Here is a 128426-nt window from a genome sequence, read left to right as displayed (position 1 = left end):
TAATTACAGTCCGAGTGAGAGGCAAATCAAATGTCAGAGGGTCTTCGTTCATATTTATTATTTCATCGGGGCTGATGGAATTCTCCGCTATCTTTGTTTGTGTGAATGTGCGGAACGAAGCAAGTTTGTCCTCGTAATTGGGAGGGAGCTGCTGACACAACGTCGTGCGTGCCCAAATAGACAGACTTTTCCGTTTCATGAATCTATAACACCACGACGGCCCACCTTTAAAACCTTTAAAACCGTTGGTTGTCTTTTTACACTGGCTCAGTTCTTCTTGCTGTGGAGCCTCCACCTTCTCACCATCGACTCGTCTATGCCAAGATTACGGGCAGCAGCTTGATTTCCTTCTTTAACTGCCAGAGCGATCGCTTTTAGTTGAAAAGCTGCACCATATGCTTTTCGTCTGGTATTCTCCATGTTGATCAGGGTTAGAAGAAAGACTGAAATAAGGAAGTTGTGATTACCGGTAATCATACAATTTCATTGGACCCCTGTGTACTACTCATTCATTTTATTGGTCGACTGTTGCCGGGTAACACATTTTCCCCATGCTACGGCAAAAAGAGCGGAAGTTGGGGATTAGTCATACAATCTCATTGGACCTCAGTGAAAGACTCATTCATTTTATTGGTGCATGTTTTTCCCGCGATGGAAAAATATTTTTAAAAGCCGCTTCATATTACACGCCGCAGTGTTGAAAGTGTGGAAAAAAGTAGCGGCTTGTAATCCGGAATTTACGGTATATATGTTGTGGATCGGCATATTGTAGGGATCAAATTTGCCATTAATCAACCCTTTCATGCACCCTGTAATCTGATAACACGATGAGATGTCCACTGTAGTAACCGCTGTCCCTGAAAGGATTAAGGTACAATAAAGTAACTTTTTGGGCTTCATTTAGGCTGGTTGGCTGAACATTTTATCAGCTCTGCCACCATCAGCATTTGCCTCTGGTCTGCTATCTTTGATGACTGATCTCGTCAGTGTGTGCTGACAGACACATGATGCATTGCAGAGTGGCTCAGACACTACAGTGGTGCTGCGCTGCAGTCGATTTCCTGGGCCGTGCAATTTCCAAAACAGGGGCAGCGGTCTCACGTGTACACCATGCGTTCATTTTGTCACATCCTAACCTTCAAACTGTTCAAGAGATGTTAATCATTTTTGACCTGATGGAATGTCGCCGTAACTATGTAGCTGACTAGGCAGTTCCATTGCATGCCCGCAAAGTGAAGTGATTTTTCCGAATGGGGATGGTGAAAGCCGTCTTTTGAGGTCTGCATGTTTTAATGATTTAAAGGTTTGTGATTCAATGATTCTTCACAAAAACAACAATTAGTATCTCTTTTTTTTTCATTTGAGCAATTTTATGTCATATTTTGCTGGTAGAGACTTGCGTCAGCAATACTCGCTGGCACGCGATGACATCACTTGGGAAAAATGTAGTCAAATATGTTTGAAATATTGCTGCTCTGTCCTATGTTGGAAAGAAAGCAGTTTTTCATCTCTCCTTGACCTGATGGAGCCAACAAAGGTTTGATTTTCCAAAGAAGCCCACAGCCTTGTCAATAAGCAAGTGACTTACAGATCTCATTTTTGCATCCACGACAATCAAGTTAAAAAAAAAGAAAAACACTGGCTACCAAACGAATGCGTGGTCATTATTATCAATTTGTATGGGAGTACAAAAGCCAATGCGTAACGGTACACCCTGAAGCTTGCAGGCATTTTTAAAAAAGCTTTAAGGTTTAAGACACAAAACGATCGGTGCACATTCTGCCATGTGTAACTGCTTTAGTGGAATTTATGACCTTGAACGTTGGCGTAAAAAACACCATTGCAAAGCTCCAAGCTCATCCATAGAGAAGGTTGTAAATCCTCCGTTCTTCAGAATTTCAAAAAGAAAAATCCAAATGAATAAGAAAACCTTTATTCGTCTCGCAATGGAGAAATTACCGATTCACAGCAGCAAAGTTATGAAAGGAAGAAGTAGAACAACAAAATATAGGACCTGCTGGAAAGCCAGCCACTCTCGCGGCGCCATTTTGAAGTCAAAATAACAAAAATAACACAACACAACACATAGGACACAAACAGTCGTGCAATCTTCACCACTTTTCTGCATACACTTTGTTGTCTGAAGCAGTTATAGATGAAAGAGGAGAGGATCAAAGTGTCCTTTCAACAGTGGGAAAAGCTAGCCAGGTCTTTCTTAGTTATGATCAAATGGCTCTCGACCAGCAAAAATATTTGAAAGGTGGCAACCTTTATAGCTTGGATCAATTGCTCATGGTGGTCCATGCATTAAGGCCTCTTCCATTTGATGTGCGGCCAAAAGCCATCACTGAGACAGTTTGACTGGCATGTCCTGCCTGACCCAGATGTGCAAAGCAAAGTCAAAAGGGTACATCACGATTGTCATTTAAAGATGTATTTGTTAAGAGTCAAACTGCTACCAGTTGCTGTTTATTTCTATGAAAAGAAAGTGCAGTCTGAGACTCAGCTGCATTGTTCCCACTCTTGTCTCTGAGATTCAACAGTGCAAGACAAATGAAGACCTGACAACACTCCAACATGACTTGGGGGACTGTATTTCTGAGTGTGGCATCCCAAGAATATTTCGTGCCAAAGTTGGAGACATGCCAAAAATATATGCGTATGATAAATCAGGGATTTGGAATGATTTATTCCAAATCCCTGATATCAGACATGAGTGTGTTACACTAGTTCGATCTCTTTCAGCACTAGTTCGACACTCGGCCACACTAGTGACACACTTTGTCGAACTAGTTGCACAGAAATCCTCACTAGCCACTCATGTTTGGCAACTAGTGCCACTTTTGTCCAACTAGTGCTGACAAAATTCTAACTAGTGACACCTGGAAGCACACAAGCAGAGGGAACTTCCCAGCTAATCAGCTTTTTTATGTCCTAGTGGCCCACTAGACCAAACTAGTGAGGTTCAAAGTCTTACTAGTTTACTAGTAAGGTTTAAAAAGTGTTAACATGTTAACTAGTGAAACGTGGATTGTTCTAACATGTTAACTCGTGGCCTATGATTTCCTGCACTAGTTAACTAGTGGGAGCTGAAATATCCACTAGTTAACTAGTGGAGGATAAAACATTGACTCGTGCACTAGTTTAAGACCGTTAAAGCCTTGATATCCAACTAGTGAGTCCAAAAATGTTACTTGCTCACCGGTGATGCCCCAAATATCCACAAGTTCCACTAGTGCGACATTTTGACTTCACTAGTTCGACGAGTGAAGTCAAAATGCCGCACTAGTGGAACTAGTGGATGTCACCCTACTCACTAGTCAACTAGTTAAATGGTATTTTGATTTAACTAGTTAACTAGTGGCGGCAAAATGTTCACTAGTACAACATGTGAAACACTAATGGCTCACTGGTCACACTAGTTACACTAAATGCTAATCAGGAGGCAGGACAGTGCCAGAAGTGAACACCTCCTATTGGCTCCATGATAAGAGCTCCACCCAGCAAAAAATTAACCCTTTAAAACCTGATTCTGAGCTTTCACAATTATTTACTGCCATTTGCATAATATCTACAGTATACAGAAGGAATCAAGCAATTTTTACCAGTCAATGTATCTGTAGGTGATGTTTATTTATTATGAACACGGAGATAAAGGGTAATGGTACAGCTCTACAGTATCTTTCCATTTTTATATACCGGTATGTATGCTATACTAAATAAAATGAATACAGCACCATATAATGCAACAGTTCTGCAACATATTCTCCTGAAATGATGATGTGAATTTTCTGTTGTTGCTAAATCAGTTCAGGATGCTATAATTTGTGGTGTAGATGCGAATTTAGGAGAGCAGGACAATATATCGCATTGCAATTGGAGCAGCGGCTTGGTTGATGATGTCCCCAAACCGGCTCATCTATTATCTTTGTCGTGCAATACAACGAAAATGAACACAGTTGAAAAACATGGGCTTCTTATATTTTAAAATAAAATAATCACATGTTTACCGTCCTGGGGTTTCTAAAATCATGAATGAAGGCATTATTTACAGCAGGTTGACAGCAGTGTGATCGAGCAGGTTAGATGGAGTAGAATTTGATTGGGGCTTCACTGATTTATTTCATACAATTCATATCCAAAACACAGTTGAAAAATATTTGATTGTTAAAATATTTAAATACAAGAACAATATCAAGAAATTAACAAAACATACACAGTTTTTTTAATTAGGAGAAAAGTCTAAAAACATATCACAGATGACAAACGTTGTGCCTCTCCTCCTCCTGTTCTTCAATGAAGCTGATCACCCTCCAGCTCCCGTTAGAAACATCGTGCTGCTGAAGGTGTGCCGGCAGAATGGTTGTGATGCAGGAGGTGCTGTGGACTCTGCCAGAAACGAGGACCAAGTTTAGTTTAGTTGTAGATCCAGTAAAACATAGTGCAAATGTTACATTATTTATAATGCACAGTTACAGTCTTGTGAATATTAAAAAATGTACTTCGTGAAATGCAGGCAAGCGAATAATTCAAACGAACTAAGGCAGCAAACGGTAATAGCAAAATCATGTTCCAAACATTAACTTTAGCTCTTTTTTTATGTCAATTAGCTTGTGAGTAATCCATCCATCCATTTTCCGACCTGCTTAATCCTCACAAGGGTCGCGGTGGGTGCTGGAGCCTATCCCAGCTGTCTTCGGGCAGTAGGCGGGGGACACCCTGAATCGGTTGCCAGCCAATAGCTTGTGAGTAATAAAACAAAATGTGACTGTCTGACAGAGAACTGTCAGAGCAAATGGCAGATTTTAGAAAGTCCTGCCGAAATAAATGCGACTGTCAGCGTTGAACTGCCGCCATTTCCGCCAAGTCGGACACATCTCCGAAATCGTTGGAGCAAATTTTTAAGCAGGCTTCATCTTGATAAATTGACCCCATATTTGACATTTACACAATAACTTTACCGCCTAAAATAATCGTAAAACAACATTTTGTGTAACAATAAGATTAATATTTACCTCAAAAGCTTTCAATGCGTCTGATAGTTTTCTCCTACGTTTTTGTTGGGGCTTGGCTCGAAATGCATCATGATTGGCTGCCCGAAGTCCACTTGTCTGTCTGACGTGCTCTCGTTGGTCTACAATACATTACGAAAGAGAGCACGTCGGATGAATAAATACTCAAAGGGCTTGCCTGGCAAGCCCTTTGAGTATTTATTCCATATTGCCCACTAGTTAACTAGTGAGCTCGTTTTGAAGCTTACTAGTGAACATGTAAGCCACAAAACGCCCACTCGTTCACTAGTAAGATCATTTTGAAGCCCAGTAGTTGACATGTAAGCCACAAAACGCCCACTAGTTCACTAGTAAGATCATTTCGAAGCCCACTAGTTGACATGTAAGCCCCAAAACGCCCACTAGTTCACTAGTAAGATCATTTAGAAGCTTACTAGTTGACATGTATGCCCCAAAACGCCCACTAGTTCACTAGTAAGATCATTTAGACGCTTACTAGTGAACATGTAAGGCCATAAATGTGCCCACTTGTAGTGCTAGTGGTCTACAGTGATCCCTCGCTATTTCGTGGTTCGTTTATCGCGGCTTCAGTGCATCGCGGATTTTTTCAAACATAGAGTATTCTAATCCCAAAATTGCCAAAGACGTTCGGGCAAATAATCTTCGATTCCTCTCTCATTATTATATACTTACACTCAGTTACACAGTACCAAATAAAAGGCATATGCCTAAAACTATTACATTTTTATCGTATTATTCGTAACATTGATTGAAACTCCTGCAATAGCAACATTAATGGAGCCAATAAAATTTGTCAAAGTTAGCCTACCTGCCGTCGGGCGTGCTCCTCTTCGTCTCCGAAAAGTGCTTCTTGTGGCTCGCAATAGATTATTGTCGTCCATCTGCACCGCCAATTCTCGTCTTGCAACGTCAAGAGTCATTCCAGACGCGATTAATAACTTCATTGAAACCACTTTCGGTGGCAGATTCAGCTGAATTGCCGCTCATATCTGCAGGAGGCCCCCCAAATAACTTCGCTGCATATGAGACGTCTACTTTCAGCCGATTTGGGTGCCTGACTAATCCGGAATAGGAGCGGATCCCTCAAACGTATACCAAAAGAAATTGTATTATAAAAATGCTTTAGTTACAAAATAAGGTCACACGACCAATAAAGTACAACATAAAACGCTGGTAACAAAATTACCAGGATAAGAATGAGGGTAACAAAAAGTTCTTGCAAACAGAAAGGCAAATTGCAAATGAAAAATCACAACAAAATGCTTACAGTGTCTCTTTTATTTATTACATATGAGAATTTTAAATGTTGGTATATATTTTAGCAATCATCATGGATGTTGACATGTTTGATTTGCTTTCACGGGCCACATAAAATAATGTGGCAGGTCAGATCTGGGCCCTTGACTTTGACACCTATGCTGTATAGTATTCACACAGTGTTTATGGATCCAATTTTACAGGTGCAAAATCTCCAGGTACTCCGGTTTCCTCCCACATTCCAAAAACATGAATGGCAGATTGATTAAACACTCTAAATTGTCCCTGGGTGTGAGTGTGAGCGCGGATGGTTGTTCGTCCCTCTGTGCCTTGCAATTGGCTTGCAACCGGTTCAGGGTGTCCCCCGCCAACTGCCCGAAGACGGCTGGGATAGGCTCCAGCGCCCCCCCCCCCCTTCCCGGCGACCCTTGTGAGGATAAAGCGGATCACAAAATGGATGGATGGATGGATAATTAATACACAATTAGTATTGTGTGTGTTTTCTATTTTACTTTTGCCCTCCACTGTGTGTGTGTGTGTGTGTGTGTGTGTATATATATATATAGTATATATATATATATATATATATATATATATAGGGTGTCCATAAAGTCTCTTTACCATTTCAAAAATGTGTTAAAAATGCAATTGATTAGATATTTTATTCAGATTTGTTCTATTGTAACATTATAAAATATAAAAAAAATTCCTCGTCTCACCCCCACTCGGGTGGTGTCCGTCCCTCATTCAGCTCGGGTCCTCTACCAGAGGCCAGGAAGCTTGAGGGTTCTGCACAGTATCCTTGCTGTTCCCAGCACTGCACATTTCTGGACTGAGATGTCCGATGTTGTTCCCGGGATCTGTTGCAACCACTCATCTAGTTTGGGGGTCACCGCCCCGAGTGCTCCGACCACCACAGGCACGACTGTCACCTTTACCTTCCAGGCTCTCTCCAGCTCCTCTCTGAGCCCTTGGTATTTCTCGAGTTTCTCGTGTTCCTTCTTTCTGATGTTTCCATCACTTGGGACCGCTACATCCACTACAACGGCTTTCCTCTGCCCTTTATCTATGATCACGATATCTGGTTGGTTCGCCATTACCATCTTGTCAGTCTGGATCTGGAAGTCCCACAGGATCTTCGCTCTGTCATTCTCCACCACCTTCGGAGGTGTTTCCCATTTTGACCTTGGGGTTTCCAGTCCATACTCCGCACAGATGTTTCGGTAGACTATGCCAGCCACCTGGTTATGGCGTTCCATGTAGGCTTTCCCTGCCAGCATCTTACACCCTGCAGTTATGTGTTGGATCGTCTCAGGTGCCTCTTTGCACAACCTACACCTTGGGTCTTGTCTGGTGTGGTATATCTGGGCCTCAATGGCTCTGGTGCTCAGGGCCTGCTCCTGAGCAGCCAGGATGAGTGCCTCTGTGCTGTTCTTCAGGCCAGCCCTCTCTAGCCACTGATAGGACTTCTTGAGATCGGCCACTTCAGTTATGGTCCGGTGGTACATCCCGTGTAGGGGCTTGTCCTCCCATGATGGTCCCTCTTCCAGCGCCTCATCTTCTGTTCCCCATTGTCTGAGACATTCTCTGAGTACGTCATCCATTGGAGCCTTCTCCTTGATGTATTCATGGAGCTTGGATGTTTCATCCTGGACAGTGGCTCTCACACTCACTAGTCCCCGGCCTCCTTCCTTTCGGCTTGCGTACAGTCTCAGGGTGCTGGATTTGGGATGGAACCCTCCATGCATGGTTAGGAGCTTTCAGGTCTTAACATCCGTGGTCTGAATCTCTTCCTTTGGCCACCTTATTATTCCTGCAGGGTATCTGATCACTGGCAGGGCATAGCTTTTTATTGCCCGGGTCTTGCCATTGAGCTGGCTTCTTAGGACTTGCCTCACTCGCTGGAGGTATTTGGCCGTAGCCGCTTTCCTTGTTGCCAGTTCGAGGTTGCCATTGGCTTGTGGTATACCGAGGTACTTGTAGCTGTCCTCAATGTCTGCTATTGTTCCTTCAGGGAGTGAGACCCCTTCAGTGCGGACTACCTTTCCTCTCTTAGTCACCATCCGACTACATTTCTCAAGCCCGAATGACATCCCGATGTCGCTGCTGTAGATCCTGGTTGTGTGGATCAGGGAGTCTATGTCCCTTTCGCTCTTAGCATACAGCTTTATGTCATCCATGTAGAGGAGGTGACTGATCGTAGCTCCATTTCTGAGGCGGTATCCATAGCCTGTCTTGGTGATTACTTGGCTTAGGGGGTTCAGTCCTATGCAGAATAGCAGTGAGGAGACCTTGGTATATGCCACATTTGATGGACACTTGGGTAAGTGGCTTGCCATTGGCTTCCAGTGTGGTTTTCCACATCTTCATCGAGTTCGCAACGAAGGCTCTTAGGGTCCTGTTCACCTTATACAACTCCAAGCATTCAGTGATCCATGTATGTGGCATCGAGTCATAGGCTTTCTTGTAATCAATCCAGGCTGTGCACAGGTTGGTACGTCGGGACCTGCAGTCTTGTGCGACTGTTCTGTCAACCAGGAGCTGATGTTTGGCTCCTCTGGTATCTCTACCAATGCTTCGCTTATGTATTGATCCATGTGTCCACTTATCTTAGCCGCAATGATGCCTGACATGAGCTTCCATGTTGTGGAGAGACAGGTTATTGGCCAATAGTTGGATGGGACTGCACCCTTTGAAGGATCCTTCATGATCAGGATCATCCCATCCCTCAGCAGCTGGTTCATTTGTGCTGCTAGGCGCTCATGGAGCGCTGTGAGTTTCTTCAGCCAGTAGGTGTGGACCATGTCCGGGCCTGGTGCTGTCCAGTTCTTCATATCTGAGACTCTTTCCTGTATGTCTGCCACTGTCATGGTAACTGGGTTCTGTTCAGGGAGGTTGCTGTGCTCCTCTCTCAGGGTCACCAGCCATTGTGCACTGCTGTTATGTGCAACCTCCTTCTCCCATATGCCTTTCCAGTACCTTTCAGTTTCCAGTCTTGGTGGGTCAGCTCTGTTGTTAGGACCCTGCCACTGAGCGTACACTTTCGCAGGTTGTGTTGCGAACAGCCTGTTTATTCGTCTGGCCTCATTCTCTTTTGTGTACCGCTTTAGGCGGCTGGACAAGGCTTGGAGCCTTTGTTTGGCAGTTACGAGTGCTTCGGCTATGGTCATCTGGATGTACCTCTCGGGTATCGGCCTATTCATCACACCTCTCTGGGCCTCCGTCAATTGACTCACATCTTTCCGAGCCGCCTTGATCTTAGCCTCCAACCGTCTTTTCCATGGTGGGTAACGTATCTCATGGCTTCCATGGTTGCTCTTATAGCCAAGCATCTCAAGGATCACTGATGCTGAAGCGTATATCAGCTCATTGGTTTCCGTGATCATTACAGTAGGGATCGCCCTCAGTGCTGCATTCACACTTTCCATGAGACTTTCAGGTGGTACTTCACATAGCCGTTGTAATCTGTTTCTAGGTTGCCCAGCTTTCATTCTCGCCATTATCTTAGCTTTCAGGTCAGTTGCTGCCTCGCTCAGCATTTCATTCATTGGGGCTGGCCTCCCAATCTCATCATCTGCATTCATTGGGGCTTGCCTCCCAATTTCTGGTATGACCTCCTCCTCTGATCTGGCAGCCTGGGGCCCTTCACCATGGAACCTGCGTTGTACCTCATCAATCTCAAGTTGTGACAGCAGTTGCCGTTTGTGGATGTTGGAACACTGAGCTACTAGTTGTTTCGTGGTCAACCGTGGCTGTGGGTTTCGAAGTAGCCATTTAGCCCACATTCTCTGCATGTAACCCCTCTGACTAGGGTTGCTTGAGCAGTAGCATTCCAACAGATGTTGTCGCATCTCGCCCATCTCCGCTTTGTTCCAGTAGCCCATTTTTCATCAAGGTGCTCTGGTTCCCCAGCACCTGACGCAGACCTTGTTTGGCCGGGCGACGTCTGAGCCGGCATGTCATTCATTTTATTGTCTCTCATCATTGTATGAGGTAGGCATTAGCGTGAAGATTCTTGCCCAAGGACCCACACTGGATGGTGTTATGTGCTCATTTTTTTGCCCCAAGCGGGATTCGAACCACCGTCTCCCGTATGCCAAACCAACTGAGCTATCCAGCCGCTATATATATATATATATATATATATGTACACATATGTGTATATATATGTACACATATGTATATATAGATATGTATGTATAGATGTTATGTCCACTAGTTACACTAGTTGGATCTTCCAAACCTTACTAGCTGACTAGTGAGGTTCAAAATGTTCACTAGTTAACTTGTAAATGCGACAATTTCCACTAGTTGCACTAGTTGGTCTCATTTCGAACTCACTTGTGAACTAGTGAAACACATGTTTTCTTTCTAGTAAACTAGTTGAGTCCAGAGTGAGCCACTAGTTCACTAGAGACGCTCGTGTTTATTCAACTAGTTAACTAGTGGGAGGCATTTTGTCTCACTAGTCAGACCAAGAAATGAACTTGTGCAAGGTTTGACTGAACATGTTTGACATTTTTCCTACATGTTGGGCTTTTCTTTTCACTTGTTGGTGTTAATCAGCACTTGTGAGCGACTGTGCACAACGAGTGCAACAAATATCTAACATGTAGGGGTTTTTATTGCACTAGCTCAGGTTTTTGGCATACTAGCTGGCATGTACATCGTACTAGCTAAATAAAATTGCTTACTAGTTGACATGTGTGCACAACTAGTGAACTTGTAAAGTTTTGTTACTGCCAAACATGTAAACTAGCCAAATGTAATTATTTCACTAGTAAACTAGATGTGTGCACATGTCACCTAGTGCCCAGTTTTGTCAAACATGTTCAGTCAAAGTCTATACATGTTCAGCATTGAGCCTGACAAGTGAGACAAAATACGTTCCACTAGTTAACTAGTGATATGAAAATCTGTGTCACCTGCTTACTAGAGTGTCACTCTGAACCCAACTAGTTTACTAGTGAGGAAAAATGTGTATCAATAGTTAACAAGTACAGTGAAAATGAGCCCAACTAGTGTAACTAGTGGATATCTCTACATTGACTAGTGACCATGTTCACATTTTGAAACCGTCTAGTTAACGTGTAAGGTCAAATCGATTGCACCTAGTTTACTAGTTTGGATTTCTGGAATCACTCGTCGACATGTAACCAATAATGGGCATCCTCTAGTGAACTAGCTGCAAATCCTCAGGACAACTTGTAAACTAGTGTAAAACATGCAAATGAAGTGGGTGTGATTATGACAAAATCTGAATCCCGATTGGTGTATTTTAACTGCAGATCTAATAGAAATCCTGCAACCACATTTCTGCCCCACCTCCTCATTATATTTTGTGCAACTAGCTTACTAGTGAGCAGGTTGGCATCCACTAGTTCTACTAGTGAACATTTTAGACCTCACTAGTTGCACTAGTGCGGCATGAAATGTCGCACTAGTGCAACTAGTGTATATTTGGGGCATCACCAGTGAACAAGTAACATTTTTGACACTCACTAGTTCGATATCAAGGCGTCAAGGGGCTTTAACTAGTAAACTAGCTACTGTTTTATCCACCACTAGTAAACTAGTGAGTATTTTAGCTCGCACTTGTTTACTAGTGCAGGAAATCACGTGTCACAAGTTCACATGTTAGAATAATCCATGATTGACAAGTTGACATGTTGCTGAAAATGAATGACTAGTTGGAGTTTGTATGCAACTAGTTCGACAAAGTGTGTCACTAGTGTGGCTGAGTGTCGAACTAGTGCTGAAAGAGATCGAACTAGTGTAACACACTTATGTCTGATATCAGGGATTTGGAATAAATGCTCAAATGGCTTGCCATAGGAGTGCTGAGACGCGCTTCACTCGAGTGACGTTGCTACAGTACGTGCATATTATGGAGCAGCTTCCGGATAAATACAAATTGTCCGCCGTGTAGAGCCATTTTGATCTCCTTTTGGAGAATAAGGTATTTATTAAAATCTCCTTGTCTCACCAAGTGCCTCTCGGATTTTTTCCATTGTGTGTGTGTGTTCTCCACAACAGGGGAAATAGCATGCATTAAACGCAATAGACTGAAAACACTGGAGCATCTTATTTTTCTAATTCAAAATTTGTGAAGACAAAGCCCACAAGCATCCTCATTCCCATGATTTTCACATTATTGAAACACATTGAATGATACAATATGAATGCATGGATGTGAATATTGTCAAGGGTCAATGTCATATTTATTGTCAAATATGCTTTATGTATGACATGCAGCATGGATGAAATTTCTTCCTCTCAATCCTCAGTGCATATATGCATGCAAACATGCTGTGCATTAAACACACACAGCTAAGAAAGGATAGCAGCTACACTGTATAAAAAAGACATGTAATCTGAACAGTATAAACAATATAAACAGCATAAACAACAACATAAACAATGGCGCTTGTGGCTATTGTGGGTAGAGTGAGGTAGTGCATTGTATACACGTCATCATCAAATCAGTTTGTTCAGTCTGTCAAGTGGGTTGGCTGCAGGGATTTTGAAGGTCCAACAGGTGGCAGTGGTCAGCGACACAGTATCAGCACAGTATCAACACAGTGTGTCATTGTGTCGACACGCCTCATGTATTTAACAAAAAATACAGTATATACTATATACTGTATTTTTTGTTAAATACATTTTGGTCAACCCACCCTGCTCCTCCCTGCCTCCCTGCTTTTTGGGGTCCTACTCCGACTACCACCACGCAAAACGTGACAGGTATACTTTACAGTACCTGGTTTGAACCAGGATATGTGGAACTAATTCACCCTTTGTACTATGGCTGGCCTGGCCTTTTGGGTGGACTGGGAAAATGGCCAATGGGCCGGCAGGCCTCTGAGTCAATTCGAAGAGACCGGCTCACAACTAGACAGGCGGGCCACTGGTCGAGACTTCAGATAAAACAACGGATTGAACGAATCAGACTCCAATACAATATTGGTGTAAAACCCACTGTTAATTTCAATAATATGTAAAAAAAAAAAAAGGTTTTATCATATCAATGTAATTTTTTTCCCAATGTCTCTTCCTTCAGCGATGTCTGATCGGATAGCTATTGCAATGAGTTCCTCCAAGTTAGGAGTGTCGTCCCGCACTCCCAACTCATCATTTATGGCGGTGCTCAAACAGCGGCAGAAGATACGATATAAAGCACAGTCATGAAATCTGCTCTCAGCGGCCAAAATCCAGAGAATAGAATAATCGGCAACAGATTGCCAACCCTGAACACAGTCTAAGCTTCCTGCACTGAGTGGGTGCAACGGTTCAGCGATAAATTTTGGGAAGGAAGACCAGTGCTCGCGTTGTGCGTTGCTCACTACCATTGGCTCAGCCGCAGCTTGACCAGTCAACAAACTCATGTTAAATGCAACCTTGGAGCTATCTTGGGCGTAGGTAGAAAGTTTCTCGTCGAAAAATTATCAGGCACTGGTGAATAAATTGCACGCAAAGTCCGAGCTTACCTCCATAGTGTGACGGATGGGGTAAATGGATAGATGGATAACTCTCTTGTCTATTGCTAAACTCTGAAAGCTTTTGCCCTGAGCTTAGCAGATGACTGCTAAGATGTTACCGTTTGTGAAAAATGTCTTTGTTGACCTACATTTATTACAGTCCAAGGGATCAAGTCAGTTCAGCTCCCAAGTGTCAAAAGAAAAGATGTTAACCACTGTACTGTTACAAACAAACATAATCAAATATTTACACAAAAATTTCACGTGCAACAAACGCGATGAACATGGAAACACTGAAAAACATGGTGGCTGAATTTACTCAATTTCATTTCCACAACTCTTTGCAGAAAATAAGATCTAATTTAAAATTTATCTGGACTCTGATGATTTTATTTCATGCAAACACTTGAGGAAATAACATGCAGCTGACATTTTTTTCAGTGTATGCGCTTCAAAACTGGTAATGTTTTGCTGAGCTTTGCTTTTTTTGGGTTGATATTTCTTGGGGGCGTGATGAAACAGATCAATAGTGTTTGTTATTTCTGATGCATGTTGCTTTATCTTTCGTGCAATTAATTTTAGTAGACTTGGAACATTAATCATGAAAACCAAGGTTCTACCCTGCGTGCGCACATGCACACGCACACGCACACACACACACACACACACACACACACACACACACACACCACACCTGCATTAGCCCACTGGACATCTGGAGCACCGTGGAGCAGAGATGCTGCTCACACAATGCTGCATTGCAACACGGGAGCGATACTGCCGATGTGGATGTCTGGGAAGCATCTCTCTCATTCTGCGTTCAACATCGTGCGTGTCCAGAGAAGACAGAGTTACGCATTTTCAATGAGTGTGTGTGTGTGTGTGTGTGTGTGTGTGTGTGCGTGTGCGCGCACTGGTGGTCTTTTTTTTTTACATGATCACTGAGACGGCATCCCCTTGGATAATAAACTGGAAAATGACGTTGCAACCAATACGATTTCGATCCCGCCCTCCTTTGATCTCCAAGTGAAGCATCACGGTCACCATTTGGTTAGTAGCCTGAGATCTGTGCATGTGATGACACGAGGAGCTGTCACAATGGATGAAAGTTTGTTTTTGAACTTGCAGGATTTCCACATGATGGACTCCAGGTGACGGATCGTGCCTTCGGAAGCCCCTGCTGGACTTCTGCCATGGGGGCCGAGAACAGCATGGTGAGTCTGCAGCAAATTCAACATTCATGTGCGTGCGCTATAACTCGCCTCTCAACTCTACTTCCTGACCTCACAACTTGTAGCCGGGGCCACACGCGTTCTGGAAGTGTCCCAACTAGGTCACCACGGTTGTCTTCCCTGTATGATTGATTTTTGCAGATCATCTGTGAGATTGAAAATCACAAGACCATCTATTTGATCTTCAAATGATCTGTGTTTTGATGGCTGGGTGAACTTGTATCTATTTTATTTTATCATGACATTGGGAAAAGACCTCCCAGGCTTTTCAGTCATGCCTCCTTAGTTTTGCACGTGCCGTTGGCATCGTGTCAAAGTGATGAGACAGAGTTGTTTGTTTGCAATTTTTGCCCACTGGCAGGATGCTCTACTGGAGCTGATCCAAAGTCACGTGCCACATTTAAATCAACAGCGTTTTTAGAACCTCCTGGGGGATCAGGAAGATAATTTCATGCTCCCGAAAAACCGATACGAGATGTAAAAGCAAAGTTATATTTGACGTGGAAATAAGTTAAATGCGAACTAAAATATAACTTAACACTTAACGAGCATTACTGAAAACAAACAAAATTAATTTATTTGGTTTGTGTGCTTCATTATGTTCATGCAAGTTTCAAATTGCATGAACAAGTAACATTTTGTTTATTGTAATATTGAGCCAATACCAGAAAATTCAAGGCGAGTTTGTCTTCTAAATACAGAATACAGTTTAAATCGGAATGGGTAGAAATAAATTCAGAAATAAATAATAACTCGCCTAGTGCCCAATGGCTGCTGGGATAGGCCCCAGCAGGTCTGTGAACCTTTCACACTTTCAGCGTCAAAAAGGATCTTGACCCGTGCTCTGGTATCTATGCCAGGGATCACCAAGTCCGGTCCTCGAGGCCCCCCGATCCTGCATTTTTTAATGTTTCCCTCCGACAAAAACACCAAATTCAAATGAACAGGAACGATATCAACTTAGTAGCGCCACCTTCTGGAAGCAGCACAGATTGACCAGAAATACGGGTAATATGCAACATATTCATGCAATACATTAATTAGACAAAGTCAGGCCCGGGGGCCAAATGCGGCCCGTTGTCGAATTTCATCCGGCCCTCGGCCTCTTGTCATAAAATCAGTGACGTCTGGCCCGCGCAGGTTGCGCAGAATGCGCACGCACGCGTCTGAGAGTGAACACACTAAATGCTATTTCACATTTAGCCACTGGAGGGCAGCAGCACTCGACGCGACATCACCGTGTGTGACACTTTATCCCCCAATTTTCTGAAATGGCAACAATCAACAAAAAAACGAAAGATGACTGCGAGGGATGATGCTTCAAGGATGGATAGAAATTGGACTATTTATTCACTGAAAAACGTAACAACTATGTCTGTCTCATTTGCAAAGAGACAGTGGCTGTTTTTAAAGAGTATAATTTCAAACGACATTACTAAACGAGACAGACTACATGATGACTATGGTGAAGAAAATCTGTCCTGAGAAACAGCAAGGGTTTGCTAAAGTCTGCCTAGCATGTAACACTGTGGCACGCAGCAATGAAGAAGTGTCATCGAACATCAAAAGACAATTGAAAGACACAGGATAGGAGTTAGACTTTTTTTTTCGCTGGCTTGCGACGAAAGCACAAACGCCTCGGACGCTGCCCAGTTACTTTTTTATTTTTTTAATGGGAGTCAAAAATGAAATGAATGTTACTGAAGAACTATTTGAGCTCCACAGCCTGAACTCCCAAACGACAGGAACAGGAATATTCAGTTGCATGTGATATGCATGTTTTAAATGAACCAAAAGACGTGCTTAAGATTGTTGAAATTGTAAGCTTGTGTTAAATTATTAATTATTTTCATTTTATATTTGAGCATTATATTCTTTTATGTTATAGTTATCTAAATTATATTCTGTTTAATAATTAATGAAACATTCTTATGTTGCTTGCGTCTGATTGGCTAAAGAGAAGCAGGAAGTGTTCTCGTTCATCCGTTCGGAGGTGCAGACGTTTTTTTTTCTTTCTCCTTTTAATAAACTGCATTAAAGGATTCCATCTCTCCTTTTGTCATTTGTAAAGAAGAGCCATCCACTGAAAAACAACGAACCACTCAACTTACAAAAATAAAAAGGCAAATGTGAAACACAGAATGGTTTACTAAAATGTGTTTAAATATATTGTTCAACGTAAAGAACGTCAGCCAAGGTCGGTCAGCGCCCCCACATCTTACCACATAAAATCTGGCCCCCTTGGCAAAATGTTTGGACACCCCTGTATTCGACAGACCGTTGAACGTCAGCATGTGCAGTACATGTGATAAAACATACTGGTGATATTCAGAGAAACAGCAATGTGTTTTTCGTGTGAGCGCAAGCGCGATTGTAGTGGCTTGCGGCATTTAAAGTGCAATGTCTCTCTTCCCTTCTCACCCATAAATTTGAAGAGGAAATATGCAAATCCGGCTATATTAATGGCGAAATCATTGACATTATAGGTTGAAAGACAAAATAACTATGGACTAAATATTTGATATTAATTTCATGTAATCAGAATTGGGGGGGGGGGGGGTTGTTGGGTTTTTTGTTTTGTTTTTTTGATACTTTCCACATCGAGGCGATGTACTGTCTTCTCTGCGCACCCTGACTACACGTCTGTTAAGGTTGTATGATTGCCAGTAGAGGGCAATGTAACTCTACTCTACATTTGTTCGTGGTGAATGACGTAGTCAGCAATATAAAGGCGGCACGCTGTTTTTTCCCCTCCATTTCTCTCTCTTTCTGCCGGTTCAAATAAACACGCCGATGTATGGCTGAAGAAAACTATTTCATCATGTCATTCTTGGGATGTTCGGCAGAAGTATGTCAGTCGACACGCGCTGTGAAGTAACCCTGCTAACAACGTTCCTGTTCAAAACTCGAGGAAGAACACTTTATAAACGCATCATTGCTGCTTCGTGCAAAATGCGAGTTCAATTCCCACTTAAGTGATGGTGTAAATTTGAGTGTGTCGAAGCGTGCTCGGTGACTGATTGTCAACCGATCCGAGGTCAGCTGGAACGGGGTCGAGCTTCCTGCGACGCTAAATAAGATAAGCAGAAAACGGATGGATTTATCATGAATCTTTTATTCCTTCAGTCTTACTCTACTACTGCACAGAAATGGACATAACTGCTAAAACCCTCTATTATTACGTTTTCTAAGTCTGTTCTGCAAATTACAATTGCCATTTTTTAGTAACGATACTTAGTCAATTCATATTGAAAATGGCTTGAGGAAATTATGAATTGGAGCGACAGCATGTAGGTCATTTAATTGTATTCAATTCAGCCTTTGTGACTTTGACATTGAAATGTAGTAGGTGTAATTATAACATTCTAATACTAGTTTTGTTCATGCTTCCCTTGAAACGTAATACACAAGGGTGACTAGCAGAGGGAGCTCTACTGAGTGGATAAAACACTGAGCAGTGTATTATTTTCAAGCCAATCGATTGTCACATACCTGTCAACCTCGGCTAATAGCTGCCCTTATAAATGATTAAGATTCCCCTTACAAGGCAACAAAAACCCGTACAACACCTTACCGCGCATGCGCACATCATGCTTTATCAATCCGACCGTACGCAGCGATGAAAAAATTATACGATTGAGAATTACTTTTGCTGGTTTGCCGTGACAATACTAGCGATCGACGACGGCATTGTCCTTGGCTACCAGCAGGTGAGACGATCTGGATTTGAGCCAAAATGGTCTTCGTGAGATCGGTTCACAGTTGTTTTGTTTTTTCCCCCTTATAAAAGTTGTAATACGCCATACATGATTTGAAATGATAAAAAAAAAACGTATAAAATATGGGGAAAATGTACAAGTTGACAGCTATGTTGTCACAAAGTGATTTATTGTGTTAGAAGCTTTGGGTTCTCCACCACTATTTACAAGCAATTTTACTCACTACTGTGATTCAGTTAACGTATTATAAGAAATAATTGGCGAACTGACATGTCAGTGAGAATTTCTTGTAATTCATTCACTGTTTCAGCTGCACATAAATAATCACTGGTTGGTGTGGGAAAATACATCCATCCATTTTCCGACCCGCTTAATCCTCACAAGGGTCGCGGTGGGTGCTGGAGCCTATCCCAGCCATATCCGGGCAGTTGGCCGGGGACACCCTGCACGGGTTGCCAGCCAATCACAGGGCACACAGAGACGAACAACCATCCGCGCTCACACTCACACCTAGGGATAATTCAGAGTGTTCAATCAGCCTGCCATGCATGTTTTTGGAATGTGGGAGGAAACCGGAGTACCCGGAGAAAACCCACGCAGGCAGGGGAGGGCATGCAAACTCCACACGGGAAGGCCAAAGCCGGGATCGAACTACGACCTCTGCACTGTGAGGTCGACGCGCTAACCAGTCGACCACCGGACCGCCAGTGTGGGGAAAAAAAACATGTTAAAAGTTCTTCACCCAAGTGTGCCCTGGCAATGACTGGTTAGGGTTTCGGGCGCTTCTTGGCTCAGTCAACTTGGATAGGCTCAAAGGCTCCGGATCCTCTGCAGTGGAAGAGGACAAGCTCCATGAATAACCAAAATAGATCAAATGACATTGACCGTTTTATTTTGTCTCGAATTTGGAGAATCCCCTTCTTCAGTTGGCTGAGAGGTTTCATGTAAAAATATTCAACAATTGCTCATGCAAGCCAATATTCTGAGAGGCCAAGTTTCAAATGCCAAATTTGCCCTAAAAACTAAACTAGCAAAAAAAGAAAAAAAAAGTGTATTGTTGAGAAGACCGTGTTGGTAAAAGAATTGGCCATGTATTCCAGCAGTCATTTTTTTTCATGTATGTATTTGCTACGTAGGATTTTAGAGGTGTGTGAAGTGTTCAATCCTTGTCTAATAGAAAATTCTACCAATTTGCCACTTGTCACATTGCTAAATGAACCATTTTTTCAGGAAGGTCAGTAACAAGCTCTCCCTGTGTGGTTTACCATGCCGTTCCATTCGTTGAGTTTCTAATGGGAAGGGAAATCAGAACCTTCGTAACCGTCCCTCTGACCTCGCTCAACTCAGGATGGACTGACATAGGCGACTTGAAAACGGTGTGACACAAGTACAGACAAAAACTAAGGCAGGACTATAAGTACAGACAGAGCACGCGGCATGCCACACGTGCCACCGGCATGATCGCATGAGGGTCAAGGATATGCTGGTGTGCAACAATTGTCTCCGGGGGATTGACAAACCCAATGACACTTGGTGGAGAAAGGCCTGTCACCAAGCTTTTCCTTCACCAGACACTTTTTCCAACCTTCAACCTCCCTGAGACATAAAATTCAACAATCACATTGGCAGGCCAGTGTGACTCCGTACAGTTAACTCCACGACAGGAGAGGCCATTTCCGGCCAGGGTTTCGGGCTCCTCCCGCATGTCTCAGAGACTTTGTTTATTCCTAAACATTGTGTGAACAGTGGGCCAGAATAATGGCTACACTCAGCTGTAGACTTTTAGCTAGGTTACCTCATCCTCTAATATATAAAAAAAACAGACCTGTCATTGTTGGAGAGGCTATTATTAGTGGCTGTTTGAGTATAAACCTGATGGCGATATTAATAATTTGTTTACAGTGAACACATGTCCATTACGGAAAGTACAGATTTGCAATAACAAGCACAAAGGTGCTGACATTTCGCTGAGATATTCTACAATATATATACAGTAAGTATGTAAGAGAGCATGAGAGCTTTTGATTCATAACAGAAAATTTTGACTTGTTTTATTTACATCTTGGCTAAGTTTGAATTATGTGTGACTGCGTTGGTTGTTTTTCTTTGCAATGTGATTAGATGTGCCTTTCAGACCCGTCTGTCTCCATGGATCTCTTTTCTACTACTGTGACCAAAACATTTGTAAACAAGAACAGTGAAATATATTTTTTGACCAGGGTTAAACTATGATTGCAGAGAGGATAAATGTTTTTTGCTGGTACACATGATGAATAAACACATGCAGAAAAGATGAAGAGATAGTGAGTAACAAGCATGAAAATAGAAAATGACCCGTTTCACTGTTAAGTAGCCCACATTTAATTTTCAAGGGTCATGGAAACGGGCGGCCCGGTAGTCCAGTGGTTAGCACGTCGGCTTCACAGTGCAGAGGTACCGGGTTCGATTCCAGCTCCGGCCTCCCTGTGTGGAGTTTGCATGTTCTCCCCGGGCCTGCGTGGGTTTTCTCCGGGTGCTCCGGTTTCCTCCCACATTCCAAAAAATGCATGGCAGATTGATTGGACGCTCTAAATTGTCCCTAGGTGTGAGTGTGGGCGTGGATGGTTGTTTGTCTCTGTGTGCCCTGCGATTGGCTGGCAACTGATTCAGGGTGTCCCCCGCCTACTGCCCGAAGACGGCTGGGATAGGCTCCAGCACCCCCCGCGACCCTAGTGAGGATCGAGCGGTTCGGAAAATGGATGGATGGATGGATGGGTCATGGAAACTGCGATTGGCTGGCAACCAGCTCAATGTGTACCCCGCCTACTGCCGGAAGACAATTGGCATATGCTCGTTTGCCCGATATGATCATGAAGATAAGCGGTTTGATCATGGATGGATGGAACGACAGTAATCTCTCGTTTATCGCGGTTAATGGGGACCAAAACCACCCGCAATAAACGAAAATCCGCGAAGTAGCGACCAATAAACATATACAGGTAAAAAAATATGTATATACAGTATATATATATTTTTAAGTGCGAAAAAAGTCCGCAAAGCGTCCTCGAGAAGCTGCAAAACAACAGCGAGTCACATAGAGCAACATATACAGTACTGTACTCTATGTATATGGAAAAAATATCTACATATTTTATTTTATTTTATTTTTTAATGAAAATGTTTGAAAAAATCCGCGATGCACTGAAGCCGCGATAAACGAACCGCGAAATAGCGAGGGATGACTGTATTCCAATTGACCCTGCCTCTTGCTCAGTCAGCTGAGATAGTACAGATTTGATTTCCATAATGGACATGTGTTCACTGTAAACAAATTATTAATATCGCCATCAGGTTTATACTCAAACAGCCACTAATAATAGCCTCTCCAACAATGACAGGTCTATTTTCTGAAAATATCAAAACAATTGTCACAGTATTTTGGATTCTATGGGCATTAAGCTGTTGTGCATGAAATCCAAACTACTGAAGCAATTGTTTTGATATTTTCACAGAGTGATGCGGCCATAGGTAAATCGATATTTTTGCAGGTTGAAGACGGCATAAATTCATATCCACCCTTCCATTTTCTAATCACCAATGGCTGAATGCAAAGGAAGGGAAGCAACATGTTGCTAGTAGTCCATTGTGAAGAGAAAAAGTGGTGGAGATGTTTTTGGATTTAAGTATGATCGTTTTGATGAAACTGTGAAAGAGACAACGCGCGCTGGCGAATGACAAATGTTGACTGAGGCTCCCACCACTGTCAAAATCGAATTAAACCTCTTTATGTTAATTCATGGGCGGCCCGGTGGTCCAGTGGTTAACGCGTCGACCTCACAGTGCAGAGTACCGGGTTCAATCCCAGCTCTGGTCTCCCTGTGTGGAGTTTGCATGTTCTCCCCGGGCCTGAGTGGGTTTCTCTGTGTACTCCAGTTTCCTCCCAAATTCCAAAAACATGCATGGCAGGCTGATTGAACACTCAAAATTGTCCCTCGGTGTGAATGTGAACGCGATTGGTTGTTCGTTTCTGTGTGTCATGATTCGGTTTGAGACCAACAGGTGGCACTGTAGGGCCGCCCCTACAGCTGCACACCTGTTGGCCGTTAGGTAATTAGTTCTATAAGAGGACTCCCGCCTGAACACTCATTGTCGGGTCATTGGTGCTCTTTGCTGCTGTCATGTTTGTTTGTCATGTTTAGGTCATGTTTCTGGTCATGTTTCTGTTATTGACAGTTTTGAGCTTCAGTCATGGTTTTTGTTTGATACTTTTGACTTTGTTTGTTTAGGATTTAGTTTTCTGTGTTTTATTAATACAATTTGTCAAGTACACCCTGCTCCTCCCTCGTGCCTGCTGTTTGGGGTCCACACCACCTCGCTACGTGACACTGTGTGCCCTGCGATTGGCTGGCAACCGGTTCAGGGTGTCCCCCGCCTACTGCCCGAAGACAGCTGGGATAGGCTCCAGCACCCCCCGCGACCCTTGTGATGATAAGCGGATCGGAAAATGGATGGATGAATGTTTATTCATCAATTTATAACCCATGTAGCGAGTATCCCTTTTTCAAATCAATACATGGATACGCATAGGCCTGAACAATGAGAGAAATCTAATAAAATACAAGGCTCGAAATAAATGGTTTCATATCGCAGGTTGCAAGGTAACGTCTGTGCAAAATGTCCCGGCCACCAATCAAACCCACTAAAATGCAAAACTGTGAACAGGCCAGCGTTTATGTGGCACAGAGATGCCAAATGTTATTGAATTGCTGAGTGAATGCTTACTTGTCACGCCCGTTAAACATCGATATTTTTCCGAATATTCAAAGAAAAGAATTATCAGACTAGCCGCCACTACCGAGAGGTTGCTTTGCCTCCGCTACCGCTGTATGGTACTCGGTAGGCAGGGAGCCTTTGTGTGTCTCTCCGAATCAATCAAGGAAGAAAGCCTGTGTGAGGCTGTATTTGCGCTGAACTGAAGCATATTACTTTAGCGTACATATGTACATCCATCAATCCATCCATTTTCAACACCGCTTATCCTGAAGAGGGTCGCAGGGAGTTGTGGGAGCCTATTCTTGCTGACTTCAGGCAAGAGGCAGACTACAGCCTGAACTGGTCGCCAGCCAGTCACAGGGCACATATAGAAATGACCACTCTATTGCGAGTTATGTAATTTAGTTCTGGTTTTGAAATCAGTTACAATTATCTGGCAGCTTAAGTCCATCCAGGAACAATTTAGATTTCTATCAACCTACCATGCATGTTTTTGGAATGTGGGAAGAAACCAGAGTACCCGGTGAAAACCCACGCAGGCATGGGGAGAACATGCAAACTCCACAAAGCAAGGCTAGAGCCGGAATCATCAGTCACTCTTGCTGCTTTGCTGTCAGCTGTCTAAATTTGTATTTAACTAATCAAACAGGTGGTAAATGAGAAATCCTTTGTGCTTTGGGTGATGATTAATTGTCTTTTCCTTCCATTCTCTTTCACAATCAACATTTTTCTTGACTGTCAGAGCGTCTGACTCCACTAGTTTGTGTCGGATCAGTCATGTGGTTGGAACCTTTTTTTTTTCCATTACAAATATTTACCGTTGGCTCCTGACTGTTTCAAAGCTTGGAAACACACCGTTACCTGACCCTTGGAAAAAGTACACATTTACATTGGGTTCCTGAAATTAAGATATATTCATGTAGATTACACCCTGACTAACAAAAAAAATTCTCCCAGAAAAGATTGTAAGAGGAAAGAAATATGAGGTTGACTTGTATTTCCTTGAGCTGGTTTGGTTGATTCTCGAATATACATTGCATAAAAGAGCTTTTTAATTGACACATGGGGGAAAATGTAATAATATCCTGTTCAACTTTCCCATTTGATGTTGACGACTCCGACTACTATTACTACTACTACTACTACTATCTGATTTATAGGACAGGCATGTGTTAAAGAGGACACATTTTTCCAAAGACTCTCTTATTCTCCCAACAGCTGTTATTACGGTATGCACCTCTAAATACCTGAAGAAAACCCCCACAGGAAGGTCGGAGCCCGGAATCAAACCCATGACCTCTCCACTGTGAGGCAGGTGTGCTAACCAGTGAAACAGAGCGAGAGGACAATGAGGCACACCAGGATAAGTCACCATGGCAGGACAAAGCTGAGTGGGTGATACGAGGGAGAACAGGTGAAGACAAAGACATAATAAGCAGACAGAAAGGCATGAACAGGAGACACAGGAAAACCTAAATCACAACATAGGAAATTCAAATGAACTGAGAAACAAAAAAAAAACAACCAAAAAACCCCGCAACAAATATACAAAACACAGATCATGAGAGATGAACGGTGACAGTATTGTTTGATTGTGAATACACTAAGAATGCTCCAAGCTGTAATCATTAAGTAGGAATATATGAATAATCAATGTGACTGGCTTTTGGATGATATCACAATTGTTTTGGATTATATATATATACATACTGTATGTATATATATATATATATATATATATATATATATATATATATATATATATATATATATATATATATATATATACACAGTATATACACACACACATACTTTATATATGGGTTTTTTTTCCCCCATCCATTGTGGGGTGGTTATGATTTTCCTTCCTGCTGCTCAGCGTTTGCTTGATGGTTACCAAACGCTGTATGTTCAACATTAAAAAATCTTCAATAAAAATACTCACTTTTTCGTCAGTGCAATTACATACAAGATATTGAACAGGAGTTCTCATAAATCCACACCATTATGAGAGCAGTTTGTCATTTTACAATTCTATTTTGGGGGGGATTTACATTAGGATAGTAGTATACTGTACACACACAAGACACGAAAGCCAGTTGTTCTCCCATGTGATACAATCACATTTCAAGTTTACATGCCTGTCAACTTTTCGGAGCGCCAACCTGTATAAACTACCAAATAAATCCTTATAAAGAGGAAAAAATCCTTATAACATACCAAAGCATTTTATATGTCAAAATAACGGCAGAAAAAACCCACGAAATTTTCAATGATATTTATTGTAGATCTCCATAATACAATGTCTGGTTAATGTCTAATCATCATTCTACTTAGTGGCATTACTGTGTTCAGAGTTGTATTCCTGCGTTACTTTTTTCACCAACTCCAAATGCTGACCCATCGGCTCGAAGTTACAGCATCCATTCATATTTACTTTCGAAATGAAAGCATTTGAGTAGACTATCACCATTCTGGGCAAAAGCAAACGGAACTACCTGTTGGGGGGCGGGGGGGGGGGGGGTGGACGGACGGAAATTTTCAGAATCCGTATGATTTGTGCGATACGGCCATATATGTAAAATTCACCACAAAATCCGTATGAACTATGGCTAAACCGTATGAGTTGACAGGTATGAGTTTATCACCTGCTTAATTATTCAGGCATAACCAGTGGTGAAATGCTTGCCAGTGTCCAAACAATACAACATTCCCCACAAAACAGCATCCGCATCCACATCACCCAGTGCAATTCAATGTGTTTGTCTGCACATGAAATGGCTATATTGTTTCACTGATGACAGCAATGAAGAGTCTGTTGTTGGGGTGGCTTGTGTATTTTACAATCCTTCTTGGTCTGCAGAGCTTGGTACAGATGTCCTCGCGGTGCTTTTAGTGGTCCGCTCAGGATGCTCACCACAGTTTGTAAGTATCCTGAGGAGGCACTTGCATGTAAAAGTACATACCCAAGAAAAAATTTTAATGCGAGGAAAAAGTACTTGGAGGAAACCCACACAGGAATGGGGAGAGTATGAAAACACAGGAAAGTCAGAGCCCAGATTCAAACCCACAGCTTCTGTACGGCGGCTGTGCTAACAAATCAACCACCGAGCCAATGTATATATACATTTAAGAGGGGTTTAATGATCCACCCAATTATATTCAGGATTTTCAATGCACAATATTCCGCACGAGACGGTTCCCACACAGGACATATTAAGTAAGGGACAAAGAGTCTTCAGTGTCGCTCTACACGCCATCCTGTAAACAAATGCAGTGCAGCTCAGCCTCTGAATAACAGATGTCATGGGAAGTGATGTACTTTTGGCTGCTTAGTATTTCAAATGGGTTAACCCATTTGAAATAGCATCACACAAACAGGAATATGAATGCAGGATGGGTTGAAAAAAACAGCACCACGTAAAACACAACTTTTAACAACCACTGCCAGGCCCTTCTTTCTTCCTACTTTTTTTCTTTTCTGATTGATATAAAAATGATTTATTAGATATTAACACATAACGGGGTAGGACTAGATACGTTTTTTACTTCTTCCTACCCCCTTGAATATAATAACTGTGTTGAATGAAGACTGATTTCTTTCTTTTGACTATTTTATCGACCTTATTTTCTGTCAAATTATTACTGTATATATGTTTTTTACCGTATGTTCAATCGATCATCCATCCATCCGTACAGCCACCCATATACACATCCATCCATCCTCTAAATCACTTCTCCTTATGGGGGTTGCGAGCGTGCTAGAGCTTACCCTTGCTTGCTGTCCTCGGGCAGTAGGTGTACTCCCTGAACTTGTTGCCAATCGCGGGGCGATCGATCATCAAAGCAATAACAAATGCTCTGATTTGTGTTTATATTGTGACATAATTCAGATTAGCATATTTACTCTTGCACTTATGCAAACTTTTTATGAGTGCCCATCATATGCTGTGCAGGTATCATCTACGTATTTATGTCCTGGTGTCATTGCTTTAATTTGCGATCAAAGATGGCCGAATTCACGCCGCAGATCGTGCAGGCAACACTTTTGAAACGTTTGCATCGCTGTCTTGCCAGGTTCTAGTAGATGCATCAAGTATGTGACAACTGAGTTGCTGCGATGTACTTCCCTCCAGCCATTTTCCATTTACTGACCCATCTTTTGAGTCAGAGTCTGTCCCAGCTGATTTTGGGAAACTACTAATCCCACATTTTTCATCTCTGAGCAAATTATATTAGGTGAAACTAACATGCATGATTTTGGAAACCAGAGTAAATTCTACACAGAAATGTCAGAGGTGAGAGAGAGCTCTGAGGCAGAAACGGTAACTAAATGCTCGACAATGCTGCACAGTCCTGTTTCGAGAAAGCAACCGTCTGTGTAACCTTAAAAAGAGCAACGCCCAATAACGGGGATCAACCTCAAAGGGTGCCACACAAAGCAGGGTTGTTCAATCATTAACCTTCTCCACACAAGACATTTTGTCCAAGTGGAAAATATCTTTGCGGACTAAGTGTGTATTTCTGATGTCTTCAATTCCATGTTGACACTCCTGCTGATAGCTATGAAGTGGATGCGTGATTTTTTTTTCTTTCCTCTCTTTGATCACAAGCAAAAGAACATCAAACACTTCAGTAACACTGTATTACATTGAGGTCAGACAAATCATGTGTTTGAGATCTTTAATTACGTTTGTTTCACCCCATGATAGAAATATTGTCTTCGTCTTAGTTATCTCTAAGGGGTTTATTATTTTGCTTGTGTAAAGCAATGGTTCTAAACATTCCAAACGCGCCACACTTCTCACTTACCATAGGGCAAGTGTGCCCAACCTTTTTTGACCAAAGATCGACTTTTCGATCAACCAACCTCCCGTGATCGACCCGTTTGTTACCACACACACACATGCGCTTTACACGCACGCCCCGATGAGCAAAAGCCATAGGGGCCCCTAAGATGAACGAAACAGAAAAATAAAGTAGACACAAAAGTTTGTGAGTTTGTGAAAAGCAAATCACTGCCTACATTAGTTAGTAGAGACCTGATGCGGAGGCATGGGACGCAGCGAGGTAACCATCGTAGCTCACGTGTACCGTTTTAAAATGCTTCTCTCGGGCCTCCAGATTCACACTCTTTGCCCTCCGGTGAATTGTACATGAAACAAACTCTGAACGAGAATAATAATTACAATAAAAGATAAAGCGCAACAACTCTGATCGCAAGCTGTAAAGTGGACCGCTGTCTCGCCAGAATCAATTGCAACAGCCATCCCAACACAGTTGATCACTTTGACAAAATTTGTAGCATTGTCTGTTTGTAGCATTTGACAGTAATTTTGCCAATACATCATGCGCATGTATTCCTTTAATTCACTGGCCATGACAACTGCAGTGTCTGTTGGAAACATCAGTTTTGTTTAGCCAGTGGAACGTGGTGCACATAAATGCTTTTGTTCACAACTAACGAGCAATCCGCTGTTGAGCATCGACATCTAAGAGTTCAGTCTTAGGTTCAATTATGTTTTCTTTTATGTTCTTGTTTAGCAATGTCTGCAGTTTTTTTCTTGATGACATATTTTTGGATGGCTGCAACCTCTTAATTTTATGAAAAGGGGAAGCCGGCATGGTGGACAGCTGGTTGGCGTATCCTCATGTTGCAGAAGTCATAGGTTCAAATCCAGGCTCTGGTTTACCGTGTAGAGCAGGGGTGTCAAACTCGTTTGTGTCGCGGGCCACATTGTAGTTCCGGTTTCCCTTGGAGGGCCGTTATGAATTTTGGGAAACCATATAAATGTTTAATCCTATCCACATATTACATACACAGTGCAAAACAAATTGATCAAAAACTAGTTGTACAATCAGAAGTCAAAAATAATGACTGTTATTGTGGATTACATATGACAATTTGAAATTTTGGTTCAGACTTTAGCAAGCATTGTGGAACTTGACATGATTGATTTGCTTTCGCGGGCCACATAAAATGGTGTGGCAGGCCAGATCTGGCCCCCGGGCCTTGACTTTGACACCTGTGGTGTAGAGTTTGCACCAAATTTGAACATGTTCAAAATTTCCTTGCACCAAGAAATCCCCCCCTCCCCCTAAAACTGTTGGCCAACTTTAGGTGAACGTTTTGCGAACATTTGTGACCTTGAATAATCCGTGATTGAACCGACACATTAAGTGGGATGAACAACGACAGTTGTACATTGTGACCAGTTAGCCACTTAACTATGGGAAGCTTGATTGGCTAACTAGTTTGAGAGCAGGTGAGGACTCGACTGCAGTGTCTAGCTCGTCCTATTAAAAAAAATCATCAGTCAAATAATCCCCATTTCTAATAAATGTGGCAATAATCTAATTGCATGTTTTTTTTAAAATATCCTGAACATGTAAATATATGTAGTCCGTTACAAAGATGTGCTCGCTTTGATTGTGCCTTTACAACCCAAAGAAATGATTGACACCTGGTTCGTCAAGCCTTTTTTTATTATTGGTTGTTTGTCCTCAGGTACGGTGTTTTTTATTTTCTTTTTTTTAAAGCAGATCACTTTACTCATGAGCTACTGGTGCGCTGACAGTTTTTTCAAAAAAAGTGATTATTTGCCAATTTCCCCTCAACTAACAATAATGGTACATTAATAGTCATACATGTAATCTAGATACATGCTTAATTTGAATGAGCATTTATATACTTTAGTAAACAACGAACCGAGCAGCACGTAATTGTGGGCTTTGCCGCTGGCTCCAGGTGGGAGTGTCGAAAGAACCCACCTCGAAGAGCCAAAGTCCCGCCTCACAAGTGACTCTGCCCCGGCCGGGACTTGAGAGTATAAAATGAAGGAACGTGGCTGTAAACAGGAGGCATGACTGACTTGGAGTTCGCTTTCAAACTCATCAAAACAGTGTAAAACTGGTCAAATGCGCTCATCGCTGCACGCACAGTGAGGCGACCGGTTTGCTCTGATTCCAAACACCGAGCTTTCACCCGGGCTGCACGGAGCGAGCTCACCATGGCTGGGGACGGCACCGACCAGCGGGCCCTGCAGTATGAACAAACTCTGGTAGGTTGGAGTGCTGTCACCTTAACTTGATTTCGCCTGTCACACACACGAATGTCACTTATGACACACTTTTGAGTTAAGCCGAACTTCACCAAACACACCGTCGACTCCAGCGAGTGACATCACCATTGATATCAATGCGTTTTAAAGCCCGTTTAAAGTAGCGACATAAAAAATAAAGTAGTTGTTATGCGGTTCGCCACCGGCGTATACATGCATGTCGCTGCTGATGAAAATGAATGACCAAAATGAAGATACAACAAAAGAACTGAGCTGCAGTACTTTGTCATGGGCCATTGTGTCAACAGTTACATTTGACACACGAGTCTTCAGTATAGACTAAATAATAAACACGAACACAACTAGAGTAACGATGCAGGTAGCAAGCTAAAGGCAAAACATCTGGATTTAACTCCTGCACATCTATTGATAAATGACTCTTATCAAATGTACCTTTGCTAAAGAGACAACACCCAAATCCAAATTCGACAACTCTTATAAACGTTAATGTCTAGAATAAATCAATACTCATCACATATGCCTTGTTTAAACTGTTTGTTTGGTAGGTACAAAAGTTACTGTCGTGCTTAAGAGCCTTTTTTTCAACATAATTATAATGTAGGTGTATCGTATATGTAGTGCATGTGTTTTTTTTCCCCAAAGAAAACATTTATTGTCATAAATTATTTTCACTGTATAGTTTAAAATACTGATATCTTAATTTTTCCCTCTATGACATGGGTGTCAATCTCATTTTTGTCGCGGGCCACATTTTAGTTACAGTTTGCTTGGAGGACCGTTATGAATGAATCCATATAAAAAAGTCAAGAATAACTGTTGATTTAACTATTGTTTAACTTACTTTCATGAGGGGTTTGGTAACAAGAAAATGCTTGGAATGTATCTCTTATTTATTACATTATGAGAATTTACAATTTTGGTAGACATTTTAGAAAAAGTTGACGTGTTTGATCTGCTTTCACGGGCCACATAAAATGAGGTGGTGGGCCAGATCTGGCCCCCGGGCCTTTAGTTTGACACCTGTGCTCTATGGGCTGTGGTGGTGCATGCATATTTTGCATTAGTCGTTTTTTGAAATGTTACTTACGGAAATTTGACAAAATTTCATTCACGGACCAGTTTATCATGTGACTTTTTTACATTTCACCTGCGACCTTTGTGGTGTCACTTAAAATATAGTGAGTGATTGGTCCCTCAGAATGATAGTGAGTGTAGTTTGAGTCCACTCCATTATGTGCCTGCGTGCACTTGCATGTAAATGCCTCCTAGAGCTTTTACTGTCAAAACCTCTGTCAAGCTCGAGGAATTCTGAATGTGCTCATTTTATGGGCCAACAGAACCCCTTAAGCAACAGAAGCCAATCCTTTAAATGAAGAGACACCACTGTGATACTTCGATGGCCACTGTTTCCTTTTTCTTTAACAACTTGCATTGCTGAAAGCCCCTTTAAAATACATGCACGCACGCACACACACACACACACACACACACACACACACACACAAACGCTCACACTGTGTGCCATTTAATCTGTGCATGTGTGTTTGTGCGATTACACAATGTGCTACCTGCTGATTCAGCACTGGACGCTCAGTCTTCCTGGTGGGGTCTCATGCTCCGCCCAGAGCAACGTGCACAAGCAGCTTTTGCGCAAGAAAAGTCTTCCTGCACCTCCTCTCTGTTTCATGTCTATCACCCCGTTGAAAATTTGAGTATCAACAAAGCATCCAATCGTAAATAAATAACTCCGCTGCCAGAATAGCCTCTGATAGCATAAATGGGTTCTCTCTTGGCCTGACATCAGCGCCTTGTGGGTTGTAGTTACATTGTTTCTTTGTATGAAACTGGCAGTTGTTGATTTGTTGTGGGCAGCTTAGTCAAAGAATTCACTGTACTTAGACTGTGAGAATTTCTGCCTACTGAGACCTTCGTATTGATAATTTGTTGAAGACTGAAGATAGAGTTAGTCCGTGCATGCGGGTGGTCTTTGTGTTGCGGCAAGTCATTTTTGAAAATTATTTAGAGGTTGTGGTAGACCCGTTATTTACCCCAAATCCTGAAGTCTCCGTTGAACAAAGCCATTGTGGACGATACTATACTTTCTGGGCCATTTTCTGATCAAGTTTGGCATAGTGTACAAAGCAAAGTCCAAAAAGGCATGATTCAAAGACTTTTGTGTTGATGATTATGTCAATCCTAATCAAAAACCTTCGGGAAGAACTAGAACAGAAAACAAAAGTCAGCCTTCTTTCCCTTCCAATATCAGTGTCCTTTAATTGTTGAATGAAGAAAAAAAAATCTTTGGAGATGCCCTCCAAAATCTTGTAAAATGTCTTTCCTAAAGAGCGCAAGCTATTCTTGCTACAAATTGGGTACATTTTATATCATTTTGAATTGTTCATAGCAGAATGGCCAGGTGTCCTAATTGGGAACATTTTGTTTCATTTTGAATTGTTAATAGCAGAATGGCCAGGTGTCCTAGTAGTTTTGCCTTGTAGTGTGTCTGGCGTGAACATAACAGACAGTGTGCATTATTCCTTGCATGTTGCGTCCTAGTAAACAAGCTTACAGGCCTAATGCTGCCGAACCAAAGAATTTGGTATACATTGTCAAGACTTGATGAAAACAGTCTTGTGCTATAAGTTTCCAAATGCCTTCAAGGAATTTCTTTTTTTTAGGCGCCGTGCTTTTGGTTAAGTAAATGGAATAGTGTTGGTGAATGAACGCCTCACTTGTTCTGCTGGGTTCTCATTTCGAGATAATATTTCGAGCAAACAAATGCAGTTTCAGTTTTTATCAGATGACAGAAAAATGATCAATGTTGTTAGACAAAGATGTCTTTTCAAAACGACGTGAGCAGTGAGCAATACACACAAACAGCAGTTAAAAATAAAACCACGGCCAGAAAAAGCAAGTAGATAAATGTGCGCTCACACAGCGGTTGCAGAATGCCCCATTTTGATAATTTGATGTGTCATAAATTGGACAAGGCGGCACTGGTCAGCATGTCGGCCTCACACTGCAGAGGTGCAGGGTTCGATTCTGGCTCCGGCCTCCCTGTGTGGAGTTTGCATATTCCCCCCGTGTCTGCGTGGGTTTTCTCTGGGTACTCTGGTGTCCTCCTACATTCGAAAAACATGTGTGGAGGGTTAATGAAACACACTAATTTGTCACTAGGTGTGATTGTGAGCGTGAATGGTTGTTTGTCTCTGTGTTCCCTGCGATTGGTTGGTAACCAGTTCAGGGGGTACCCCACCGACTGCCCGAAGACAGCTGGGATAGGCTCCAGCATGCCCGCACCCCTTCTAAGCATAAGCCGATTAGAAAATGGATGGATGGATGGATAAACTGGCCAACCCTTGGTTTGCATTAACCCCTAACTGTGCATTGGTACTTTACAAATTGGACAGCATGGGAAAAAAAAGTGACAATCTTGTTTTAGATGGAACGTAAAGGAAGCTCGCGTTGATGTGTGTCGTTCAGCGTCGAGGCATGGCATGAGATAAAAGGTTCTGGCCTTGAAGCACTTTGACATTCTACAATGGCTGAGAATCACATTTCCTCGTCAATCATTAATACAATATATCAACAGCGTGTAACCTCCCGCTGCTCAAAAAATACTGATGTGCAGTGGAGGACTGTTGTGTCTATGAACATCATAGCCTTAATTACTGAAACAACATTCTTAAACGGTCCCACTTCCTCTTGGCCTTCCTTGTCACAGTTTGTATTAAAGGTTAAGATGAACACTGCAGACAAGCATAAGTGTAAGGTTCGGTTGTGGGCCATGGTTATTTTTATTTTAGGAATCTGCCCAAGACTCTTAACTCATTCAGTACCAGCCAATTCTAGACCAAGTCTGAAAAGACGTTTAAAAACGTCTTTGGGAGTGAATGAGTTAAAAATGAGCAGTGAATGGCCCACAGGCTGGACTTGGGATACCACTGGCTTACATGGTATGCATTCTGACCAGCGGTTGGTTGTGACAAGGTGGTACAATTGGTGTGTTCCATTAAATTGCATATTGGTTCTGGAGATTTGATGTGGTTGCGGATGTGTTGGAGCCATGTCCAAACGAAAACTAGATGGTTTGGTCAAGTGCTGATAGGACACTCGGCATTCTTTTCTAAACTATATGGTAAATGTGGCAGAATTTATTTTTTTTCTTGGTCAATATACTGTATTCAGTTTGGTTTTGTTGTGTCTGATATCCCTGGGCCACATTAAAATTCAGTAAACCGATGATATGATATCACACCTACCAATTAGCAATTTGATCCAATCAGCCCTCGCCAAAATTCTGTTTGTGTAGGACCATACTTCTAACAGCTGAGGCATGGCAGCTTTATTTACAATTCATATATGAGGTAACTCAACGTTCTTCACAGGGTTACAAAACAACATTTTAAGGCAAAATACAACATTGAAAGGAAAAAGAATGTCAGACGGGGGGGGGGGGGGGGCAGAAGAACTATTTGATGCTCTTTTGAGGGAGCCCAGTCAGAAAACGGCTACAATAAAACATCTGCAGGAGGTAAAAACATGGAGCTTCTCTTGGCCTGCTTTGAGCATGCAATTTTTCAATCCGGATATGTTTTTCAGCTGGTAAAAGGCCGTTTTAGTAATTAATTTGATATGATATACTGAAAGTCCTGTCCGAATCAATCAGCACTCCAGTCAGTCATACAACCACTACCTTTAATGCCTTTCTTCTCACATGCCCTTCTGACTTTGCAAATCTTGAAACTGTGACATGCTATTTTAATGTATTTTCATGAGTATTTTTTTAATGATCATTTTTAACTCATACCTATTTCTTTAAAAAACAGTTCTGATCTCTGCATTACTTTATTGTTAAACTAAACAAGTCAATTGAAAATATGCAGCAAAGAACAATGAAAAATTAATCATTAATACAGTGTTTGTGTGTATGTGTGCTTAGTCATTTGTCTGAAAGTGACTCAAGGGCATCTGTTGTTACTGTTGTTGACCTCGCTTTGGAATTTTTTTTTAATATGTCCTTTGTCAGTTTGCCATATCCTATTGGTGTTCTTTTTTTATTTAGCCATTGATTATATTGATTTATTTTGGGAAGGGTGTCAGGAACTTGACCTGTGCTTTTGATGTGTGTAAAATGGCTGTTTCGTAATGTTTGTTCAGAGCTAAACTGTGAATATGCAACTGGCTCTCGGTAAAGATAAGAATCAAAAGCCTTCAAGATTTTTTTTTTTCCTCAGGTAACAAAAGGATGGCCTTGGCTGTTGTTTGCCATAATGATCTCTCCAGCACAGTAGTTGCTCTGAGCACTTGTAGTGTGAATACATTGTGTGGTTCATTTACAGATGTTTGCGAACAAAACGAAACAAAAAAATTTAAAAAAAATATTGAAAAAAAGGTTTTCGTAATTTCGCTAACAGAGTAAAGTGTCATATCTGTACGTAAAACTAAAGAACTGAAATTGTCACATGCTTTGCTGATGAATAAGCTGAAAACAGATAGCTATAGAGAGACTTGTTTTCAGGCTCAGGAAACAGATAACTTTGTTTTTGTTGTTTGAGAGTGCCTCTTAATTCTAGATTAACAGATGACACTGCTCGCTTTTTTTTTTTTTTAATGTAAGTTATTTTTCACTGATCATCAACATCATACAAAGTGATGTTAAAGGTAATACTGGTTGAAGGACTTATTATTTTCATAAAATCAAATCCTTAATGGCGGTACACTAGGTAAGGCGTTTACTTTGACCAGCAGTGACGTAATACAGTCCTCCCATAACTAAAAATCTCAACCCAATCATACATCCAGTTGATTTTTGAAAATATATTTTTGGACAAGTCCAAAAGTAAAAGCAGCGAGTGCAAATTACTGTATTGATGGGGACAGCAGTTACTTTAACTGCCCTGAAACATTCATAAAAATGTTTTGTTCACCGACTGGTTCGGTGCGTCGTCATTCTGTTCATGATTAAGCCCTGAGCATTCACTCCGCAACACCTTTGCTTCCCAAGGATCAGTGCATTCGCGGACCATAATTCAAAGTTGTTTCTGAGAGATGGCCCTTTAGTTGAGTTATCGACATCAACTAAAATTAATACATGGGGAACAGGAGTCCTCTTTCATGCGCAAAATTTACCAAATATTTAACATAGAAACAAAGCAAAAGCATGCTACAGCAGGAATATATATAAATTGTGTGTGTTTTATATATATATATATATATATATGTGTGTGTGTGTTTGTGTGTGTATATATATGTGTGTGTGTGTATATATATATATGTATGTACAGTGTGTGTGTATACTGTATATATATGTGTGTGTGTGTATATACGTATATGTGTATATATACATATATGTATATAATGTATGTATATAATATGTATACAGTGTGTGTGTGTGTGTATATATATATATATATATGTATATGTGTGTACATATATGTATGTATGTATGTGTATAGTGTGTGTGTATATACATACGCAGACAGACACAAAGGCTGTTTATTTGTTTTTTGGACTCAACATTTAACGTTAGCTTGGAGAACCTGATGCCAATGGAAAACGTATCCCCATGAGGAGGAAACCATCAGGATCATTCAGGACAAAATAATTCAGAAGGGACATATTTTCTTCATTTGCAGTGAAGGATTTATATCAGTGTGTGTGGTCATTCGTTGAGTGACGCACGTTGCTCGTTTGTAATGAACGAGTCACGTTCGCTCAGCATAAATGGCTCCAGCCCGACACACAGGCTGATGATTTAATTCACCCAAAATTCACGAGCAAGTGACACAATGCGGCAGTTCCATTCTTGGCCGGTGAACCGACAAACAGAATAATCGTTTCATGCAGAATTTCACTCTTGCAAGTTTCATGGATGTGTGAACACAAATTGACAATGCGCTTGAATTTCGGCAGCTCTGTGTTAACTGGTGTCATTCTGACATCTGTTCCTGTCAAAAACATCGAAAATATAACCCTTGCCAACAGTTTATCTGTCTCTCAGCTGTCACTCTGGTGAAAGAGGGTCACCTTGAAAAGGTGGCATGCCATTCAAAGTTGCCATACAAGAGGATGTTCAGTTCATAATCCGCTGTTTGTTTTCGGTTTCTCCAATTGGGAACTGCGTTTGTTGAGCACACATTTATGATCATATGGTCTTGTTTACATATCAACTACACATCATTAAAAAGATCCAGACAGGAATCTTTGACACATTTACCCTTTTTTTTTTGTTTTGTTTTGTTTTAATTTTTTAAAAATTAAAAAAAAAATTGTCCCTCACTTTTGCATCAACAATTTGTATGCTGTTCTCATTCTTATTCTGACAGCTGAATGTGGCAGATTCTAAGGAATTGATGATTAACACAACTTCCTTGGAAGGAGTGGTATTTTTTTTGTAATATTTAAAGTTGCATAGGACGTCAAAGTCAGTATTATGCTGTCCAAAGATTTTCAGGGCAGACAAACAAAATGGAACATCCAAATGATGTAATCTACAGGAGCTATTTTTTCGCTAGAGAGATTTCCTCAATGTGAATTCACGCAGATGTTGGTCACAATAAAAGAGGGGGATGTGTTACGCAATTCTTCTATGGTGCTACAGACTCTTTTTTTTTTTTCTTTATCAGTAATTCCTTATTTTCTTAAGCTCCCTATCTTTCCGTCTCTCATCCCCGCCCAAACTGGCATTAGTATTGTTATAACTTTGAATAGGGATGTATAGACTTTATATTCACTCGGTATACAAGCTATCTACCCATCTATATGATTACATGACTTAGTGTTTTGAGACACTTTCTGGCTGTGATCAGGGTCCGACAATAACAACATTATAAAAATAATAAAAAAAACGATTTTGAGCGTTGCAGGCCATCCTAGTCCAAGGCTACTGGTCCACCATTAATGTCATACCTTAGTGATCTAATCAAGGACTCGTGAGTTGGAACATAAAAGTCTGTATTCCTGATTTGAAAAAAAACATGACTCCAAAAATGTCATTGATCAATAAATCCAAGCCAGCTGGTGGTGCATGTTCGAGATGTAACGTGATCCAAATATCACAATATGATATTATCACCATATGAACCTCATGATTTTCTGCACCAACTGTACAAACTGTCATAGTATTGTATTCTACCACTGATCACTTTAGCTCTGCTTGATACTTTGCACATTGTCTCACAGTTGTCACTGGGTGGTACCACCGCACTACGGTTCACTTACATTACGAAATGTCCTTGCATACCTATTTGTCATGTCCTTGTTTACGATGATACTAATGCAGCATGTTATACCGGAGACAAATTCCTTGTGCGTTCTACATACTTGGCCAATAAAGATGATTCTGATTCTGATTCTGATGAAACAATAATTACCATATTATTGCGGGAAGACAAAAAAGGTCACGATACTTGGTATATTGTAGTTTAAAAAAAAAGCACAAATTGTCTTTTTTGTACATCATAAGAGTAGTGACAAAGAAATAGTCTTGGACAGTCTTTTAGTGAAGCTGTTGCCTCAGGGGAGCCAAGTGTCATGTAGTTCATGCCACTGTTCGGCGGAAGCAGGTGAAAAGTCATGTTTTTGATTGAGATGTCCTGCCTTTCTTAACATGATGATATTGAGGCAATTTTAATCTGGCAATATCGTTGTTTTCCTTCTGTAGTGCATATCATATGATTGATATTCTCAAGTTTTTTTAGAACACCATAACATTCAAAAGTGTGTGTGTGTGTGTGTGTATTGTCTGTCAAAGTATCCCTTTGGTCTAACAAGAGTGTGTAAAATAGCACTACTAAAATATTTTTACTTTATCTTGGCAGTTTTTTAAAAATGAATGCCATTATGGAGTTAATATTTTTGTCCCAATTAAGACTCTCTGAGAAGTGGTTTATACTACAGTCGGTCCCATCTTCCAACAAGCAAACACTTTGTTTGAAAGACTGCCTGTTGGGTCTCAGTTTAGTGTGTGTGACTAGACTGTTAACTTGTTTGTGTTGGATTGGGTCCACTCTCTCTCTTTTTTATTTTTTTATTTAAGCTTTTTATTAATTTGCCTTATTGTACCCACAACATAATTTTTTTCTTGTTTTGTACACCAATGTTGAGTAGAACAGTAATGTATTCTGGCCTATACAGTTAGCCTTGGTCTAACAAATGTTTAACTTGATTTTGTCAAGTTTCAATGAAAAATCTCTCTGTAACTATAAGAATAAAACACTTATTTCTGCAAGCTTACAATGTAAATCGTGCAGGGGTGAAAAAAAGCCCTTGGCTGGGAAGTCTGTATTGGTTGGCAACTAATATTAAGCAAAAATGTACTGTTCGTAAGTGTCGGTATTAAAGCGTTTTCTGCTTGGATTTCACTAGGGTGGGTGGGGTGAGGGGGGGTTGTTACTGTGATGAAAAAAGTATTGGCCTTGGAAGCACTCTTAAGTTGTAAATGGGTGGTTATTACAGTCACTTGAAGACACTAGCGGGAAGTTTAGAGTGTGTTAGGCAGTTAGAGGAAGATAGCTGCAGTGATGGCTAATTTCCTACCTCAGCCTAATTCCTCAGTTTGTATTTATGCTTGCACATAAAGGACTACGCTCCTCTATTCCTCTCCTGAAGTCCTCATTAAAATCCTCACCCTTCTATCGATCTGCTCACTTTCTCTTCTTTGGATATGTCCAAACCATATAAGGCTATATTCAGATTGCTCAGTCAAAAGCCAAATAATAAAAATGAGGTTGAAAGATGGACAGTGAGGGGGCTTGCTTAACGTTTAGCAGGAGGTCATTCCAAAGAGAGGGACTGGCAATGGAAAAGGCTCGATGCCTTCTGAGCCTTCGCTCAGACCTCGGCACCTCCTGTAGCATCTGGTCCACAGACCCGAGGCACCGAGCAGGTGCGCAGTGATGGAGGAGATCAGAGTGGTAGGGTGGGGGCAAGGCCATTTTAAAATATTAGAAAACAAATAAAATAATCTTGAAAAAAACCCCTCTAAAACGTAAAAGGAGGGACACCAGGGTTCGAGTTATGTGCTGGCTCTTACGAGTGCCAGTCAAGAGTCGAGCAGCAGCATTTTGGACCAACAGGAGAGTCTTGATGGAGGATTGCCTGACTCCAAAATAAAGTGTGACTGATCCCTGCTTACCACCAATTCTCAGCAACAAAAAAAGGAGACCCCGGCACTCTTACAGGGAAACATTTTGAAGTGCCACGTTATTTTATTGAACCACAACCAACATACCGTGATTGAGCCTAGATTGCCCTTCTTCCATTGCCCCCCCCCCCCCCCACCTGTCCCCCTGTATGTCAATGATGAATAAATGGGTGACAAGAAAGGAGAGATTGTGGATATTTGAGATGCTGCTGGCATTGATAGTCCCATTTCTTGAATACATGAACAGGCAGAACAATCAAGTGTTCTATCAGTTGATGGCAAAAGTCCACTTAACCTGCCGATCCACCTGCCATTCCCAAATAATACTCTTTGTTCATCCAAACAGGCCCACATTTCACACAGAGCGAGCAAAAAAATTGACATTACATCACTGCAGTAGCATCTCACTCTGTATAGGTAGTTAGATGCGTGGCGACATTTTCTTTCAACACAGCGGGATGTTGACAGGGCACAACGCATCCTAAACTTCACACTTTGGTTGCAAACGGCAGAGCTCCATATGCTGTAAACTTGTCCCAGGCTGACTGCCTGCAGTGATACTTAACACACAAGACGGTGAGCTTGGAAAAAAGCAGCGAAAATGCTTGCTTAGATGGCCACTTCAAAGAGGCTTGTGTGTAGGGCTTTGGGTCAGAGGGTTGGATTAATGAAATGGATTGTCCTCTTTACGCCTCTACTTTATAAATGACTCCTGTGAATGTTCTTTGACAGTTACAATTAATTGTGTGTCCTGTTTGACAATATATTTGATAATTTTCCAGGGCACCTGGGAATGAGTCTTTGTCGAAGAAGCAGGGTTACCATTTTTCTTGTTGGATGTTACTGTTGAAGCACTATTCCATTTAAATATACAGCTGATCAGATCTGGGTAAAATGTAGTTTTTAGGAAATGTACATTCGTAATAGCACATTGAAATCATGTTTTAAACCTTTCAGAGTAGTCGCTTACAGTTTTCTTCCGCGTGTTCAAATAATGAGCCTGTCTTGACTATTTGCCTGCAATTAATATTATTTCCAAGCTGATGATGGAGGTTTGACATCTGCAGGATACGTGAGGGGGATGGGCGGTGAGGTGAGGCCCTGAGCCAGACCTTTTCTCATTTATGCTGCCCTTTTATCCTTCTGTGTTTTGAAGGCTTGGCAACTCGACGAAACGTAATCGTGATTTTGATATTGACTTCTCACCCTCATAAAAAACATTTTAATCAAAGAAAATCCGAACGTCAGGGTATGCGTGTGCTTGCAAGTTCCACTGTTGTGAAAAACACCCTGGTTTTCCTGAGTTCACTGTAAAACTACTCCTAGTATATATATAAATATATTTTACTAAGCTAATAAATATTTTTTATCATTATTTCAATATCACTCGAAAATAATCCTTACTGTTTCTGTAATCACCCAGCCCTACTTTCCCTCCACTGCTCCTAGCCCTCTTAATTACTTTGTCCACACTTTCTCAATACTGTACCAGTGTTTGAATCAAGAGCTTGCACACACCAATCTTTTACTTATACATTAGCTCAGGCCTCAGCAATTGAGTAACTTTGCTGCATCCCCAATCGAAAGTTCGGTAGTGTGAATGGGAAAACAAAATGCTGCATGGTGATGCATTGGTGAACTGCGCAAGAGTAATAATAAGCATTTGAGAACGGTGCCCTCACTTTTAGATCCGGAACTTCTCAGATATTTAGTCTGCCCACACTATTCGGCAAACTAAAGGTCATACTTAACCTGAACCTGCACAAAATTAAGAAGCGCCTTACTGATGAGGCAATATTACACACATAGTCACGCAGCGATATTAATGTGGACATTGCACACTGTATCACTTATTGTTCGGCAGTGCACGGACTGATTGAGATTAGCTAATGTTCAAGTTTGGTTGTTTAAGGTGCTGTTGTCATCTTACCTGTAAGAATGAACACAACTTAAACAGTCTATATACAGTAAAAAAACACAATCTAAACATTTCATACAGTGACTATAAAAAGTCTACACACCCATGTTAAAATACCTGGGTTTTTTTTTTTTGTGGTATAGGAAATTTAGACCAAGACGAATAATTTCAAAACTTTTTCCACCATTATGACCGCTAACCTTTAAAAATCATTAAAAGAAACATTTTGGAAAGGGAAAGTAAAAAGCCCTAAGCACTAACCTGCTCGTTAAAATAAACTAGTAAAACATGATCTGATACATTAGCAAGCATATTTGCCAAGCATTTCTCTTGTTCAAGCAGGATCCACTGATGTGATCTCAACCAGGGGTGTCAAACTCATTTTTGTTGCGGGCCACTTTGGGGTAACGTCTTCCCTCGCAGGGCCGTTACGACAGTGAAACTAAATAAATGTTTACATATTATTACTTGTACGCAACAAATTGATGGATTACCAGTTTTGAAATCAGTCAACTATAATAGTTTGTCCAATTATTGTTTGAATGAATGTTAACAGGATAACAAAATGATTGCAAAATCTCAACGTTATTTATTACACATGCCAATTTGACATTTTTGGACAGATTTTAGCAATGGAAGTTGACATACATGATTTGCTTTCACGGGCCACATAAAATGATGTGGTGGGCCGTCTCTGGCCCCCGGGCCTGGAGTTTAATAGATCTTAACCATTACGTGTTTTACCGTCATTAGGAATTTAATATAGGTATAATGAAGTGTCTAATGTGTTGTCTTGTATTATTTTGTCGTTTTATGTTAACTTTTCTTTTAATGGCGATGCGGGCACCCGCAGCGGCTCCTCTTGTTGTATGTTGTGAGAGGGAAAAATTTCATCAGCACATTTGACAATAAAGTTGTACTTGATACTTGAAATTGGGAAAAATACATAACATATGAAAAGTTGCAAAAATATCAACAACCAACCCCAAACCAGTCAAAAATGGCAACTCTTATTCTGAGATTTGTCTCAAGCTTGACCAAGCTTGTTTCGGCTGAATTTAAAAAAGGCATCTGGCATTACCACGATAAGAATGCTCCCATTATGTAATGTTTCGTAATCCAGTAGCTAATCAGTATTGATCCTGTACGTTAATAGATAAAGGGTAATAATACAGTGTACACTCTGGCTACTTTTCATGTGTACAGCTTGCTTAGTGTCTTGAACAGGGTGAATGATATGTGACAAATCAGAGGAAACTTCATATGAATTATTTGAAAACTGAATTTGATGAGGACCATTCATAATTTCTTCTTGTGCAGTTCGGGTATGTTCGGTCTTTCAGCTACAGGTTTTCGTCAGGTTGGGTTGGTCAAATGAAAAAACATGTATTTATTTATTTGTTAACACTTGCAGGAGCATATTTATCAGCACATTTCCGATTGGAAACATTCAGGGAACTGGACTTGCTGTAGCTTTGAAACAATCATCAAAGTGTGAACTTGATTGATTGTAGTTAGATTGTTTGAACTGAGCATGACATGGTCAGATAAGGTGAAGATGAAAGAAAGTTACACTGGAACGTGACTGAGGTATTAAATGTAATCATGTGGCCACTGTTCCAAGAGCCTTGTGTACGCCCCTTTGAGCTCAATAAAACTACAGAAGTTTTTTTTCCTTCACAACCATTGCCTTTATTTATTTATTTTTTTGCAGAGGCCTTTTATTATATTTGAAGTGTGACCTCCCTTGATATTGAATGACATGTTGCATTAAAGAGAAGACCGGCGTTCATTTGTTTCAGCGGGACGGCTGACCTCGCGAAGGGCAACCGCCGTCACCGCTGGGTTCTGGTGGCATTGCAGCTGGGGAGATCCCTGGAAAGGGCCTGCTACCTCCCGCGTTGCGCCTCCAGTGGCGGGGCGACATGCATTTCCTATTGGTCCTTCTTTGTTTGTGTTGGGTGGCTTCTTCTGTGCGCTGAACTTGGCATTAAAATTTAGCAGCGGCATTTCAGAATCTGAACGAGTGTGGGAGAATCTGAATGTTAGTGGTCGACTGGTTAGCATGCCCACCTCACAGTGCAGAGTTGCAGGATTCAATTCCGACTGTGGCCTTGCTATGTGGAGTTTGCATGTTCTCCCCGTGCCTGCGTGGGTTTTCACCAGTATTCCGGTTTCCTCATTCCCAAAACATGCATGGCAAGCTGATTGAAATCTCTAAATTGTCCCTAGATGCGATTGTGTATGTGCGGTTGGCTGGCAACCAGTTCAGGGGGGTGTACCCCACCTACTGGGATTGGCTCCAGCACGCCCACAGCCCTGGGACCAAATTTTTTAACATGAAAAATATTTTAAAGAATCTATTGACCAATATGAAATATTTACATTGTGATAGACTTTGCAGTCATATCGCCCAGCCCTACTTTGACTTACAAAAAAACCCCCAACTTCCTTTAAACTAGGAATGGGAACAATAACCCGATATGTCTGGATACAATTTTGTCAAGGACACGACTGCATCAGTTGTCGACTCCTCAACCAATACAAAATCTGCCAAGAAACCTGCATTATACACCGATTGTCGAGTTGTGGACCGGCTGTCGGGAAACGATGAATCGGTTGCATAAGGTTTTACAGTTTTTCATCACTTATATAGTAACGAGACCGAGAGCTCTTGCGCTGTGCTCCACTGTAACTCTTCACTTAACCCAAAGCAGCAGTATCACACTATTAGTTTTCCATTCACATTTTTCTGGAACGCCAAAAAGCTCTTCTGTCGTCACTTTTGTGTTCTCATAGCGAAGTAGCATTCACAAACGCTCCATCTCCCCCGAATGTTGTGAACATTAAATGCTATGCCATATTACTTCCTTTAAGTAAATTATAAATTAGATGTAGAAAGTTTCTGTACTGGCAGATATCGTTATTTGTTTTATCTTTTTTTTAATCAAATCGCCTGTGTATCTGTATCAAATCTGTCTCTTGCCAGACCTCCTTAACTTAACTTTAAATCCATACGCAGTGTGCATGTGACCTCGTTGTTTGCAATGCGTGTTTGTTGAAAACATGCAAATAGAAATAAATAGACATAGTTTGACTTGCTACCTATTTTTAACCACTATCTTTTTCCACAACTGATGTTGTGCTGGAAAATGTGTCCACTTGTGACTTTAAAAAAAAAAAAAAACATAAATCATAAAGTGACAAAAAGACATTATCTAAACACAAAGAAGACAGTCATCAGGGAAGCTTTTCTATTTTTATTGCCGCTTATTAGTCAGGCCCGTGCTATTTATTTGCTCACTAGTGTTACTCCTGGAATCATATGATCTTGCGGAGCTAAGTGTGCACATGTTCACAGATTTTAAATATCAGGCAGCGAGAGTACTTAAGCAGATTATTGCAAATAGGCACATGCCGAAGTATTCCTAGTTTGTTGCTTTAAAATACTTTTACATAAAAAAATACATTTTGGTGTACTGCACTGATTTGTCTCACTTATTTCTGATTCTTGAATAGATTGTTGGACATATTTTAACATGTGCTGTTTTTGATACTGTTAACTGTACAGCACAGTGATTCTGAATGTGGTACCAGTACCACTAGTGGGACGTGAGCTCCGTCTAGTGGTACATGAAAAAAAATCACTGCTTCAGTGCAGTTCGTTGTATTTTGAGTACGATACATTTGCATATTATTTTGAAGACTGTGGCTGACAATACTAAATGTAAATACAATATAACCTTTCTTTTTGTTTGCTAAATATTTAGGCCTTCATTAATGATTATTTTATTTTTATTATTTTCAATGTTGGTCACGATGGTGAGATTAAGACTGCAAAGTATTTTTTCAGGGGTTAATTGGCTTCAGTAAGTTTGAGAACCACTGGTATAAAATGCTGAGTTATACTGTAAGTTGCGTGACTTTTTTTTTTGCGTGAAGATTTCTTCAGCAGGAAGCTCAGAAGTTCAGTGTTCACCACTGTCACTTCTTGCACGTGTGTGGACACTTTATAGTTTGCAGATTGATCTCAAAGTCTTAAAATATATTTGTTAGGTTCATGACAGGTTCTAAATCAGAAGTGTCAAACTCATTTTTGTTCAGGGCCACGTGACAATTGTACCATTATATTGTTTTGTAGACATAAACAATTGACAGATAAATTTTGAAATCGGAAGTCAGTGAAAATGTGTTCAAATATTTTCCAATTTAAACAGAGTTGTTTGGTCACAAAAAATTCTTGCAATCTCTCAATGTTTTGAAAAATGATAATTACAGAGCAACATTTAGCATGGAACCTGCAGTAGATGCACATGATTTGATTTTGGGGACCACCTAAAATGATAGGATGGGCTGGATCCGGCCCCCGGGCCATGTATTTGACACCATTGCTCTAAATAAACCAGCAAAGTATTACAAGTGGTGTTCTCTATGTCAGCGATGTAAGCCGTTTGTAATTTTTTGCGTGCCTGCGCATATGGGCACATCTCACCCAGCTAATCTGACGGCACTGATGACGATGAAAAAGCTTTGTAGTGTTGGCGAGGGCAGTCATGCACGCCTGTGTGTGACACTGTTGTTTATGTAAGTAAAAGTGTTGATTATGGATGGGCATTTGATTGAATTTTCATATGGGTGAAATTAATGATGAATTACTTTGTTGTTTTTAAAACTTAAGCGTGCAACAAAAACCAGCATCGTAAATGGAGAGACAGTTGAGCACTCGTAGCGTGCAACATTTTGTAACAGTAAAACAGTGCAACAAATGGATGATACAGGTTGCTCTCGAAAAAGAGGTTCTTCTCAATTGGAGCAACCTTGATAAAATAATATACACACATAGCCTTCTTTGGCTCTAACCCGTGTCCCCCTTCTGCATCCTCTCTCTCGGTATGTGTCTGAGTGCACGTGAGAATTTCGGAGCCCTCATTTAGAGTGTCTTCTATTGTTTATCCTCTCACCTGGTTGTGTATTTGACTTTCTCATAGTTTCCATATTATGTCTTTCTCACTCCGTGGTCTTCTAATCATGTTGAGATGCTCAGATTTCACCCATCACCCTTTCTCTCCGATATCATTCATCAGAATCTCTCCACCAGCAAATCAGGAGTCTTCATTTGCTTTTCAGTTGCTTTCTGTCCTTACGTTTTTGGTGTTTTAGACTCTCTCCAGCTTTCCCCAAGTTCTTATCACCTTCTTTGGCCTGTTATTGTCACAGCTGTGTTTTTGCAGTCTGATGTAAGTGATGAGTTTTACAGACAGTGCGTCCCCAGGCTGAGAGTGTGTGTGTGCGTTGGGGCCAGTGCAGGGCAGTGCCATGGTGCTGCCGTCCCACATCCTGATCAAGCACGTGCAAGAGACACGGAGCGAAACACTGGGAGTCATTGTGTGCAAATTCCCTCTCCCGCCTCTTCCCCCTCCATCTCACGTCTTTTCTCACTGGGACTCCATTGTCTTGTTAGCGTTTGTTCTATTACTTATGTTTCACTTAATTTTATCACCAGAACCACTAATTGAGACAAAGCATGTGTAAATAATAATGCATTTATGATGAGGGATGTTCAGTGTCACTATTTTCCAGACCGATACCAGTACGAGTACTCAATTCTTGAGCACTCACCAATATCGATACCAAGTAACTGATACCAATAGCAATTTTGATACATAAAGTTTCTATTAAAACCAATGGCAGTGTGAAAAATACGGTAAGTTTTCCCCTTAAAAGGATATTTGACTCTGAAACTATGAAGCAAGGATAAAAAAAAAAAGAATAAAGGGGAGCGCTTACTGACTTTCTTTGCAGTATGTTTGGCAAGAATTTGAAGAAAAGTTAGCACAGTATATACTGTTTCAATGAACAACATGACCCTGGGCAGGTGCGCAGCCTCACTAGCCACAAAACAATAAATGTTGTGTCCTGCTTGAAACAAACTGCTATATTATGCTATATTATTATTATTATAAAAGACTGAATTAAAAATAGTAGACAAAAAGTTACAGTAACTCACAATGTACCCGAGTTGTCCCCAGTGGTAATAAAGTGATACATTTGACATTTTCAGGTGTTTCAATAAGTGATTCATGCTCAGCTGCCTGTATGTCACTGGTCCTATTATTAGAAAAAGGAAACACAGTTGTTCCTTGTCTACTTGCATAAGCGCCAATAAAAAGGAGAAGATTTAAATGTCATTTAAGACTCAATTAATTCAACTCAAAACGAAACATATACTGACTGCATAAGGGTGGGTATAAATTTCTTGTCCTGTGATGTATCGTTTCGGCAAGTTGGATGAACTGGGCAGGTCTTGAAGGCTTTGTCACAACATTGTTTTTGTTCCTTTGCCTTCTGCAATGCTTCCACTGAAATTAGAAAAAAAAAAAAAAGTCCAACTATATCTTCAGATCACATGAATGATTCCGGTAGTGCTTAATGACCAAAAGCCCCTCTCACACCACACGTTCAACATTTGGGTACTCTTTTCTTTTCATTGCTTCTCTCAGGTTCACGCCGCTTTGCTCAAGTGCCTCCTGTGGCTTCTTCTGCCTCTTAATTTTTGGTCGCTCATCCATCCTGCTTTTATTCGTAGCATTTGTCTAGCTCTGGGTAAGTGGAAAATAGGCCTTTGAAGGTTGGCATGGCAGTCTGGCACAAGCACATAAGACTTCCCGATTAGCCTCCCAGGGTGTCCCACAGGCGCGTTGAAAAATCTTTATTTATTGTACATCCCACAACCTTTTGCTTTTCAAGCTTCAATAACAGGCAGATTTTGGTTTTTGTTTTGATATGTACTGTAATACAAATCTTTGGTTCATTGGCATTGCAGTTTCCACTGAACCTGTCCAGTATGTGTGTGTGTGTGTGTGTATATATATATATATGTACAGTATACATATATATATATATATATATATGTATATATATATATTTATAAATCTGTTTTGAAAATATGATGCAATGTTGTTTAGTTAAATACGGTAAGTTGTAGTTTTTCTGGGTATATTTCACAACTCCTTTCCCTAGTGAGCACAAGTTACTTCAGCAGGTTGTTCCACATTTTGAAGCAAAATCTCTTGAAGGCGGATGAAAATCTTAAACATCTGCGGAACGAACAGCTGGCAAAAAGGGGCCATTTTAAGAAAACATACAATACATATTTATTGATATAGCTTCAGCTATAACAAAGCGCTTTACAGAACAGTTTACATCAAATCACAACATCATACAACACAACACATAAGACACAGACAGTCATGAAATCTTAACCACTTTTCCTGCATACACTTTGTTACTGTATCTGTTAAATAATGAGGGACTCAAGAGCAAGCGGGTTTCTTCTGATGTGAATTAAGGAATATTTCTCTCAGCCTAACGTGTTGAAGCTTCCAGTGTTCCAGCATGTTCTCAATGCTGGACACTCCAAAGGCTTGCGGTTGTGCATGAAGCGGCATTTTGGTCACCCTTAACCAATCTCACAAGGATAAGGGTGGTTCTCATGATGTACGGTCCAACCAGTTGGTCAAACGCTGACCCACTTTGAGAGTCAATATTGTCTTCCCTTCACACTCAACCATCAGATTTCACTGCTTCCAATATTACAGACATGCTGCCGGGATAAAATAACTTGACTGAGATTTGTGCTGTCGTTTGTGTGGGACTGTATGTTGAGTGGTGAAAAATAGCCATCGCAACCGCTTCCTCTTCGTGACATATCAACACATCCATGTACCATATTTTCTGCAATATAAGGCGCACCTAAAACTATTCAATTTTCTCAAAAGCCGACAGTGCGTGGTTCTTGGACGTAGCATTTTAAAATGTTCTGTAAAGCACTTTGTTACAACTGTAGCAGTTGTAAAAGCTCTGTGTAAATAAAGCTGTATTTTACTGTATTCTTTTTAGCGCAGCTCCATCTAGTGGATGCATAACGCAACCACAGCCACTATTGTCGCTCCTCCTCTATGCGCCTGAGAATGCGGTGCTCCCTTTATATGAAAACAGTTTAAAAAATAGGCCATTCATTGAAGGTGCGCCTTATACTTAAGTACCGTTCTTTCCGCATTATTAATGCGGAAAGAACGGTACTTAAGAGCCCTTTAAACACTTCAAATCCATCCGTTTCAAAAACAGTTGTTACCAATAAACTGGCAGAATGTCAATACAGTGCCGTTTAATTGACTCCCACACTGTCCATAATGTCCTTATACCTCGCTGGCAAAAATTAGTTTAGGTTCCTTATCTCATGTTTGACACAGCAAGATGCCACCAACAATCTACTACGATAAATGTACTAGATACTTACACAGGAACGACTTTCATAAGTTGGACCAGAAGTTCATTGGCTTCGCTGCAATGTTAACGTTTTTTAAAAAGATGCATAGTTCATCAGACTGCATTATGTATTTTACCAAGCAAACATTGACCCCTTGTTGGTGTCTATCGTACTTCTAACGTAACGCTATGTAAATGATGGCCATTGTTCACCATTCAGAGTTAATTTTCTGTGTACGGTTGGCTTTTTGTCGCAGTTTTTCCACTTTATATCCTTGTATGATTGTTGTGAAGCTGTTAAAGTGTAAAAATAATTGAAATTGGGTTTTTGTTTTTTTACTCAATATCACATAATGGTGTAGAACACACTTTCTGAGAACTACCCATAAGCCTCCGTAGTGGGCTCAGAAATATGGGTAGTATGTAGGGAGAAAAACTGTGGAGACCATCATGTCCTAACCAGAACTCTATTGAGAAGATGTGGAACATCCTTAAAAAGAAAATTGATGAGGGTAGATTGCAGTCCTACCTCCAAACAGCAGCTCTCTACGATACGGGCAGAAACTATCCATTGGACTTATGAGAATGTTATTAAGGTGATATAGAAAAGGGATTACTTGTTGTTAACATGAAACCTGATTTGTACAGAGAATTACAGGTTGAAATAGCATGTTTTATTAGAAAATGACCTTGCCTTTTATTTTTGTTTGTTTTTTTTGCAGTTTTCCAAGTTCTTCACAACCGATTTGATTGAAAGCAAACAGAATACACAGTGGTTATTGTGATGGCTTTTTTTTCCCCAATAAAATCCTTCAAAAAAAAGTGATTTACTATAAACTAGACTGATTATTTATTATTATTATATTACTGATTATGGGCCTTGCGATTATCTGGTAGTCAGTCCAGGTGGAACGACACATCTCTCACAAAGTCTGATGGAAGAGGCTCTAGCTGCCCCACAATCCTAATGTGGATAAGAACTATCCAAAATGGATTTTATGGCTATTTGTAAAATAAACCGAAACAGTGTCAGCCTAATAATAATTTGTAGAGCAACTCAACACAAAACGCAGTTTCAGCAGATTTCCAATTAAGCTGAAAGAGGCCATTCATGGGGGTGAGGGAAGATGCAGAATTAAGAACTTGTTTTTAACTGAAACGAGGGCACACAGTGAATATTGTAGTATGTCTTTCTTGCAAGTCTAAGATAGTGGTTTACTACCATTGAAAATGTTTTGTTTGCATCCCAATTTATGTTCTTGAATCTTCAACAACGCCATAGCTAAATACCTCATTGCACTGCATCCTGGCGAATCTTTGACTGACCGCAATTATCTTCCTCTTGGACACAACCTCCGGCCCTCAAGGGCCATTATCCTGCATATTTTCCATCTCTGCTGCATGGAACACACCTGACTCAAATGATCAGCTTTGTTATCAGGCTCCCGCAGAGCTTGCAGATGAGCTGATCATTTGAATCAAGTGTGTTGCAGCAGGAAGCAATGGGGAAAACATGCAGGAAAGCCCAGAGGTTGACACCTCTGCTCTCAGGATTCCCAAAGGAAAATGGCAGCAGTGTTGCAATCTATTGGCAGGTTTTGAATAGGCAACTATATTTGAAATATTGTGAAATAGATGCAAATCAAAATCAGACTTGATTAATTCACCCAAAAAGGGGAATTGTTCATCGGACAGCAACAATTACAGGAATGATTTCACTCTCCTCTCCTTGCTTCAAGGGCAATGGTTGGGGTAATGTCGAGGACATCGTGTTCATCTTGGATCAACAAACCCAAGAGAGCAGGCTCAGCTGAGGATTTCTGAGTATACACAATAATCCAATTGTTGTGGTTTGATATGATTGTTTTCCTCTCCTGGTCAGATGCTTGCTTTGAGGGATTTTATGGAGAGATGCTAGATGAAGTTCATATGTGGTTGGATCCATTTTCTCTTACTTGATAAGCATTCCCCGAACAATATGGTGGATTTTGCTTTACCAAACTGTGTCGTGAGATCAGGAAAAACATCACCGTTCTCGTGTTTATTCATGAGTTCCATGTTTTTCAACAGTGATGTAAATAGGACAACTAACAGCACTTGCAATTTCTTTTGTAGCCATTGACAGAAAAAAAGCAGACACTTGAAAGACCTGCTGTTTGTGCGATGCGAGTCAAAGCACAGCTGAACGTTTTGCTTGGATGCAGCGACTGCCAAGTATTAGCCATATTAGAAACTCGTGTTCATGACCGAGGTTCCGGGATATTGTATTCTTGCTCTTAGGCTGTGGGGAACTGCATGTGTGTCAAGCTTTAGAAGCTTAGCCTACTGGAAATGTTACAAGTTGGACATGATTCACATCCAATGAGTGAGGCTTGTGGACCACCAGTTTCCTTTTCTAATTTGTCTAAACGGGCAGGTCATTTCTACAGTGGTGCCTTGATATAGAAGTGTCTTGACATTTTGGGAGATATGAGTCATCTTTTGACATTGTTTTTTGTGACACACAATTTGAGCTACTTCAGACCCCCCCTCCATTGACCCCTCCCACTGCTGGATGGCAGCAGCACATTTTCATTCAGCCCACATTGATTTCACATTGGTTTCGTTGCAGTGGAAGGACAATGTCAGTTGGTGCCATTTTCAGTGGGATTACCGACTGCCAAAATATTCCACAGAAAAAGAAAAAAAAGGGGGGGAAAAAACATGAGGTACATTTGTATTCGGTGCCCACATGTTCCGTCTTTGCAGGTTCAGTGAAGAGCAAATGTCATATTACTGTGCGTTTTCATACAGAACGATACAATAGAGTGGGATATTTCCAATGGAAAAAAAAATTGTTAAAAGAAAATTTTGCATGCTTGGCAGGGTGCTGGAATGGATTACAGTAATTGCATTTCCATTCATTTGTGTATTTTTTTTTTTTGGATTGTGTTTTTATTTGGAACATATCATGGCGAATAAAGAATCCACATATCAAACAATAGAACATGACATCTTCCAGATTTTTGGTTTAATTATTCAATCCGGTGACTGCCCTTCTCCTTCGACTTGGGTGCCCCAAGAAAACTTTGATCAGCGTTTGTTAATCTTCAGCAGTTTCCACTTTACTTGAGCCAGTCAAGTTCCGCCCGTCGCCGTTGACATACTATCCCAAAATGCAACTTACTAACAATAATTGGCAAAATAATTCACATGAATTCTCTGAAGCATTTGGGTGTAGCTTTCTGAGTCATTTACAAATAACTTATTTTGAAAGTCAAAGGTCAGAACGATGTACAGAATACACAGAGGCAGTGTAACGCTGCTCTCAAAAAAAAAAAAAAATGAGCGCCACTGATTTTCTCCGGGTGCTCCGGTTTCCTCCCACATTCCAAAAACATGCATGGCAGGCTGATTGGACGCTCTAAATTGTCCCTAGGTGTGAGTGTGGGCGTGGATGGTTGTTTGTCTCTGTGTGCCCTGCGATTGGCTGGCAACTGATTCAGGGTGTCCCCCGCCTACTGCCCGGAGTCTGCTGGGATGGGCTCCAGCACCCCCCGCGACCCTAGTGAGGATCAAGCGGTTCGGAAAATGGATGGATGGATGGATGATTAAAATTCAAATTAGAGATCAAATAAGGTCTACTCTTTTGGGAGCAATGCATGTAATCCAACTGTTTCATGTGCGTGAAAAAGGCTAGACATGAAATGTGTCTGTTTATCAAACCTCAGCAAATCTCATGCAACTGAAATCAGCCTCTGTGACCTTTTACCTGTCTGTACATCCTTGGTTCTGTTGTTTTGACTGGTGCCCCTCTTCCTGGACACTCGCATAAAGGAAGGACGGGTGGTCTTCGACGAGTGCTCAACTTGGTACTTCCTGTCTCTTGCACTGCTGAATAATGACTTTTGGATTGTTTTTATTTTATTTATTTATTTTTTTAAAGGCTGTGTGTAATTTGGGATTCATGCTGAATTTGTATGTGTGCTTTTACAGCCTGTATGCTCAATTCAATTCATTTCATTTCATCAGCCCTACGACCCCCAGATAAGGCATTGTTCACACGTCTCCCTGGTCATTTTCTGTGCTCATTTTATATTCTCACCCAAAGCTGCACAATGGCACGCAATCTGTCCTTGGTTCTCTGTCTTTGCTTATGTGATCAAGTCACACATTTATGGTCATTTGAAAAAGGGAACAGTCCTTGTTGCCATGCTGTTCTCGTTTTTTTATTGACATTTTATCTATCCTCTAATTTATATTCCTGTGACTTTTTCCAGATGTATGGGCGCTACACCCAGGAGCTGGGGGTGTACGCCAAGGAAGAGGCAGCTCGACTGAGGGAGAGTGGGCAGAGGCGATCGGTCGGTGAGCGAAGCCGAGCCTTCGACCTACTGGAATATGACAAAGGACGCTGCGCCAAGTGTCGCAGTAAGTGTTCGGACTCATGATGAAAGGACATGCTACTTGTCAGAGTTGGGTTGAGTTGGTTTACAAAATAGACGTGCGGCGCACTGTATATACCGTGCCAAATAACTGACCCATGGTGGGAGGATCCGAACAAAATCTGCATTCATTAAAAACGAGATTCATTGTGAGGAAAAACATGTTGATGATGTCAACGTGGTGACTGCAGTGGGCATGTGGTAAATGCTTTTGGGAGATTAACTCATTCAGTACCAGCCAATTCTAGACCAGGTCTGAAAAGACGTTTAAAAACGTCTTTGGGAGTGAATGAGTTAATAACAAAGTGAATGACCCCAAGCTTACTGGTTCTCATTAAGAAATATGAGCACATGTCAACGTGAATGCCGTTTAGGGACATTCAGTCCCACCAAGCAAACAAAAATTGCGCTAATGCAAATATACTGATGTACGAACACAGCTAGCCTGCGGGCTAATTTAGCAATCGTGTGTGCCTATTTACCAGCTTGAGAAAACTCACTTAACCTTCTTTCTGTTCATGTGAAGTGTTATAAATAATTTGTTGGTGTTCATGTTATTATTATTATATTTTTTATATTATCTGCACCATTTTGTGTGTGTGTGTGTGTGTGTGTGTGTGTGTTTATGTATATATACAGTATATATATATACAGTGTATATATATAACCTTACAGAGCACAACAATGCAAAAAAAAAAAGAGACAATTTGTAACCTGTGGGTCCACGTGAGTCACGTGACGTGACTAATTCTGTGACTGCTTTTTCTTTCCTGGTCCATAAACCGCAGACATATTCATCCAAAAACCTGCTGCAGCCACCTCTTCTCTGGAAATATAGCACCACCCACTGTTTAAAGACATTCAATGCAATTGGCGTCACTTTTGACACAATTATGTATACTATACCTTGGTGTGCAAATAGCTCATGCAGAACTTTGATTGTTTCATGCTAGTAGGTGAGTCAGCTTCCAGTGATCCCATGTCTGTGGAGCTGCACATGAAAACCTCAACAGTCAATTCATTGTATTGATTTCCCCCAAGCCGCTCGTCTCAATTAACACTGATTCAACAGCGGGGTGGGAGGAGTTTCTGCATAAAATTTCAGCCTCCTTGGAAAGTGGGAAACGTGGATTATTCTTCTTATTTCTTATTCTACTCATGCAATATTACTCAGAATACCATGTTTTGATGAGTGGGGAGTTGGGGGCACAAAAAATATTATTGCAAATCACATTTTTGACTTGGCGTTAAGGCTTGTCCCTCTCGCTAAATTCCACATCTAGATCTATGATCTTTGAGATATAACTTTTTTTTTTTTGGGCTCATCTTCCAAGGGGGTTTTCTGACTCTCTGTTGTTTCAAAGCATTGGCAAAGTTGGTTTGGCTTCTTGACTACTAAATAAGTATTTATTGAGGGATTTTCATGAATGCTTTTTCCCTGCAGTTGGCAAACTGAACCAACAGATGTTATCCTGAAAAATTATTCAGCATCTTTTGGTCACAAAGGTTTGGAGTTAAAACGGGAAGTTAAGTGATTTGGATTCACAATGCATTTACATTATGTATATGCCTTACTTTCACACATTTTTGTAGGCATGTGGCCATTATTGCAACGCTCATTTTTTTTAGCCTTCCCCCGTTAAATTACACAGCTCTGCACTATTGCGACATTGAGGCCAATCCCAAATTTTGCTGTAGATTGGAAAAAGTTACAAAAAAAAAGACAAAATGACATCAAACAGCTGAGCTTTTTTATGCCAATATTTACATCTGCATCTGATACAACACAAAACATAAAAATAGGATCAATTCTAGAAATCACTTAAATTCTATGTTAGCTTTTGATCACTTTTAGAATAGAATTTGTTTCGGACTTAAAATAGACTGAAGGGAATAATGTTTGGTTACAAATCATTTGTTTGCAAAAAACCGTCACTGTGACTCCAACATCAAACTTTACCATTCTTTTGTGATACATTTTCCAGGCTTTCCCCTACCTGAAGCCTCTTTCAGTTGTTTGTTATTTTTGGAAGGATGGGGATTCATACTGTAGCAGGTAAAATGTATGCTTCAGGTGATAAGGTTTTAAATTTGGACAAGTCTCCCACCCTAAAGAGTTCATTTGTGTTTAAATGTAGTCGTCCCAAATAAAACCAACATCTTGACATGTGTAGACACACTAGACATACTGTACATGTTCACATAACAGTGGGCACTTTACATACTTTGGCAACACAACACAAATTGCCAATCACGTCTTCTAATACATTTGCTATTATTAGTTTACGATTTTTGCTCACGTAAAAATGGGCAACTGCAAACAAAAGTACCATTTAAGTTGTGTATCTGTTTCAGCTGGAAACCTCTCACGCTAAAGGTTCGAATGGTGAATGTTGTCTTGTCTCATAATATCACAACCAAATGTTTTCAGTCGACAAACAAAACTAAAACTAAATTGCCTCACTCTTTCAAAGCATTTTTATAACTGTTATTTTGTTAATGTCCCCCTTCAATTAATCCACGGTCCTGAATATTCCATTACACTGTTTGATGTGAGACCATTCAATATGCTAATTTGGTCTAAAAGAGTGAGGGATTACTTTTTCATTCAGCGCCAGATATGTTTGTATTAAATAATAGATCTTGTCTTTCGTGACATATTAAAATTGTCGTAACGATAGGAAACAGTTAAGTGTGATACATAAGCAAAACATCAGAAATCCAGAAGGAGCAAGTATTTTATTTTATTTTTTCATCCCTGTGCTGGATATGATGCACATAATTGCGCTATAATATTATCTATATATTCAATGTAATGTGTAGAGTTGATTTGACGCCCGTAGAAAAAAAATCCCCCATGCCATTTATTATACACATTATCCAGCAGGGGGCAGCATTACGCTACGGTGCCTCATTCCTATATATGGAAGTTTGTCTTAACATACCGTGTCGTACAATTAAATACTTCCCATTAAGAACATTTTAGTTTTCCCATGATTTCATGGGATGGAAGACAACGATTGAGAGACATTTCTTGATTTGGAGAAGTTTTTAAAGTAAAACATCATTGTGTGACACAAGACATTTTCTGTTTGGTGTGGAAAAAACTTCATAGTTCATCGCCAATGGCCTGCATAGAGCTGTGATCCTTCAAATCCACTCTTGGATAAACTGCAACTAATATTCGGAGTCAGGTATTCTCTCAGGTTGAACATAACTGATCTCTGACTTTGCAAAAGCCCTAGTGGAAAACAAAAGATCTCGCAGAAAGAAAATTGGAAGATGACAACTTGATATAGTTTTCAGTATTTCACTTTCTGCCTGTACCTGCGATCATCCCCCCCCCCCCCACCCCCCTGTACGGTCTTTTATGATTTTTCTAGTTCTTCATTGTTACTGAGTTAATTGCATTCAATGGATGCTTGAAATCTAGAAAATGATTTAGCTCTGTCATTGTTTTGAACAGATAAAGTGCAAAATATCTCACATGAAGCATAAGGAAGGTTACGTCTGCAAACCTGAACTGAAAAAAGTTTTTGTTGAATTTACATGGATGTATCGTCAACTAATTGTCCATTCGTGTTATTGTGGGTGAGGTGGTGTTGCCTCTGAATTATTATTATTTTTGGATGTGCAAGTCCCCTATAGGGGGCAGGGAGTGCATGTGGGAACTTATGATACCTGCAGAAACAAGCGCATGCACACACTCACATACAGCCCAAGGTGATAAAGTTTCGATGCTTGTTTTTCTCTCCTCATCTCGACAGGTCTCCTTTTCTCTCCCCCTTTGCCTCCGCGGTGTCATTTAATTGGTTCTCAGGACACATGCATTTATCCACAAGCAGCGTTTCGCATCAGGTGTGATGTCATCCGGATCTCAGACCGGCGCCTGATGTTGCTATGGAGACACGCAGGCGCCTAGCGACCAACAGTTGCTCCTTCTTTTCTTCTTAAATCGTCATTTCCTGTTTTTCCTTTTCTCACCTCATTTCCAAAAGCCAGTTGGCTGCTCATACCCTCTCAGCCTTGTTAATCCCCCTCTCCCACTCACCTACTTTATGTCACTTTATGTAATATAAATCTACACAATCGTTAGAACATGAAAAGATCAATTGAAATTGCCGAGCGAAAGATAGGTTGAGTGTTTGGTTCAAGGGAGAGAACCCGCACACACACGCATGCACACATACTACATTGTCTTAGTGTGATTTTACTTCGCATTATTGTGCTGCGGATGCTGCCGCAGAGACGACCACGACCGGAGTAGATCGAGCTGGACTCTCCACAGCGTGCAGAACCCCCAGTCCCTCGGATGTGAGGAATCTGCACAATGACATCCCAACAGGCACACTAAACACAACTCCCAGGGTGGAGGCTCTTTTGAGGAGACACTGGAGTTAAACACTTTAAAATGGTACGCGTGAGCTACGATAGTTAACAGGCTTCAAAAGTGTGTTGCATGCCTCCGTGTCAGGCTGTTGCTCATCGTGGCATGTGTGTGTGTGTGTGTGTGTGTGTGCGCGCGCGCGCGCGCGGGAACCGGGTCGATCGCGGGGGGTTGCTTGATTGAAAAGTCGATCTTCGGTCCAAAATGTTTGGGCACCCCTAATCTACAATATGTGTGGCACATGAGTGCATGACCTTAGTGCAGGGGTGGGCAATTATTTTACCGGGGGGGCCGAATGAGAAGCAGAAAATATTGTGGAGGGCCGGGCCAAAAGTTAGAAATAGAAATAGAAAATAAAGAAGATAGCACAATGTCTTTGTATGCCAGTAATAATGTAACATTCTCCTCCACTATCACACTCAGCACCAGTTCTCCTCAAGGATGTGTACTGAGCCCCCTGTTGTTCACGCTCTACACGTTTGACTGCTCTCCGACCCATCTCTCAAACACTATAATCAAGTTTGCGGAGGATACGACCGTGGTCGGACTCATCTCGGGGGGGGGGGGGGGGGTGAGTCTGACTACAGAAACGAGGTCAACTGACTAACAGCGTGATGCTCAGCAAACAACCTGCCACTGAACACGACAAAAACCAAAGAGATGATCCTGGACTTCGGGAAGGGAGGAGCAGACCCAGCGCCGCTATACATTCATGGGGACTGTGTGGAAAAAGTGAGTTCCACCAGATTCCTGGGCGTGCAGCTCTCTGCGGACCTCTTCTGGACAGCCAACACCACAGCGGTGGTGAGGAAAGCCCAGCAGCGACTCCACTTCCTGAGGATGCTCAGGAGGAACAACCTGGAGGAGAAGCTGCTGGTGATGTTCTACAGAGCTACCATTGAGAGCACCCTGGTGTACTGCATTACAGCGTGGTACGCGAGGTGCTCAGCAGCAGACAGGAGATCGCTGCAGAGGGTGATAAATGTGGCCCAGAAGATCACTGGCTGCTCTCTGCCCAGCCTGGAGGACATGGAGTTTTGTATTTACAAAACAGGAGTTTTGTATTTATTAACACATTATTTTTTTACTAAATGCACTAAAGAGTAGCACCCAAATTTCGTTGTATGTAATACAATAATAATAATAATAATAATAGATTTTATTTATAAGCGCCTTTCAAGACACCCAAGGACACTTTACAATAACAAAAAACACGAAACAATACGGGTTGAGCAGCGGCAGCCAAAACGCGCCAGCGTTCACTCAACCCGAAAGTCAGAAAGAAACAAGGGAGGGAGAGGGGGAGAAAAAAAACCCCACGCTCGAACTACCCTCATTTGAGGATAATTTGAGTGAGGCAAACAATGACAATAAAGGCGATTCTGATTCTGATTCTGACATAACTCACATTTTTGACCCAACTGCCAAACAATGTAGAAAAAAATACAAGCATGTTTCAATGTTGTGTTTTGTTTTCTTGTTTAGTAGAGATCAATCTAGCGGCTAGATTGATCCCTATCAAAGCATATGCACTAAGGCTTAGTGCATATGTTTTGTTTAAACATTAGTTTCCACCATTTGGCAATCAGTTCAGTCCAGATGTGATGAAACACACACTCGCAAAGGCATTGCTTACTGATTACTGAAGTGTTGGAAAGTTTTGAAATTAAATTAAATGAGGTAACCAAGGAGACAGACACTGTAATCGATATTTGGGTCAGTGCCACGTGGAGCATTTGCGCACACCTGTTGATTTGTTGTTGGGGCAAAGTTTCATGATAGCGGTTCTGGCGCTTTTCTAAATTCGCTGTGTGTGTCGGCATTGAGAGAGTCCTTGATCCACATTGTTGGCTTACATTGACTTTTGTAATCCAATGCTGTCAGGTTGAGCCAAAATGCACCCAGAACAATTCTTGTTGTGAAGATTTATATGATGGTGCTGTCATTTACTCTTGTCCAAAGTTGCCAACTGAGCCCGAAGTGTCATTCTGTTTGACAGCTTCTAGTGCACAGTGTGGTTCAGTTGTTGTTGGCTTTTTTTGAGGGGGAGGGTGGGGTTTATTTTTGAACCCTTTCAGGGACAGCGGTCACTACAGTGGACCTATTGTCATGCTGTTAGGTTACATGAGGTTGCATGAAAGAGGTATTACTATAGAATAAAATGCACAACTAAAATCTATTACGATCCTACGATTAAATGTGGTTTCTAAGGAAAGTTGCAACAGTGACGCCAAATCATTCATTTTTGCTAAGGGTTGGGTTTGACTACGTAGGTATTTACATCGAGATCGTACTGTATAAACAACTTAGAAGCAGGGTTATATGTTTTGGAATTTTCATCATAGTTGGCTTTTAATTTGCTTTGAGTTTGTTTGTTTTGAAAATAGAGTTCATTTTAATTGATTTTCAGATTGGGTTCGTTTTTGTTTGTTTGTTTTAGTTAAATTTATGATAAGTTATAACTATCCATGCATCCATTTTTGGATCCGCTTAATCCTCACAAGGGTTATTGGTGTGCTGGAGCCTATCCCAGCTGTCTTCGGGCAGGAGGCGCAGTACACCCTGAACCGGTTGCCAGCCAATAACACAGACAAACATTTGCCCTCACAATCACACCTCGAAATCATTTAGAGTGTTCCATTAACCTGCCACGCATGCTTTGGGAATGTGGGAGGAAACCAGAGTACCTGCAGAAAACCTACGCAGGCACTGTGAGGCCGGCGTGCCAACGAGCCGACCACCGGGCCCCGGACTATTGACATTTTGTGAGAATATTTTAACATACAGTATTGTAAAACAATTTCCGAAAAACATGTACCAATTGGGTCGTCCAGTGGTTAGCGCATCGACCTCACAGTGCAGAGATCGTGGGTTCGATCCCGGCTCTGGCCTCCCTGTGTGGAGTTTGCATGTTCTCGCCAGGCCTGCGTGGGTTTTCTGCGGATACTCTGGTTTCCTCCCACATTCCAAAAACATGCATGGCAGGTTCATGGAACACTCTAAATTGTCTCCAGGTGTGAGTGTGAGTGGGAATGTTTTTTTCGTGTGTGCCTTGTGATTGGCTGGCAACCGGTTCAGGGTGTTCCCCGCCTACTGCCCGAAGACAGCTGGGATAGGCTCCAGCATGCCTCGCAAACCTCGTGAGGATGAAGTGACTCAGATAATGGATGGATACATGTACCAATTGGAAGCTGAAACATCATGTTCCCACTTAGAAGACTTAGTATGTCCCTGTTGTAGTTTAATAAACCATTCTGTTATACCCTGTCTATTGCATATTTTGTCATTATTTGACATGATTTGTAATAAACCTGTAGAGTTGGGTCACTTTCCCAAGAGCGTACTAATGTTGTCCCTCTGTTACAAATTTGAAAAACAACAGTGTTTTAATAAGTTTTTGATGCTTCATCTACGAGGTTGCTTCATTCCACCCTAGACAGAGGAAATAAAAGATATGGAGCCCATTTTTTCGACCTAGAATTAAAAAGCGGTGACCATGCTGAGATCATAATGATGACACACCCAAGCCTCTCATGAATTACCGGGTCGTTGGCTACAGTAATATTGGTTTATGTGATGAGTCAGCATTGATTAAGGAAAATCTGCCCATGAAAACACTGTAATTGCAGATACAGTAAGTTTTTAATCTTGATTGTAACTCTAGCCATACATTAGTTCGACAAAGGCAATATTTTTATGAATGGTATCTATTTTGTTTTTGGTGTTTTTCAGTTATTTCAATACAATATTTTTTAGATATATTCAATCAAAAATCAATAGTTGGAAACAGTGTAAAGCCTTTCAAGTCTGCGTTCAAATTGTTCTTATTTACAAACGTATATTCTGTTTTATTCTCTCTTCACATACTGATGTGCACAAAAAAAAAAAGGAAATCACAACTTATCCTCAGTGGCAGACTTGACACAGGGAGGCAGGGAAGCACTTTTGTAGCGCGTAAAGTGCAGTCACATCCCTATCATTCATTTTAGGTCACCTACTATTTTTTTAAATACTTTTTTGTGGACATTTGACTCATGGGATGGATAGTGCTATAGTGCAGTGGTTCTTAACCTTTTTAGAAGTACCGAACCCCACCAGTTAATATGCACATTCACCGAACCCTTCATGAATGAAAAATAAATCGATATAATTCAAGATATAAAAAATAAACACATTGATTAAAAACAGAAAAAAGTAAATAAAATTTCAGGAGATTCGTATACTTTTTTTTTTTGTATGACGTAATATCACGACAGTTACATGTTGACTACAAAGCGAACTAAATTTCACACAGCACTGATTGGACAAGCAATGTCATGTGATCATCTGCAGCCAGTGATGGCCAAGCAGGCGTGTCATAACTAATTAACAAGTTGAGTCGTGTGTGTCTCACTCTGCATGGCAGAGGCTCCGTCGAACCCCAAAGACGACTCACCGAACCCCTGGGGTTCGATCAAACCCAGGTTAAGAAACACTGCTATAGTGTAACACTATGGTGGATTTCTAGTGCAGACCTATAAAATAAGTGACTATGTTCTGCCAATTACAAAGGACCTTTAATTCTAAGCGACATTTTCCCATGAAGGCTAAAACCATCTTCCTCATGATGTCCCAGTCATATATTGTTTGCAATAACAAACTAATCGTTGAATTTATTTTTTTGTCTTTTTTTTTTTCAAACATGCATTGGATGAACAAGTATCTTTCATCACGTATTTTTTTGTGATGGCTTGCAATCTGTTACGTTTGCAACTACACATACTGTGCCTGCTTGTGATAACTATGATCTTTGGTTTGTCTGTCCTTCAGGGTCAGGGTATCCATATGTTCTAGAAGCGCCAGCCCAGGACTTTATCTCTGGTAAACAAAGAATTGCCCCTTTAACTTCCAACTCCTCATTAAACCTGCCTTGCTGCTCCCTCATTATTAATCTTTAATTTTTTTGCATAAGAAATGTTGCATTCCCACTTGCTTTGGGACATAATAATGACAGCCACACTCCACAAAAAGACAATTTGTGTCAAATGTAAACAAAAACGAAATATGATGATGGGCAAATAATTTTCAACTACTCCAAATACAAAATAGTGAATTTTCAACTGATGAGGGTGAACGTCATGATTAGGTATGAAACGACCATTTCCGAAAGGCTGAGTTGTTAGCAACTAAAGAGATGGGGGTGAGATTAACCATTTAGTGAACAACCTCGTGAGCAAATAATCCAATTGTTTGAGTAGACGTAAAATTGATTTGAAATTCCCTCATCTGTGGTCCATGTAAAAAACAAAAGATTCCACGAATTTGGAGAAACTTCTGCATCTAAGCGGCATAGCTGAAAACCAAAGCGGATGCGTGACATCATAAATCCTTCATGTGGCACTGCATTGAGAACCAGCATCCTTGCGTAAACTTGGCCAGGGTTTACTTCCTGGACGTGGATTTGACACCGCTGTCCGACAGGATTTGCATTCTGGCCGTCAATATGCTGTCGTCCAAGCAACGGTTCAGTGACATGCCTGCTTATTTAAACAAGACGATACCAAGCCACATTCTGCATGTCTCACAGCCAGTATTGGGGGTAACATTTTAATGCCTTACTCTAATATATTACATTTCGGCAGGAACAAAGGAATATAACAAGTTGCTTTTGTAATATTGTTCTGGTTACTGAGTCCCGTAACGCGTCACAATTTTGAGAATACGAGACAAAATTAATCACCAAAGGTATGGATAGAACTCTGGTTTCCTCCCACATTCCAAAAACATGCATGGCAGGTTAATGGAACACTCTAAATTGTCTCGAGGTGAGAGTGTCAGCGCGGATGGTTGTTCGTTTATGTGCGCTATGCGATTGGCTGGCAATCCATCCATTAGAAAATGGATGGTTGGATGGTACAGGTGGAGTTGACAAAACAAGTTGTAAACTGAAACAATCACCTTTTCTTTTTTTTAACTTGCCGATAGAAGTCTTACATCAAAGAGCATGAAATTTATCTTGGAAATGTGTCGGCCCATCAAAAATTAGTAGTATAAATATTACTACAATAATAATAATAAAAATTGAATTGCATGCATTTGTTCACCTCATGGCCTCTAATAATTTTGCAGTCAGCATAATTTTTTTTTCTGCACATTCTCCATAGTCTTTCCTCTGTGTGTTGACTAACTTTCTCATCCTGGCCTTATTACAGCTTGCCCCAAGTTCTAATGGAAAGTAAAAGAGAATGCTCTGTTTTATGTGCATGTGTGCGTTTGAGAGAAAAGAGAATGAGGGATAGGAGAGATGAATACGCCTGATTCGGCATAAATTGCAGACAATCATGATTAACCATACATTGCTCATGACCGCAGAATAAGAACAGACAATCGTACCACGTGTGTGTGTCACACACACACACACACACACACACACACACACACACACATATATATATATGTATGTACTGTATATACCTGTATATCAATGTTTGACTATATCAATATCAGCACCACCTTTTACGTATGGACAACACAGCATACGGTCTTTACTTTAAATTGATTAGGAATAATAAGCATATTCAAGTGTATTTCAACAAAGGTCTGCAGAGGACTGCAGTGCGGAAACGCTGACACTGCAACAGTAGAGATGAGAAGTTAGTGTTTGTTGTGTGGGAAGGCTACAAAGAGTGTGAGTAAAAGAGAGAGGGAGCGAAAAATGGCTGGATGAATTGAAGGATAGGGAGGGGGAAATGGAGAGAGTGAGATTTTTTTGGTTCACGTGTTGTGCGTCTAAACTGGACTCTCGTAGACATCAATTGGAAGACTACTGTGACTTTAATCGGTCGGATGTCTAAGGATGAACAACATTTCTTACTGCCAACTGGTTAACCTGTGAATCAATGACACTCGGGTCAAACTGTGACTATAGCAAGACTATTCAAACACTCTATAGGCTTAACAATCCTTATACAGTTATTGATACATTAACCATTAATAGTTGAACACTGGAAATGTTGAAGCGGTGAGTTTAATGAGAAGGGCGTAATGCAAAAATTAATGATATTGCAAATGTTGTGATCTACAAAACAGGCTAATCTCTTCAAATTTGTCTCTCATTATAATCATGTGTACATGTCCATTGCACTTCATCTAGCAAACCTTTTACTACTGCAATCATAAGACCGGGGCCATAACTGCTGTAAATTGACAAGTAAACAGATTTGATTGAATGTCAAAAGAGGCATTTTGCTTGCTCATCTGAGACCAACACCTACGCCATTACACAACATTTGCATAAACATCACCGCCTTTTAGATCTCATTAGCATGGAAAATACATCAAGCGAAAGGAGGTGTAGGGATTGACATAATCGGGAGGAAATGGCTCTGTTGTTGTGTGAAGCGTACCAAAGGCAGCACTTAAAGAGAGGCGTTTGACTGAGGACTACTACAACTGTTATTTGTTTTCATTTATTACCACACTGACTTGTCTTATGTGCTTACTGGACAGCATACAATATAGTTCTTGTCAGATACCCGCCAATTGTAAACTATTCTCTTCAGCCTTTATGAGGTTATTCTCAGTTTAATGAAGAACCACACTGATTGAATGTCTAAGATGCCAAAGGTAGCAGAGATCAATTTTTTTTGGGGGGGAGGGGTAGATTCTATCAGGGGCAGGTGATGTTTATTGGTCCCCAATTTAACGGGGGTTCAGATAACCATCCAGTTAGTTCCAATTGGTCTTCTAAAACAACCACGGACACACTTGCTCAGCATTTTTACCACTAAAACTCAATAATGCACAGTACAAGTCTCTGTGGAGAGAGATGACAAAATAAATTAAGTAGGGCTGCAGCTATCAAATATTTTGGTACTTGAATATCCTACTGAAAGGTCAGAAAGAGACAGAAGCCCCCCCCCCCCCAAATACTTTCACTTTCCACCCAAATTTTAATGAGCAGCCAACTTATTTTCATTTTTAGATAATCAACATTTAATATTTAAATTTAAACTATGCACAGTAGCACGCTATTTTCATGTCTAAAAAATATTTGTGAGAATTTCGTTAAATCTCTCCCCTTAGATTTTGGTCTATGAGATGAAGTGATATCAGAACCAGGATTTTGCCAGCTAAAACAACATACTTAAGTAAGTCTGGTTTCTTAAAAACGGTGAATGTCAACCATGTCAGACTGTCAACATCAAAGTGTGCAGAGTTATTTACTGTAGGTCTATGAACGTCAGTGCAGCCAGCCACTAGCACTGCAAGCCCCTCGCGCTACACACTGGCAGCAGGCACCGTACAATACAATATTAGCGTAATCAAGTGTTCTTTTTTTAAGCACCCTTAATTAGTAATCGCACACTTTTGGAGGGGATTATTGTATTGTTGTTCTCTGTCGCAACAGTTTGTGACGTCAATAAACACAGTGCAGAAAACGAGTCAAGTCAGCCGTTACATCGTGACGCGTTGCAATGGAACAAAATAAAATCGTACCAAGGCACCGATGTCCATGTATTATTTGGTAAGGTAAGGTTTATTTTGATGTTGGCCTTTTTACTATTATGTTTAGTATGACAGTGTACATGTAAATAAGCAGAAAAAATGCCTTGAGTTTTTATAACTGGAGTATTGTAATTACTCAAGGACCAATTTAAGCCCTAAATTGAACATATGAAGCAAGTAAGAAAGGTGCAAAGAACAAGATTGTCGAGCGGTTACCTATGGGTAAGAAAGACATGAGAAAGGCAGAACAGTTTTTGGAGTGATCGCACGGAGAAGGGCAAAGGGAGATCAGCAGGTAATGAGAGATTGGGAAGGACCATGATTCTTATTGCATGCCTCCAAGAATAAAAAGGGCAATTCATCTGCAGGTTAGTGTGTGATTTTGTCTGTGAGTGCGCACATGTGCAGCAATATCTTTGAGATATTGCCTGCATGAAGACATGTAACACAAATGCATGTTCAAAAAAAAAAAAGCTTACTCATTGTTGTTCATCTTACATTTTAATGTCGAAAGAAAGACGTCCTGCCTGCACATGCTAAAAATTTCATAGAAACAAGGCAGATGCAAATTTGGACTTTGCTTTGGCACCACACAAACCGGTGACAGGTCAAAGAATTGCTCCGATGGAATAAGCAGAAACCTCACAATGGAGCAGATTTAGAAATGCTGACTGGAAAGATATTGATTTGCTTCTTAAGCCCTTTCAAGGTATACTTTATCACTGCATACACGGTGCATTACTGTCTGACATTTCTCCCTCTGCACTCCACCTGAAAGTCTTCTGCTTCTATAATGCAGAGTGAAAGGAGGGCAGAATAGTTTCAAAACTTCAGTGTCGCGCTACCTGTCAAATGAGAACTTATTTCGACTCTCTCCATCGATTAGCCGTAAAACCTGCAGATGTGTCAAATATCAACAAAACGATTCAAACACACCATTCAGAAGAAGTGGACACCATTTTTGGTATGCTCAGACCAAATACTTTAAATCTATTGTTTTCATTTTCAAGACCGATGACTTTGCATTTAATTGGCAAAATACCGCTCAATCTTCACTTGTGCTCACAAAAACACATCGGTTGAAATAGGGAAGGGGGAGGCGTAACTCAAGCAATTGTTTCTGACAAAGGCGGCAGTCACACTGTGCCAGACGGCAGCTGCTTCTCCCACTACGATTCTGAGCCGGTCGCTATTAGCCTGCGCGTGACGTGCAGCCACCCAGGCACAACTTGTTCTGTGCGGCAGCTTGTTGAGCAAGCAGACAAACCAGGGAAACGCCCAACCACTGACCTTGGCTTGCATGACAGATGTCAAATCAGCTATTCCATTTAGAAACACACCTATCACTTGGTAGATGCAAATGTGTTAAATTTTAACTTCTTTGCATACACACACCTCTCTTAAGCCACTGGAACAAGTGAGGCCAGTTTCTGTATTATGCTGCAAACTGAAAGCATTCAAGTTTCAGAAGCTCAACATGAGGCAAGAAATCAACAATTCATTTTTGATTACCGTATTTTCCAGACTATAAGTCACATTTTTTTTCATAGTTTGGCCGGTGGTGCGACTTGTACTCTGGAGTGACTTTTATGTGAAATTATTGACACATTATTATGTCATTTCACATGTATTTTCACATTGAACCTCAACAGGGCGCACTAGGCCTGTATTGATAAGTCGACAACGAGTCTGACGTAAGCGATGTAGAAAAGGAATCACCACATCTTCTACCTCCGGAGTTGGCGGAGTTGTTTAAAAGTGACACAGAGGATGAAGATTTCATTGGATTTCGTGATTTGCAGTGACACTGTTAGCTAGCTAGTAAACATGTTAGCATGTTCTTTATGCTATAGTTATCTGAATAACTCTTAATGTTACGTGAACATACCAGGCACGTCCTCAGTTCGTTGTTTATGCGTCAAGTAATGTTAGTGCATCGTACACTTATTCAGTGTGTTTTATTTTTATTTTAAATTTCTTTTCAAGATGACATGTCTGTTTTTGATGTTGGATTTTATCAAATAAATTTCTCCAAAAATGTGATTTAACAACACACACAACAAACTTAAAATAGACACAATTAAATAATGTTAAAAATGATGATGAAAAAAAGGACTGCATCACCAAACTTTTGCATTCTTATTTTGCGATGCTTATCCGGTCTTTCAACGCAGCCTTTTTGAGTTGTTGTTTGTTTTGATAGGTTTCTCCTTTCAGTCTCCTCTTTGTAGGGGAAAATGGTCCGAGCATCCTGTTTTGTGCGCAGCTGATACATACGATCTCACATTGCAAACGGTATTTTTGCTCATCATTTGTGCATAGTGGCACTTGAAAACAAAGTTGGCATGGACCGACTTGTGATTGGAGCTTTCACACGTCTGATCTTGTTACTTCTGTCAACTGCCACATAATCAATAAACTGCAGTGAGCCAGTTGTAGCAGCCATTTTGCACATAGAAATCATTCTCCCTTCATACAATTTAGGGGTCTTGCTGCAATAATCAACTCAAGACTTTTTGATGGCCAAATAAAATTAGAAAATCAATGGCCAAGTGTCATGTCTCAGTCCAATAGAGCATTGAGTTCACAGTGAGGAAAAAGGTAACGCGCTTACGAACAAGAAATAACTCGATAGATCCATTCATCTATTATGTACACATCAGGCCTGCCTATGAGCTGGAGCCTTTCCCAGCTGACTTTTGAATGCTTGACAGCCAAGTCTAGGCACATAACAATGACACCCATGGACAAATTAGAGTCTTGAATTAATATACAGCTATTTTTTGGTAATGGATGTACAAATTAACATTCATTTGGTTAGCCATCAATTCATGTGAAAACAGGTGAACAATTTCTGATCAGTGTCAAGAGAGCTTACATACGCATTTGTTATCCGTGCTACAGAAGAGCAGGCCTGGGAAAGAACAAATAAAAAAGGTGGTGCCTGTCATTCGTTCATGGAGCCACCTGCTGTTCCCAAGACTGATTTCCCTGTAGAAAAACGGAAATGAGGACAGACGTTGGTGATGGGGAGAGTAAAACGACAGTATTACAGTGTGTATTAGTGTTGCTTTGAAATATCGCGTGTGCATGCACATCCGATGAGTCATCGTCAAACTGTTTTGCTGCAGCACTTAAACCTGATGACGAATCACTCACGCATGTACCCTAACTGTTACATGCACGACAATACTCGCTGTGACCGATTCCAACACGTGATTGCGATAGATCCCAATGGACTTTATACAAGGGATTGGTATTTCAATAATTTTTCTAGATTGGTTGCAAGAAAAATGTCTTCTTAATTAATAGATTTTTTTTTCATGATTCTTGAAATGTTTCATCAACAAGGGTACTGAGTAAAATGCATCCAAACAGATTCTTAAGCAGTGGTCTCCAACATGGTGGCTGCCGACCACATGAATAACTCGCAGGTCTCTTCTAAAAATAGCTCAACAGTGATTGGACATTGTGATTTTCTCGGTATGTTGTCAAAATGGTCATTTGAAAATGTGAACACTGGCAGAGATTTATAGAAATAAAGTGTTGCATATTGATATGTGTCTGTTCCCTAATAATTGTGAGAAATCATTAACATAATGAGCGTCCTCACAAATTAAATCATGAGTTGTGCTGGTCAACATGTTTTAATCAGATATGCGAGCACATTTTTGTTGATTTTTTTTTTTTGCGCATACTCCAAATGAGCCCTTGTGTTTTCTCTCGCACATTAACTTTTCATCATGAGAATACTTTATTACATTCTGCTTAGTGATATTTATTTAATTGGCTATTTAGTGATTGCAATATTTGCCCTTGACCACAAATTATGAAGCCACCCACCATCCGATGAAAACTTCACCATGACCACCAAGGTATGTTACAAAACCCCCAAAAGAGTTGCTGGATCTTGGATCCTCAGTTAACATGAGGAGTTGACACACCCCTCTTCAAATTGCCATGTTTTGTGAAATATAAAATTGTCAAACATTGTGACCTATATACAACTCAACTCAAATTTCAAGGAAATGTTTAGAGAGGGGGGTAGCCCGTTGATCGACTGGTGAGCCCGGTTGTGAGTGTGAATGGTTCGTCTATGTGTGCCCTGCGAGTGGCTGACAACCGGTTCAGGGTGTCCCCCGCCTACTGCCCGAAGGCAGCTGGGATGGGCTTCAACACCCCAGCGGACCAATAAATGGAGGGATGGCTATTTAGAGAGGGAAAGTGAAAGTATAAGTCAGATAGCTTCTTGTTGACTTTGAAACTTAGCTTGTAGCCGACGTGTGCACATTTTGAGCATGACGTCTCTGATCCACTGGTGAAAGGACACTTTGATGCTCTCCTCTTTCATCTCAAACTGCTCTAAACAACAAAGCATGTGAGGGAAAAGTGGTTTGGACTGCACGACTGTCCGTGTTTTATGTTACGTGTTGTGTTTATTATTTTACTTTATGTTAACTGTTTTGTTAAGCGCTTTGTTACAGCTGCCGCTGTTGTGAAAGCGCTATATAAATCAGCATGTATTATATTGTAGATAATAAGGGACCCGGGACATGGCTGTATTCCGAATGAACCAATTGCATTCCAACTCATCCCTCATGAAAATCAGCACATGCCTCGTACCAAGTGCTTTTCAGAAACTTGAATAAAGTTCAGATATTCTAGCAGGCTTTCCTCAACATTTTTGGGGTCACGTCTTACTGCAGAAGCCCTGGTCTGGAGTGTGGTTCCACAGAATCAGGGGGAACTCATTATTCAAAGGTATCTGTCCAAAGAAAGGGGAAAAAAGTGCAAACAACTGACATACAGACCTTGATCTCGTTCGTAATATTTCCCAAGTGTAGCTAAAAACACAATTCATAAATTGCCAGGTGGTTAAATGCACCTCCACATACAATCACTTAATACGAGACTTTTACATTTCTTGCAGAAAATAATGTACATAGATGTGATCATTAGCTGAACATTTATTGTGCTTTACACCAGGTAGCTTCCACCATCATCATCATCAGACAGAAAGAGCTGCTGATAAAATGAACTTTCACTTATGTCTAAAATTGAGGTGGATTTTCCTGAATGTGGCAGAGTTTTTGTACTCTGTGTGAGCTTTGAGCCTGAGCATGCCATCTTCTTGTCTTGCCTTTAGTTTGCACTGTTCGCTGCCAGAAGTTCTTGATCTCGCGGGTCGGGGAGGACTGGATCTTTCTTATCCTGCTGGGACTCCTCATGGCGCTGGTCAGCTGGGTGGTGGACTTCTGCATTGCCATCTGCCTTCAGGGTGAGACATGTTGAACGGATCGACCTGCACAAAGGAACAAGAGTGAAATCATGTTTTCTGAACGGGTGTATACACAACCTTTAGAAATACCATGAATGCTCTTCCTTTTCCAATACGTGTCTGTTTTTAGTTGTGGTGTTGGTTACATTTGTGGATGTGTTTCCACAGCACAGAAGTGGATGTATGGTGGCCTGGACAGCAATGTTTTCCTGCAATATCTGGCCTGGGTCACATACCCTGTCGTCCTCATCACCTTCTCAGCTGGCTTCACTCAGATACTCGCTCCGCAGGCTGTTGGTACGATTAAATACAAGAATCGACATGTACATGTTAACGCATTTTTCCATTCCACAAGTTCTTCAAATAATTTGTCACTTATGCTTTGCTCGTACATAAGTAACTATTTAACTATCCTGTGCTACTCTAGCGATTGAAAAATGGTCATGTTAGTAGCTATCTTTCAATTGAATAATTGTTGAGTGATCCATAACCCCAAGAGTCTCTCCTGTTTTTCAATTCGACGTTATCCATCACAGTGAGTTAAGGAATCCTCCCACCACACTCCAGCACTGCAGTGCTCCTGACCCTGTCCTTGCCCCATCATGTCTTATTTGCGACTCATTGCATCCCTTCCTCACAGAGTGTCGCACTGTCTTCCTGCTCCACGTAATGTAGATGAAAGACAACTAAGTAACAGTGCCTGAACCCTCATGCAGAGGTCAGGCTGTGCTTGTGTGGCTCTGGTGTCCTGTTGTTTTCCAGTGTTGTTTTTGCAACATAATTATTTATTCTTTTATTTAGATCACTTTTAAGTGCAATGCCTTGCCATTAAAATTTAGCAAGACAACTTACTATGTAGTCGGCACGGTGGTCCAGTGGTTAGCGCGTCAACCTCATAGTGCAGAGGTCATGGGTTCAATCGCGGCTCCGGCCTTCCTATGTGGAGTTTGCATATTCTCCCCGTGCCTGCGTGGGTTTTCTCCGGGTACTCCGGTTTCCTCGCACATTCCAAAAACATGTTTGGCAGGCTGATTGAACACTCTAGTCTAAATTGTCCCTAGGTGTGAGTGTGAGCGCGGATGGCTGTTCGTTTCTGTGTGCCCTGCGATTGGCTGGCAACTGGTTCAGGGTGTCCCCCGCCTACTGCCCGAAGACAGCTGGGATAGACACCAGCACCCTCCACAACCCTTGTGAGGATAAAGAGGATCAGAAAATGGAGAGATGGATGGATGGATGGAATTTACTATATATAAGAAGAGGAAATTACAAGGTCGAGATACCTATGGTACTGTCAATATTTTCAGTGCTAAACAAATTAATTAGATCACATCATTAAAAAATGGCCAAAGAATAGGAATCTTAAGTTTTTTAGTGTTTTGTAAATTAGAATTCAAATTGATTTCCCCTGTCCTACTAGTACTTGAGAAATTCATTACTATATTTGACCACTAAAAGTACTGGAGGAACTGAAAAAGCAAGTCAGTAAACATTTAAAAAGTGTTAGCGTAGCCAATAATCTGATACCATTTCGAATTCTTTCATTTTCTTTGTAAAATGGTACAAAAATATCCATCAATTCATGCATAACAATATTATGTTAATGAGCTTCTATGTTCCAGTAGTTTTTTTTCTTTTTTCACCATTTACCATTGCAGACATGTAAATAGATTTTGGAAATTGCCAATGCTTTAATTCGGGGCTGTGGCATAAACTTAAATTGGGTTAAAAAAAGGAAGATAGACATTGATTCTCATGAACGAAACACATCCGCGATGTGACACGCGTGCGCACAAAACATGACGTCAGGTGCCATACACACAAACCATTGTTACATTGCACAATGTTTACAGAAGTAAATGTGGTCCCACATGTCGTGGCTCATTTCAGAATCGCAGAGAAGTGAGGCGGGAGGAGGTAGAAATATTTTGGGGAAATGAGCGGACGCTCCTCGATTTCCTTATTTCATAGAGATTTCTACTCAAGGCGGCCTCATGTCGCGTGAAACAAATGAACAGTCTGCGTGAATGAATTTAACAGCGAAATCATGGCTCTGTCTGATAGCTATTTTTTTGAGAAGTAGCCCAGAGGCAAGATAAATACTTACCTTCAGATTAAAATGTGTCACATTACATACAGTCACTTTAATGATGGCGTCTACTGTAAATGGTGGATGTTTCTCTTTTTTTTTCTTTCCACTTTCTCTGCGCACTCCAGGTTCAGGTATTCCAGAAATGAAGACCATCTTGCGAGGAGTGGTGCTGAAGGAGTACCTCACTTTCAAAACGTTTGTGGCAAAAGTCATCGGCCTAACCTGTGCCCTGGGCAGTGGAATGCCGCTGGGCAAGGAGGTAACAATTACACACTGCGTGACCCACACTTGTCAGCCCCGAAGAACAAAACTTTGGTCAAGCCCAGTTGTTGTGAATTGACATCGGGCACAGTGGAAACAGTTTAAGAGCAACTGTTGTTGGAGTGAATACGCACACATCTATCTGACTCGTTTAATTTAAAAACTCATGGGATGGGTCGCCATTGTGGAAGGCTTGTCGAAAACGTATCCCCTATTCGATTGTTCAATTCACCTCTGTTTCGGCCTATAACAACTTTTCAAACTTTTGTCAAAATTGTTTATGAAATCTTTTTGTAAGGCGCAGCATTACCCTAGATATGTACCCTACTTTCCAGTCTCCCTGTAGCATGAATTACAAATGATTCACAAGTGGCACACCGCAGGCACATATGCTCAGGTGCCAGTCCACAGAAATGAGCGGGGGACAAGTTGAAAAACTCTTTCACGAGAGACGCTTTATAAACCCAGTGGGAGGCAAAGGGATGCTTGGTATTATATGCAACGCGGTTATGCAGATGTTGTTTATCTTCTGAACAAATGCATTGGTGCATGCATGACTACAGTAACATTATGTCGATTTTGAGGTATTTGGAACGAAGAAAAGTCTTTCAAATACTTGCACACAGTCTTGCCTGAAGACTAAACGGTGCCCCCCATAAATATTGGAACAGTAAGCCTGAGCCTTTTAATTTTGCTGGAAAATTAAAGCGCAAAAAAACCCAACCTGGATTTGCTATTCTTCTTGCAACTCATGTTAACACCCTCCTGATATAAGAGTGAATTTTTATGTGAACAGTGGATTGTGATACTTTCAGGTCTAAAAATGTTTCTTTCATTGTGTTCCTTGGTCTAGCGCATAGGTGTCAAACTCAGGTCCTGGTTGCAACACACCTGATTCAAATGAACAGGTTCAATGTCAGGCTTCCACAGAGCTTGCTGATGAGCTGATCATTTGAATCAGGTGAGTTGCAACAGGGCGACTTGGAAAACATGCAGGACAGCGGCCCTCCAGGACCTGAGTTTGACACCTATGGTCTAGCGGTTACTCTAGCCATTCAATGCCTGTCACCAAGAACACAAGGGGCCACTTTCCTCTTAACTCATTCAGTACCAGCCATTTCTGGACCAAGTCTGAAAAGACGTTTAAAAACGTCTTTGGGAGTGAATGAGTTAATGACATGCCATGTGATGATTGTACTGGCTCTGCTCAATGTTTGTGCAATGGCTGTGACAGATTTTCAATCTTCGGTCAGTGCCACAATTGCTTGCATTCCATGTTGGTGACACCTCCAGCTATTACAAATGTAATCTTCACTGGCAAAACCCGCATGACAAATTGAGCAAAGACATTGTTTGAACACTCACACAACTCGGCACGTACCAATCGGGCACACCTTGCAACACTTTTGCTCACATTGGATTCAAACAGGTGTTGTTGTTCAGGTTTTCTAAAAACCAAATGCAAATACCTGAAAATAAAGGAAAGCTGATAAGGTTGATCTCTTGTCTCATTTCTTTTATGTCAAATCCAAATGTCAGTCTTCAACAAATGTAAAGGAATTTGCCTTATTGTTCCAGTCGTTTTAGAGACGAGAACACTCTACTACACCAATACTGTAAACTGCCTTATGCCATGTATTTTCTGTATTGAGTGCAGGCTCTTCCTTTCTCGATTCATACTCATGCTGTCATTTTACTTCCTTTATATTTGTTTCTGTTTGTTATATATGTGTGTGTGTGTGTGTGTGTGTGTGTGTGTGTGTGTATATATATATATATATATATATATATATGTATATAGTGTGTGTGTGTGTGTGTGTGCGTGTATGTATACACACGCACACACACACACACACACACACACACACAAAATTCTTATCACTGTGCCTTTTTCCTCTCCAGGGTCCATTTGTCCACATTGCCAGTTTGTGTGCAGCGCTCCTCAGCAAATTCATGTCTCTTTTCGGAGGAATTTATGAGGTATCTTGTCAATCTTATTCTCGCAAGTCACAAAATATATGTTTAGACAGTTGCAGATACAAGACATTTGCTGTTTGAGCACTTTTTAGTGTAGTAGTCTTGCCATCATTTAACCCATATCATTAGTATCTTTTAGTCTTTTCAGGGTCAGCGGTTATTACTGTGGACAGCCTATCAGGTTACAGGTTATCATTATTGGTGCACTGGTTAATTGACTATACGGAATACCCTACTCAAAATCAACTTTGCTGGAAGTAAATAAATATATGCTACAAAAGCAGCATAGGTTCGCACTCACCACGCTACACTGTGTTTCAAATGAATGGGCAAATAGTGTTTTAGAGTTGATCAAACAATGGCGTCATAGTTTATCCTGTCAATTTAGACTACTGATACAAATCTGAAATGTGTTTGAATATTATTTTTCCGGGTGAGTTTAATGAATTTAGCTCGGAGAAAATTCGGAAAGTTTCTGTCAGTGCAAGAGCCACCGCTGAGCAGCAAGCATGTATTTGAAGCTGCTGGTGTCTCACGTGTCCTCCAAATTCAAAGGCTTACAGTGAATTTCTGCCACCCGAACCAATCTCGCAAGGAAACATCTTTGCAGTGGGATTAAAAATACAATTCCATTCCAATTTTATTCACTGATGAATTACCTGTTACTTTGAATGGTCCAGATGGATGGGCTTTCGGATGGTTGCTGGCTGGCCATTATGCTGTATCCTATACTAGGCTGCAATGTCAGCAAGGACTTTTTGGGGGAGTGATGTTTTGCAGTAGAATAATGGGGAATGAGATGGTTGGCTCAGAAGGCTGCACCCAAGGCCCTTGCTGCAGAAAATTCCATCAAAGCTGTGGCCATAATAGGAGAAAACAGTTATGGTGCAGTCGCCATCATCCCCTGCCATTAACCCTCTTGAGAATCTGTGGAGCGTCGATAAAATGGAAGCTCGATCAAGGGTGGTGGTATACCTCCAAGAAGCAACTCTGGGGGGAATTTGTGCCTCCTCAAAGGAGATGCAGGCAGAAACCATAAGTGGATTTAGGAATTCTATGGATGAGAGTTGTTAAGGTGATATCGAAGAGAGGTTCCAATGTCTTTATGCAATGACAGAAATACGTCAGATATTTTCTTTTTCTTTTTTTTTTTACCATAATAATCTAGAAAAATGTACATCAAAAACTGACTGGAATTTGCAATAACCATTTGTGTCGTGTGTGCGTGTGCCTGTTTGTGCGCGTGATTCAGAACGAGTCGAGAAACATCGAGATGCTTGCAGCAGCCTGTGCAGTGGGAGTTGGTTGTTGTTTTGCAGCGCCAATAGGAGGTGAGTTGCTTGCCAAGCGTGCAGGAAATCTCATAAAAACCTATAAGGATTCAATGTCAAAATTGCTAAACATAACACAAAAACACCTCTGATTCCACCGCTTTTACTGCACTTGCTATACTTTCTTGGCTGGCATCAAGCTGACGGTTGGATGACTGTTACCCTGTGTTGGCCATTTTCCAATTGACACTTAATGTTTATACCATAGCTGATCTCTATGACAGTAATTACAATCAAAGTAGTTGCTTTAAATGCCATACTCAAATTTAAACTCATGTCATGTCTTAAGTCATTTCATCGTGCCGCTAAACTGATCTCTCATGATGTGGATGGGCATTGTCTGTGTTGTTTTCAGGTGTGTTGTTCAGTATTGAAGTCACATCGACATTCTTTGCGGTGAGGAACTATTGGAGAGGTTTCTTTGCTGCTACCTTTAGTGCCTTCATCTTCAGAGTGCTTGCTGTTTGGAACAGAGACGAAGGTAAGACAGAAATGAGTGTATTGCCTCTTGTTTACATTAATAGTTGTAAGTAACGGGACGTATGCATTTGTATTTACTCATCAAGCGCAATAATGTCATTTGCGGCTTATAATGGTTTATTTTGGAAATTTTTTGTTTCAAGGATCCAATACAACTTAACATAGCCAATGACTTAAAATATGTTTGTTTGTTTTTTTAAGATACAGTATAGGTCGACACAGGAGATGTTACTCAGCCACTTTGAAAGTTTGAGGGTACCGGTACATTGCTTATGTGATACTCATGTCCCAAGACAACACAATGATGCATTTTCAGATATGCATTTCTTGAAAACTATTTCAATGAACGCCTGCAACTCGAATCATACGACTCCCGACTTGAAAGGCTTGGACTGTATTGTATATATCATATAATGTTGAAAGGAAACAAATCTTGTTCTATATAAATTTATTTACGATCCCTTCAGACAAAACATTGGTATGCAAATGAGATGCAGTGAACCATTACAGTCGGCTAATCTCATCATCGAGAGTGACTCGGAAGTTCAAACCTCCAGCCAGTTTAATTATGCCGTTGTTATTTCCTCTGCTGATGGGAAAGAATCAAGATGGCACACATAATGAGCTGAACTTTTTGTGTATTTCTCACACTCTACCTTCAATTAGGAACCCAAATGTACACCGTATATTGAACTGCATACAATTAAGAGAGATTTTTGTTTGTTTGTGTATTTTCCCAATTTAATTGCTGCTGAACATTTTCTTTATATATACGATATACAGTATGTACGATATATGTAATTTTTTTGTTTGTTTGTTTGTTTTTCATTTTCAGAGACCATTACAGCCCTTTTTAAAACTCGCTTCCGGCTCGACTTCCCATTTGACCTCCAGGAGCTGCCTGCTTTTGCTGTCATTGGGTGAGTTTGGCTGGCTCACAAAATACAATATGTTAATACTTGCATATTTTATTTGGAAGTAAAGTATTGTTGATGGTCAAAACCAGTGAATTCTTCCTTTCAATTATTAACTATTTTCCGGTTTTGTTTCTTTATTGATCTCATTTTCATGAAAGCAAAATATTTCACAATGTTTTCCTTGGCGGCTGAGTGGCCTGCTGCTTGATGACGTGACACATATGAACATACATGAGCAGATTACTGAAGTGCTGAATTTGAGTGCTATAAATCCGAATGAAAACAGAAAAAGAACTGCTTTTCAAAGATTGCTCAACTCCAGACAATCCAAGTTCAAACCAAACCCTGCACAAACTCAAATAATTGATTTTAATTTTACCCATCCAAAGTCCTATGATTTACACATGCTTATTTTACATATTTTGACATTTTTATGTGCATGGTTTACGGTTTTCTTATTAGAATGACTCTAGTTTTAACTGGAATCGAGCTCCTCTCTCTCTCTCTCTCTCTCTCTCTCTCTCATTCTATTAACAGTCAAACCTATGTGAGTCATTTTACATGGATATCCTTATCCTTTAACAGTTGCTAGGTCACTGAGGGATAGCTTTTATATCCTCCTTTGCCCGGGAGACCTTTTCCTAACCCTGAATGAGACTCATTTACAACATTGAACTAAGCGAGGTACAGAAGGATCGCAAACACTTCTTCTTTGGAAGAACCTACATGTCAAGGTCAAGCAAAAAACTTTGACCGGAGGTTTTGACACACTCTAAACAGAAGTTGTGGTTAAGTTTATTTACATGGGTATTAAAGTCATTAACTAAACTAACTAAACTCTTCTAAAAATACAAGTCCAGGCAATGAAACCAACAAATCTCAATGTCTTCCTTTTCTGCCAAGCTTCTTTTGGCTGGCGACCAGTCAAGGGTATCCCGACTTTCGCTCCAAGTCAGCTGGGCGAAGCTCCAGCACAGCTGTGACCCTAAGAAGGATATGCAGTGTAGAAAATGTATGTATGGATGAATTCTACCAAGAAGAGTGGTCAAACATCCATCCATACTTATGTCATAAGTCTCAAGTGTCTGGACAAAGTCCGGACAGAATGAGGATTCCAAAACTGTAGACACAGAGATTATATTGATTAACAAAAATGCAAGACCGACAAAGTACAACGATGGACGCTGGGAACAAGGAACCAGCAAAGGCAAGAACAAACGAAAAGCACTTGCAAAAGGCAATGAACGAGAGAAACAAACATTTCTAATCAATTTAAAGGACAAGAAAATCCAATACACAGAGAACATACAACAAGAATACATAACAAGGAAAATACAAGACCCAAAAACTATAAACTAACGAGGCAAGGCTTTGAGGCAAAAATGTCAAGAATGTCTAGAAAATTAAGCACTTGGTCAGAGAGTCGGGAGCAAGTCTAATAATCTCACAGCCTATTGTCAGCGTGGCTTGGCTTTTAAAGCAGACAATGAGGCCAGATTCGAGACAGGTGTGACTCGTGAGAGAACGCCCACTCTCCAGCTGGAGACTGCGAAAACAAAACAAACAAGACAGGATATTGACAAGAAGCTTTTGATGGCTTCAAGAAGCATCTGGTCGAGGTGAAACTTGATTAGGGGCATATAACCAAATGTTAGTGAGGGTGTATGGCTATATTCGATTTGGTATGTATGATTTTGGCCTTGGGAGAGAAAATCCTCAATAATTTAAAAACTATTATTGTTTTTTTAATTGATCAAGATACATTGTATAATCAAATAAATCCACTAAAATCCCAAGATTAATTCTCAACTGAACTGAACTCAACTGTATTTATAGAGAACTTTCAAACAGCCATCGCTGCATACAAAGTGCTGTACATGGAGCAACTAACATATATACAACAATAAAGCAATAAATCAGTAACAAAGATGGTAGAAGGCACCAAACAGTCATGACAAGAAAATTAAATGGGCACAATACTGAAATTGGAACAAACACTTCATTTCAACCTGGTCCTACTCTGTGGTTACTGGTTGCGATACTGTTCCTCTCTCTATTTTTATTTTATTTCATTTTTATTTTTTTCTCCTCACCAAGGAATCATTCCCTATGAGGGCACTCTCTGACACTCACCTATCATCTCTCATGCATGTCCATCTCTCATTGCAGCATTGCCAGTGGTTTTGGTGGAGCTTTGTTTGTGTACCTGAACCGTCTGATTGTCCAGTTCATCCGGAATCAAAAGGCCATCAACAGATTCCTCATGAAAAAGTGAGAATCACACATTATATCATGTCAAAAGCAAAGCCATTTTCTTTTAAAAGTCCCAGGTTTTCACATCTTTCTCATTGTTAGAAAATTGTGGGAATAGAAAGCATTTTCGGCGTCTGTGAGCAAAAGGCTAGTGTGTGAAGTAACAAACCAGACTCTTTTCACATGTGCTCCAGCTCCCAATTTTTGTCTTAAATGTCGTGAACAATTTTTTTTCCTCTACTCCCAAACCGAGCTTGTGTTAATAAATGTCTATCTGTACGTTTATAATAATATAATATTTATTTATATACTTATTTTTGTGATGATGATGATGATGATTATTATCCGTCAATTCTTCAAGCGCCTTACTTATGCATGTTTAGAGCGCGGTGATTCTCCTGTCTAGTCTTTTAACACACCCACCGGTGTGTCCTGGATTGTGGACTTTTCCTGTGACTGATGTGAATGCTGTAGAGATCCATTTGGAATCTCTTTCACACTTCAAATATGAGGTTGACTTGCATATGGTTCCGTACGTTATATACTGATCTTACCCAGTGATGTGGATACGGCGTGAAGAAGCATTTGTATTTGCATACTGTATTTCATAAATACAAAGTAGCGTTAACAATCAGAAGACTGTGCTTCTTCCTGAAAGTAGGGCTGCAGCTGTCGAATATTTTGGTATTTGGAAATCCTACTGAAAATTCTCTTGAATCAGCTATCTGGATAAAAAAAAATAAGAATAATATGATTTTTTTTTTTTGCTTGGTTATAGATATTGTTTTTCATAGTTAGATAATCAACATTTTGTACTTATATTTAAACTGTGCAGCACACTATTTTCCTCTCTAGAAACATTTGTGAGAATTTAGATAAATCTCTCCCCTGAAATTTTGGCCTATGAAAGAAGTGCCGCGATTTTGTCTGATAAATTTATTGTCAGCTGATTTATTGAAAAGTGATCGGTAGGATCAGCAACTGTGTCAGGCTGTCAGCATCAAAGTGTACAGACATTTAGGTCTATTAATTTGAGCATCGATAGCGGCTAGTTTGGGGGGGCTAGCGCTGATCGTGCGAAACAATGCAATGTCAGCGCAATTAAGTAGTTTTTTTAGCGCCCTTAACTGGCGATTGAAGATTATTTCAGGACAACGTTGTGTTGTTGTTATCTGTAGCAACAGTTTGTGTAAATAATCAAATGCAGTCAAGGGACAAGTCAATTCTACTGTTACGCTGTGTCACACTGCCTGGAACAACTTCAAAATAAAAGCATGCCAAGGCAGAAAAAAAAAATACCAGAAGCATCTTTTTGAACTGATGTACTCCAATTACATCTAGGCTCATTTCAGCCCAAACTGAAAGTATATTTGCATCTGTTCAATTACTTGGAAAGTGCGTGACGACCCACATATGTCAAATAAAAACATATGTTTCCAAATCTAACTCAACGTTGCCACCATTACATTGGCTGCGGTTGTTGTGAGCGTCGCTTTCAGATAACCTTCAAGCCGCCGGCATGAGTGAGCAGCCGCTGGGTACGCGGCCGTCACCAGCCGAGCATGCGAGTAATTGATTGAATCAAAACTTCCAATATGATGTTTTGACATTCAAGACATGCTAGTCCTTAGTACAGCCTCCTGAGTGCGCAAGGGGAAGGCTGCTTAAATCCGTGGGAGAATATGCACGCCGCTAGGTTTGACAGGGGACGGCTTCATTTCAATGTCGCTCCTCTCAGAATGCATTACTTTCATGAAGGTGCGTGAGTAACACACTTAAGTTGATGAGAGAATCTTGGGAGCTCAAAAAGTGTGCAACAGCGTACCATTTTTGATTTAAGCACCCGGAAGAATATGCCCCTCCATGTTTAAGTCTTGAAGAGCTGAGAGTTTTTCAAGGTGGTACTTGGTTTAAAAAGTTTGAGAACAACGGATATCATGGAAAGTGAATCTCCAGCATGTAACTTTTAATCATACGGATTGATGAAATGCACATTTGGCCTTGTGCTGAATGAATTCAGTCTGATTGCCTCTGGCTAATATCTTTCTCTCAGACGTCTTCTGTATCCAGCACTGGTAACGCTACTCATTTCCACGCTAACATTTCCGCCTGGCTTTGGACAATTCATGGCTGGCAAGGTATGTGTCCTCTACTACTTGCAACATCTGTATTGCAAAGATTACTGAGGGAATGTATTAAAATAAGATACATGCACGGATACACACACTCTGCAAATATTGTCCTTTTTACAGTCCTTTGTACCTGATAGGAGACATGCTAAACCACTCCTCTTAAAGCTCATCAAAAGCGTGGGCATGCAAAATGTTCTCATATCCTCCTCTTGCGTCAATAAATTGTAAACCATCTTTTAAGATCAACTGCAGATAGTCTTTATGTAAATGTCTCTGCATACGATCTTAAACATTTAGCATTTCTTTCTGGAATATCAACAAAGCATTCAATATCTAAATCTTCCCAAAAGTCCAACGCACAGCAGTTTTTGTTTTTTTAACCCTGGAGAACCCACGGGGTCAAATTTGGCCCCTATAAATTCTGATTCTCAAATGCTACCTTAAATCCCAAAGGGTCAAATTTGGCCCGAATCCTAAATTAGGATTAAAGCATTAAATATTTGAAAAAACATATATTTTGGCGTTCAGTGAACATATAGCAGTCATTTAATGTAAAATTTGTCATTTTGCAAAGAACAAAAGGGTTCTTGGGTTCTCCAGGGTCAATGATTCTAATTGCCATCCACGAAAGAAAATGACATGATGGAGAAAAAAAAATAGGTCACAATATAGATGTATGTGATGTGTGTGTGCAGATGTGTGTGCAAAAATGTGAATTTGTGACCCCAAAAAATAAGCAAAACAGGTGTGCAAATATATATTTGTGGGTTTCATATCATTCCAATGAATAACTTTGTTTTCTTGGTAACAAAATTGATTGTAACGTTGCTTGAAAACGGAATATGTGTTTTCCTTGAAATCCTTGCAATGCCATTTCATTCAGAATGCCGGGTAGTTCATTCCCATACTAAAATAAAATTAAATCACATGAGACCTGCCCAAATTGCAACTTTAGCCCCTACTGTATCCTTAGTAGAAAAGTTACCCTTAGTTTGTTATAAATTAATAATAAACGATGTTCAGACTCCATTTGCAGTTAACAGCAAGATAATAATATTCTAAATGCCTCTCATGATGATGCAAGTGTAGTTCTAAACCACTACAAAATACAACCACAGTGATATTAATAATAGCAATATTAATCCCCCAGCACCATATTTCCATTTGACTGGGACAATTTAGTCCATTTTATTTTCAAATCCAAATTCAAATTGTTCTCAAATCCATATGCCTTTGTGTTATTACCATGACTACCCATGCCATGCTGAACATAATGATGCCTTCTGTGGCCCGCAGCTTACCCAGAAGGAATCGCTGGTGACATTGCTTGACAACCGCACTTGGGCTAAACAGGGCATTGCTGAAGAGTTTGACTACATTGGACACTCCCTGGCCTGGCAACATCCGCAGGTCAACGTCTTTGTCACACTGGTGATCTTCATTGTCATGAAGGTAGGAGACGATAACAGATACACTGAATCTTGTTCTTCATACGCATGTTTGTATATGTAGTTATGTATGGATGGATGTGTACAGTATAAATGTGTGTGTGCGTGTGTGTGTGTATGTGTGTGTATATATATATATATAGATAGAGGCGGCCCGGTGGTCCAGTTGTTAACGCGTCGACCTCACAGTGCAGACGTACCGATTTCGATTACAGCTCCTGTCTTCCTGTCTGTAGTTTGGATGTTCTCCCTGGGCCTGTGTGGGTTTTCTCCGGATACTCCAGTTTCCTCCCACATTCCAAAAACATGCATGGCAGGCTGATTGAACGCTCCAAATTGTCCTGAGGTGTGAGTGTGAGCGTGGATGGTTGTTCGTTTGTTTCTGTGTTTCCTGCAACTGGCTGGCAACCAGTTCAGGGTGTCCCCCGCCTACTGCCCAAAGACAGCTGGGATAGGCTCCAGCACCCCCCACGACCCTAGTGAGGATAAAAGCGGTTCGGAAAATGAATGAAAATAAATAAATTATATATATATATATATATATATATATATACACACACACACACACACACCTGTGTGTGTGTGTGTGTGTGTGTGTGTGCAAAAACAATCAACAATTTGGTAAAAGTCCCAGAATGTCTCCAAGATCAATAAGCCTCAATGGCCCTCTCACAGTGGGCTCGACTTAACCTCATGACCCAGTTGCATCAACCCCATCTATTTAATAGCCGCACACATTGTGTGCGGCTATTAAAAAGTGTAAGAAACAGACAGGACAGAGATTCACACTTTTCTGTCATTATCATGCCATTCTACACAGAACCACCTCTATTGTGGCTACTCACAATTGCCAGAAACTTGCATCATTCACTCGCACGCAGGCACACACTCACACAAACACACACACACACACACACACACACACACACACACACACACTGCTCTCGCAGTGGATCTGTCTCTGCCTAATTACAGCCTTTTGTTTTCTTGGATTCAGCATTGTGATTTTCAAGGCGAAATTGCTCTCTTACTCTCCGTCTCTGTAATGAATAGTTCTTTGATTCAACATGGCAGCCATCTTGTCCTGGTGCTCCTTTTCGAGCAAACTTTCAGTCCAACTACTAAACTTCTCAGTTAGGGGGCCCCTTGTATTCAGACCTAAGAAGGATGTTGAATTAATCAGTGGTTGGAACTCTAACAAATAATTAAAATGGTGTCTTTACAAAGCGAGATTTGTGAACACACTCGCAAAAATCTGGCATACCTTGTTGCTGAATACCATTATCGTGGACAGCAATCATGAAAACTGTTGGCTCCCATTTGCTGTGTGCATCTTTTGTCTGCACGGGACTCTGTGGTTATTTGTGAAAAATAGTTTCAGCTTATACGGCACAGAACATAAGACAATTTCTTACCGTCTAGTTTAGTTATGAATTTAGGACTTTTTGTCGCGCGAATGTTTGTTCGTCCATTTGTGCCCTGCAATTGGCTGTCAACCGGTTCAGGGTGTCCCCCGCCTACTGCCCGAAGACAGCTGGGATAGGCTCCAGCAGATCAGAAAATGGATGGATGGACCTCTGCTTCATTTATATGAAAACTTCGGCCAATTGTTAATGTATTTTGATGGCGGTCACTCTGTTGGTACTTGTAAAACAACATATTTTTTATAGATGGTACTGGATGTAAACATTTTGAGGTAAATGAGTTGTATATTTTTTTCAATTATGCGACTATTATAAAATAGATACTTGGTGTTAGTGCAATATAATGTCTGTATGCTGTAGAGGCAATTATAAACTCCTATGTTTGCCATATTATTATATAATATACAGTTGATAATACTAACAATATGTCATGATTACTGCATTGGTTTCCATTACGTTACATTTCGTAACCAGTAGTAGGTGCTTCCACACTACAAGAGTGTTGCATAAGATCACTAGTTGTGACACTTGGGAACAAAGTCTCCGCACACAGCTAAAACTTGATGTCCAGTGTACGCTTCCCACTCGTGTACTTTATATCCCCTTGTTGGAAAAGAGGCAGAAAAGGTCTTGTCCATGTGTAACACTGACAGCATCTGATTTCTGCCTTAGTTTGGATTCAACAGATAAACTTGGATTTAAAAAAAATAAAAATAACAAAGAAATATTCAAAAAAAACCAAAACAAAAAACAGAGGATATTCATCCATCCATCCATTTTCCGAACCGCTTGATCCTCATTAGGGTCGCGGGGGGTGCTGGAGCCTATCCCAGCTGTCTTCGGGCAGTAGGCGGGGGACACCCCTGAATCGGTTGCCAGACGAACAACCATCCACGCTCACATTCACACCTAGGGACAATTTAGAGCGTTCAATCAGCCTGCCATGCATGTTTTTGGAATGTGGGAGGAAACCGGAGTACCCGGAGAAAACCCACGCAGGCCCGGGGAGAACATGCAAACTCCACACAGGGAGGCCGGAGCTGGAATTGAACCCGGTACCTCTGCACTGTGAAGTCGACGTGCTAACCACTGGACTACCGGGCCGCCCCAGAGGATATTCCTTGATAGTAATTTAACATTTTTGTCCGTCAATGTTCTCTGGTTACAAAGGTTGAAGAAGCGGTTGAACATCACTGTTTGTAGGTCAAACATAATAATTTGCGCCTCATTGATAACATAATTATTTATTCTTTTATTTAGATCACTTTTAAGTGCAATGCCTTGCCATTAAAATTTAGCAAGACAACTTACTATATAGTCGGCCCGGTGGTGCAGTGGTTAGTGCGTCGACCTCACAGTGCAGAAGGTCATGGGTTCTGCCTTCCTATATGGAGTTTGCGTGTTATCCCCGGGCCTGCGTTGGTTTTCTCAGGGTACTCTGGTTTCCTCTCACATTCCAAAAACATGCATGGCAGGCTGATTGAACACTCCAAATTGTCCCTAGTTGTGAGTGCGGACGGTTGCTCGTCTCTCTGTGCCCTGCAATGGGCTGGCGACCACTTCAGGGTGTCCCCCGCCTACTGCCCGAAGACAGCTGGGAAAGGCTCCTGCATGCCCCGTAACCCATGTGATGATAAACCAGTTCAGAAAATGGATGGATGGATCATAAATATTGAATAGCAAAACTGAAACTCAGTATCAGCAGAAAAATAACCACCAGTCCCGCAAAGCCTCGCTGGGCACACATCAACTACCGCGGGTAGTCAGGAGGTCGAGGGAAGCTCTGTTGCAGTACTTTGAATTTTATGGACAGTCAGCATTTTTCAATAAGCTGTCATGAGCGCCTATGGAGATGAAGATGTTATGTTAATCCAAAAGACTGGTGTGATTGTTCTAATATTTGCAGTGGGCGGTTGAAGTTAACGTCAGTAGAGATGTTCTTTCTGTGAACATCGAAGATTGATCACAGTTTTTATGACACTGAGCGACATGAAGCTTGTCTCAGTCATATGGTTACCATGCTGTTGGAAGTAGAAGGTTTGGTTGGTTCCTCTGTCTACTTTAGGCCACATAAGACTGTGTCAAAATGGGACCAACTTGATTACTGTGTATGTCCTGATACATCTCGGAGCTTTTGAGATTGCTCATTGTCTGAAGCGAAAATGTTTGCAAAGTAGTTAACTCTTTGAGGGACAGCGGTTACTTGAGTGGACAGTTATTCAAACGTTGTTTTCTCTTAAATTAATCTTAATGTCACAGTTGAACATCAACCGCCACGATAGACCCTTATGTGTGTTGCCATCCACTGCCATTTATATATTTTTTTTCATGACTAAAGACTAATAAAAACACCTCCTTATGTATGTTATCATTATTTATGTATGAAAGGGTTAAACATATGACTACATTGTCACCGGCCTTTTTGTTTGTTTTTTTATGTCATCCTCCTACACCGCTACATTAGCAGGAAGCAGGGATCAAATGTTTTCTCTTCTAAAATGCAACAAATGGTGTTCTCACATTGCTTACGTCTGTAACCGATATACAAAGTGGGCTTGTGGAAACAGTTGCCATGTCCAAAAAAAAGAAAACGGCCGGAAGTCACGCACATAATTTATACAAAGGCTCATGGGGAGTAGGAATAAGGTGAATAGGTTGACGAACGGCCACTTTAAGCTTATAAAATACACAATGAATGGAAATCATTCATTCCAAAAGTGTCGTTGGTGTTCTGATAATGTCACAATTATTCATTCATTTTCCGATCCGCTTAATCCTGACAAGGCTCGCGGCGGGTACTGGAGCCTATCCCAGCTGTCTTCGGGCAGTAGGCGGGGGACACCTTGAACCGGTTGCCAGCCAATCGCAGGCCACACAGAGACGGACCACCTTCCGCGCTCACACTCACACCTAGGGACAATTTTTAGCGTTCAATCAGCCTGCCATGCATGTTTTTGGAATGTGGGAGGTAACCGGAGTACCCAGAGAAAACCCACGCAGGCCCGGAGAGAACATGCAAACTCCACATAAGGTCGAACCCATGACCTCTGCACTGTTAGGTCGACGCGCTAACCACTGGACCACCGGACCGCCCCATTGACAATTATCCACACTATAATCTGTCTCATAAAACTGTAACTTGAAATGCTATATTTTTTGAATAGTCTACACCTACATGCATGGTAAATATCTCAAACTAGTTCATAAACACTTCAAAAAAGGTAAAATGACTTATGAGTTCCCAGATGCTATTCTTTGCCGGTATAAAGATTTTAATGATTGGAAGATGACGTTAAAGGGAAGATGATGAGACCTTGGAGGACAGTCAAATAGTCCGCTTTGTTCCTTGTCTGACATATTTTGTTAATTCATTTCTCAAACTCTCCGTTGCACGACAATAGCTTTGGATCGTGGCTGTGTGTAGGTGTGCATGATGCGGGGTGTGAAAAAGAGAGCAGTGCAGCGTTACGGGAGAAGATCGGATGCTTTGCGACGGCAGTCTTAATTACATCTCGCTATGGATGGAGTGCAGGGAGCGGAAGAGGGAGAGGATGGGAAGCGTGCAGGGATGTGGAGACAGCAACTGTAATTAAGAAGTCTATTTGAAATCTTGAGATTATTACATTGGTGAGGTCTGTGTAATGGCTTACTTGTAAGCTAATTTGGAAATCTTCAGTTATGCATGCAAATAGATTTGGCATTTATTCTCAAAAGGAATTCACTGCTTACCTGCCTTGGCATCTGGAAGCTGATGTAAATACAATCTGTACAACTTTACAGCAGTTAAGATCATCACCACATTCTGTTGTTGATTTGATGTCTGACAGGAAAAAACAAAAACCCTCAAACTTTGACATACACACATGGATGAGCGCACACGTGCACATACGCACCAACACACGCATGCCGTGATGGGCAACAGCCGTAACGGCCCCAAACACGAACGAATCAGAAAAATAAAGTCAATCGCTGCCTACCTTCGTAGAGACGTGACGCGGAGGCATGGGGTGCACTTTACATCGCTATCGTACCTCACGTGTACCGTTTTAAAATGCTTCTCCTGGCACTGAGATTCCCATTCTTTGGCAGTGCCATCGGTGAATTGTACATGTAACAAACATTGAATGAGAATAATAATAATAATTTAACAAGATATATTGCAACAGCTCTGACAGCAAGCTGAAACCCGGAGTTGTTAGCTGTCAGCAGTTTGACAGCTAACAACTCCAGGGTTTGCACCATCGTGTGCCACCTTAGATTAAAGGTGACCTGATTATTTATTTATTTTTTTTATTTACAATACGTCTTTATGAAAGTAAAACTGATAGAATAATTAGGGTTGTGGATTGTGAACTAACACACACACACACACACACACACAAATATATATTTATACAGAGAGAGAGAGAGAGAGAGAGAAATAATGTGCATGTATGTATTTATATAGCAAATGACAGTATTTACATTTATTTTGACTTCTTATCTCATTACTCTTACAATCACTTTATGCAGTGTTGTTCAATTATTCAAGTTTCAGATTCAGAAAACTTTATTTATCCCCATGGGGTAATTTGGACATTATTCAGAGCTCATTTGAAGGTCTGTCAAATTAAGAGGGAATGTGACAACTTAATCTAACTTCAGCAGTAAGCTCAGTTCAGAACTGCCGCCTCTTCCTTGCTAGGGAGGATTCTAGTCACTGTCATTGAGATGGCGGGCAGAAGCTCCGTGACTACTCTCCATTTTGTTTTCATTGTCATTTCTAAACTCTTATCATTTTTCTTCTAAGTTCTGGATGTCTGCCCTGGCCACAACTATTCCAGTACCCTGTGGGGCCTTCATGCCAGTATTTGTTATCGGTAAGGCAATTCAACCCATAATTCTGTTTGTGTGTTCACCATTAGAAATTAGCCTAGGTACATTTGAAATAAAATTACAATTGTGATCATTGATTAGTAAAGCAAAACTCAGTTGAATCTTTCAGTGAAGTACTCGAGAGAAAAGACATGTTCATAATTTACCTACCACATGCAGTACATCTTGTTTCTAGTACTGCAGATGATCCTAAAAAGGAATAGTTGTTCTGTTGTGACATTCAATTGTTCAACTGACGAGAAGCCGAAAAAGTACCAATGTAATCCCATCTGTTCTGGTCGAGAATCAGCTCATCGTGAGTTGATACTTTTTCAAGAGCGCGAGAAAGTGTAGTTAAAGCAAAAAGACATTCCAGTGGTTTAATTAATTGCTTCATTAAAATGCAATCATTTAGGGGCGGCATTTGGTCGTCTGGTGGGAGAAAGCATGGCGGCCTGGTTCCCAGATGGCATCAACACAGATGGTACCATCTACCCCATCGTACCAGGAGGTTATGCTGTTGTTGGTAAGCAAAAATATGCTAACTTTCTTGTGTCAAGTGCTGCTACACCTATTTTTAAATTATCCTACATTCCCTGAGGACAGTATAAAATATTGTGTGTGTGTGTGTGTGTGTGTGTGTGTGTGTGTGTGTGTGTGTGTGTGTGTGTGTTGGGCGGAAAAAAATATAAATATATCAGTCATCAGATATATAAATAAAATATATCAGTCATTTAAAACATTATGACAGGAGTCCCAGCAATACTGATTGTCTCAACCAGTCGTCCCAACCTTTGTTGCACCGAGGAGCAGCTACTCATGAAGGTTTTTTTTTTTTTTTTTAATGATTGCCAATTAAAATAAATAAAAAGAAATGATTACAAATGCAACTCACTATTGCGCTTATTGTAGCTGTTGACATTAATGGGAGACCTTTCCTTATTTGTTGTCCTGTCTCGGGGTTATGGGATACTGGAAGTGCAATACTTCAGTAGGGTCTTCTCCCTAAAGTTGTTTTGGTCACTGTCATCGCAGGAAGTTGTGCTTCACAAAGATAGAAGTTTGGAAATGAAAGGATAGTATTGATTTTTATTTAATTTTATTTATTTATTTATTTTTGAGGGGGCGGCTGTTTGAAGGCTTCATTTCCTCATTTGTGAGCCTGTTGCCATATACATAGACTGAGGAGGCTTGGTGCTTTTTCCTGAAGGTTGTTGTTGGCTTATCTTTTGTCTCAACACTTCACTCGTTCCCCCATCTGCAAAAATGATCATATTCTGTAGATATTTTTTTCAGATTTTTGCAAGCTTGTGGGCTTATATTTCGACATCGTATCACATGACCAGATGGGTGTTTTGTACCCAGGCGAATGCGCCTCAATTCCAAAATATGTTTTAATTCACTGTGAGGTGTCCCATTTACACCATTCTAATTCAAACACAAACATCTTTAACCCTTTCATGCACGCTGTAACCTGATAACATGATAGGCTGTCCACGCTCGTAACCGCTGTCCCTGAAAGGGTTAAATTCTCTCTCTTCTCTCCTCCTACTGTAAAACAGACTTGACAGTTCAATCAATCATCGAAGATCAGTGTGTCTCACTCCTCTGATACACAAGCAGATGAACATCTTTCCAACAACCCGTTGCCATTGTTATGTTTGTCTGCAGCGGCACTTGAAAAGTTGCCCTCCGGCTTCAAAGCCTGAGCCCTTTCAGATGAGCTCCCGCCACCCCATATGCAGTTAATTTGATTGTACCATTAGAGGCTGCAGATTGTGTTTATTGTCTGTTATGATTATTCTGATGTTGTGGTGCACTACAACTAATGACTCAGGCCTTGACATTCTGATGGGCCTCTTTAGATCCACTGAGGAGCGTGTGGTGCATGCTAAATGCGAAGATGGGGCGTAGCATCCATCAGAGGGAGGAAATTGGACGGCACGCAGCCAACTTTAATTCAATTATGTGAGAGAACAATGAAACCTCCAACTCTGGAATGCCATTTATTTGGCTTGGCTTTGTAACCCTTTTCATTTTATTTGAATGCTTTCATTCCTCCACTATCCACACCTTCCCACCATCCCCGATTATTTATCTCAGTCTTTTGACGGGTCTGATCCATTTTGCCGGTTGAGCAGTGAAGGCTCTCTTCACTTTGTTCTCCCCTGTCGCTCCATTGCAGCTTTTGTATTGTTATCCACAACACTTTATTGGTCAAAAACGGTATGGAAATAGTGAACTTCTCTTTGAATTGAATGAGCTGAAAAGCGGAGAGAAATGGTAATTGGGTTGGAGGAAAAGAGACTGCACTGCCAGTTTGAGCAACTGATCAATAGTGCTGCTTCTATACATTACTCTCAGCAGTTGTCAGGGTAAAACCTTCCTCAATGACGAAACAGTTTTTTTTGGAAATGTCATATGAAGGAACTAAGAACTTTGAGATAACATGTTAGGGATGACGCTAATATTTCCAAGTACCTTTGCCATCAGGAGTGTAGTGTGTTTCCGCAAATGAATTGATTTTGGAATTATTTTTTGTCCTTCGGTTTGTCTTGTGCAATGTGGCACGCACTTTAGATAATTGCCGAGGAAAAGTGGGTCTGGAAAGCCTTCCCTCCACTGCAGCTGGGCCCCAGTTCAAAACAAGGCGTCCAATCAAATGTGTTTATTTGCTGTGACGTATCCTTCACGCACAACGTCACCGCGATGGAAGTTTATCTTCGTTCAAAATGGTGGTTTCACATCTTTCGGCATGAAAACCATTTTGAATAACCAGAAATGCAAAGACTCACTAAAACCCCAGCAGCTGAAGACAACTGAAGTGTGACTACATGTAAACGAAGTCAACGTCTCTGTTGTTGTAATTCAGGTTTCCATCCCATGGGCTGACAAAAATTGTACACCGCAACTTATATATACAAAATATTTGCTGTGACAGCAGCATTTCCCCTTTCGGACAATAATGCTCTCACCTGAACTGAACTGAAGTCTCTTCCGTCACAATGTTCTTGAATTAAAATGGTTACTATTGAGTTACAAACACAACTCTAAATCATTGTGATGTTCAACACAGTTTTACGACCGTATTTTCCGCACGATAAGGAGCACCTAATCGTTGCACCTTATAAATGGATCAATATTCAGATTTCTCTGATGTATCCGTTTCATTAAATACAGTAATCCCTCGTTTATCCTGGTTAATGGGGACCAAAACCACCCTCGATAAATGAAAATCCGCAAAGTAGTGACCAATTAACATATATATATATATATATATATATATATATAGAAAAAAAAATGCCCACGTGGGCCTTTGCGCTTGAGCAGAGCGCACTAACACACACACACACACACACAGGCCAGCGATCCCGTGGGCGTGCAGCAGACGTGTTTATGATTAGTCAATTAAGGTTGTTTAGACAATTAAGGATGGAGAGACCTGCTTTTGTTCTTATAAGTCTCTCTCTCTCTCTCTCTCTCTCTCTCTCTCTCAGCAACACACATACACTCACCTGCACGCCCATGCTGCACAGTGGATTCTTCCGAGCTTGAGCAGAGTGCGCACACACTAGCACACATAGTAAACAACACTTAGACACTGATTTTTGCGGACTTCAAAAAAAATACTGTATATATATACAGTATATATATTTATGATTGTTTGAAAAAATCCGCAATGTACCGAAGCCGCGATAGACGAACCGCGAAATAGCGAGGGATCACTGTATTCTGTAAAGCACTTGGTTACAGCTGCAGCGGTTGTTAAAGCTCTATATAAATAAAGCTGTATTGTGTTCCTTTTAGCGTAGTGTCATCTAGTGGATGCCTAACATAACCGCAGCCACTATTGTAACTTCTATTTCATGCGCCATATAATTCGGTGCAGCCTACATATGAAAACAGTTTTAAAAGAGGCCATTCATTGAAGGTGCGCCTTATAGTCTGAAGCGCCTTATAGTGTGGAAAATATGGTCATTTTTTAAAATCTGAGTTGCAAGGAAACCTTTCTAGATTAATTTTTTTGCACTGATTCTGAATCTGCCCTCATTTTTTTTTCTCTGGCACATCAGGTTTCCAGACTAATAATCATAATATCCAATCATCGGTTATCCAAACCGCCTATCTCTGCTGTTGTTCCGCAGCAGGTGGGGATAATAATAATAATAATAATAATAATAAGGACAATCATATCATATGTATTGTAATATTATATTTCAGATTTATGATTTAAGACTTCGGTTCAGCAACAGTTGGAATTCGATTCTGAAACATCATAGCTGTGAATGATGCATGGTAAAATTCATATTGTGCACACTTGTATAGGTCAAACTTAAAAAACAAACAAAATAACAAAAGGTCAAAAACCTCATGTGCTAGTTTCGGAACGGTTGGAGTGAAGCAGTCCGGGCTCAGAGAGCATTTTGGCACGCACCCACAATTAGGGAATGGGGATTTTGGATGCAAGTCCGAACGCTAATTTTCTTGGTCTCGGTTTTGATCAAATAAATTACCCATTAAAAAAGGTGACTTGGAGTCAGGGGTGACTTGTATATCTTGTTTTTTTTCTTCCTGATGCATCTTTTGACTGGTGCTACTTGTACTCTTGAACTCTTCTGAAACAATCAATGCCTACTTATGTGGTCCTTTGGATCTACCTGGTTCCAATGGGCACCACATTGTTGACCGCTGGCCTGGAGTGTCATTGCTGTGTAGTATTTTCATATCAACTGATGCTCGTTCTTTTTGCTCAGCTCACCATCCTGTTGCTCATGTACAGGTGCAGCAGCGTTGTCAGGAGCGGTCACCCATACAGTTTCCACTGCAGTGATTGTGTTCGAGCTGACTGGGCAGATCTCTCACATCCTGCCTGTGATGATAGCCGTGATTCTCGCCAACGCGGTGGCACAATCCCTGCAGCCCTCCCTCTACGATTCCATCATCCGGATCAAGAAGCTGCCCTATCTCCCAGAGCTGGGATGGGGACACCACGAGTAAGTAAAGCGGACATTGTTGGAGCAAAATTCCAATGGAACCGCTTTTCAGAATCATCAGCAGCAAGGAGCTGCATGATGCGTATCCTCTCCTCCGTGGTGACAAATATATTACAAGTAGCACTTTTTACAGAGAAGGCAAACGAGGCGTCACTAAGCATTGTAGAGTCAGGAAAAACTTAAAATTAAGTGATTAGGTGTACATTCGATTTTTCAGAGAAGACTGGCTAGACCCGCGTTAGGGCGGAGATCCAGCAACTGTAAACAGAAAATTTGTATTCCAGTCAATAGCTACCTATACATACAATAAAACGGCGGCTACCTTGGCAATGTCTCACACGCTCAAACACTGGAACATGCTAAGGGCTGACATCAACCATGATGAAGAGCTCGATGTCAAAAGTATATTTATACTATCAGCGATGCTATTTGCTTGTAGTTGCACTATTTTGCCCCATTGAGTACCCCAGGTAGTTTTGAGGTCTACACAATAATAGGTCTCCGAATTATGTTTTTCATCAGTTTAGCTTTGCTAAGAGACTGTTTTGTTACTTATTAAACAGATTTTATGATATGAAAGAAAAAGCAGGCGTTGACATGAAAATGGTCAATTTGAATGAAAAGAAGCAAAGAGACGAATGACACACTTGATGACTGTTTTCAACCGGAAATATTTAACTTTTCACGTGTGAATAATTCAATCAGAAATACTGTCATTATGATTTTCTGCACTGTAGTTGCACTGTAGTGACCGCTGTCCCTGAAAAGGTTAACTACACATAATTCATACTGACTGCAATTAGTACAATAGGTCTTGCCTCACTTGAACAATTTTAAAAACCTTGAAAAAGGAATACTTCCCTCACAAAGCCTCTTTAGTGTCCTTGCATTATTTGAGTAATCGTTTTTGATGGAATGATGTCATTTTCTGTCCCATTTATAAATGTTACTCTACATTGTGAAGCTAGATTTTGAGAATATTATAAATGGAATCGAAATGGCAATATCTGTCCGAAAAATCGCTGTGCAATCCCCCCCGTCTGTGCGTTGAATGGCCTGTACTTTGCGACACGCCGCCACATCTTGCAACGAGCCTGTTTGGGGCTAATGGAAAAGCAGCACTAAGTTATCTGGGATAGGTTCTGGCTTTCATCATGTCTTCAAAACGGACGGGTGGAAGGATGACGTGATTTGTGGTGACGTGCCCATATTAACTGCCAATCAATGTTTTAAACTGGTTTCTGTCTTCTCACAGTTTTTGTCAAGTGGAATTCTGAATGAAATATGCTTTACGAGAGATTGGAAGTGCTTGGCTCAATAGCTCAGCATTGCATTGCTTTTAATTGCCTTCACTTCCATTAATAATTTATAGCAACCAAACAATACTGAATTGAAGTGCCAGCTGCTGCTGGTTCTCTGAGCTCAGCGAGACAGCACAGAATTCACTTTCTCTTAATTGTCTGGAACCTTTTATTGTTATGCATGTTGCCAAATCATTAGGAAACATTGATAGCTTGGATGCATCATTTACAAATTGAGAGTAATGAGATTTTTTTTTCTTTTTAATTATTATTATTCAATCCCCCATCTGTTCATCATTGTGTGTGGCCTTCCCCTGAGGCGACTCCTTCTGGCCTCCTGCTCGGATACCTCGATTTCTTCATCTGCACCTCACTTGAACTCCATCACCCATCTCTTCATCATGATTTTCCTCTCGAACCCTCAGCTTTCTTCATCTTCATCTCTCCTTACTCTATGTTGGAACCTCATGGGCTAGCTTTAGGTCCACTGTGTTCATTAGTTTTTGTTTTTTTTCTGTAATCGAGGAACACAATGAATGAATGTGAGTACATGCGCACACACACACTTGCCCGCGTGCACAGATATCCACATTAATGAAACAAATTGTCAACTCCCTTTCACCTTGCACGGTCATACTAGTTTGTCGCTGCAAAATAGCAATTGTTCTTCATAGACAAGTGAAGGTATTAAGGAACAGAGACTTTACATGAAGTGACTAAATCATGTATAATAGCAGAATGGTTTTGCCAAGTACTGGGCTGAAAACTGTGGAATACCTGCAGCGTATCACAGCTCTATTGATAATAATCCATGCACAAAAACTAAACCTGAAAGCCATCTCGTGCCTTTTTTGCACGAACACAAATTCTAAATATTTACCTGAAATCCAGCTATTGATAGTTTTGCAAAAATCCGATATGTTCTTACTTTAGCCATGTGCCCACCACCTACAAAGTTTGAGGACAATCTTTTTTTTTTCATTACTCCCAACTAACAAAAGAGAGCGAGAGAGCGAGAGCGAGAGAGAGAGAGAGAGAGAGAGAGAGAGAGAGAGAGAGAGAGAAGTTGTGCAGAATATAAAAATGCTACCCTGAGTATGTGGTTGTGGGATAGCAGAGGAAGGGAAATACTGTAGGGCATGTGGCCTCCTCTAAACCTAATGTATTTTTTACTCAAACTGGAACACATCCACCCCGCCCCCACGCAACTACCCGCCCACGCACACAGGAACACTTGTGTAATGGCAGGCAGTGTGATGCGCCCAGTTGACTGGATGTGCATTTGTTCGCACATTCACAGTGATTATTTCTTTTATATTTAGGGGGCGAGGGGGGCGGGGTATTTGTTTTTGGTGCATATATATTTTAACACAGTCCTATTACATTATCCAAACAGCGAGTTCTCCTTTCCAGTGTTAGAGGGACATTTTAGTAAAGCGTGGGAAGAGTTGCATAATGACAATCTGCGTGCATGTGTTTGCAGCTCTGTGAGCGTGAGTGTGTTTTCTGTCACTGTGTTTCTTTGGTTTTTATTGGGCCATTTCAGGTTGTGAATTGGCCCCAGTTTTCGCTATGTATCACATCCGCTTTGGATCATTTCACATTCCTTTTCTATCCACACATGCACACACACATACACACACGTCACTTCTCTCTGCCCTTGAAAATATGGCTGACTCTTGAGCCTGGATTTCTGTCTTTATAAATCTGTTATTGGCTGCTCAGATTCAAAAGGTGAAGCTTACGCGAAAATGGTTCAGAATTTTTTTTCCCTATGGCATGGGGTTGAGGCTTCAATTAAAAGAAACCCAAGCAGATTTCATCAGCTGCACTTGTATTCTCAGGCGAATAGCTCTTGGATGTAGCTATAGCCAGTTGTAGCCAATTGATTGCATTATTCTCTCTTATTCACCACAGAGCACGAAGGTCTGACTGACAGGCAGATGCAGTCTTCAAAAGCGGTTCAAATTGATTTATACATTAAGAAAAAAAACAAAACGATATGCAGTAGCCTGCTTTTCAAAAGGACCGAGCTCTTCAAGCTCAGGTTTGTCAAGTTGACTACCAGCGTAGTTCAACCTTCTGGTCTTTTATTCTCAAGCGATAGGCTTGTCTCGTCATTATTTTGACTTTGGATTAAAGAGAGGTCAACGTATTGAGTTGTAACTGCAAGAAGAGCAGAGTTGGCCGGATCCCGTTTGCTGTCACAACGAGCAGGCTTGGCAGCAAAGACGTCAAGCAACTGCTGCCTCGTGTGCAAGTTTTGGCAAGCTCACACAGGACGAGAGCTGAGTGTTTACGACTGGTGTACAATTTTGCTGATGCAAGTGACCGCATGGCCGTGCCGTCACCGCCGCTAACATCCAGAATGACGTGTCAACGCTCGAACGTGTGATTTGACTAGTTAGCTGATGGAAGCTGAAGCTGTCGGACTCAGTGATCAAAACAAGTATTGATCATACACCGGATGCATATACGTAAAAATGTCCCATGGTGGCTGTGTCACTGAATGACTATGAAATGACAAAAATCGACTGGGCCCTTTTTACAATATTTTTCTTGTCATTGTGTTTATTTCACAGGAAACCGTTATTATAGCTAATTTTCCTCATAATTCTCTTCTTAGGAAGTACAACATTCGGGTCGAGGACATCATGGTGAGGGATGTGCGCTACATCACACTCAATTGCTGCTACAGAGACCTTCATAACGTCCTGCTGACGGGTCACCTCAAAACTCTGGCGCTGGTGGAATCAGCTGGTGAGACGCACACAAACCTTCTCATTCATAAGCATGTAAGAAAACCTTTATTAGTCTCGCAATGGAGAAATTCCCAATTCACAGCAGCAAAGTTATGAAAGGAAGGAGTAGAACAACAAAATATAGGAGCTGCTGGAAAGGCAGCCACTCTCGCGGCGCCATTTTGAAGTCAAAATAACACAACACAACACATAGGACACAGACAGTCGTGCAATCTTCACCAATTTTCTGCATACACTTTGTTGTCTGAAGCAGTTCTAGATGAAAGAGGAGAGGATCAAAGTGTCCTTTCACCAGTGGATCAGAGACGTCATGCTGAAAATGTGCACACGTCTGCTACAAGCTAAGTTTTGAAAGCAAACACGAAGCTGTAGCGTCCATTGACGAAAAGAGATGAGTTCACTTCTCCTGTCCCACGTAATCCGCTTCAAACTCCAAGCCGCGACTCCCAGTTCCAACGCTCCTTTCTTCTCATCGTCGGCTCCTCAAGCCTTACATCCATCCAGCCGCAGACCGTTCAGCAGCACCGATCTCTCCGCTGAACAAAGCGGGGCTGTGAAAAATGCTGCCCATTACAGGCGCAAGACACAAGCGCCCCGGAACTGTCCAGCAACGACAGTCAAATGGCGCCGACATTCCTCCCAGTCAAAAACAGTGCTGGTATACCCATGCTGCCGAGAAGGCGCAACCACCAAGCACAGAGTCTCCTCCTTGATGAATGTCGTGGCCAAAAATGCTGAAAAAATCCACATCAGATCCACATGACGTAACAACAAACACAAAGTGACAAAACAAACACAAAAACAACAACAACAAAAAAGCAAGGCTCATGAGAGCACTTGCCGACGGCTGCCTACTCGGGCGCCATATTGACTGACTTCTTGTGTGTGTCTGAACCTTTGACTCAGACAGTAAATGAATATTAATCGAATTGGTGTTATTTATTTGCAGTTATGTTGCAAGTGGGGGGTTTTGGAGTGTACACTCCCCATTTGCATTTGTCCACATTAAAACAACTTGGCAATACTGAGCTATAATATAAACCGCTTGAACAGCAAGAAAAAACAGCTCGTCAACAACTCTGGTTTCCTTTTTGATATGTGTAGCACTACTGATCATTCAGTGGCCAAAAGAAATAAGCCAGCCTGGTGCCACGCTCATTGAGAAATTGATTGACAACTTTAACTTGCCACAGCTTGCGGATATTACCGCCTTCACTGGAGCACCACGGTGCAAATGCGACAGTCTGTTATGGTTGCATGCATGCAGATGTTCTGGAACAAATTACCTGCTGCATTCAATCCCCCGCCCCCAAAAACGGAAAAATAGAAGTTTCAGTAACAGTGCTTATTGTTGCAATTATTTCAAGCAGGGTGTGAAGAAAGTAACATGAATGAATTTTTAGCAACTGTGTCAACTTCCAAAGCTAATGCTAAAACATTAGAAGTAGGATCTACAAACAGAGCCTTATTAGCACATGAACTTTAAAACGCGTGACAATGATGTATATTTTTGCTTGGGGATGTTGGGTAATATCTCATGGGGCACTGTGCTGGTGACAATACAGATGGTGTTATTGGGGAACAAGCTTTTTTTTTTTTTTTTTTTGGTAACATTACTGAAGTCAGTTATGTTTAAATGTCACGATTAGTTATACAGGTTCTCTTGCACTAGTCGACATACTTGTGTACACCGGACATGGGCAAATTAAATGTGTTCTTTGCCTTATTTTAGTCACTGACTGTGTTTCAAATGGGCCAATTTCAATTTAATTTCCCACATGTGGTTAATAAAGTCTCCCTATCCAAGCTCACCTATTTCAAACGTGGCCAGACATCGCTTGCCTTGTAAGCGCATAAGGGAGAGAGGACAAAAGCCAGAATTTATTTCAAGTGGCTCTCAGTCAAAGTCAGTTGTTAATTTTGACTTCCCATTACAGGTGAATTGTTGTATTAGTGCTGTCCATCGGAAACCTGCTTGACATTGTCATTCCTCATTTTATTCATGCGTTAGTTCCAGTATTTGTTATTAATGTTCGTGTATTTAATAATGACTGATCCCCCAAAAAAGGAACACCATTGAGTTAAAGCAAGTAAACTGGCACACATATATACACGGTGCCTGGCGAAAGTATTCGTCCCCTTTGACCTTTTTGACCTCTTGCTACATTTCAAGCTTCAAACAGAAAGATGTAGAATTTGATGATTATTATTTTTGGGGGGGCGAAAAATCAACACCAAGTGGGACACAATCGTGAAGTAAACTTTAGAGGATATTTTAAACTTTTTTTTTTTTAACAAATAAAAAACTGAAGCCTACGGCAGCTTTGCACATCTAGAGACTGCAATCTTTGCCCACTCTTGCAGAACAGCTCCAGCTTCATAATGTTAGATGGAGAGCAATTGTGAACACCAGTTTTTAGATCTCTCCACAGATTCTCAATTGGATTGAGGTCTGGACTTTGACTTACCCATTCTAACACTTGGATAGTTCGGTTGTGAACCATTAAGATAAGATAACCTTTATTCGTCCCACACTGGGAAAATTTGCAGTCTACAGCAGCAAGATTGGGGGTGGGGTGGGGGGGGGGGGGGATTAAACGATAGATTTTACTTTGTGTTTATGTTCATTGCCTTACTGGAAGGTAAACCTCCATCCCAGTCTCAGTTCTTTTGCAGACTCCAACAGGTTTTCTTCCAAAATGGCCCTGCCCAAAATGGCTCTATCTATCTTCACATCAACTGTCACTATCTTCTTTGTCCCTCCTGAAGAAAAGTAGCCCCAGACCATGATGCTGCCACCGCCATGTTTGACAGTGGTGAAAGTGTTTTCATGGTGATGTGCATTGTTACTTTTTCGCCAAACGTTTTGCATTTAGCCCAAGAGGTTCTGGTCTAATGTGACCAGAGCATCTTCTTCCACATGCTTTTTGTGTCTCCCAGGTGGCATGTGGCTAGGCCTCTCACAGTAATTACTTTATCGACTTGGCACTCGATGAGCAAAAATGGAGAAGATATTTTTTTCACACACGATAAATGGTCATTTACGTGCGTGTTTGTTCACATCCGCCATCAACGTTCACTCGTGCTGCTTCATCACCTCGTCTGTCAGTCAGCCTGCTCGCTGCTGTGGAACTGTTGGTACTCACGCAAGCACACATGAACACCAATTGTGAAACAGCTTTTGAAATCTGTTCAGTTGGTTTTGCATGTGTCCGATCGCAGCGGTCCCAAACCTTTTTTGGCCCACGGACAGGTTTAATGTCAAACAATATTTTCAGTTTCATTTTCACTTTTAAGGCCGGATAAATACAACAACAAAATAATATGATATGACCTGCATGAAAATTGTGGTATTTTCTAAACATAATAATAAACACGAATCATGACACGAGGAACGTCCTATCTGGTCGCAACACTCTCTGGTCATATATATATGTATATACATACATATGCATACTGTGTGTGTGTGTGTGTGTGTGTGTGTATGTATATATATATATATCTATATATATATATATAGATATATATATAGAGAGAGAGAGAGAGAAATATATATATATATACTGTATTGTGTGCATATTCACTACATGCTAAACTATTTATGAAACTAATTGCTGGGTTCCCTGCAATGTTGCAATGGGCGTTTGGCATGATGTCTTCAATCTGTTCACTTTTTCTTTCTAAAATGAGTCATTTTATCTTGTTTGATTCTTCTGATACCAGTAAATTGGGGGGGATGCATCATACATCAGTAGAGAGGAAAAACAACTGCTTTTAAAGTGTGATTTTTGGGGTGGAGCATTACTGTATATTCATGCTGGTTACTCCATTGCCTCAAGACCAGGGATGGGCAACAGGCAGACCCTTAATAAATACTCCAACCCAACCCCAAACAATTTATTTTGGGGGATGAGGGGGAGAATTTTATTTACTTATTTTTCATTATCGATTTCTTTCATAACCACCCCCTCCCCCACAAAGAAAATCTTCTCAAAAAATGCCGATAAACAATTTAACATTCTTATTTTGTGAAAAATGAGAGGAAATGGAGATAAATCCTGACAAATCGTATAAAATCCATTGCGAATCCGCGTCTGCCCAAGTGCCAATATGCAGGGGTCAACTGTATTTTTAAGTTGTAAAAATACCATTCCCCAATAGATGGAAAAAATTCATAGTTTCAGTCTTATACTGCCCGCTGCTACGTGGGGAGGCCTAATAATTTTGGGTGGATTTGGAATGATATGCAGGACAAACAATAATATCAAGGTTTTGAGTTAGTTGATTATTAAAAAAGAAGAAAATGTCCAAAATGAGTTCATGGATGTCATACTGGTTTCTTGTTCAGCAATTTTGTGCCATCCTTCAATGGTAAGTGTTATGCAACAGAGCACTTTGCACTTGGGAACGCATACGGTGTGGTGATTTTTGTTTTTTTCTGTCAAACCCCTTGCTGTTGGTTTACGATCGTGGATCTTTCAAACAAGCATTGAAAGATGTACAGTATTATCAAAAGGAAATGTATTTTATGCATGTATTTTGTCCATATCTACAATGGCATTTTGGACATTTGGTTAGGAAGTCCTCTCTGGGTACTCCCGAGTAGCACTGATGGAAAAATTGTGACGGCTTTCTTTCGCCCTTCTTTAGACTTTAGACTCATTACCATTCTCACAACCCCTCCAACTTCTCGATATTACGATACTGTCTTCACGTTTTCCCCTCTGTGCTTTTCCCTCAGCATCCATGATTCTCTTGGGCTCTATCGAGCGTGCTCAGCTCCAGTCGCTGCTGTCCCTGCAGCTTGGACGCCCTCGCAGGCTGGAGTTCATCAGAGAGCGGGCAACAGCAGAGAAGAAGCGCCTGTCTGTTGTCTCAAACTCTGACGGCGAAGATGACCACCGGAGAGCAAGTCAGGAGGTCCGCTTCCAGGTCAGATGTCACAGGGAACTTTCAACTCATTTCTGTGTTCCCTTGCTGCTTACGGGTGCATTTTCACATTTCCTTGGACAAAAATTAACCAGATTTGAAATGAAAATGAAATTATTACACACGTTGTGAAATAGAGTTCAAGTTCATCCCCTTTCCAAATACCACATTCCGATTTTGTGACTTTTCTGACAGTATGTTAGGGTCTTCAGCATTGAACATGTTGCGGCATAAACATTGTACCATTACTTTTTAGCGGGTTATTTCCTTACATGTGATCTCGCTGTCTAGTAGTGAAGGGCCTCTTTTCCATCCATCTATCCATTTTCCGATCTGCTTTATCCTCACAAGGGTCATGGGGGGTGCTGGAGCCTATCCCAGCTGTCCTCGGGCAGTAGGCGGGGGACACCCTGAACCGGTTGCCAGCCAATCGCAGGGCACACAGAGACAAACAACCATCCGCGCTTGCACTCGCACTAGGGTATGCTATATTTGACCTGCAAATTCAACTCAAGGATGCTTTAGAACTTGAAGCTCCTCCTTAGCCGTGGGATGGCTGAGATCCGACTGGAGCGCCTAAAGGCTCTGGATTTTGTGGTTCCATCTTGTTGGCACACCTTTGCAACATCACATGAACATCTGGGGTGAAGTGAGGCCAGAGAGTGTGTTCCAACTACTTTGTACAAGGGAGGATAACACTCCTCAGCCTTCCTGAAAAGGTCTATTCAGGGTTTATGGCTGGGGTGGGGGTGGGGGGGGGGGGTTGCCGGTGTTCACAGTGCTAGCAGTTCGTTGGATTTGTTTCTAGTGACACCGTCATCACTGTCCTTTGCCACCCAGTATGCTCATAAGCTATTCTTGAGTACAGAATTTGTAAGCACAGCTGAGGCTTTCAACTGTTCCACTTTAGTATCCTCGACAGGTGGATTGTTACAGGAACTGAACCGTAAGCTTTGACCGTAAGCACAAGATCACGGATACAAGCACATGAAATGAGGTTCCTCTGCAGAGTGTCCAGGCTCTCCCTTTGAGAGGTTGAATATCTCAAGAGGAACCAGATTAGGTGGTTCCTGCTTCTAATGTGGAGGCCTCCTGGGCGTCTCCCCGGTGTCGTGTTGCAATCACTTGCCCCAGGGAGGAGGCCCTTGGAAAAACCCAATTCATGTTGGAGAGACTGTATTTAATGCCTCGAGATCCCCATGAAAGAGCTGGATGCAGTGGCTGGGGAGCGTGAAGTCTGGGCTTCCCTCTTAAGGCTGCTGCACACACGACCTGACTGCAGATAAGCAGAAGTTTGGATGGATGGAGGGATGCTTATCCTGCAGTAGTTGTCAAAAGTATTTAACTTACTGTATGTTTTTTGTATGTGCGTTTGCAGATCTCGACTGAAGAGTCTTCATTCAGTCCTACTCGTCCAGTTCCTCAGAAGCCCTTGAAACCTGCTCTGAAGAGACCGTCCGTGGTGGAGCGGCCCATTGATATCCCCATCGGTGTGTCATACTGTTACTTTATTTATTTCTCAATGAGAGATTGACTCGTTCATCTTGACAAATGAAAAATCGGGAACTTCGACAGTGTCAGTGTAAATATTCATCATTTTAATTCCAGAGGATTGTTGATACACAGGTCAACTAATTCTCATTTTTCAGATCATGACTTGCATTTGCAAACTGGAATAACAATAAAACCTCTGTCTCATATAGCACAATTTGGGGTTTTTTTGTGTTTTGTTTTTTAACATTGTTGACTCACACAACTCATTTTCCTGTATAGGAGTTCCATAAGTGTCATAAAAAGACTGCAAAAGCTAAATGCATTTCTAGATGTTTGCTGAACTGAAGTCTCAAGAGATTTGCTGACGTCCCGCATGATGACAGGTCACAGCTTTAAGAGCAGCTTTTGAGCCATATTTTTGGAAAGAATTACTAGTAAAAGTCCAAATCTTGAGATTTGGGGAGCTTTTGACGTCACTCCTGTTCATTGTGTGACAGCGTCGGCCATTTTTGTCTCGTAGGCTCACAGGATCATTCAAGCAACTCCAGTCTAAAGAACTTGTTTTGTGCCAGTCCAGATGCGGAGCTCATGGAGGTGAGAGAACCCTATCCTTGAACGCACCCAACAGCAGCACACACACACACACACACACACACACACACACACACACACACACACACACACACGCACACAGTGGCTCACGACTTGCTGTTCGCACATGCTTCACACTCTCACATACATGCTTCACACTCGACAGTACAGTACCTCCCACACAAGCAAATAAATCCAATGAACAACACTGAAATCTCAGCCAACGCCAGTACAAGACACTTATTTTCCATTTTGTCTTGAGAATTGTAACTGAGAGAGCGAATCGAAGGTATTATTATTTTTTTCTCATTCAATCTACAACTATAGTATCGCAACTAACTTTCCACCGTGCTGCAGTCTATTTGCGAGATACATATTTAGAACTCGCAGGAAAGTTTGTTTTTGTTTGCTTTCCATTTCTTCAGCTGTGAAGGGTGTTTTTTAATGTTGTCTGCTTGTCCTTGGTTGGTGGAAGAAAAACAACAATGTCGAGAGCCCCGTGTCTCCTGACAGCAGGAGGCAGTCAAAACGAGTCCGGATATCTGTTGTGGTAAGAGAGCCATCATTTGAAGGCAACCCAAATGCCAGGATTCCGCCGGGTAATAGGTTCATCAGCCAATCAAAACGTATCACGCTACCATTCCATTCCAGGGCTAATTGCTCATGCCAATGGCCTGTGATCTGGGAAATGCTGACCCCAAGCCCATCTGTGCCATTGTGCCAACAACTTTTGAACAGTCTCTTCTTGTTAAACCTGTAAACTGCCTGCTGACCTCTCATTGCTGGTTGTTGCTTGCTTCCATGATTTTCAAAACTTAGCTCCATTTTGCTGGATCTGTTTTATTGGTCCAAAGGTCATGAGAGGTTATGGAGAACATTTGACCACTGAAATGGCCACACTTATTTATTGCTTCCTGACAGCGGGGGGAAAAATCCATTCTCGCCATTCTGCATTAGCAGAATTTTTAGTGCACAGCGGAACACTCTAATTAATAAAGGCAAGTTAAGCAAGCTCACCACTTTTTTCTCGTCAGTGACACAACACATAATGTACTGTACGTATTCAGAAATATAAAAAATAGGGACCAATTTGGTGTGAAACAAGGATGTTTTTGTGGGCATTAGTTGTGACGTGCTGACTGAACAAATATCCGATTTCAATATGGGATAATGGCCTGCACAGTGGTAATTTTTTTTTGAAATACTTAATCAGAGCAGTTCATCAAAATCTATTCAATCCACACTATTGTGTTGAAGCTCTTAACACTCCAGGAATCTTGTTTTTTCCTGCTTTTGAGCTGGCCGCTCTCCTTTCTGAAACCCAATTTCTGTTTTAAATTGAACACTTGTGGCTCCAGAAGTCTTCCCGAAACATCTACATATAACTTTCATCTTACTTTATTTGAAAAACAAGTGGTCAGATGTTCGACAAGTTTGAGGCTGTTCAAACCTGGCATGCTGTTCTTTCCATCCTTCTGTGTCACCCGAGGTGTCCAATCAGTGACAACCTCCCAGAGTTGGCATCGCCTTTCTGGAGTGGCCCAAAGTCAGATTGTGTGTTTGGAAGTCTGCGATATTCAGTGGACTAAATACTCTGAATTGGGAGAGTGAGTTCTCCTGTGCATGCAGCTATACGTACTGTATCACAATTTGAGAATCATATATTTTCATAAGAAGGCATGTTTGAGCAACAGCTCACCTTGTATGAGAGCGAAAAAGGATAATGCATGAGAAGTGCAATCGACAAATTGTCATTCTTTGACTGTGACGTTACCTGCTGTCAAATTACCAATTGCTATATTTGCATTATTGGATGGCAATCATTGATTTAAGCATCTGATTGTAAGTTGAAAAAATACAAATCCCATCAACATCTGCTTTGCTTTGATGGCATGTGATAAATCAAACAATCCTTGATTACCTATCACATGATCATGTCAGCAAAGTAAATGGATTTTCTCATCATTCTGTATGCAATGCCATTCCCTTCACCAGGAGCCACCACCCAGCCTAAGGGGTTTCTTTGGGGTGAGACAAATATTATTCCCATTCATTCTAAACCTTTGAATGTGAACATATAATGAGAAACACGTTTTTCAGCACTTTCAAATCTGTACTTCCAAATCGAGGCGATGCATATCAATTTGTCGGACTGCACGGTGAACGAGTGGTTCTGTTTGAGTCACAGTTTTTAAGTTCAGAATGTCAGGTCCAGCCTTCCTGTGCGGAGTTTGCATGTTCTTCCAGTGCTTGCGTGGATAGTCAGCTGATATTGTCCTTCCGGTGGAAGCAAGCTACTGTATTCTCCGCACTATAAGGCGCTTGGGAGTATAAGGCGCACTTTCATTGAATGGCCTATTTTAAAATATATATAGGGCGCACTACATTATAAGGCACATGGAATAGAAGCTACAATAGTGGCTGCAGTTTAGTTATGCATCCAGCAGTTGGAGCTATGCTAAAGGAAATACAATACAATACAATACAGCTTGATTTATATAGAGCTTTCACAACCGCTGCAGCTTTAACAAAGCACTCTACAGAACATTTAATATATGACGTCCAAGAAATGAGAATATTGATCCATATGTAGCTCAGGATGTTGCATGAAGCAAGACACCAAGTCCATAAAACATGTTTTATTATTTGGCACCCCGTGACAACTGGTCACAAACACGGACATGAAACATATAAATACAAATGGCATTACAAAACAATAAATCAAAAACAAAAGTCATGAAAACAATTGATTCAACAAAAAGGGACACAAACCTCGTGGGCTCACATCCACAAGGGGGAAAATATCCTTGCTTGTCTCCTTCTTCCTTCGTTTAGTCAGGAGTTAACTCTGCTTTTGGTCTTATCTCCGTTTCATAATGGCTGCACAGAGCTCACAAAGTAATTATCTGTTTGAGTCTGTGTTGGCGGATGCACATGTCAATTAGTGCCGGGCAGAACCCTTTTACCTTACAATTGGTTCCTGCTAATAATCACCACTAGATGGCATTGGAACACGGACAACAGAGAAACAACTCGATTGGGAATATAAAGAGACAGTAAAACTAGATATAAGGCGCATCGGTTTATCAGGCGCACTGTCGGCTTTTGAGAAAATGGAATGCTTTTAGCTGCGCCTTGTAGTGGAGAAAATACAGGAGCTTGAATTGATGCTGGCCGGCTGTTGTGAAGGCTGCTACCGCTATCTAGTGGTGGCGCCGTGAAGCATATTAGTAGTATAAAGTTGTGCTTCTACTTCAAAACCCCAAAAAAAAATGTTCTCTCTCTGAATACGGAACGCAGTTTGAGGCGTGTCTCAACATGGGGGCGATCTAAACTGTACAACAATAAAGTATTTGTTTCTCTGAAAATGAGTAGCGACATTTATTTGTCGCAAACGTTCAGAATTTATTATTGTTACTTTGAATTTGTGATGGGTGGTGCTCTTGTGAATTTGTTACCACCAGATTGCCTCCTCTAACAGCCACTCTTCGTTCGGTTCGTTAACAAATTTTGCACATCCTTTATCTCCCAAGCTGCTTTCTCAACAATAACACAATACATCTCTGTGGTTATGTTGCTGCTACTTCAAAATGAAATGAATACATATTTTGGATTTAATTGTGGCGGCCCGGTAGTTCAGTGGTTAGCACGTCGGCTTCACAGTGCAGAGGTACCGGGTTCGATTCCAGCTCCGGCCTCCCTGTGTGGAGTTTGCATGTTCTCCCCGGGCCTGCGTGGGTTTTCTCCGGGTGCTCCGGTTTCCTCCCACATTCCAAAAACATGCATGGCAGGCTGATTGGACGCTCTAAATTGTCCCTAGGTGTGAGTGTGGGCGTGGATGGTTGTTCGTCTCTGTGTGCCCTGCGATTGGCTGGCAACTGATTCAGGGTGTCCCCCGCCTACTGCCCGAAGACAGCTGGGATAGGCTCCAGCACCCCCCGCGACCCGAGTGAGGATCAAGCGGTTCGGAAAATGGATGGATGGATGGATTTAATTGTTGGACGGCGAGGCAATTATCCGCGATTGATGGTTAATAGTAAGACCTACCAGGAGACCAACAATGTTTCAAACGAGTACCAATTATAGGCTCGCTGTGTGATCTGTGCAGAGAAAACACATTATTAGTTAATTTTTGGATGTGTTAAGTGGGCTTTCAGAATCACTTTTTCGCCCGTTAGTCATTGCAGCTCGACAGTGAAGTCATACGTAACAAAGCCTTGTGGCGCCAGAGTGTGGGTGCATTTCATTGGGCTGTGACCTTTTTCTCCCACTATAAGCTGGTCTTCTTTTGTCAAATGGTGATGTTGAGAGCAGCCATTATTCTACATTTTTCGAATGTTATGTGGGCATGGTCAAGACTATGGATGACTTTATCCAAACATATTTTTCAAACCTTCTGGTTTTGCCTGTGACGGAGGAGGGATCAAGTTAGTCCCTCACGGTTCCTCTATTTGCCTGTTGTTTGTTTGGAAATGTGGATGTGTCCACGCATCACACTCTTCGTCCATCTTTATGATTTTTCAAAAGCCTTCACACCTCTAGATTGCCTCTTCCACTCCCTCTATCTCGGTCATGAAATATTGATGCAGAGTAAATGACATCAGTAGTCTGTTTCAGAGAAATGATGACGCCCAGCCTCTCAGTCTCAGTTTTCTCATTATTTTTTTCCCCCTTCTTGAGTTTTCATAATGCTGTCATGCTTTATTTATGATGACTTGTGGGCTCAAGGGTTTTCTTTTCTTGTCTGTTTGTTTGGTTGCTGTTGTTTCCTTTTTTTTTCATTTCTTATGCCATCTTTGGGGGGAAATCTCAAGGCAATATGCATCTTTTTTATTACTAATCTTTAACACGTTGAATTGACGCTTGCAGAAAACGACATGGTGACTTGATCTCTGTCCTTTTACCACTGGGTGAACAAAGCGGGCGATAGACTAACCACTTGTAAATCGCTTTCCAGTTTAAAATGACTTCTGAGTATGTTTCACACATCACTGCATTCGCTATTACCCAGAGACAAAAAATATTGAAAATTTTGCTCTGAACACTGTGTTCAGCAGGTGATAAATCGAGGGTGTGCAAAGTATGGTCCGTGGGGCACATAAGGCATGCTCCATTCTTTAATCCACAATGCGATATTTGCTGCATTTATCCATACTTTTTTTTTCCCTGGAATTGGTTTAATAAATTGTATCTATTCATTTGAACGTCATACTTCTCAATCATTGGTTTAAAAATATATTTTGAGGCAGGACTTATAGAAACACATCTACATGTACATGTAAATGGCGTTCCAATTTAAAAGTTGGATAATAGATTAGAATTGAATCTTTCAAAATAAAGCAAATCAAAAAATTTGAATATTTTAAATGGTTGACTCTTTTTTTTTTCAATGTTTTCTTTTTTTTAAATACCTCACCTCTTAATGACCTGACCCAGCAGTCTTTTCAAAAATCAAATGTGGCCGTTGAGCATCAACGTTTGCCCACCTGCGGTGCATGTAAAAATAATTTCCTGTGGTCAAATGCTGTCCATTTTCACAGATGAACTGACACCTTGACCAATTGGATCAAATTGGTCGAGAAAAAATCAAAAACACCATTGCATCAAAAAAGTAGCTGGAGGATAATTCGCTCAAGGGATAGTGGGAGAACATGAGCTAAGTGGTTGAAACATCTGGAGCCTCCAACTGTTGAGCCTCCAAATACAGATCTCGAAGCCCAAGCAGACGTTTTAAATGCCATTTTTGGAAAACGTCGAATCAATTATACATTCATTTTTATCCACGGTTGAGCTTCCTCGTCATCAGCTGAATGCATACCTACCTATAAATTGGAGGGGGGGCGAGGAGGCAGCAATACAACAGCATGATTGTAGCATTTGAAAAAGACACAAAACAGTTTTGTTATCATTTCCGAAGTTCAATAAAAGAAAGAAAAACCATGAGCTACAAAGCGGTAGCGGTTTGTAACTCAATTTTCAAGAATGAAGAACAATGGATGACGTAGAAAAGAAGTGCGGCAGAGCCAAACATTCTCCTTCCCCACAGCATTGTATTAACGACAAAGCCATTAACAATGGTGTAAAAGCCTGCCTCCTAATCAGATGTGGTGGTAAGACAGTACCGGTAATAGAATTTGTAAACGATGAGCAAAGAAGTTATCATTAGTAGCGGGAAAATCAGCAGTTAATTGCCTGCATGTGATTACTGTTGTAATGTTCCCCTCTTGCACCGTTTACTGTCTGGCAGTCGCTTAGAGAAACATCATTACTAGAAACATGAGCATCAGGGAGAAACTTTGGAATGTCTTTTTTTATTACTTTGACAATTTAAACTGTTATTCAGGCAACCAAATAGGAGGACACTCAATGCTACGTAACATACGTTTTGGGGAGGGTTTTTTTCCCCCTTACATCTGATGAAAATAATGAATTGTAGTGAAAATCCGAATTTTGATTTATTCTGATCTTGATTTGTCAGACTGATCAAAAATATTGTTGATTCGTTTAAACTAAAGTGTCACATTTCTGTCAAAGCAACAGGGCCAAAAAAGCTGAAGCATCTTTTCAACATGTCCCAAAAGGGAACGGTTGGTGTAAGTCTAGCCGTCAAAGTTGAAAAACCTTGAAAAGCGTGAATACAATAATATACAGTCTGCGCCCTCATGTTGTGTTTCTCGTGACTTAAATGCAAATTTGGCGAGTGATATGCATGACATAATTTTACACGGTGAAGTTACTTTTTTCGGTGACAGTTTCATTCCCAGTACAGGATATGATGATTTTATCTTATTTTATTTTTTGTTTTCTGTGTGTCCTTCATTTGAATTTTCAAACATGCCGTTGATGATCACTCTTTGAATTATAGTATTAACTAATTGATCGTTGTATATTTTAACGTCTACCGCCAGAGTGACTGAAGTGAAAAACGTGACTTAAAAAGTGAGGAAACCTCACACACTTCACTGCTTGCTCTTACTTCTGTGAGCATCTATAGACCGTTTTTGTTACCATCGTTACAGCTCCGAAGTATGACTTCCAATTTGAAATCCATCTGGAGCTGTAACAGCTCCCGCTCTTCTGAAACGTGTCCGCGCTTGGTCTCATCAAGTCCAGACACAACTGCCCTCTGCTTGCATGGAGCACCTCTTTCTACCCCACGGCTGCAGTTGCTAAGGTTACCAACAGGTCGTCCACTGCAGCGATGAGGATAAATGAGCTCAGGCTCCCATCAGCCCCGGGGTTATGCTTACTTTTCCCTCCCATTTTTCCTTAACACACACATTAAATTCCGAGCAAATAAACGCCCGCTTGGCAGCACGTAACTGAACGTGCACTGTATTTTTCTTCAAAGGAAGAGGGGTTGCTTTTCCAGCTTGTCAACAATGGCAACGTCCAATCGGAATTTATCAGCCAGAGGCTCTGAGGGTGGTGACAATCCATCATTATAATGATCATCTGGTGCGAATTCGCACACATCATACTCCCTCGCTCCTAAAATGCACTGTAGTCGCTCCTTTAGTCACTCATTCCATTCGTGTCCATTGCAACGCTCATGATGTGATGCATGGGTGACCACGCGTCTGTAATGTGTCATTCCATTTGCTGCAATGATAGAAACCCTGCAGTTTAAAAGCACAAATATTAGCCAGCAAGAATTCATACATCATATCATACTGACAATATGCTTCCTTGAAATTGTAATTGAATCTGTGATCATCTGTAGTCTCACAGAATTGACTAATTTATTTTTTGTGTGTGCATTTTACATCCGCAGGACGACGACGATGTGGAAGATGATATGACCATCAGAGAGGTAAGTCCACTGGTGCATTTACTGCTCTGAGTCGAAAGCCTCGGCAAGACAGAGGGGATCCTGTTCTCCCTCGCGGAGGCAACACCGACCATCAGATATTTTCACGAAACCGTGCAGGCAACAAAAAAACAAAACTCTATGTCAGGGTGTTCACCATTTGGTTTGATGTGGTGTTTCAGCCCTCCAGATTGCAAATGGATGGCTCTTGCACAAAGTCGCTACTGGCTAGTTTAACCGTGACGTTGCTCTGGGTAGCAGCCGGCCTAGCTGCTGTGAAGTGTACAGAAAATAACCCCGCTGTTACGTAACATTTGGGCAAAAGAGCCGAAACGACTCGCTCACACATTAGGTTTTCAGAAACAGGCGGACAACAAAATATTTACTTTGCAGGTTCATTTCATTCTTTTGATTGGTGTGCAGGCACTCCAGAGGCCCAACTCCAGTATTTGTGTACAAGCAATTAAAAGTGTCGTTCACCCTAATATGTCCACCTTTAACATTCTGCCGCTGCCGGTTCTGAACCTTGCACCTTCCATTATTCAAATATTGCAAGATATTGTCATTTCTACCATCAAAATCACAAATTTCTTCCGTCATATACGCACCCATACGCACATCTGCTGATTCATCACCTTACCTCCTCCCTCCTGGTTCACCACTCGCCCTCCGTCGCAGCACATATGATTAAGAAACCACTTTAGTGGGGTCCCCAGTCCACTGATTGGCTATCAGATGGAGCAGATTATTTCAACGCCGCCATCGAATAATTTGTAAGCCTTCCGTGTGGTGACTGATGACACACATAAACGGATGAGCTCCTCTGAGCATTTTTCAAGAGTGCTTTTGCTCCAGGTTTATAGCTTCGAATCAGAACTTGTGTCACCTGTTTAAGGGTCAGCAGGGGCTACTCCACTGACTGCATAAAGATGTCTTCTCATCTAAAAGTAAATTTGAAAATTGCTGCTTCTCATTTGATATACGTACTGCCTTAAAGGAGTTTACGGTCTTGAACGGCAAATAAAACTCTTGTGCTTTATATTCTTCTTCACTATGCCTTATAAATGCCCAAAATATATAATTTCTTATCATTGGTTTCTATATATTTAGGTCGGTTTAAAATCTTCTATTCCACATCAATGTTTTATCTCATTTGTCTTGTTCTTTCTTCTTATTTAACGTGAACGATCCTCTCGTGTGTGTGTGTGTGCGTGTGTGTGTGTGTGTGTGTGTGCGCGTGTGCGCGTGTGTGTGTGTGTGTGTGTGTGTGTGTGTGTGTGTGTGTGTGTGTGTGTGTGTGTGTGTGTGTGTGTGTGTGTGTGTGTGTGTGTGTGTTTGTAGATTGCAGAGTGGGAAGAGATGCAGCTTGATGAGCAGGTCAACTTTAACAACTGCAAGATTGATCCTGCCCCCTTCCAGCTCGTGGAACGCACATCACTGCACAAGGTCAGACTGTAAAGACAGCTGTGAGGTCTTATAGCAACATTTAGGTAGCGATAACTGAAATCACAACAGCAACATACCGTATTTTCTGCACTATAGGGCACTTTGGACTGCAATGCATGGCATATTTTAAAAGTGTTTTCGTATATAGGGTGCACTGCTTTATAAGGCGCATAGAATAGAAGTTACAATAGTGGCTGCGGTTGTGTTATGCACCCACTAGATGGTGCTACATTAAAGGGAATAAAATACAATACAAAACAATACAGCTTCATTTATATAGAGCCTTCACAAACAACAAAGACATGAGAATTGGTCACAAACATGGACATTAAACTTATAAATACAAATGGCATTAAAAAACAATAAAGGAAAGGCAAAAGTTATGAAGGTTTATGAGCGAGGTTTATGTGCCTTTTTGTTGAATCAAAAAGGCACACAAACTTCGTGGGCTCACATCCACAAAGGGCTAAATATCCTTCGAAGTCCTGCTTGTCTCCTTCTTCCTTCATTTAGTCAGTAGTTAACTATGCTTTTGGTATTATCTTCATTTGATAATGGCTGCCCAGAGCTCATAAAGTAGTTCTCTGTTGAAGTGTATGTTGGCGAATGCAATTAGTGTCGGGCAGAACCCTTTTATGTTACAATTGGTTCCTGCTCATAATCGCCACTAGATGGCATAGGAACACTAACAGGGAAACAACTCAATGGGGAATATAAAGAGACAGTATAACTAAATATAAGGCGCATCGGTTTATCAGGCGCACTGTCGGCTTTTGAGAAAATGGGATGCTTTTAGCTGCGCCTTATAGTGCAGAAAATACGGTACTTAAGAATAAGAATGGTGTCTCCATTACTATGGCAACCCTTCAGTACCGTCCTTTAAGTTTAGTTGCGATTAGCCCGGCCACCCCGCCGGTTTATTGTTACTTTTGATATTATTCAAAAGTTGTGTGCATCATGCATCTAAACTTTTGTTTCTTTCAGGACATTACGGACATTATTTATTTTGTAAATACGGAACATACATTGGCTCAGTATCTTTCAAATCCTTTTCCTTCAGCTTCACTTACATGTAGCAATGTGCTTGTGTTGATTGTGTTTTCTTTGCAACATGCCATAGAAAGTAGTGGGCCCAAACACACGCACACACACACCACACACACACACACACACACACACACGCGATCCTGTCGTGTTTCCAAACATGTCACCTGCTAATCCTTTGTGGGTTGCAGCTGTGGCAGTATCTAATGTCCTCCATTGAGAATACTACCTTCTCTCTGTCCTTTGTTGTATGGCTGCCGGGTTGATACCTTTTAAACATTTAAGTGAGAGAGAGAGAGAGACTGTGTACTGTCCATCTCCTCCCTCTACTGCACATTATCAAAAGCCGACACCACCCGCGCACACACACACACACACACACACACACTCTGCATAATAAATACTGCCCAGTGCTGTTTACAGACTGTCGATATATGCACTGTAGATATTGTACATGTAGCATGCAGCATGCCAACTTTTTTCTTTCTTATGCAGTATCCGCACAAAAAATTGAAAGAATTTCTTTTGCCACAATTAATCAACAGAGTCTACAGTGTGAAAATGCTGCAATCGGGGTTGCCTGGAGGGATCTTTTTGTCGAATCCAGGAATTTAACCAGTGGAGTTTAAGAATTGAAAAAGATGATGATTCTCGCATCCCAATCGATACATTCAGCCAAGTGTGTGTTGGGAGAACAATTCATCAGGGATGATCTTTGCAAGTCACAACGCTTCATTTTTTTTTTCCATACTGCTGCGTGATGGATTTGGTCTGATTTCTAGAGCAAGAGCCCCACGCTTATTCAGCTGGATTTTAACTATTCATGAAACTACTCCCAAAACTCTTTTATTTGTTCAATAATTATTACTATGATTATTTAGCCTAGCAGTTGTGAGTCTTCTTTTACTTTTCCTTCCTTCTGCCTGCTCAGTTTGTCACTTTCTTTCCAACCTCATTTGGTGATGAGGATACGTGTAATGAATGTAGCTCATTTGCTGGCAAAGAGCCGATGCTGAGCAGATTACGCAATTGGCTCCCTTCCATGAAAACGATAAAAGTAAAAGTTACTGCAGTAATAATACAGTTGAATCTTGATACTTCCACAGCCCCCAAAATTATTTTCAGGCAGTCAGCTGCTAAAGTTAGAATTGTAGGCAAATTAGTTTCACGTGCGCTGATTATAACTTGGGACCATTCCATGAAGGTCATAAGTTTGGATTTATCTTCTCATTGAACAAATATCATGAACAAGTTTGACTGCTTTTGTTTGTTTGCTTCACTGAAGCCTGGAAAATTGTATCTTTGCTAAGTGAACACATCTCTGAAGGATGTAGTAGCAGTGCAGTAAAAGCACACAAGCCGGTTTGTTGTCACCTTCATAATGTTGACCAACACAATTGCTTTATTTAACCTTTGACCATTCAGTGCGGAATAAGTGCAGACTGAGCGCCTGCCGCCTCCATAATCCAAAACGCATGAGTGATTTTTTCATTGAGAATATACTACAGCATATTCTCTTCAAGGAAACAAGTGACGTATGCTTGAAAGCCACAGCCACCATTTACTTAACAACACAGTGGGACCAAACTCAAGTATCCCCACATGCCTCCTCCGGTTCAACAGAGAGTGCAATTAAGCACTATCGGACCAGCAACCAGCTGAGCGGCCGGTAAAGTTTTTGACTTGGTGCTCCTTCTGTTGCTTTCAGCAGGATGCATGCGAGAACCTGCAGTGAGGGGAAGATTAAATGCAACTTTAACGATCCTCGTGGGTAAAAAAAAAATAAAAAATTGCTTCAGCAAATGCGGTGCAAGTCCGAGTTTGAAAGTGGAAAAAACAAGAGGCGTGTAAACAAGTTAAAATAAAGAAATAAATAACATTAAAAAAATTGGTTCAAAGTGGTATTCACAGTGCCCGTCCAGGTAATGCGCAGTGATCAAATTTCTTGGTTGGCGTAGGACACTGGATTATTTCCCTTTTCCTGCATGCCAATAAATAGTTGACATGTCTGCCCAGTTCACATTCACCATGTAGGATTGACCAGCGGCCAATCTGGGGGTGGGGGAAGAGCAGTCCATCTTTGGCCATAACTCACTGTCATACTTATGCAATAATGTATCATTATTTTGTTACTTTACTTCAAGATGGCGCCGCAAGAGTGGCTCCTATATTTTGTCGCCTACTTCTTCCTTTCATAACTTTGCTGCTGTGAATTGGGAATTTCTCCATTGCGAGACAAATAAAGGTTTTCTTATCTCATCTTAAATGTAATCAAAATAAAACACTTCATGTGTCACGCAGTCAACTGTAGTCCACGTATGTAAATCATTTGTTTATGTCGAAGATGCAGTCTGCTGGGTGCCTCGATGACAGCATTTTAGCTTCCTTTTTTTTTTTTTTTGGGCTGCAAATCATTTGTTTGTTTGTTTTTTAAAACCTTGCTGGACAAACACCCAACCCCACCCCGTGTTATTTTATTTCTAAGAATCTGAAAGTGTTATTTCGGAGGTCCTACATTTTGGCTCGCAGCATTTTAGAAGTGTTCCGGCTGTACCGTTTGAGGATGTTACAAACGTTGAAAACAGCTGCCGCCTTGCCTTTTTCCAGATGTTTGCTGTACAGCAGATGTTTGTTAAGTGGCATTATGGCGAGGGAAAATTGACTGTTTATATTGCCGAGATGTTTAAGCATCCGCAGAAGTCTCCCCTTTAAGATCACTTCAGTTAATGCTAATTCAGACAAACATTTTAACAGACTGTTGGCAGACCAAGTTCTGTTATTAACCGCGGTTACTACAGTGGACAGCTTTTCATGTTGTCAGGCTACAGGGTGCGTGAAAGGGTGAATATTTTTTGCTTTGAAGACATTATTTGATCTTTTACCGATAACCTTTCCTGATTCATGGTTGCTCTAAACCACGGGTGTCAAACTCATCATTTTATGTGGCCCGCGAAAGCAAATCAAACATGTCAACTTCTAGGATGATTGCTAAAATCTGTACCCAAATTTCAAATTCTCACATGTAATAAATAAGCGAGATATTGGAAGCAAACCCCTCATGACACTAATTTAAACAATCGGTGAATGAGCCATTATTCTTGACTTCTTTAGTTGTTTTCAGTCATAATGGCCCTCCAAGGTAAACGGTCATTATAATGTGGCCCACGACAAAAATGGGTTTGACACCCCTGCTCGAAACCATCTTCTTGTTGGCACAGAACTGTTTCAGTCTTGAAATTGGCTCCATTTTTGCAAAACTTTTATTTGAATGCCTCTCTCTTTGGTCATTTGGGGGCGGGGGGTGGGGGGAGGTGCTGGGGCTGTTTTACAAGTGATTTATATATTTTTTTACATTTATTTAATTCTTTTTTTAACAAAGACGAAAATTATAGTGTCATTTTGGTTTGTGTTTTCAGTTTCTTCTGTAGCCCCCTGTGAACAAGGATCATTTGAGAGAATGCTGTACTCTGTATGGAGTACTTTTTGGAGGGTTTTTTTGAGCAAAGAAACTGCCGTGCCTATTTAGAGTATTCTCAACTCTGCTGCTGTCTTCCTTCCAGACGCACACCATCTTCTCCCTGCTGGGCCTTGACCACGCCTACGTCACCAGTATTGGACGTCTCATTGGGGTCGTTTCCCTTAAAGAGGTAAGAACATTGTTGCTTACTACAGCTTCTTGTTCCTTTTTTTTTCTCTCAGTCAAACCACATTTTCGTTTGTGCTCAAAGCGACGACTGCCATCACTTTCCGGCACTCTGTATTTCATAATCATAATTGCAACATAACAAGCACGCACGCACTTCAGCCAAAATGATGGACGCCTCCCTCTACTTATGGAAAGTGACAAACAAAAGACTCCTTTGATACTGCCATCTCTTTCAAACGTCTGTTTTCTGTCAGTCTACACACCCTCCCACTCCATCTGCCTCATTAACAAAGTTCCCTCACCCTCCATCCACCCTCCCACTCTTTGTGAATTGTCCAGGAAGTGGAGAAAGGATTGCCTGCTAAGTGCAGCGCTCTTCGTCCCTGACATTTACCATAGGTGTTTTTGTTCCGCGTTGCATCGGCAGACAATAGCCCATCCAAAGCAGATAGTTCTGACAGACAGTCACACAGACATGCTACTCTGTCGATATGGAAGTGGAGAGATGGTTTTGTTCACGTATTCATTACTGCACTCGGGCAAACTGGAATGGGCTAATTGATAGTTCTCAGTCAAACGCAAGACCTCCGTTGGTGTATTGGGGATCCATAATTTTCAGGAAGTGAAATATTTTTTCGCAAAGTACTCACAATTCCAAGTGTTTGACAGATTAACAGTCATACGTTTTACATGTGGAAAACCCATATTGTATGTTTATCAACATTTTTTAAGAATTTTTTTAGGTTTTTTTTTTTTTTGCTTTTGCTTCCCTTGCGTTTTGTTCAGTCTCTCCGTGGTCAACTGTTTTCGTTAAATTGGAATATCACAAGTCAATGGCAGACATGTTTGAGCAATGCTTGCAAGTGGGGAGGCCTAATAAGTTTTGGCGAGTTGGAAATGTGATGCAAATGATATGCAAACTAAGTGTATCAACATTAACATTTTGAGTGAGTTGATTTTTGTCAAACAAAAAGGAGATGGTAGAAATGTGATGTTGATGGTCGAAATGATAAAATGAGTTCTTGCACTCAGGTTTGTCTTTTATCCGCGAAGCATTGGCAATGCATACGTTTCGTCTTCGACTTTCACCTTCTCCGTTATTTCTGTCAAATATCTTCAGCAGACAGCCTCAAATGTCAAGGGATAGTTCTGACTAGCACATGCTGCACTCTGATCCTGATCTCCCTCCGTATCACCTCTTGGAGAAAACATTCTGGTGTAAAATAGGAAATGGCTTGTGGACCTTAATCAGAGTGTAGACTAGCATCTAGTATGATTCTGAGACCGAAAATAGATGCAATACGGCATAATAAGAAAATTAAAGCTGGTTAAAACCATTCGGGCTCAACGCCGGCCATTTGTATCCACCTCGCTTCCTTTCCTGAACCATTTTACCTGTCTCAATGCAAACGTTAAGACAGGTGTGAATTTTCGTTTGATTTGTCATTACCTACTTCAGCTCTTTTAATGAGCTTTGTTGTTGTTGTTGTTTTATGTCGGCAGCTCTTTGCCAATTGATTCAACCCGTTAAATAACGAGGAATTAAACATATTTTTCGTAGTTTTCAAACAAACACAATTCCATTGAAGTTTGTGGAGGTGTTGTGTGGATGTGGTGTAAAACGTAAATAAAAACAGAATCCAATGATTTTCAAACTTTTTTTCTAATGACTACACAACAAAGACAAGCTATTCAAACAGATGAGTGGTATTTACATTTATTCTTTTTTCTCAAATATTTACTCATTCTGAATGTAATGCGGGCGGCACATTCCCCAAAAACTGGGACGACGGCATGATTCCCAAAGTCCCTTTTAACAACAGTCTTAAAGTGTTTGGGAACAAAGGACAGTAACTGTTGAAGCTTGATCGGTGGAATTATTTCCCATTCTTGTTTAACTCCTTCAGTGCCAGCCATTTTCAGACTCTTTTTACCTTACCCCTTGAAATAAATATACAGTTAAGTACCTCGGGTTGAATTTGTGAAGTCTGTGAAGCCCAAAAAAAATTTCTTTGGGAGTGAATTTAATGAATGACTTAATTGCTCAACAGTCTCTGGTGTTGTATTTTGAATTTCATATTCCGCCGCGCATTTTGAATGGGAGACCGGTCTGGACTGCTGGCAGGCCAGTCTAGTACAGTACCTGCAATCATTTACTGTGAAGCCATGAGGTTGTAACGTGCAGAATGTGGCTTGGCATTGTCTTGGTGAAATAAGCAGGGATGTCCCTGAAAGAAACATTCCTTAGATGGCAGCATACGTTGCTCCAAAACCTGTATCTGCCATCCACCATTCATGGTGCCTTTACAGATACTCAATGTATCCACTCATGGCCATGAATATCACCCTCCCATCACAAATGCTGGCTTTGGAACTTTGTGCTCATAAAAATTCTGATGGTCCCGTTTCTCTTGTTTTCCTCTAGCAGGTATCCCAATCAACTTGACTTGACTTCCGTCTGTTTTCTCTCCGTCCAGCTTCGCAAAGCAATCGAGGGCTCTGTGACGGTGAAGGGCGTGAAGGTGCGCCCACCTCTGGCCAGCTTCCGGGACAGCGGCACCAGCAGCAGTGAAAACGAGGCCACTGAGCTCCACAATCTGTGGGATCGCGAAAAGAGAATGTCACTGCCCGGCGAACACACACCACCGGAGTCTGACGAAAAGTCCCAGTGATGCCCAAAATAGGTAGAAGAAGCATCAAAAGCGGACACACTGAGGGTCCGTAATCGCCAAATTCCTCAGGGCTTCGGATCAATATTTAAAAGTGGAAAGAGTTCTACTGCTCCGCCGGTCTCTTCTTCTCTCGTTGTCCTTCACTGTTGCCGTAAACTCCACTTGCAAGTTTGATCTAGGAAACTTGCAATCTCCATCGCGGACCCTCCACACAAGAGCAGAACACTTCTAAGTCCTGCTCCGCACGTAGTGAAGTCTTTTTAAAAGGGATGTTCTGATGCAGACATTGCGTAGTTCATGTTGCTTGTATTGTCCAGACAATAGAGGGCTCCGTCCTTCTAGCAATTACCCACAATGCACTACCGGCGGCCATATTGGAGGGCTGTTATAAACAAGCCATACACAAAGTCTATTCGAAGTCTATTCGTGTATGGCTTGTTTATAACAGCCCTCCAATATGGCCGCCTGTAGTGCATTGTGGGTAATTGCTAAAAGGAGCCCTCTATAGTCAACCAGTCTTCCGTTGGTTTTTCCACTGTGTGTACTGTAAGAATGGTGATAACTGATACCGTATGCGCTGTGCTTTTTATTTTTATTTTTGCAATTGTCTCGTGTATGTGGTTTTACTAGGCACTATCTTTTTGTAACGGCACTATTTTTCGCACTGGAAAGGTGACTCTTTAGTGTTCTCACCACTTCAAGATTATGCACGACGCAAGCAGTCGTGGCCAATGGCCTGTAGCCACTTAATGACGTACACTCCTCCTCTGTGAGTAACCACAGACACAAACATGGCTGTGGCAACGCTCTCAGTGTTTCTTGCTAATCTAAATATAGCTCTTACCAATCAGAGAAGGTTGAGAGGACGGTAATGGAAGGAAGGAAGGAAGCAAGCGAGCAAGGGAGGGAGAGAATGAGTAGCAGCGAGCAAATGGAAGTCCTCATTATCCAACCAGCTGCTCTCGGCCTCCTCCCCAATCCGTCTTTGATCACCGTATTAGCTGCCGTCCATTACATTACATTACATTATCGGAAGCCCCGCAGCTATACAATACAAGAATCTTGAGGCTCGCACATTAGCCGAGGACACAATAAGAGCAGGATCAGATCAATGAATGCAATCAAGCTAGAAGCACGAAATGAAATCAAGAAGTAATCACTTGAAGGGTGGCGATTTCATCTTTCAATGCCACTAAATTATTGCTCCTGTTATCAGCAGCAAAGTTGTCAGGGTGAAATTTGAGCCAGCATTGTTTTCATGGCAGCCTGCTTTCAGGGTCAGCAATGAGTCTGGCATGACAGACAGTAAGTCATGTGTATTTAATATTTCATGTGGGCTCGCTGGGAAGAAAACACTGATTTGTCTCGCTCCGCTGGGAATACATCATTGGCATTACAACAAAGTGTTGCGCTTGTTGTCTTCATGGCGGCCACTCCACGAAAAATACCGCCGCGGGATCAGACGTACGTTTTTGATTGCCGCGCTCCAACCGTCCAATGAGCTTTTCTTCGAGATGTTTTTAAAGGAGGTGAGGGATTGTGCTCATTACACTTTGATTCACGTCAGGACTGACAGGAATATAAAATCTTAATTTTTTAAAATGGATTAAAATCTGGATAATTCTTTACTATTCCACTAGATTTTGATGTACTGCCTGCAACACAAAAATACCCGTTGTCGTCGATGAAATGGGGCCAATGAGATGGCAGCCCCTCACACGATCTTATCAATATTCTTGATGCCAAGAGAAGCTCATATTAAAGGGACCAGCACGGTGTGTGGGTGTGTGCATGTGTGTCTTTTTCACACCATAGCAATTGGCTCTGGATGTGGTCGGGGAGTTATACACGCTACCGGTATATAGATGAGGTACTTCACAGATGGGGAGACTTGTCCAAGGCTTGCGCAAATCGCCATAGCAACCAATGTCTCACCAGCTTACCACAGGGGAACTTAACGGGATCTACTCGCGGGCTTTCTTTTATTTCTTCCTGTGTCAATGCATCATAGATACGATGCTTTGTCATCCTTGCCCTCATAAACATTTCACAACTATTAATTAGGTCGGTGACCGCGCAGAAGACGACGGCGCTCGATGCGTCTTTATTAGTCTGGTGTAATCATCGTCCTTCGGGGTTGTTTTGTGTTTTTGGTTCCTTTTCGTATGGATGATCTACATGTAGATAATCAAATTGTGCAATAACAGTTGTTCATCTCACCTAACCCGGTTTGATTTGATGACACGAATGCAAAGATAAGCTTATTTTTGTAAAGAAAACTGAAAAACTGCAGAAAATGAATGTATATTTGTAAGTGAGCCACACAAATAGTCACACGATGACGCACATCGTGTGACTACTGGAGCGGGAGGGTTTCCTCCCAAATCTGAAATAGCAGCAGTAACACACACAATAACTCAACTTTACCGCCCGTTGAATTGTCAAGGAAAAGATACGGATTTTAAATTTGAAACATCCGTTCCAAGAATTGTGTCCATGTTGTTTCAGAACACTTTGTTTGCTTGTCATTTGGGAAACCTTCCCGAGATCTTCTGGTTAGTCACGCTGCATGGATGCGAGTTGACACTCTCGCGCAATGATGCAGTTTTGTTTTGTTTTTTATCGTGCTGTAGTCGAGTTCTTTCTTAAATCGGGCGGAGCTTGATTGAAAACCGGTCATCAGTTTTTGGAGGGCTATATTGAATCCACTTTTTTATAGGGCTCTTTGGCGGAACACACTGTCGGGGGGCCAAACCAGAGAGAGCGGAACGATGTCAAGAGATATTTTTCACAATGAAAAATGCATAACTGTATTTGTATATCAGGGATGAATAAATGAGATTTTAACATGCAATTTTTTGTCATATTCTTTTTTTAAATTTTAAATCCATTCTAGCCAAGTATTAATAAGGCACACCTTTTGAGTGTTTTTACCGCAGCTTCTTTTTGTTGGATTTGGAGCATCACCGCTCCAATACAAACAGATTAAAATTCGCATCTTAATCTGTATTCTCATTCTCATATATCATAATATAAGATAAGATAAGAAAACCTTTATTAGTCTCGCAATGGAGAAATTCCCAATTCACAGCAGCAAAGTTATGAAAGG

The 128426-nt window shown here is 41.1% G+C and overlaps 1 protein-coding gene across 3 annotated transcripts; it reads left to right on the top strand.

Moving 5' to 3' along the window:
- The first annotated feature begins 30317 nt into the window (after nt 1-30317).
- clcn2b (chloride channel, voltage-sensitive 2b) lies at nt 30318-125681 on the top strand. Of its 3 annotated transcripts, XM_086125980.1 has the most exons (25): nt 30318-30532; nt 55146-55296; nt 73331-73462; nt 73631-73759; nt 75677-75810; nt 77715-77792; nt 79042-79120; nt 79476-79601; nt 80436-80520; nt 82687-82788; nt 84824-84908; nt 86199-86354; nt 92564-92633; nt 93044-93154; nt 97409-97622; nt 101550-101683; nt 106427-106617; nt 107993-108104; nt 108629-108702; nt 109175-109249; nt 110695-110727; nt 116474-116512; nt 117851-117955; nt 122560-122646; nt 125123-125681. In XM_086125980.1, the coding sequence occupies exons 1-25, from the start codon at nt 30482-30484 to the stop codon at nt 125315-125317; spliced, it is 2748 nt and encodes a 915-aa protein (XP_085982106.1). In that variant the 5' UTR covers nt 30318-30481; the 3' UTR covers nt 125318-125681. The 3 variants fall into 3 exon arrangements, with proteins under 3 accessions (XP_085982106.1, XP_085982107.1, XP_085982108.1); XM_086125981.1 differs by lacking the exon at nt 110695-110727; XM_086125982.1 differs by lacking the exons at nt 109175-109249; nt 110695-110727.
- Nucleotides 125682-128426: the final 2745 nt, after the last annotated feature.

Source organism: Hippocampus guttulatus, chromosome 12, assembly GCF_054856545.1.
Source record: "Hippocampus guttulatus isolate MCC_2025c chromosome 12, RoL_Hgut_1.0, whole genome shotgun sequence".
NCBI lineage: Eukaryota > Metazoa > Chordata > Actinopteri > Syngnathiformes > Syngnathidae > Hippocampus > Hippocampus guttulatus.
The sequence above is the reverse complement of the archived record's forward strand: the minus strand, read 5'-3'. Positions and strand labels throughout refer to the sequence as shown.

Excerpts from the sequence above, each read along its gene's own strand:
- clcn2b (XM_086125980.1), top strand. The coding sequence starts at position 30,482 with ATGGCTGGGGACGGCACCGACCAGCGGGCCCTGCAGTATGAACAAACT. Across the intron at positions 86,355-92,563 it reads TGATCTTCATTGTCATGAAG|TTCTGGATGTCTGCCCTGGC; the intron begins GTAGGAGACGAT and ends TTTTCTTCTAAG. Across the intron at positions 117,956-122,559 it reads AACGCACATCACTGCACAAG|ACGCACACCATCTTCTCCCT; the intron begins GTCAGACTGTAA and ends TCTTCCTTCCAG.